At 41.0% G+C, this 138,596-nt stretch overlaps 11 protein-coding genes and 1 long non-coding RNA gene across 18 annotated transcripts; 8 read left to right on the forward strand and 4 right to left on the reverse strand.

The window, feature by feature from the left end:
• Positions 1-238: 238 nt before the first annotated feature.
• Positions 239-1,162, reverse strand: LOC130194958 (galanin receptor 2a). Its single transcript, XM_056416186.1, has one exon. It carries the CDS (start codon positions 1,160-1,162, stop codon positions 239-241), a length of 924 nt encoding a protein of 307 aa, XP_056272161.1.
• A 2,668-nt stretch (positions 1,163-3,830) lies between these two features.
• Positions 3,831-5,905, reverse strand: pthlhb (parathyroid hormone-like hormone b). The gene is made up of 3 exons (XM_056417171.1): positions 5,643-5,905; positions 5,338-5,456; positions 3,831-4,781 (listed from the first exon to the last, which is right to left on the reverse strand). The coding sequence occupies exons 2-3, from the start codon at positions 5,439-5,441 to the stop codon at positions 4,349-4,351; spliced, it is 537 nt and encodes a 178-aa protein (XP_056273146.1). The 5' UTR covers positions 5,442-5,456; positions 5,643-5,905; the 3' UTR covers positions 3,831-4,348.
• Positions 5,906-31,948: 26,043 nt separating this feature from the next.
• On the forward strand, positions 31,949-35,764 carry tmpob (thymopoietin b). Its single transcript, XM_056416888.1, has 6 exons — positions 31,949-32,545; positions 32,675-32,792; positions 33,099-33,254; positions 33,444-33,562; positions 33,657-33,757; positions 33,887-35,764. Exons 1-6 carry the CDS (start codon positions 32,312-32,314, stop codon positions 34,269-34,271), a joined length of 1,113 nt encoding a protein of 370 aa, XP_056272863.1. The 5' UTR covers positions 31,949-32,311; the 3' UTR covers positions 34,272-35,764.
• A 1,269-nt stretch (positions 35,765-37,033) lies between these two features.
• On the forward strand, positions 37,034-42,476 carry ldhbb (lactate dehydrogenase Bb). Of its 3 annotated transcripts, none has more exons than XM_056416892.1 (8): positions 37,034-37,119; positions 38,836-38,972; positions 39,746-39,863; positions 39,964-40,137; positions 40,226-40,399; positions 40,508-40,625; positions 41,362-41,485; positions 42,033-42,476. In XM_056416892.1, the coding sequence occupies exons 2-8, from the start codon at positions 38,844-38,846 to the stop codon at positions 42,198-42,200; spliced, it is 1,005 nt and encodes a 334-aa protein (XP_056272867.1). In that variant the 5' UTR covers positions 37,034-37,119; positions 38,836-38,843; the 3' UTR covers positions 42,201-42,476. The 3 variants fall into 3 exon arrangements, with proteins under 3 accessions (XP_056272867.1, XP_056272865.1, XP_056272864.1); XM_056416890.1 differs by lacking the exon at positions 37,034-37,119 and adding an exon at positions 37,667-37,750; XM_056416889.1 differs by lacking the exon at positions 37,034-37,119 and adding an exon at positions 38,438-38,492.
• A 3,410-nt stretch (positions 42,477-45,886) lies between these two features.
• Positions 45,887-48,550, reverse strand: golt1bb (golgi transport 1Bb). The gene is made up of 5 exons (XM_056416322.1): positions 48,389-48,550; positions 47,661-47,752; positions 47,401-47,579; positions 47,223-47,304; positions 45,887-46,448 (listed from the first exon to the last, which is right to left on the reverse strand). Exons 1-5 carry the CDS (start codon positions 48,411-48,413, stop codon positions 46,410-46,412), a joined length of 417 nt encoding a protein of 138 aa, XP_056272297.1. The 5' UTR covers positions 48,414-48,550; the 3' UTR covers positions 45,887-46,409.
• On the forward strand, positions 47,513-53,898 carry slc35b4 (solute carrier family 35 member B4). Its single transcript, XM_056416320.1, has 11 exons — positions 47,513-47,603; positions 50,086-50,353; positions 51,022-51,135; positions 51,229-51,331; positions 51,436-51,485; positions 51,592-51,673; positions 51,851-51,911; positions 52,205-52,314; positions 52,418-52,493; positions 52,607-52,682; positions 53,047-53,898. The coding sequence occupies exons 2-11, from the start codon at positions 50,277-50,279 to the stop codon at positions 53,294-53,296; spliced, it is 999 nt and encodes a 332-aa protein (XP_056272295.1). The 5' UTR covers positions 47,513-47,603; positions 50,086-50,276; the 3' UTR covers positions 53,297-53,898.
• A 296-nt stretch (positions 53,899-54,194) lies between these two features.
• On the forward strand, positions 54,195-63,173 carry chchd3b (coiled-coil-helix-coiled-coil-helix domain containing 3b). 3 transcript variants are annotated; one of them, XM_056416319.1, is made up of 10 exons: positions 54,195-56,903; positions 57,748-58,842; positions 58,876-59,863; positions 59,955-60,069; positions 60,846-61,026; positions 61,141-61,155; positions 61,356-61,439; positions 61,525-61,595; positions 62,408-62,543; positions 62,652-63,173. In XM_056416319.1, exons 1-10 carry the CDS (start codon positions 56,832-56,834, stop codon positions 62,673-62,675), a joined length of 2,781 nt encoding a protein of 926 aa, XP_056272294.1. In that variant the 5' UTR covers positions 54,195-56,831; the 3' UTR covers positions 62,676-63,173. The 3 variants fall into 3 exon arrangements, with proteins under 3 accessions (XP_056272294.1, XP_056272292.1, XP_056272293.1); XM_056416317.1 differs by having other exon boundaries at positions 57,748-59,863; XM_056416318.1 differs by lacking the exon at positions 61,141-61,155 and having other exon boundaries at positions 57,748-59,863.
• A 9,326-nt stretch (positions 63,174-72,499) lies between these two features.
• Positions 72,500-77,598, forward strand: LOC130195431 (uncharacterized). The gene is made up of 3 exons (XR_008832061.1): positions 72,500-72,577; positions 72,903-72,953; positions 76,610-77,598. It is a non-coding gene; the product is annotated as an uncharacterized LOC130195431 (long non-coding RNA).
• Positions 77,599-78,636: 1,038 nt separating this feature from the next.
• On the forward strand, positions 78,637-85,637 carry LOC130195141 (neuroepithelial cell-transforming gene 1 protein-like). The gene is made up of 12 exons (XM_056416460.1): positions 78,637-78,916; positions 80,141-80,207; positions 80,440-80,499; positions 81,185-81,292; positions 81,400-81,567; positions 81,676-81,738; positions 81,844-81,940; positions 82,175-82,251; positions 82,345-82,602; positions 82,760-82,930; positions 83,020-83,206; positions 84,231-85,637. The coding sequence occupies exons 1-12, from the start codon at positions 78,768-78,770 to the stop codon at positions 84,563-84,565; spliced, it is 1,740 nt and encodes a 579-aa protein (XP_056272435.1). The 5' UTR covers positions 78,637-78,767; the 3' UTR covers positions 84,566-85,637.
• Positions 85,638-92,126: 6,489 nt separating this feature from the next.
• On the reverse strand, positions 92,127-98,161 carry LOC130195333 (ankyrin repeat and SOCS box protein 13-like). The gene is made up of 6 exons (XM_056416810.1): positions 97,920-98,161; positions 96,466-96,665; positions 96,226-96,376; positions 95,447-95,581; positions 94,247-94,441; positions 92,127-93,170 (listed from the first exon to the last, which is right to left on the reverse strand). The coding sequence occupies exons 1-6, from the start codon at positions 97,960-97,962 to the stop codon at positions 93,022-93,024; spliced, it is 873 nt and encodes a 290-aa protein (XP_056272785.1). The 5' UTR covers positions 97,963-98,161; the 3' UTR covers positions 92,127-93,021.
• Positions 98,162-99,733: 1,572 nt separating this feature from the next.
• Positions 99,734-117,939, forward strand: tasor2 (transcription activation suppressor family member 2). 3 transcript variants are annotated; one of them, XM_056416765.1, is made up of 23 exons: positions 99,734-100,157; positions 100,455-100,603; positions 100,749-100,844; positions 100,925-100,997; positions 102,493-102,584; positions 102,677-102,814; positions 102,970-103,103; positions 103,194-103,210; positions 103,445-103,544; positions 103,659-103,753; positions 103,877-103,983; positions 104,424-104,496; positions 104,630-104,701; positions 104,793-106,937; positions 107,324-107,359; positions 107,444-108,071; positions 108,268-108,715; positions 110,244-113,744; positions 115,295-115,417; positions 116,024-116,177; positions 116,283-116,388; positions 116,660-116,841; positions 117,327-117,939. In XM_056416765.1, the coding sequence occupies exons 1-23, from the start codon at positions 100,124-100,126 to the stop codon at positions 117,413-117,415; spliced, it is 8,592 nt and encodes a 2,863-aa protein (XP_056272740.1). In that variant the 5' UTR covers positions 99,734-100,123; the 3' UTR covers positions 117,416-117,939. The 3 variants fall into 3 exon arrangements, with proteins under 3 accessions (XP_056272740.1, XP_056272738.1, XP_056272741.1); XM_056416763.1 differs by having other exon boundaries at positions 107,324-108,071; XM_056416766.1 differs by lacking the exon at positions 107,324-107,359 and having other exon boundaries at positions 107,756-108,071.
• Positions 117,940-121,075: 3,136 nt separating this feature from the next.
• taf3 (TAF3 RNA polymerase II, TATA box binding protein (TBP)-associated facto) lies at positions 121,076-128,208 on the forward strand. Its single transcript, XM_056417432.1, has 7 exons — positions 121,076-121,431; positions 121,872-122,114; positions 122,641-124,466; positions 124,553-124,635; positions 125,304-125,568; positions 125,716-125,822; positions 127,290-128,208. Exons 1-7 carry the CDS (start codon positions 121,266-121,268, stop codon positions 127,402-127,404), a joined length of 2,805 nt encoding a protein of 934 aa, XP_056273407.1. The 5' UTR covers positions 121,076-121,265; the 3' UTR covers positions 127,405-128,208.
• The last annotated feature ends 10,388 nt before the right edge of the window (positions 128,209-138,596 follow it).

The following is a 138,596-nucleotide window of genomic DNA, read 5'->3' on the forward strand; positions in this document are numbered from 1 at the left end:
AAAAATAAATCCTAAAGCATGCATTATTTTACCTGTCTTCTGATTTGAACATTTATACCACAAATATGTAGGTAAATTCTGTAAAATAATCACAAACATATTGTGTGTAATTGTTTACAATAATATGTTATTGACCACGTCCAATAATATATTATTGCAAACAAAAGCAATTGATTTGTAGGACCAATAAATATAAAAGGGTGTCCCTAAATGCCACCAACTCACTGCTCAGCTGTATTTAAATACTGTCTGTGGTGATGCTGATGACCTGTGGCTGCACTCTGTTCCTGTTACAGCTGAAGAGCCAGGCTGCCCTCCTGTGGCGGTAGCGCTTTGACAGCAGCACGTAGAGCACAGGGTTGACACAGGGGTGCAGGTACTGCAGCACAGTACAGATGAAGTAAAATATCTCCCAAGCCTGTCCATGGCGATACTGCCCCAGGTACACGCACAGCTCCAGCACATAACCAGGCAGCCAGCACACTGAGAAGGTAGCAGCAGCCAAGAACACCATGACAGAGGCACGGCGGGTGTTCCTGGCACTGGACACCGACATTACAGGGCTCTTGTGGAGAAAAACAGCCAGTCGGACATAATTAAAGGCGATGACCAGCATTGGAACAAAATAGTAAAGAACAAACTGGCTCACCACTACTTGGTAGTGGTGCTCATGAATGGTTGGAAGGCAGAAGGTGAAGTTGGCCAGGCTTGGGCCCAAGCTCTCTTTGGTGGCAAACATTCGCAGTGGCAGGCTGATGAAGAAGCTGAGGGCCCAGACCAAGACAAACATGAGGATGACCAGGTCCATGGTTGGCGGCTGGTACGGGTTGGTGATTATCATGGCACGGGTCACGGACACGGCACACAGCGAGTAGGTGCTGGCCGCGAGGCTGAAGGCCAGCAGGAACTGGTAGACCTTGCAGGATGTGTCACCCAGAGGCCAGGAGTAACTGATGGCAGAGTGCAAGGTGAAGGGGATAAGCAGGAGGGTGAGGAAGTCGGCCAGAGTCATACTGAGAAGGAGGATGTCGAGGCGGTTCTTGCGCAAAGTGTTGTACTTTGCAAACAAAGAGAAGACCAGCAGGTTGGCACAGAGCCCAATGCACAGGATCACTCCACAGATACAGGCAAAGATCAGCACGTAGGTATTGGGAACAGCCATATTATCGCTGACTCGACATCACCTTTCAAATATAAGAACACAAACTCATTATTTTATGTTTGAGATTAGTTGATTGACAAATCTATTGTTTCAACAACAAATCTGAAGTTTTGCAGGGTCCAGGTTTTTAAGCTTTTTTTTTGTTTCTTTGTTAGTTGTGATAGTGAACTTAATATTTTGGGGGGTTTAGACTATTATTTAAAAAGCAAGCCAAAAAACATCATATTGGGGTCTGAAAGAAATAAAAACATAGTTTAATTGACAAAATATCAAAAATATTTTTGTTTTATTGTTGCTCTATTTGTGTGAAAGAGCAAAGTTACATTTGTGTAACATGTCAGCTTTCTTTCTCGCATAACCAAAATTACTTTTTAAGTTTATCAAATAGTATCTGAAAGGCTAATGCCACCAAAACACATGATGCAATATCAAATATAAGGTACATGGCTTTTACATAGCAACAGCAATATGTTTGTCTGCTTAGATACAACACTTTATTTAATCAACATTTTGCCAGCTACTCTTCTTACACTGCTGTATATTTCAACAGATAGTGTAAATAACGAGCACAGGTGTGTGTGTCGTACTAAAATAGTGCCCAGTGTAGAAGTTCATCATGTGGAGGTACTCACCGTCATCGTTCCAGTGGTATTTTCAGGTTCATGTTTGTGAGTTAGCTATCCTCAAAAGCTTCTATTTCAATGGCGTCCATCCTGTTAAACTGGACTGACAAAGGGAGAGGTGGCAGCCTCTCAGGACTCATTACCAAGTGTGATGGGATAATGTGGAGGGAAGAAAGGCAAACATCACTTGGGTCAAATTTATTCTGGTTGACTTGGTTTAAAGAGAAACAACCTCAGACCAGCTGCTCAGGAAACGGTGATATACTACACATGCCTGTTTTGTTATAGGAGTATCTATGTGTGTCTTTAGTCTTTTAGTTACAGTTACACTCGACATAGTGAACCTTTTGTCGGACTATATCAGCCTTTTTAGAACTATACAAATACCCTATATCGACTGTTTCTGTTTGTAAATGTTGTACTGACCTTTCCTGATCTATAAAGCCTCTTTGTTTTAGGTGATTTCATGTACACTGTATAAAATATATTAAAATAATTAGCACTCTAAAGAAAAAGGGACAAATCCATTGATCACGATTCCTTTTTCTCCCCTTCTCTGGAGATATTATTGTCTCTCTCCATTGTTTGATTGATTTCTTCGATGTGAGCTCCAGGCTCCTGACACCGGCTTTATCAGGCTTTCCACAGCATTTATGACTCTGTGTCGGCTAATGGCCTTTGTGTATACTGCTGCTCTTAGCACAGGATATAGCTGATGCATTTGCTAACCCCTCCATTACCAGTGTCTCTGCCTTCAGTCAGCAGCCGCTAAAGATGCCACATGTTCTCAAATGGGACATTAACGGCTTCATTGTGCTCTTGTTCGCGCCCAAAAGTCAGCGAAAATATTGACATTGATATTTTCTTTTTAATCGTTAGGTTAAAAAACTTGTTTCAACCCAAATCTTGAATGTCTTATTTATTTCACTAGAGCTCTAAGTAAGGCTAAATAGCATGATGAAATACACAAACCTGGACCTCAAGATTTTCACAAAGACATTTCATCAGGACCGATATCTACTGGGGATTAAACTCACGGTCCCCCCGTTTCCCCTTTATTATTTTTAGCCACTTCATGAAGAGGCCTCCAGCTCTCTTCATAATCAATTTAAGATTTTAGGGATAAAATGGTTAACTGACCATACTGCAGATTAGTCTGTTTTGTTATCATACTCTATGTATTTCCAATGGAGTATATCATCCTTATAATTTGAAATGCAATCATGGGAGGGTGAAGAAGTTCTGACTTTAGGTTTACAACTAGGCTAACTATTTATTTTCGTGACCAATAAATCGTCTTGTATTATGACATCTATTATACTATCACAAATGTCGATCTAAGTAATGTTTATCATTTTTTATTTACTTAAAAATCCATAAAAGGGATCAACCTATAATCTAAATATCTGTATTTTATTTTATCTCTCCCTGTCTTTCGGCTTGCTGCAGTAGTCGTTAACGGTGTTCAGGCATACACCGATTACATTTGCCTACTTGTCCACTTTAGTGCCCACATTCATGAAATACACAACTTTTAATTCGTAAAATACCAAGCTGATGTCTGCATAGCTCCGATGTATATACTGACGTGTCTGCTCAGCAGAGAGAGTAGCAGTAGTCATAGACAAATATCTTTTCTTGTAGAACTATGGTGTTATCGGTAACGCTGATGAAAATGTCCTCGCAGTAACTTCATTTCCTATCATAAATCAGGAGTTGCACACTTGAGCCACATATGACTTGTGAACAGAGACACCATGAATAAAATATATTCTAATGGTTACACTTTTAATTTTTGATTAACTGGAAACATGTACAGTATGCCCTCAGTGCATGGTGAAGAACATTAAATGAGTCTGAGAGACCCTGATTTTGGCTTGTTCTATAAAAATATACTATAATATGAAATGGTGGGAGTGGATTTGATGAAGCATCCAATAAGTTACAAGTCCCTGGGGAATCTAAGTTGGGAAAGGAAAGCAGAACCATCAAAAAGAAACATCAACATTGAACTCAACCACAAAAGAACATGTACAGGATATAACTAAAGTGCATTATGGAATTTAGTCAGCAGCACCATGATACATTCACAAAATAAATACACACATTCAAAGTGAAATAAATTATGGAAAGACAGTTCGAACAGATGTTTGCAGTGAACCGTTTGTATGTACAATAACTAAGTTCACGATAGTCAACATGGAGCCAAACAAAAGTAGACCACTCAATTTTTAGAAGTTGCATCATTTTCAGGCAATAAATATTTCCTCCTATGATCAACTCGTGCACACAGTTGGTTAGAGATGACAACATATGGCTTTGTTTTGAAGTCAGTCGAAGTTACAGATTCCTACAGATGTTCCAAAAATAAATATGGACCTAAGAAGATGTTATGAAGATAATTCACACAAAAAACGTTGTGATCAAAAATATAAACACAGCAAAATGTTATCATACAAGAACAAACCCAGGGCGTAATATGAAGTGACTGAGTCAGCCGTGAGTAGAGTCTCTCAGATCCCAGTCGAGCTGAACCGACGTCAGTGTCTTAGTGCAGTACCATTCAAAGGCTACTGGGAGTCTCTTTGCCGGGGCACTGCCGCCTTCGTGGCTCCTTTGTTGTGACGGACCGTGCCCGCCTCCGCTTCTTGTCACTCTCTCTACGTCGGCCTAACCTCGCCTTTTTTTTCCTCTTGGTGGCCACTTTAAGTGGCTGGTCCTTATAAGCCAGAGCCTTGTTGGTCTCCTGTGGCAGGTTAGGGCCCTCTCTGTCCAGCCTGAACCGGTCAGGGAGGTTCTTTGTGGCCCCTGGAGGCTTCTCATGCAGGGCATTCCCGCTGAATGTTTGGCTCTGGGTTCTGCTCTGCACAGGGAGAACTCGCTCATCGGCTGTGTGCACCTCCTCCAGCAGCTCCTGCAGCCACATGCGGCGCTTGAACTCCTGCAGGGAGCGGCCTTTGTCGTGCATCAGCTGGGCGTGGCTCACTGACCTCTTCCTTAATGCATGAAAATGAAGAGAAAAATGTAGTCAGATTAACGATGGAGGTTGCAATAAAGCTAATAGATAAATCCTAAACGTGCATTTTGCAACACAAAGTTAACTTTTCCCTAAATCTGTCAAAAATCTATTTTTCTTTTCTGATTATCAGTGAGATAATTAAACCAGAAGTCCTCATTTCAAAGTTATCCACAACTATATAACTTTAACATTTGTGGAGCAGTGTTGGAAGACATGGAAGTTGAAATGTGGTCAGAGACCAGAACACTTCAGTTGCAGTAGGTGGCAGCATAAACAAGTGTGTTAGAGCCATCACTAATCTGAAGTCCAGACCCCAAAAAGACAGAGTTGAAACAGAGAAAACCTCCCGTACCTTTTTGATTTAATCTGATTAATCAACTGTGGATGTATTTTCTAATCCAAACAAGAATCTTTCAAACGTAGTGCCTCAGTTATTTGAAGTATTCACTAGTTTTCCCTTTTCAAGCTCCACTTTGCCTAACATTTTTGTCACTTTTCTATTGTCATCAAAATGTATATAAAGGATAACTCACATTCTGCTACTAACTGCAGCAACTGGTCTCCCATCAAGAGTCACTGGGAAGCACAGCAAGAACACAGCCAGACTCCACTGATGAAGCATGACTATAGAGCACATCCTTAAGCCCAAAATCTGAAGAACACAAGAAATAGTACATCAGTCACTTCAATGAATAAAGTAAAGTTCTCTTCAATAGATTGTCAGAAGCAGTGTCGGAAACTGAAAAACGACACCGCTCCTGAGTACGTCAGTTGTTCATGGCAGCTTTACTTGTGCCAACAAACAGTTTATTAAAGTAAAAGAGAAACTTTGACTTACATATTTACAGTGAAATCCACAAAAAGGTCGGTCTGCAAGATAATAAGAGATGAGCTCGTTGCAAAAAATGATTTACAAAGTAAAAAGAAAAATGATTCTTCCAAATAGAACCTGGCCAGTTCAAAACGTGTGTCCAGATCGGTGAGCAGGCAGCCTGGGGAAATCCCCCTTCACTCGGCTCCATTCATTTGCCTCCCAACAGGGTGGGTTGAGCTATTTATTTCTCCCCAGCGTCCCAATTGAAAGAGAGATAAAGATGGAAAGAGCAGCAGCAGCAGCAGCCCATCAGCTGCAGAGCTGCCACTCCACCCAGTGTTGCAGTAATCTCATGAAGAGTAATGATGAAGCATCTTCTCTGGTGGCCGCAGCCGGAGAGCAGAGCGGAGAGGGGTTTTACAGTCCAGCTCTGTGTGGGTCTGTCTGAGAAAGGCACAGTGAGAAAGTCAAACTCCTCTTTGGGTGAAGAAGGCACTACCTTAGCCCCTACCCATTAAGTCCAGTCCTAACACCCTTCCCTCTCTCCCTCTCCCCATCCCCATCCCTTCACACACACCTGCTGTGACAACAAGCTAGCACCCACACAACATCCACAACACCCCACAACAAAGAGTATACTTTACAACAGTTCAATTTGAATCAATTTGCACTAAATAAAGTCCACTAATTATTTAATCATAAAGAGGTCAAAAAATGACAGGTGTCCACCAATGGAGGTAATCATGGGTTACCAAGCAGAGTGCATAAGGGGAGGGGCAGAGTTACTCCAAAGTAAACAGCCAGGCTCAACCACATTCCCAGGGGAGAATGACCATAACCTCAGAGAAACCCAACCCACAGCTTCTCACTGCAGACCATTCAATTCACCTCCACTCTGCCTCAGCAAACCAGCTCACCACCGAATGGTTACAGTGGGCTCTGAGGTATCTCTCATATCCAGCTAATAAAGAAAGTGGAGAACTTTGCATTGAGGCGGCCATATACAATCCCATGTTCACTGTTTATGTGTAGGTGATGAAACCAGTCTCGAGCATGTCGAATTTACTAAAAACAAACATTTCAGGTCGGCAGTCTGACGGCAGCTCGTGTGTGGCTCACCTGTATTTTTAGTAGCACATTGATTGACAGCACTACATGACCAAGTGTGGAAGAATGTGCAGCAAGGGCAGGGCGATTTTTCTGTATCTTCTAATGTTTTATACAGTTGAACAGGGAATTATTTTCAAGTATTGGTCCAGTTTGAAATTTCTGATTTGTCCTGAGTGGAACATACAAGGTTCAAGGTTCAAGGTTGTTAATTTGCCATTTGTGCGTAGACCAACAGTCCAGACACATTGGAATTGTTTTGCAGGGCTCTCCGAGTCAACAGAGGTACTAACACACTATAATAATAAGAAGAAGAAGACAAATACATATTAAAAAAAACACTGAACATATGGTGGTAGAATGTACAGTATTAAGTACAGTTTTTTTTTAAACAGGTTATCAACATAAAAAAGAAGAGGGCAGAGGTTAATAAATAGATAAATAGGCTAGTGCTGAGTGCTGTTCCTAGCTTGTGAAAAGAATATTATAAATATACATACAATATTTCATGGCAATATGTCCCACATTTGTTAAAATATTCAAGCATAAGCTGAAGTCCTTGACAAACCGACAGACTGTTACCGTCCTGAGAGACTGCTATCGTGGTTAAACATGCCTTGTCCAATGCAACATCCATTTCAGCCTGCAATGTTTGATCTGAAACATTTTCCTTGAACCGAACGCCATATGTTGCTCCACTTTGTGATCTTGAATTTAACAATTGGCAAATTATTTCCCCATCTTTCATGATCGGTACAACACGGACATGTTCTCCTGGAGTGTGTTCAAAATTATCCCTCAGGAAAATATAATTGAACTAAAATGAGAGATAACAACAAGAACACGAGTCCCTCAGTTGCGGTTCGAGTTAATTTAGGTCTGGCAGCAGATTGTTCTCAAACCAGTTAAATGTTGTGATTCATTTCTAGGTCATGACCTATCAGTGGAAGAGAAATAGTACAGTCTGTGCTGATGCACTAAGTACTTTTGCAAGGAAATTCTGCCTCCGTCCTACCATTGTTCTCTTGATTTGAATCAACACCAGGGTTGAGCCACGTTAGTGATGTGGCTCTAGGGTTATCAGCGCTGGTCTGTCCCCCTATTTAGTCAGACTGAAATGTATCATGACACATTTGCTGCATCGCCTTGGCATTGTGTCCAGACTGTCACGATCCCCAGAGGATCAACCCTCCTGGCTTTGGTGATCCCCTGCTTCACTTTGTGCCACCGGCAGGTTGAGTTTAACTTTCTGCAAAAGTTGAGGTCCCCGGAGGTTGAATTCTGATGAATTTTACGATCTCACGACTTTTCTTGTAACGCCGTCCACAGGTCACAGAGTTCGCTGATTCATGAAAAATGGATACTTTTCCCCCAGCGCCACCAGGAGTTTGGCATGTGTAGTTTTGAGTGATATGTCTCAACAACTATTTCATGGATTACTATAATATTTGATGTTACTCTCTGAAAGGTTTATTATAATTTTTGTGATCCCTCAGGTCAACATTTCTAATACTTTGGTTTATGATCAAATACAAAACTAATGGCATTTCCATCTGCTTTTACCTGTACTTTGTGTTTAGTGCCAACAAGAAAATATTAGCATGATAATGCGCTAAACTATAATGGTGAATATGTTTAACATTAAACCTGCTGAATGCCAGCATGTTACCTTATTGTTATGAAGGATGTTAGCATGTAGCTCAAAGAAAGCACCACGGTAACTTTTTATTTATAGCCTCAGACTTTTCATTTTTCCATTTAATATGTTTAAGGTTTTTTAAGTTTAGGAGTTTGTTTATTGCTGAATATTCCCAGTCTTACCTGTTTTATTATTGTAATGCAATACTGCAACATTTCCAGTGGAGCATAGATACACTGGGTCTTTGCCTTTTTTTGTAGGTATTCAAAGTTAAAATTGTTCGTGAGCTGTTCAAGATGAATACAGTCCATTCAAAAATCCAGAGTCATTTATGTGGTTACTGCACCTACTTACACTGTTTTACTGGATGGAATAACTTGCATTACTCCTCATGAATAAAACCCATAAATTATTTCTGTGAGCAGTGATGATTAGTAGAATCACTTCAGGCTAGACTGTAGACCAGTTGGTGGTAAATTACTTAATAGAGGGCTCAGTATTTTACAAGCAGTCATGATTCAATTCAGCAAGGGGTCCAGAAGGGGTTTGGGGCTGGGGCAAATATATGGCAGACCCCCCTGCTGTCTCCAAAACTCAGCTTTCTTTGGTTTCCAGCGAGTCTGCCTCAAACTTCGAACACTTTAACATTCGGGAGGGAAAAAAATACCTCATTTTATTCCATTCTGCAAAGACTTTACCTGCAAAAAAATATTTCCAAAAAAAAATCCCATTTCCTGGCAGACAGCAGCGAAGGGAACAGGAGCCAGGAAAGCTGCTTTTGATTCATGCTAAATTGCACTCTCAACACAGAACAGTACTCCTGTCCGATTTTCATCCTTTTCACACTGCACCTACTTCACACATTCAAAACGTATTCACCCACCCTCCTCTTGCAAGCATCCAACTCTCTCTCTCTCTCTGCATCCAGAGAAAGACCTTTATTTCATTTATAATGTTAGACTTTAGTATCTATTTTTGGATGTGCTGTACCCATTGCCTCTTATTGGCTCACCCAATTATGTCATACGTCTTAGTGTTAGTTGCAGCAACAGTTCCTGCTTTTGTTGTCGGGTAACAATTCAGAGTCACCATGTACTGGGCATGTACATTAGTCAGTGTTACAGTAATACCCACACAAGTTACTATTTTTTTGTATTACTATTTTGCGCCACTCCTCTTTCTGAACTATATCCCAGCCGAAAGTGACATTTTAACCTTCTGGTGAAGGCATGTAAAATAAAAACATCCAAAGTCTAAATAAATAAGTATTCACTGGCGACTATGTTAAACATGACATTCAATGAATTTATAGAACACCTAAATTATCATCTGGAACCATAGATTTATCTGCAAAAAACAGAATCCAAGGTTATACAGTTTATTTGATAATGGTCCCTTTATGATGTACTAAGGGCTTTGATCGCTTGGCCATTTGTTCACATGAGAACTTCAGGTTTGTTATCCTGGAAAACCTCACTTGAAAAATGACTTCTGCAGAGTTACTTTCCCCTCATAATGGTTTTTCAACGATGAGTTATTGTATGGGCCGTTTCACCAAATTCATTTGAGGCATTCTTCATAATGTCGTATTGTGGGGAGTTGGAGGAGTTTTTTCTTCTTCTAATCATTCACACCTTCCAATCATAACTGTCTTCCAAGGAATGCTCTTTATTTGTCTTTTACCTTCTTCTGGTTCAGCTATTTTCAACAGCTCTCCTACTCGGGCAGCGTTTCTTTTTCTCATAAAAGCTCAGGAGATGAAATTTTAAATTGATGCTCTCTGTTTTCTTTTCGGTTGGTGGTTTATTGTTGCTTAAAATGTGTCTCGCTAAATTTGGACGTGAAATCATCAGTGGCAGAAAAGAGCTCTTCATCAAATAGCTTTAACATTTTGTAGACTTCCAGTGCCTTTGTTTAATCAGTGATGTATTTAGATGGAAAACTCTAGAAATGGAAATCAATTGTTTTAATGTTTCCATCAATTCATTCTTAAGAATGTAATCACTAAGCCAGGCTGTTATATGTGTGTGGGGCTGTAAATGGTTACTTACTTTGTTTATTTATCTGAAACAGACCAGTGTTTCAAACACGTGTTCAGATTTTTTCATATTTTCAGACCACTTCCATCTGTCGAAGACCATGAGATGTTATGGAAAGCTTTATAATAAGCTAGGAAGCAGGTTTGGAGTTTTAGATTCTTGGCGAAACAACATATTTTATATTTGTATAATGAGAATGATTATATTTCCAATGTATATTGATTATATTTCCAATGTAAATATTGATTACATTTCCAATGTATATATTCTTATAAATATATTGGAGCAGCTGGCAATGATGAATGTGTATCAGGAATATTCTCAAAATAGTTGGCAATTAATTTCCTCTAATTCAAATATTCAATTAAGAGTCCGTTTCAGCTTTATAATGTTTAAATAATTGAAAAGGAATCCTGTTTGCTCTGAACTATTGAAAGAACATAATTCTCAGTTAAAAACAATAATTTTTAGTACGCCATTACATGTTCACATTCATTATATTGCACACATTTAAATTTACAAGTTTTGAGTCAATGTTTCCAACTGTAAAAGCAGACTTTTAGTTTTTGAGAGCCACAATGGACAATGAACAGTTTAGTCAGGATGTCAGAGAAGGGTCACTGCTCCACACTTTAAGAGGCATACATCCTGAACATTACCTAATTCCTGCTCAGGGTTACCCAAACAGGCCCTCCTCCGTCACGCATTTACTTGATCTGAAAGTAGCTGCAAGATTTGTCTGTTCCTGTTTCTACTGCTTGATATATGATAATCCTCCACAGGTAGCGCTTTGAGGCTGATTTCATATTTATAACTAGATTCTTTTTCAGCATTGACCATAAATGTCAAGCTCCTGGAGACAGTGAGTCGGGGAAGTCCTACTAGGACAAAAGCATGTTGTACTCAGTCTAGAGCACAGGTACATTAAATCATTATATTTCAGGCAGGAAATATCTGCCACTGGACATTTTGCCTGTAAATTGTATTTCTAAGAAGAAATGATTCCTGCCCAGCTCATCTGAACCGGAGTGTTTTTACACTCATCTATTCAATGTTGGAGCTTGTTTCTGGTGAAAACCATTAATATTGTTCCTCTTATGATTAAACTGTGCGTTTGATCATGCCCAAGATGAGATTTAGAGTGATTCAAAAAGCAGAAAAACAAGTCCAGAGCCCAAGTCTTTGACCTGGCCATATAAGGTGGCCACCACATTAGCATTTCTCTCTTGGCAGATGTTTATGGTTGGGTGTCTGACTGTGGCCAGCCTCTCTGCAGTGGCCCTGTCCTCTGGGCTCTGAGGATGGGGGGGGGGCTTATTCCGTAACCCTTAACCCCCCCCCCCCCCCCCCAACCTAAACCACAAGCTGCCCCATGTCTGATGCCCCCCTCTCACTCTCCTTACCTCAGAGGCAGACCCCAGACCAGCTAAACACAGTCTGAAACCCCACATAGTTACCACACAGCCACCACCAATGGCCGCCACCCTCCTGCCGCTGACCTATCACCCAAAACATTACCATAAACTTCTACCCTGCTGCCAAGCCACACACACAGCAGAGCTCACATTCAGACTCATGCACTGCTCGTCCATGTAAAGATAGCTCTGTCTGAGGGGAGAAAGTGGAGATGGTGTAGCGGGCTAAGCGCTCTCGGTTATGATGGCGTTTTACACGCAACATAAAACGGTGGTGTTTTGTGGCTTGTGGTGATGCCGTGGCATCGCCTGTGGAACAGACTTCTGCCCGCTGCAGCAACTACTGTGCAGTAGTTGAGGCTGATGAAAACAATGTGTCCGCTAGTGTGTCAAGCGCTTTGAAAACATGCCACAAGTCTGCGTGCCGCGCGTCTTTTTCACGCTTGACAAGCCGTGCCGTTTTAAGTCGCCTCGGTCTCTGTGAAAATTGAAGAATCAATAGAGGTCTGATTGAGAAGACCACACACACACATGGTGTTACGGTAATGACGAGCCGAGTCTGTTTGTTTGCATAAGTGAAGAGCAGGCTCAAATCGTTAATGAGTGCTTTGCGTCCAGCGTGCAACCACAGCTAAGCCAGTGGGTCAACAAGGTTGGCCAAACTAACCACTGTGTGTGTTTCTGTGTGTGGGGGTTTGGGTGTGTGTGTGTGTGTGTGTGTGTGTGTGTGTGTATATATGAGGGAGAGTGAACATGTTTCTGCATGTCCTTGAAAAGTTTTTTAAAAAGTAATATTTTTTTTGTAGGCCTACGTGTTAATTTGCTCTTACGTCATCTATAAGCACTCGCTGTAATGTTTCTATATTTAACATCATTCTATATTTACTTGTGCTCTGACACACAGAAAGTTGTGTTTCCCCTTAGAGAGAAGAGAGAGAAAAAAGCTTCACTTGAAATTTCCAAATCGTTATAATGCACAGTGTGAGCCAAGTGCACTTCACCAGCTCAAAGCTGATCCATTTACTGTAAACGAGCTTGTCTCTGTTGGTTTCCTGACCAATTACTGTACAGGGAACTTAGGTCCTGTATTTATTTATCCATAGGTTATTTTAAATGGACTGCACTCAATGCAGAGGCCTTGTTGAGCGGTCTTGTCCTTCCAGCCTGCCCTGGGACATGCTAGCAGTGCTTGGCAGACAGACACGGATGCTGAAGGCAGCCTCTGGACAGACTTATCCTGCGTCAAGCGGGGCCACCCGCTTTGTGCTCACCAGGCCCACGGTGACTGGCACGGCGCTCTCCTGCCTCAGTTTATACCGCTCACTTTTCTGCTGCTGCAGGGGAACTGGAGAACACTGTGCACTTGTTAACGCTGTGTGACCATGAAAGGGTATCAAGAGAATAGGAAGTCTCAAACCATTTTCCTACATTATTTAGCAAGAATTTAAAAAATATAGTATGTACATTTAGTCTGAGTGGTGGTCTTAAATCCAACATGAGTAAAAGTAATGAATTGATAAACTTGTAGTGGAACAAATAGTTGATTTATAGATTAGCTGATATTTTATTTATTTATTATAAATGAATTTTTCAAGCAAATATTTTTTTGTTCCAGTTTATCAAATGTGACAATTGGCTGCTTTTCTTTGTCTTGCAGTATCGACAACTGGATTTCTTTGGGTTTTGAATTTCTTTGGTAAGTAAGTTCACTACAACTTCTACAATCTTGGGCATTTAAAAATAAGTCCTGACTATTTATTATTCATAGACGCAACGATTAGTCATTCAAGAATACATTTTAAAAATTTAAATAATTGAATGAGGAAATAAAACTTTTAAGGATGTCTGGGATGTGTTTGTGCCACAAAAGTTGGATAATTCATCTTACTGGTGAAATCTTGAAAAACAAGATGAGAAACAATACAATGAAACTGGGGCACTGCAGCAGCTGCTGGGAAAGAGAAACGAAGCACAATTTAAGTTGTGTGGCTGTCGCAAAGAAGGAGCCAGACTCACTGGTGCTAAATAGAGGGATATGTCATCTTTGATCATTTATTATAATTTGGTATTTTTCAGTGTGTGGTCTCGCAGACGTCTCTTCGTAAAAGGAACCGTTACATCTGTAATATTCAAAGATGGGATTTGTTATTTTATTGAAAATACTTTCCAGTTGGTTTATAAAGCTAAAATAGTCAAATGTGGTGAACAATTACACCACGCTCTTTTACAGAAGGCCACATATTGTTCAGACATCACCAAGCGTAGACTTCACCAAACATAGACAGACAGACTTTTAAAATGTAATTTGCTCTATCATCAAAATTATGTTTTCTTGTGAGACACAATAAATTAGAGCAGCACTTTAAATATGAGAGGACACTATTTAAGGAATATCTACGGCTCTTCAGATCTACACTAGAAATAACACTGTTAACAAGCTTCTTTTTTTACGGTTAAAATGGCTCTATTCGAACATAAATGCAGTGAAATAACTCTTAAAAACAGACACTTGACGAAAACATAAAATACCTTAACTAAACAAACAAATTAAATGAAAACAAGGAAAAATACAAATATAATTTAACTATAACGTATTGTATGTCTGACAGTAAAGTGAGAGAGTTGTGTTTTACTTTTATATATGATTGTATAACTGTACCACTATAAACATGTGCAACATGTACAGTAAATGCGCACAACATATAGGTCAAACGTCACCTTCTGTCCGTGGAGCTGTGAGAAGGACACTGAGCTTGTGATTTGTTAGAGATGATGTAATTTCAACACAGGTCGCAGTATCCCAATTATGGATTGGTCCTTAAGAATTGTCAGTCATGTTTCCTTTAAATCTTTACAAGGCACCGTTTTAAAGAAAGTGGGTCTGTAATTCATTCTTTTTCAGATTGGGTTCACGCAGAGAAAAATATCCCCACCCTCTGAAGCAAAACACTTTTTCTTTCATAAATTGAAAACATGTGCTCGGCGTCGATGATGTAAATGTTCAAAAGTGTTAATTCACTAATGAACAGTGAGTCCATTAGACATTTGATTACATACTCCGGGCAGCAGATAAGTCAACACAGAGTGTAATTCAAACATGGGTTCTGGCCAGGCGGCTTGTTTTCTGTCTGACTGTGGTTTTTCCAACAGTCTAAATCCATGAAGCGGATTTGCTCACAACAGCCAACATATTTCTCCAATCTGCATCCCCTTGTAAAGCAAAGGAAGGAAGGCAGAGTTCACAACTGTTGGTTTTGTGCTGCCCACGGTCTGGCAACCCTGTAACATAAGGCCAGGCTTTCATTGCCTCGCCACTGCGTGAGCAAAAAGAAATTAGCTTTTAAAAGTTTGTTTTGTAAGAGTTGTAAATAAAGCGACACTGATTCAGACCTACATCCCCCTTTCTTTTAGATGGTGTATGGCTTATGTGGGTGGCTTTGGAAATACTGAGGCATGCTGAATATGTTTATATTACACTGTCCCCGAGGAGAGTTGAGCTTTGTGGTGCAGATGAATTACAGGGGGAAAAGAGCTGCTGTAGACCTTTTAAAGTTCAGTGTTAATGGTGGGAGTGAAGTGGCTGTGTAGGTGTGATATGTTCATTTCACAGGTCGCTGGTATTTCTGTCCACAACAATGAAGGGTCGGGGGGGATTCCCACACCAGCTCAACAATGATAGTGTTTTTGCTGAAGATACAGAGTTTAAAGCTGCACTAATCACAAGTTGTATGTAAAAGGGTTCCTAATTCTTCATTTCTCCTCAGCTCTACGGAGCGTTGCAGCATCTTCCAGCTCATTGTTTTGGTTTTTAGAGCTGTTAACTGCTGAAAGTTAGATGAGAAAATGTATACCACTACGTATGTCTTTAAAGTAAAAATGAAGATACCACCACTCAGCTTAGCTTTGCAACTGATGCAGCTCGTCTAACTCGCACTGAAAGTAACAAAACCCTCCTGACAGCACCTCTAAAGCTCAGTAGTTAACGCTGTATATCTTGAACTATTTATTCTAGGATTTGGTGGGGAACAAAACATAGCTAGTGAAAAGTGGACTTCAAGGTGCAGAATTGGGAGCATTTCGATTGCCTCTCAACATGTCAACCGGCTCATAACTAATGGCGCAAACTATACGACAAAAGTGCTGACAGAGCTAACAGCTTGTACCTGAGGTGGAACCAAAGGTCGAGTGCTATAATTATAATAATTGTGACAATGCTGTCGGTCCGGGGCGGCATTACTAGCTGTAACTGCGTGAGCCAGTGAGGCACGCTCGCATGTACTAAATGAACTCAAACTGTCACGATGGGATTAGGGTGGACCCAAATGCACGACTCAGGAGACAATAATGCAAATAGAGATCCTTTACTGAGAGCGTCGTCAGGAACAGAACAGACAGAATAATCAAACACACTGTGGAACGCTCGAGGGCTTGGTCGGAAAAACACAAGACAATCTGGCAGAGGACAAGTGCAAGTGAGGGAACCTAAGTAGACAGGGACTAATTAGGGAATGGGCAACAGGTGAGATGGGCATGAAGACCAGGTGAAGGTAATGAGGGACTAACGAGGGAGTGATCAGAGGCAGGTGAAGGGAGTTGGACTGACGAGATGGGAAGCAGGATCTGGAATGATATAATAGTTTGTGAGACGGGATGAAAACAACTAATACAAAAAGGAAGGTGTGGAGCTAAACTGTTACACAAACATGTAGTTTAATACACAAGAAACTTGCACAGTTACCATTAGCTATGACTAATCCAGTCTTCTCGTGAACTACCGACAGTCATAACTAACCGTATAGGCCTATGTTTCCACTTGGGGTGGGGTCCGCATCTGCCCAGGAGATGCAACGCGGCAGGTCAGATTGGTTGGCCGTTCAATGTGGGAGGATCCTCTCCCCGGGGTTTAGCTGACCCCTCGGGTGCCTGATAATATGTCACTGTTGTGTTTACACCTTGCGTCAGTGAATGCAGGTTAATTTTTATAAAACAAAGTCCCCCCAAAAAAATAAAAAGTGGGTTAAAACAGGAAAAGAAGTTGATGGATTTGTCTTAACACCTTTGCAGCTGTAGATATCTGATCCCAATCAGAACTTTTCATGTAAGCGCACACCAGCTCCTTTCTACAGTAATGAACCACAGAGAGAGCAGTTCTGGCTGTTTTGAATGGGAGCGTGTGTGTTTTTGTGTGTGTGGGCGGGCATGCCTGAGGTTGCTGAGCCTCGACCTTCTCCTCAACATTAATAAGGACTTCCTTCCTACCAGACAGAGTCAAACACCTGATCACTTACCAAGGAGGACATGCCCACGCATCCCTCAGAGCTGGCATCCAACAGCTGCTAATGGACCCTTTTACAGCCAATGTCGTCGACATTAAGCGCTCGCATTTTGTCAACGGAAGGTTTTGCCCAGTCCGTCCAGACGAGTTGGCGAGCTGTAAACGTCGAATTAAAACTGTCACAAACATCAAAATGTCCGGTTGTTGCATGTTCAGTTGTCAGAAACGATTTTTCCAACAGCGGACTCGAATTCGACAGAATACGACAGGATTACGACCGAGTCACGATTTGACTGGTGACTTTCAGCTGAAAGTTGCTCGTAGTAACTCAAGTAAATGTTTGGCTTTGATCGTAAACACAGGAGGATGGATTTATAATAGTTTTTTACGAGGATAGCTGCATGTTCTGTTTGTGTTCTTAACAGCTGCCATCACTACGAGCAACCACAGACGCATTTGGTTAGGAGTCACCAGTTAACAGTCACGGCAGCTTCAACTTGTTTAGGTTGGATTAATTATCTTTGGATGATTAATGCCCTCGATTAAACTGTTGCACTCTGCTGAGCTTCCTTTGCCAAACTGTGGGCGCATGCAAAAGCATCTATAAGTGTCGGCCTGTGTTTTTTATCTACCCATCAAATCAGAAGTTTACATGCCAGACATCCATACACAAATCATGTTTTCTGTCCGTACTTCCCCCATAATGTGTGAGCGTGTGTTTATGTGTAAGATCAAGAGTTAGATATCGTGGGTGGCAACTAAATCTAGAAATACTCCATCTAATACACACACCACTTCAAAAATTACAACTTTTTCTCCAATGGCAATAAAGTTTGGCTTCTTTTTAAAAGTGTTGAGCCAAGATACACCAGGTGAAATGTACATTTTCATGATGTGAATAACCTCTTTTTCTCTTTAAATATCAGGTTTTTAAATGTTTTTTCCCCTCAATTGATTTGGAACGGTTAGTCACAACTGAGTCACCAACACATCCACAGAGATTTCAGCCCACATGCCGTCAAAGAATCACTTGGCCAAAGCAACAGACACGTTGTTGACCTTAAAATTGTCTCATTTACAGAGATTAAGCACATGAATGTGCTTAATGTATTCAGAATAACTTCAAGGTCTTAACTGCAATGTGATGATTAAATTATCACTCTGCCCTTGATATAAGATCGGGGATACATGATCTATAAATGGTGTGGGCCACATAATGTTGGCTGACATGACTCTTGTTGTTAAGATTCGTGTTTCATGGTTCATATTCTGTCAACATGCCTCCCAGGAACACAATGTTTCAGCAATAAGAGCTGCTGTAGTCAGTTTGTGCTCAGCGCGGCTCGCAGGGAACACAATATCCTTTCAAACTAAATCAGAACCTACTTTCCTGCACTCATTCATCCAGGAAGTTGATTATCGTGAAGCTCAGCATGAATTAGAGGTTCAGATATTACTTTTGCACACCTTTTTTAAATGTCATCTGGCCTTCATGTTCTTCACAACCAAATAAATCCTGTTCTCACAGTTACTGTGATTACTTTTGTTCTCGTGTTGCGAAATGGATGTTATAAGAAACTTTCCAACGTTGTTGGACATATCAAGTATAACATGTTTTGGCTTCTTAATGTCCCATTTTAGTGTTTACATATCAGGTTTTTCGCCCTTTTATTCTTAGGTAACACATTTATTACTAAAGTACTCTACTAAAATTCTTTGTTTCTTTTTGGCTTCATTTTATTTGGTGCAGCGGTCATTGCTGTTGGCAATCTGTAACATTTGCCTTTTAGGTGCTGCTCCTGCTAAATGTCAATTTTTCAGTTTTGTTCAGTTTCGTCCTCCAGTTGTACAAAAATCACTTCTCTCTTTTTCCTCATTAAAGACTATTGGCTAAAGTCAACAAGCAGCTAAGTGGCAAACTGGAAATGATCACATGAAACAGTCATGGAGTAGATTCCTCCCATTTTTTGTCATGGGGCGGGTGACGTGTGGTAGAGAGCTCTGTAATCCTCGGGTTGGGGTTTTGATCCCCGGTTCTATGTGTCAGTCATTGAGCCAAGATGAGAAAAAAATGTAGGCAGTTTTTGAAAAAGTCTTTGTCTGCCAAATGAATGTCATATCATGTAATGTAGACATCCTAAATGTGTCACATGGGCTGCATTTAGGAAAAGCATTCAATACCTTAAAAATGACTGGTACTTCTTCCTCTCGACCTACAATGGAGACATGGAGAATATTACAGCAAAATATAAGTTTATTTACTTTCTCCAGTGGGTAATCTCTCTGTCTAGAGAAAGCATGTCGACACTTTGGAAAGCATTTCAGACGATAAATATGCACGGACTGAATTTCAAGTGATTCCCTTTTGGGGCCTGAACACTGCATTTGGTTAATCCCGTTAGTCCCCGGCCTGGTACATGCTCCTGTATGTTAAAGCTAAAACCACAAGCTCGGTGGCACTATCAAAGACAAACAACACAAATCTTTACCGAGCTCCATTTCCATAATGCACGTTTCTTTTTTTATATAACTCTGTGTGGGTTTTCCACACTACAAGTACTGAACAAATTCAAGCCCGTCTATTCTACAGTGCTCAGGTCCTCATTTCTGTTTGATTAGGGCAACACACAGGAGGTCCACTGCCACGATGTTTTCTTTACCTGGGCCCATAACTCTTAAAAACACACAAACACTTGGGTTGTAAATGACCTGTTCATCACACAGTGACAGGAGAGGTGATTCTGGACTCTTGGTGGGCCAGGTGTGCAGATCAGGACAGCTGTGCCGTGCCAAGACCTGTTGGCATGGCGACGCGGGACCATGGAAAGTTCTGGAATCTGTCGCTGCTGGCAGGGTCGAGCTCCTGAACGGGACTGGTGTTGGCTTTGCCTCCAGCTGTTTCTTTACAGACATGCTGAACGCCAGCAAGAGCCAGGGGCCAAGATCAGCGCAGCGAGTCTGGCCACACACAGGCCACTTACACACAAACACACACGCACACACACAGACACGTACGTGTGTGTGTGTGTATTCCCCGCAGTTATACAAGCACACACAAACAAACAAACACAAGCATTTTCTGCAATAAGCCTGTCACTGCAAGAGCAACCAAATGCAACAGATGTTCACACATCCTTGATATATTCATATTCCCTCATCATTATTAACTGATGTATCTCTGTACATTTTATTGGCGGTATGTGCTTGTTTTTTATGGCACGTTTTTGTAAATTTGTTAATAAGTTTTCATATCCCTTTGTATTTGTATAATCATTTGTTTTATTAGGTTTACTTTTTTAAGTGTTGGCTCCCAAAAAAGTCTCCCATAATAGTGTCCCTCAGAGTGAGTGTTTAAAATGTCATCTCCATACCTGCTTATTCTCATTTACATTTCATGTATGCTTTTCTTTCTCATTTGTGTTCATATTCTTTAATCATTCCTGCTTTAAAAAAAAAAAATTACAAAATATTTATTCAAATGCCTTTCATCCCCTTTTTTGTAATTGTAAAGCGCTTTGTAGCCTGGCGTTAAAGTGCTTTATAAATCAAATGTAACCTACTTTTTTCCTGTTCAGTTTATTTTTTCTTGCTGTGGGGTGTTTGCTCTGTATTTGGCCGGCAATTCAAAGGTGTGAAACCGTGTGCTGTGTTTGCTGCTGTAATATTCTAATCTAATCTATGATCACATAATGAACAATATGCTCCTCTGTGAACAGCTGTCTAAAAAACAACTATAATAAACACATTAGTAGTGTGCCAATCAGCTTTGCAGCACTGAAAACACTCTTAGACAAATACTTTACAGATGTTATTTTTTTCTTTGACAAAATATACTAAGCATACCCTTCCAGTTCTTAGTTAATTATAATGTGACAATAAAATACACAGTACTGGAATGTTCCCATGTAGCTCAGGACTATTGGTGGTGCTTGAAAGTTTTGATTAAGGAATCTTTGAAGGTGGTGTCAGTGAATAATCGCTCTGTTGAAACAGCCCCACCACAGAAAAATAAACTTGCCATCTTTTGTTTTCCTTGTGTGGTCGCAGGTAATTCATTGAGTAAAGAGAAATGCGATGGAATTCTTTCATGGCTTTTGTTTGGTAATTCATTACGTTCTTAGGAACGGGAAAAGTGGCTGCGGAAATTAAAATTTATTGAAATCTATTTCAGTGGTAAAGTTGGCCGTGTTTTTTTGGAGAGTCTGGCCTCTTCTTTTTTTTTTTATCGCACTGAGTTTTGGTCAATGAGGAGGTGAACTGCTTTTGTGGCTGTGCTCAGGAGGAGGAATGTGTAGACTTGCGGTCGGTGGAAACCTGCAGTTAGAGGAACTAGTCGTAATGGGAAGGTAGACTGATGACCAACAGGGCGTCAAATTGACAATTTGACTGGATAATGGAGTATGACCACACAAAATGTGTCGCTCAAAACCATCATGTAATACGTAATGTAATGAGGAGCAAGGGCTACAACAAGGTTACAGGGAGAAATCCAGTACAGAGGAAGAAGATGATATTTCTTCCCTGACAGTTGTTCATAAGGCATTGCAGCTGCAAGACTTGCTTCATGTCTTTTGCTATCCAGTCACTGTAACTGGCTCTCTCAATAATACCAACAGCAGAATGCATGACGGTATGAGATATCCTGGGAAATGTATAGGGGATCTTAAAGAAAGTATCTCTCAATAATAATAATAATAATAAAGTTTGTTTAAAGTGAGCCTTTTGCTGATGCTGTGTTTATGTTTTATCGGAGTTAACATCATTTTGCAAAGCATATTGAAATTTCCCCACAATAAAGGAATATCATAAGTCAAGAGAAGAGCAAAAACATACCTTTTATTTTTGGGAAATGCCTTCAGTGGCGTTATTTGCTCATTTTTCAGAAATACATCCACTCCAGTTCTGATATAACTGATTATATTGCAGCATGTACGCACATTTCTTTAAAAGCCCCATTGTTGTTTTGAACGCATTAGGTGAAGCCAGACGAGATGGATTTGCGATGTCATCCTTTAATTGTCGTGTGATCTTGTGACATTGCGAGGATCCAGCTGCCATGCAAGGTAACCTCAGTTTGAGCATTGAGGCAGATTCTGGCATATTTTAATTGAACTGTACAAACTAAAATGAAGCTTATCATAATACGTGCCTTATCTTACTGTACTCAACTGTGTTTAATCCACTTCGGCAACCCTTTTTCACTCAAAGTAAGTGAACATTTGTTTGAAAATGTGAAAACTTCGTCATTGTCGGTTGACGCAAGTTTTTGCAAAATTCACCGCCAAGACTGTTTTCATTCAACGCAGAAGCTGCAGTTGCCACAAGCCATTCATCATTTAAAAGTTGGGCCATTTCTGTAAATGTACTTACCACAACCTGTACAGCTGCGTCAATCTCATTAACGCTTGTTACCATTTTCGCAGAGAGGTTTCTGGCTCTGGCACATGAAGGTGACGAAGCCATTCTCAATCCCGCCTGCAAAGCTTTTATTGGCTCGGAGCCATCGATGAACACAACACCAGACCTTTTTAACATTTCTGAAAAACTGTAGTCAGCCATCCAGAGGGAAAGTGTTTTGCTGCTTCTCTCCCATGCATGGTATCAACAGTATGTTTCAGGTGTGCAAAGTTTCACTTAAATCTCTGTCCATCGTCCAGCAGCTCAATAGCCTGCTGAGATGAAGTATGACCTGACCGACTGAAAGACTTCCTCCTCGCTGTCCCTCGCACTGGGCACCGAGTAGGTGGATATGGTTCGCTGCAGTCATAACAAGCATTTTTCAAAACGAGCTTCTTCTGATGACAACCTCGGACATATTGAAAGCCCGACAGTGTTTTTCCAGAGGAAGTCTCTGATGATGCTGTCCAACAAAGACTATTTTCAATAACTGTATAGAGAGAGGTAATAGAAAAAACATGTTTTTGGAAATGGAGCCGACATCATGCGGGAGAGCAATGTTTTCGGCATCTCGCACACAGCTGGACATGCACGGCTTCCTCAAGCTGCTGCAAAACTGTTCACCAAATCCACCCTAAATCATTATGTTGTCACTTCAAGTTCAGCCTCACATATGGCATCATATGTCTAAATGCATGTGGTTACTAAACTTATTACTTCACCAGAGTGTGTCCATCAACTCGCAAAGCTTCACCAATAAACTCATTTCCATATACTGTCTGCTGCTGATGTTGTAAGTAAATCTTTGCTTTCCATATATCTGTGGTGACTGCCAGCACCCACCCAACCCACCCATCTCGTCTAATTTTGACACCTGAGGTTGCCATCTTGTAAGTCAAAAAAAGTAAGAGCTATAGACAGGTGACAACAGTTTCCCTCCTAGCTTCCCTCCCTGCACCACACTGAGTCTGACAAGCTGCTGAAAAATAGGACCGGGTCACATTTCAGCCTCAAAAGAATGTGCATGGGCTGTGAGTAACCCTGTGGTCTGAATTGGCATGTTTGGTCTGGCGCTTCATTATATCATGTAGTGTGCCATTGAGGACCGAGGGCATGAACACCAAAGAGAAGTGCCGAGGGCGTTCCTACTTTGGACTAAAATTGACGCCAAAACCTAATAGTAGCACTGTAATCAGTCTTCTCCCTAATATTAGCACCGGGGCTTTTTCCTCCAGGGTGGCGGTTGGTGTATTTGGCTCGGTGCATCCTCGTTTACCTTAAATTCAGTCCTGTGGCTTTGTAAAGCAACTCTTGGCATAATCAGCAGCCAGCACATTAACACAATTCAGCATTAAACTTATTTAAGAAGTTTTTATCTGAAGATAATTGTAGCAGTGATCTCATATATATATATATATATTTATATATATATGTTTGTGTGTTTATATATATATTTGTGTATATATATGTGTGTGTGTATATATATTTATATGTATATATATATGTGTGTATATATATACATATATTTATATGTATATATATGTGTGTATATATATATACATATATATATATATATTTATATGTGTATATATATGTGTGTGTATATACTGTATATATGTGTGTATCTATATACATATATGTATATATATATATATATATATATATATGTGTGTGTGTGTTTAGATAGACATCCTTCTTAAAAACCTAGCAGATCACTGAATTGATCCATTATGGTCCTCGGCATGTAAGATGTATTAACTTATTGAGCTTTTTTTGCCACATGGTTTCATCATTGAACTTAGAAATCTCATGGCACTGGTATTTTATCAAAACCAGAAGTGTTGGCGATGGAGAGCTGAAGCAGGCACGGAGAAGGAGTCCAATTACACAGAGGAATACGTTACGTGTCCCAAAAGGACTGGACATGAACTTTTAAGATAACTTTTTCAGCGCACTGGAAATCATGGTTGATATTTAATATCACCCCCACTGGCAATTGTTGCACCACTCACACTGCAGCATTGCCTTCTACTATCGCACCTGTGCTGAATTTGCAGGGAAACTCACCCGAAAGAGAAGAGCTTGTCAATTAAACTAGAAGCCGATCTGTGGTCAATCAAGCCACCCAGTATGCGCTCTCACTGTGAATTAAAATTAAAATTGATATCCCCAGCAAGGCCAATGTTTTTGTTCTGCCACTAAATGTCGACGATTTATCATTCAAACATCCCAGGGTTTTGTGTAGGTCCTTTTGGACCTCAGGTTCAGTGGGTTTGATGCTCAGCCAGGGACAATATCGAATCCATGCCAAGAGTCCAAGCTGTGAACGCTTGTCTGAGAGTTACCGTAAATCCTTCTGCTCGCACCACTAAGAAGCTCAGAAAGCCACAGCCCTGCTATTTGCCACCCCTGTGGTCCTTACAGGTAGCCACTGAGACTCCCCAAATTATGATCTTTGTGTATAGGGGAGCAATGCAAGAACAGAGCTCAATGGATAAAGGCCTACCTGTTGCCCCTTATTTTCCTCCGTGGATAAGGACCGGGGCTGTCAGTTTTCCTCTGCGTTGATTAATCTGGCACTTTATTGGATATGATCCTTATGATTAATGGCATATTATCCTGGAAAGGTTGCCCTTCTGATAAAAACATTGAGATTTCAGATATTTCCTGATTGAACCTGATATTTGTGGCTGTTATTCCTCAACTATTGAATGTGATATATGCATACGTACATCTGCTCAACTAACTATTTACGCTCACTCATCTCAATGTAGAAATTGCATTACCTGATGTTTGATCTAATGTCCCGATTGCCTAAATTTATCAATATTCATTCATTTTATACATATGAAAAAATAGTTTTTAGGAAAATTTGCTGTGCAGAGAAAGGTCTACACACTTTGGTTTTCACCTGAAAGAAACTCCAGGGAGCATTTCTTCTGATCTAACTACAGTCATTTAAGTGTAATCATTATTTGGATTTTTGTTTCTCCTTGATTGAATGTTTAAAACTTCCCCATCTTTAAAAAGAAATTGCGGATAAAGGTCAAATCATATCCATCACCGGCTCAATCGAATAGTGGGTCAGTTACGTTAGAGATTCTTTGTCCTGATGGATCTTGCTTGCAAATTCATCATAAATAAGCATAATGCCAGTAAACATGATAATGTTCTTAATTTAGACTTATTTTTTCCAGATGGAAAATGTACCGTCAGTGGGGTCCAGAAGGTGAAGTCCAACACTGCCCCCACTAGGAGTTCCCAGCAGGGTTCTGGGATCACACATCAAGGTCTGTCGCTGGCCCTCGACCCCTGCCGAGGCCTCTGTGATGGGGAGGAGCCAAGATTGAGTGGGCCGAAGGAGACAACACACCATAGCTGTGTGCAACTGCACAGTGAGTCCTTTCGCGCTTTGCCATGCTGTAGCTGACCGCAGGATTGCAATGTTTACTTAAGAGCCGGTGCATAAGAGAAAGGCGGACCACCGGCAGTCACCACCCGCCGGGCCCAGGGCAGGACCTGGGGCTCATCTTTGTTTAAAATGGCTGTGGAACCTGCCACCTCCCACCGGGCTGGCCTATATTTAGCAACAAACTGAAAAACCTCTTCATTCTTAAAAAGCTGTTTTGGTTTCCATTGAAAAGGAGGTTCAGAGAAGGACGGGTGGTGATGCTCTACTTCTGTGGTCTGAGAGGTGCTTCTCTTTGCCCTGGACTCACCTGTACAAGATATTTGTGTTCGCAACTTACTGAGGGTATAAATGGTCCCTCTTCGAAGGGCCGCCAAGTCAAATGTGGAAAAATAAGTCAGGTCCTGGGATCCCCAATAAGAGACATTGTTCGTAGGAAGAAGGTGTTAACATCAGAATGTAAAAACAAATACAAACACATGAAAGTCTCCCGCCAACACTTTCTTCTGATCTGATCTTTTGACAGTAATTAACATAGAAAGTGACCACTGAGACTTTAATTCTGATATGGTGCTTAAAGACTATCACAATTAAATGTGAAATAACTCTTTAATTAATTTAACTAATTTCCCTTTTTATAGTCAAAACTTGCCAATTCAAAAATCAACAACTAAATAATGTGATTTTGTTAATGGTGCTACTTTATCAGAAAAGGTATCTGCCCTAAATCCATGTGTCTACTTTGAAGTTTCTCAAACTTTTCTTTAAAGCATTTCAATGTTTAATATTTTATTATTTTCTCTTTTTTGTAACCAGGTTTCATGTTGCTTTCCTAATGAGTGAAGATTTTCTGACTGTTTGCTTACTGTTCTTAACTTCCCATTGAACTCTGGAGGAGAGCAAATCCAAGAAAGGACATGCGTACTCCATGTTTTCATTTGCCCTCCTATATTCCTGAATTGTGAAACAATCCCTCTTTTCATGCCCATGGTTTCATTCAGTGGGTGGCGAGAGCACAACTATGATTGAGGATGAGGGAGCTGGGTGATTTTTTTCCAAGGTGAGCACCTCATGGGAGATGACTGCTTGCTGCCATTAGTTTAAGTGCAGGAGTCTCAGTTAACCCGACACTGGCACCAGGAATACTTAATGCCAGATGGGGGGAGCTGTCCTTGAAGTCGTAACAAGCAGGCGCAGAGAAACAAGCGTTTATTCAGTGTGAGAGAACATAGAAAAAATTGATAACTTAGCAAGGTTACCACAAAGTGTACGTTAAATCCCACATAGGAAAGGGAGGGCTAAAGGAGATTGAAGGGGGTGGGGAGGGGCAGAAGTCCAAAGTGGATAAAAACACAGTTTAGATGTTGCTGACTGTAATTTTTGATTGCGTTCAAAATATGCAGGAGTATAAAACAAAGCAGCGGTTGTCACGCCGAAGGGTCCAGCTGCTTAAGAGGTGTCGAATTATTGTACCTCAGCTGGATACATCGGTGTTGGAAGCCAGGGGGTGAGAAAAGAGCCAAACCCAGCAAACTTTGGCACATTTGTCCTTCACCGCTGGCCTGGATGAGCCACGCTGTGAGGCTTCAGAGCATCGATAGACCCCCACCGTTTTACTACCCAAAACTATGAGCTGCTGCAGGAGCCGAACCATGAAGACTACCTCCTGGAAGGACAGTAAACATGACGACAAGTGCTTTTTCCACATGGTGCACCTTCTAGTCCACTGACCAAATAGTTCTGATGTAGGTCCAACGAAAGAGCAAAGTCTATTCAGGCAACAAGGCACCATAAGGCCTAAAAGTTTCAGTTTCAAGATTGAATAAATAAGATCATATCAGCTTGAAGTACCAGGTTTTTGGGAATGTGTCCTGGCTGCAGTAAAGACAGAGCTGAGAGCTATTACTTAAAATAACTCGACACCAGAAGGACCTCAAATCCACCAGTAAGGAAATTAGAAACACAGCAATGTCAGTCAATGGAAGCACCTCACACAAAGGTCCCCAAAGAGCTCTCTTGTTGTCGGCTTTTATAAAATCCTTTCCCTTTTTCTTTTTTGGTACTTAATTGAAAATTGAGCTTGAGTCCTGCCAACGATTGCAATAAAATGCTGAATACACTGAGCTGTTGGCGTGTTCCCTGATCTGGCACTTGCGCACAGGAGTGCTGCTGAGTCTCTGTTGATTGTCTACTTTTCATTCATTAGGTACGGTTAATGCTGACGCTCCTGAACGGTGACTCCTCACTTGAGTGAGGGGCCTGTGCGCTCAGAGCCCAGGCATCCTGGAAAGAGAGGAAACTGTTGAGGGGCATGGCGGTGTCACAACCAACACATCACAGGAGGCTTTTGAGAAGTCTTTGGCTCTTCCCATACTGGTCCGGTACCCGTGTTCAGCCATGCGTACAGAAAAACTAAGCAGAGGCAGGTCTGTTGAGGGCTTCGGCCAAGTTAAGCACGGAAATATGTCTTTCCTGTTAACTCAAGAGTCTGGCAGTCACCTGCGTGAGGTTGCCCTCTCTTTCAGTCGCGAGCCACCGGCCGTTCGGTTCAGCCGTGTGAGGCACTTTTTTTTTTAAAGGAGAAAAAAAGGCCAACCTAGTGATGAGCCATGAGTGAAGTCAAATGTGTGGTTTTTGAAATGTTCCATTGTGTTTACAGAGTTCTGACACCATATTGCATTACGGGTCATCATCTAAGAACATTTTCACTTTGCTGGTTGTGTTGGCTGAATCACTTTAGTTTCTACCGAAGTGTAGAGCTGCCATGAGGTCTTGAAGGCCCTGTCATGGCGGAGCCAGGTCTGCTCTCATGAACAGTGGATATGTTTCTGTTTAGGCAAGGCTGGCCATTGTATTTGGCGCAGAGTAGCTCACCAGCACATGCTCGCCTTTTCAACTGCATGACCTGTTTTTTTGGTCATTTGGGGGAAGCATGAACAAGCTAAAAAATACAACATTACCATAACCTTATGAAGTTTATTTATTTAGGGAACTTATCAGCAAACAGATGCTTATTTACTCGACATCATTTGGGATTGTGTTTCTAGCCACCTGATGAATTTAAGCCCAGTGTTTTCTCTTCTCACCTGCTGTTTGGAACACAGATAGTGAACATTGTGTTTTAGAGTTGCCTAATGGGTTTTAAAATGACAGCTCCGTGGAGAGTCCGGTGATCATGGCTGATAAGTCACCCCTTCTCATACACATACGAATTTGATCCATTGCTAATATTGAAATTATTGATTCCAGCAGCTTTAACTATGCCCACAGGGCCCATTGCCTCCTGAACCGTGAAGTGCAAAAAAAGAGCTGCGTCAGCTCCTTTGCATTGAAGTGCATTTGCAGTGGCAGATGTAGCACTTCCAGTGGCTCTAACCGATCAAATTTGTCTTGATCCTTTTTATTTCGAGGAGATGGGCGGCCAATGTTAACTTTTCCTCTCAGGGATCCAGCATGGCATCACATGGGTGCCTCACTGTGGAGACTCAGTAGAAATTCCTCATTCACTACGTGGAAGTTCACACACAGTGATGTTTGCCTTAAGTTCAGTGAGGACAAGAGCAAGTGTGTGTCTGCACTCAATGGCCAAATAAAACGTGAAAAGCCCAAATCATAATAGTAATGCAAATATATGAAGGAGTACTTACGAGACAAACAGGCAGGTGGCCAAATGGGCATCAACAAGGGCCAGGGAGGGAGTCTCATTTTTCCTTCAGACTGAAATGTCTACAACTAAGTGTGTGTCCTTCAAGTAGAATTTGGATTGTCAACAAATGAAAATATACTGTGTGAGCACTACAAGATGGCTGTTCTTAGGCCAGGACACACAAATCTCAGCTCCTGTGAAATACACTGCTGACACAACCTGCACCCTGCCCTCCGCTAAGCACAGGAAACTGCGCTGGACTTGATCTCAATTAGTTTGGCACTGCGATAAGATCCTCTGAGGATTGGAGATTGTGTTTGTCAAACAAAACATACTTTTACATACGAATATATAAAAGCACAACGTTTAGCTTTTGTGTAAATCTGGACCGAGCGACAGACGCATGCACACGTGGTGACAAGAGCTGTGATCATACGTTGTGCTGAAATGTCATAGCTAGGTAGGTTATAACTAAGTATGTGTTTCGTTATGTCAGTGGAATTGGATCAGACATCCTCTGGGTGGTAAAGGTTGACTTTTCCTAAGCTACTTTTGTGGTTGGCTCAATTGGGATTTAGAAATGTTTAAAATCCAAGATAAACTTGACCGAGGAAGGAGACTGTGTTCAACATTTTTCTAAGTGATCAGAAATCCCCCTTTTTTTAAGATGGAAGCCGCCTTTTCCAAACACTACATTTAATAATTCAACCCAACGTTGTTTAAGTAACTGCACGCCGGCCTTTTATTTTCACATAAATTGCTATCTTTTCTCTAGTAGTAGTTTCTCCGGTTATATTTTTGAAAACTTCCGTCAAGAAATGTTGTGTATTATACTGACTGTTCAACATCAGATGGAGCGGTTACATTTTCAATGAACTCATTCTGAAAATGTGAATGTTGATGATTAAGGAGCAGGCTTTGATCATTTTTCAGGGGCCATGACTGTTATGCTTAAAGAGGCACTCTCTATGTTTCTTGGCTCACACCTTATTTTCTGTATAAATTACATACAAAGAAAGCTTAAGAGGTGTTTCTCAAGGGCTCAACATTTTTTATGCTTACACTCCATTGGCAAATGGACTATGGAAAAGCTGAACTGTACTTGAAGTGCTGTATTTTAGTGTGGTTTGAAGCTGAGGTGGGGATCAATTGCTTGGTTTCTGCAGCAGGATCCCAGAAAGCCCCAGAGAGGCCGGTCTGAAGGACAGGTGGGGAGCCACACAGTGCCACCTCAAACCACTGTCCCCACTACGGGAAGGGGGAGGCGTCACCACAGGGTTAGAGACCAGCATGCCCAGAGACCCAGCTGGTCAAACACTGTCATGCCTTTGTGTGAGTGTGTAGGGCTGCAAGTTGCAATTATATTTATTGTTGATTCATCAATCAATTATTTGATTTCATTAATATTTTAGTCCACAAGATGGCAAACAATACTGGAAGATCTGCCTGGCTACAGACCTCTGAATTGCTGTCCTCATCTTTTCAGTTGATTCAGTCTTGATTATCAGGCTACTACAAATGTCTTGTTTCGTCCGAAAACAGTCTGAAATGCAAATATTTTCAATTTGCAATAATATAAAAAAGACAAAGGCAGCCAATCCTCTTATTGGAGAACCTAGATGTAGATTGTGTTGGTTGAGGGGGACTGGAAGAAAGTGATTATTGTTTCATCATTTACTTTTCTGTTTCCGTGTCCTTAATTTTATAATTTTACTATTGACATATATATATAAGTTAAGGCCTAACACAAATAGTGATCATGCTGATGCAGGCTTATTTTTGTTTCCTTTGGCTTTCCCTTGATTTTATTTTGTGGTTTGTACATGTATTTCTTAATCTCTCTCTTATAACCATAAGTTTGCTGTCTTGATATTGAACATGTAACCTAAAATAAGACTAAACCTGTTTCTTCTGAATAATGTGGCTCATGCTGCCCTCCTCTGTTACAAAGGCAAACTTCATCTACAGGGCCTATGACCTCACATTCACTTAATGCCACACTATGTAATATGAAAACTATTGGTGCAGCTGTAGTTATTAACTGCTGACCGTAACTAACCAGCAATGCACGAGTCAAACGTGCGACGTGCTGAAACAGCCACTGCTAATAAATCGCCATTCATATTATTTCTCGTGACGCAAATCAATGTAACTATTTGAACTTGCATATGTCCACGTATAGAAACGACAACTTAAATTACGGCAATTATTTCAAACAATAGTGTAAATATCGTCGGGAGTTTAAAGATGAAGTCATTATCCGTAATACGGCCTGCCGTTTCTTTGTGGCAGCGGCCTGCAGGCGAGCCTGCCATTCATAGCCAGCCAATCAGAGGGCAGCTTACTGGGCTCCGCTGTCCAATAGCGGGGCTGGTCGTTGCTTGGCCCTGTCGCGACCGCGGACAGACAGCAGCAAGTGGAGCGGTTTGAAGCTAAGCTAATTCAATCCCGCTGCAGCGAGTTCATTTTGATTGTTTGCATTGGTTCCGTTTGCAGCGCCCGCGCGTATCTTTTTGAGAAATATCGGAGCTACCTGTGAATGTTTCAGCCGGCGGGCTAAGAAGCAGCACCGGGTATTTATTTAGGTAAACCGCGTCTGTGCCGCTAGCTGAATTGGCGCCAGTAGTGTTTGACAACAGCGTCATTCGGTCACATTCCTTGTGGCGGTGTTGTTGTTTGTAGCGGCTAAGTGAACGAGCTAATTTCCGTTAGCGGGAAGAAAAAAATTGAAAATAAAGCTCACTGGTAGCTAACATAAAGTTAAGAATGGCAGAGTTCCTCGAAGATCCGTCGGTCCTCACAAAAGAAAAGCTGAAGAATGAGCTTGCGGCCAACGACGTCGCGCTTCCCGGCGGAGAGCACAAGAAAGAAGTGTATGTGCAGTTGTATCTGAAGAACTTAACCGTGCTCAACGATCAGAAGAGTCCGCCTGGAGACACCTTCTCCAGCGACGAGGAGCTGCCGACCCCCGTGGTGTCCAACAGAAGTCAATCTGGAAGAGTACGTTTTGTTTAATTGTGTTTAATTCGTGAATAGCTGCGATATTATACTGGGGCCGCCTCTCTGTTATTAATGGAACACGTGTGCATTTTGAGTTGTGTGATATTTAGTTTTAATCTTTTGTTGCAGAAAGCTACCAAAAAGACAGACAAGCCTCGTTTGGAGGAAGTGGAAGTGACAGATCTCACTGATGAAGATTTGAAACAACAGCTGGAAAAACATGGTGTGGACACGGGGCCCATTGTCGGTGAGTTCCTTGAGGCATGTGTGAAAACTTCTCCAGAATGAGACATAAGATTAGGTTGAAGTTATTCAAAGTCGCAGATAAATCCGATTTTGAAATGTATTTATGAGCATTATTAATGCATTTTGCAAGAATCCTTTAAAATTGATTTGTTGATTTTGAGCAGCCATTACACAAAAACTGCTATTTGTAAAAAAGTCCTTAAAGCATTGCTAAGTGTTTTCAAGTAATCATGTGTAAGTGAATTAATTGATAACAAATGTATAAATATGTAATTTATCTTATTTTGCCCCTCCCCCCTCGGTTCAGCCACCACCCGTAAGCTGTATGAGAAGAAGCTGCAGAAGCTTCTGGACCAGCCTCCAGCTGAACCTGAAGATCCTACCGACGTCACGGCTCTCCCCAAGGGAGACAGTAACCAGAATGGCAACAACAATTCTGACCAGTACAGTGACAAGGAAGATGGTGAGCGGTGGTCTCGTATAACCGTTGAGCTTTTTTAAGTTCACATTACTTACCAAGTGCCCATAACATGGCCTGACTATCCCGGTATCTTTTCTTCTCTTAACTGAAGTTATTCAGACGCATAGATGAATCAGTTTTTTACTGATAGCTTCATGTTTCACTGTTGTTAACTTTACATGTGTTTTTCAGAGGAGATTGGTGTCCCTGAACCAGAGCCAGTTCCTGTAGTAGAGAGGTCTGTGAGGAGCAGAGAGGAAATTCCAGTTACCTTCAGAACCAGCAGCAGCAGCAGCAAACGACAAATTCAGGTGAGGCACATTCAGCCATTTCCAATCTTTGTGATAGGAGTATATTTTAGGTTTGCATTAACATTTTTTTTAAATATATATATATAACTGACAGGTGGTGGAGGAAATTATTACTGAAGAAACTCCACAGAAGGCCAGTGAGAGTGTTGTTGAAGATATTCTTGCCAATGAAATAAACACACCAACAAGCATGAGGTAATTGGCACATAAATCATGCGCTTCAAAATCTGAATACAAATGTTCTCCTAAGCATTGACCATGAAGTGGATCTTTGATTAAAATATACGTTTGTGTCAAAGAATTTGCTTTTGTTTCCCTGATCAGTGCGACCTGCAGGCGTCCGATCCGAGGGGCAGCTGGCCGGCCATTAAAACCCAGCGAATACTGGCTGGACGAGTCCCGTTTGCAGCACAGCATCCACACCGAGGCCCGCGCTTACTCTGAGTCTATCTCCAGAGTGGGCAGCTCCGTCTCCTCAAGCAAGGCGCCGGCCCGACAAGGCTTCCTGTCCATGTTGTTCAAGCTCCTGCTCCTCGTTGCGGTGGGTGGTTCTCTCTTCTATGCCTACCAGAACCTGGATGCCGACTGCGTCAACACCCTCAAAGGCCTCCTGGACAACGTCATCGTCCCCCTCCAGGGTGCCGTGAACAACGCAGCCACCTACCTGGGCATCGGCAGCAGCGGTGCTGCAAAGAGCGCCGGTAAGTAAAGACCCTCGACAGTCTCTCCCCGTGCCCACGCCACCTCCTTGCCGCCTGCCACAGCACAGCCCACCTCAACTCAAACTGCAATCTTGGCTCGCCTCTTCTTTTCACCCACATGGTTGGACAAAGGTAACCAAATTAATTGGAACGCTGAACTTTCTCCTTTCTGGACTTTGGCTTTCCTCCCACCACGAGAGGAAACGGTAGCTTCTGGATAACACTGTTTTGTGGCAGTCAAAGAGACTCATTTTAATCTGTGAATCGTTTGTCTTTGTGTGTATTTGATCCTTGTGTGTAGAAAAATGTGCAGAATGGAGAGGCCAGTTTGTCCATGCATGGTTGTAGTTTTTGACGGTCATACTGTAGTTTCTTCCTCTCTATGCCAGGTGTTCTTCTGATGTTGAAGTGCCTGGACACACTTAGCACGTCGTGCCCTCCCATTTCAAGCACGAAGCCGTGCTAATACTAATACCAGAATGTTAGATGTGTTTCTCTGAATTTCAAAATTAGCTCTGTAGCTATAGAATTAGGTAGAGTGATTTCATTTTTTCTATGGTGCTCAGGTCAATTCAGCTCAAACTTTTTTGTGTGGTCTGTGCTGGGAGGAGACGCGCTGTGTAATCGGGTCGCATCGCTGCATGAGGAAAATCCGCCCACGTTCAGGTTGAGTTCTGAAAACTTTCATTGGCTGGGCTCTATGACTAAAATTATGATTCTATGTATTGTTATCAACATTTGAACTAGTACTGTTTGAGGGAGTATTTAAACTTTTGAGTTCTTATCAATTTACAAACAAATTGTAAATGAAACAGGTTTTTTTATAGTTTGGATTATCTTCCATTTATTTGACAATTTCTCCTTAAGGAAACTAAAATTGCAGTCTTCGATCATGGATTATTGATTTTCCAGTTGTGCCAGTGTGTCTATTTGAGTTTACGAGTTTTGGGTTGTTGTGCTCTGTTGTGCTTCTTTTCCCTTTTTTTGTTTTTTATTAGATTTCTGATCCTTCAGTCCTATAAGCAGGATTGGCTGTTGCAGTGCACCCACATAGCCCACCATATGGACTGCATGTGTCCAGACATGGAGAAAGTGAATCCTTTTGGGACAGTTAATCCAGTTATTCACGCCAGAGCTCTTTGACTGAGCAAATTACCACAATTAAGAGATGGTATGTGTCCGTTACTTGCTGGGAGAAAGGATCGATTCATTCACTGATGGGAGGGGAGGGTTTCTGGGGGAACTTTGTTTCTCTTTTGATATTTTTCTAAAATGGTATGTTTAACTTTTTATACAACATTTGAAAGCAATATGTAATACATGACAGTGAAACTGTATCTTCATTTGAATTTTGCCGACTTGCCACAAATGAGTCGTTAACAGGCATTTCTCCCACAATGGACAAACGCAACAGGGGTTATGTGGGTAAGGATTTTTTTAGATTAGTTTATTTATGATAATGTAGGCAATGTATCATAAAATAAACATGGCTGTTACCAGATATTTCTTTCTGTCTTCTGTAACTCTCTTTTGGAAATAACATTATTTTTGCACGTTTTAACCATTTTGCTGCACCACATTTACAATGCTAATAATATTCCTGAGCAATTCCTACATTTTAGGATATTTAAAAAAAAGTTTAGCTTTGTCACATCATCATTATTGGGTAATGTAGAACATAGGGAATATTATGGCCAGTCAGTGTTGATGGAGTTCTCCACCTCGTGCAGCCACGCGGGCTCGTGTATGTTATCATGTACCAGGATGCATTTTGAAAAAACAAAATCCTCGTCCATAACATCCTGTGCACTCATATTTTCAGGACGCCATCTTCGCTGTTGGAAATGCAGCTGGTTTGTGATACAAGTGAGGAAATGGGCATCCAGAGGCGGAGACTAAAAATCGGAGCTGAAATAGCAGCCTTAATTTCTTCCTTCCATCCGCCTACATCACTGTTGCGGCAAATGAAGGTGCCTGATGCAGGAAGAACATATTTTGCAGCTGCGATATGGCCTTACTACGACGCACTGAGGCATCTATTGCTACAATTGACAACATCTACATGATCACTGATGAATGGTGGCACATTTTCCTTTTAATGTTGGTTTAAAATAACTCAACGTTAATGTCCCGTGAGTTGACACGGTGATTATTCTAAATACATTTATTTTAAACGCAGCTCCCCATCTAATAAACACCCGGGAGTCGTCGTAACGCAAAGGAAGTCCTGCCAACAGATGGGCAACAATACAAACATTAGAAATGCTAACTCATGTTTGTTCGTTGGCCAGCTGTTGGAAGAGGCCACTTGATTGGTTGAAGATTCACCAAAAAAGGGTTTCAATCAACACTTTTACCGTGAAAATGTACCTTCTATTCTCGCGGCATTTCTATACTTGAATGTGTATTTCATGTTCCAGCTTGACCAGGTGAGTCCCTTCAGCCTACCCTGCTGTGGCTCTCTTGTTAAGGATGCTGTAAAGTTTCCTTACCTGCAGGCCCACAGCATTATTGTTTGTCAACATTGTAAATGTAGTCTCTGCCTTCTTTAGCAACCTAAAATGACTATTGTTTTTTGCTAATAGTGTTGAGTGTGTAACGGCCCTTCACGGCCAATCGGACGTCTTTTTTGTTCTTTCTTCACCGTAAATCTGTGTTGTTGTCGGTGAATGTGCACCAGCTGACTGAGGTGACCCTCGAGGCGCCAAACTGAGACTTGGCAGGGGATGGAGAGGCTTAGTCAATTAAATCCAGGAGGCTGCAGCCTGACGGCACACGCGGCACGAGGTTGAGTCTGACTGATGTGTTGAAATAAGGAGGAGAACTTGCAAAGTGACTGGACCCTCAAGACAACAGGTGAATAGCCATTTTAAATATCTGCAGGAGGCGCACAGCTCTCGGTTTAATTTAATTTCAGTTTGTCCAAATTGTGGGGAAAGTTCTGCTGTGCAGCCGTTTCTTTATAAAGTGATAACATTGGTTTTGTGTGCAGATTTTTGATTTTGTGCTTTTCAGACTTTGTAGAATTTTTTTAATGACATTTATTTTAGTAATGTGTTCATCCACCACGTACTTTAAGTGGGTCTTTACTAACTGTGATGGTTTGCAGTTTGACTGTTTATCTCCAGGTACAATGAAACTACTGAAAGGCAGTCACTTAAAAAAAACTATCAAGAAATGTATACTGATTAATAACAGTAGCCTACTTTAGAAATAGTTTTTTTTGAAGTGCAAGTGGTTTCCTTAATATAGTTTTATCTGCGTGGAAGGGATGTTATTACGGGTTGCAACAGAATCATCAAAGTTAAATATTATCCACATTGTTTTGTCCCTGCAGTGTAAAAGTCCGACTGAAATTGAGTTGTAGTGCCGTTGGCTGGTTACTGCGCTGTCTGTGGTCAAGTTCAAGGAAGACTTAACCTCATCAGTGAGGTTGCTCCACAACAGGCAAATTCTCTGATGATACTTTGGTTCCTCGATCATTCAGGTACCAACCATGTTTTTATTTGGCATAATTAAGTCACGAAACCTGCTCTGTGGCACCTTGCAGGCGAAGCCACTTCCATTACCACTCCTGTTCACAAACTTTGAGTGCGCAACACCTTCTCCTGGTAATCCAGTTCACATGAGGCAAATGAAAGGACAGTTTACACGTGCACATTCCAGTTTACACGTGCACTTTCAATGACTTTCATCCTGTTTGGGGGATGGCTAATCTTTGCAGATGTGCATTGTCGTTCACAGAAACATGATTTACTTAATTTCAAATGGTAATCTCATGCTCAGACCACCGTTGGAGAATGCCTCTCCATTAATAAATGTGCAACATACATAATTCAGATTTCTGCCTGTTTTTACTAAACAATGGCAATAATATAGTCATATTAATGGGGAATAAGGATTATATAATATACTGCATTTATTAGATTTAATTACTACTCACTGATTATGAAAGAGGTAATGTATATATGTTTTTTGAGGCATTTATTTGATGCAATGGTGAATGTTTATATCTAGTGCAGGTGCAGCAGATGGCGGCAGCGTTAAGGGATTACAGTAACTCCTTTGACAGTCTGCGGTCGGTCAAGTTAGGCATCCGATTATAGTCCTCAGACGGGGGGGGGGGGGCACGCAGCTCTGTGGGGAAACGCCTGAGGTAGCCGCTCACCTTGCCATGCTGATTACATGTTGGTATTTATACCTCGCAGCTCGGAGCCTCACCAATCAATGCAAGTATTCCTGTTTTTGTATCTGGCCGCGTGTCATTTCAAGGTGAACTCTGCATCCAGATAATGTGTGGGACCAAGCTGTCCCCGTTTTCTTTTTTTCTTCTTTTTCTGTCATTGATCGAGATGTCAGAAGTCACGCTTCCGTTAGTGCGACTGAGATAAATGTCGGGTTTAATTTGTAATCCCTCCACACTCGAAACATAAAATGTGATGTCCTGAATGCAGCGTTCATGAAGTTTGAGCACGCAGCTTTTAAATGCACGACTGTTTCCCTCGACATGTTCTCTGACCTGGAACACTCTTCTCTCCCCCCCCCCCCCCCCCTCAACTTTACTTTCTTCAGCACTGAACATGGCCTCAATTCTGCAGAAGCTGATCACTCCGCTGTTCAGCGGTCCTCCTGAGCCCCCCAGGAATAAAGTGACAGTGGTGGGCGTGGGCCAGGTTGGCATGGCCTGTGCCATCAGCATCCTGCTCAGGGTAAGAGCTCCACTGGTTTTGGCTCAGATGGCCTTCGTGCCTGCTGGTGTCACAGGACGGGGTCGTACTCGGGGTTCTTCCAGACTGACGACGGATTATTACTGATCTCTCGGGTGTCCGCTGTGTTATCCCTTCACCGCCTTGTTCAGGGGTGTTGACGATGAAAGAAAAACTAATTATTCCTCGCCAAAAGGGGCGGCTGTAGCTCAGTGGGTCGAGGGGTCGTCCTCCCAGAAGGTTGCCGGTTCCATCCCTGCTTCCTATACTGTCTGCATGGCAAACTGTCCTTGCGCAAGACGCTGACGTTGCTCCACTCCTCCTAAATGCTGAGGATAAATTGGAGCTCACATTTCATGGACTTACATTTATGTATATGACCATTGAAATAAAGTTTAACACGAAGTCGTTCACCTGAAATTTTTGCACGGCAGTAATTTGACCTTATTGATTGAACCTCAATGAGACATTGTACTGTATGCAATGCTGGTAAATATAGATTCATATTTGATTTGTGGACAATTATATATGTATCCAGTCTTGAGGGGATCCTGCAATACAAGTATATATACACACATCGTATGGGAGATCGTAGATGCACCAAACTGTGGTTTAGAATGACCATTGTCTCTACCAGTTGGAGACCATCCTCCAATAGTTTGTCAGGTATATATTGAGTACCTGAAACCAACAGCTGAACCTCTCTGTTAAGGTTATTTAAACTGAGAACTCCAAAAGACACATTGGTGGACCGTGTTTTTGCCTGATGCGTGCAGGAGCTGGCCGATGAACTGGCCCTGGTGGACGTGATGGAGGACAAGCTGAAGGGAGAGATGATGGACCTGCAGCACGGCAGCCTCTTCCTCAAAACCCCCAAAATAGTCGCAGGCAAAGGCAAGTTCACGCCTCAGTCATTGTAGTGTGCAGCTGAGTGGCAAGCGTTGTGTGATTGATCCATTGTGTTCCTACTCCTACGAATGTCCTCCTCTCTCAGACTACTCCGTGACAGCGAACTCCCGCATCGTGGTGGTGACAGCCGGAGTCCGTCAGCAGGAGGGAGAGAGCAGGCTGAACCTCGTCCAGCGAAACGTCAACATCTTCAAACACATCGTCCCTCAGATCGTCAGATACAGCCCCGACTGCACCATCATTGTGGTGTCCAACCCAGGTACTCTCTTCATTCAGTTGTTTCTCTCCTACGGACACATCCATACATACAGTATGCACACTCTAATATTCATAATACTTCTTCACAGTGGATGTGCTGACTTATGTAACCTGGAAACTGAGCGGCCTTCCCAAGCACCGCGTCATCGGCAGCGGCACCAACTTGGATTCGGCGCGCTTTCGCTTCCTGATGGCCGACAAACTGGGAATCCACCCCAGCAGCTTCAACGGCTGGATCCTGGGAGAGCACGGAGACACCAGTGGTGAGGATCTGTCGGATCTCCGAATGATGTTATTGACAAACAATCATTGCAGACTGGTGCGTGTGGAGCACGGGCACGAAGGTCACTTTGTTCAACCTGTGTCCGTAGTGCCCGTGTGGAGCGGAACGAACGTGGCGGGAGTCAACCTGCAGACGTTGAACCCGGACATCGGCACCGACTGTGACGAAGAGAACTGGAAGGAGACGCACAAGATGGTGGTGGACAGGTGCGCCACAGTTCCTTCCCTGATAGGTGTTCTGTATACCTTGTAGAGAAGGGTGAGAATTCAATAATGTTTTACACCTTTTATATAATCATACTCTTCACATCTAAATGAAAAATAACACTCAAACACTTTTTTCAAGACCTTAACCCTCCTGTTACCTTTAGGGTCAATTTGACCCCATTCAATGTTTAATGTCTGTGTTCTTTGGGGTCAATTTGACCCCAGGCTGTTTTTCACTGTGTCAAACATATAAGAAATATCAACTTTTTTATATATTTAAAGGGCTATTTAGGTAGTCAACAAACAAACATAAAGTACCTCACACTTAAACTTGGGAAACTATAATAATTCTAATAATTTTCTGGAGGTTTTAATTGCTGGGGTCAAATTGACCCCGAGGGTAAAATATGTTAGTAAATGTGAAGGTAACAGGAGGGTTAAATAATCATAATTTTAAATGTACTTAGTTTTCAGCGTGCTGTTTTTTCTTCTTTTGGGGTGATTTTATAGTAAATAATTGGTGTAAATGGTACATCACATTAGTTAAACTTTGTTATCTGAGTTTAATACTCGTACGATAATAATTGTCACATATCAAAACAGCCAGAGTGATAATTGACTGTTGGTTGATTTGATCCATATTGACCTCACTGTCACCTGTTTAGACGAGTATCGTATTGGTATGGAAACAGGCCGGTGAGTTAGTGAGCTCATCTTTTACGTGCGGTCCTCTCAGCGCCTACGAGGTGATCAAGCTGAAGGGTTACACCAACTGGGCCATCGGTCTGAGTGTAGCGGACCTCACAGAGAGCATCATCAGGAACATGAAACGGATTCACCCCGTTTCCACCATGGTGAAGGTAACGGCTGCTCATACAGTCATTTTCACTTGAGACGGAACATAAAGTACTTTTATGTTACTTTTGAGCATAAATATTTACTTATATTTTAAGGAATGTTAGCATTAATGAGTTGGAATTTTCATGATTATATTAAGGAATAAAAATCTGGAAAATGTATTAAAATATAATTTAAGGTAATTAATTATTTAAAATGTTAATTATAAATTTCATTTTTACTTATTCAAGATCGCTTTTCTGAAATATTTTCGAGCCCTCGGTGACAAACAGTGGAATATGTTTTCAATGCAAGAAGGCTCAGTTCACGGTCAGCAGCATTGATACGCACATCCATGTATTAGATTTTGTAGATACACAAAATATCATTTTATTCACTGGGTGTCACATTTGAAGACGAGTGTGAAGAAAAAATCAAGTAATACTGACTTTTAGTTTGAAGCTTTTGCATTCAGGTTACAATATTGGGTTCTTTGTGGCTTCAGCCTTTTAAAATGTACGGTCAAGAATTCACATTTCTTCTGATTTTCTTCCTGTGCGTTGTGCACAGGGCATGTATGGGATCAACGACGAGGTGTTTCTGAGTCTGCCCTGCGTGCTGAACAGCGGAGGTGTGGCCAGCGTGGTCAACATGACTCTGACCACTGACGAGGTGACCCAGCTGCAGACCAGTGCCGACACACTGTGGGACATCCAGAAGGACCTGCAGGACGTCTAATTGACCAGCAGGGGGCAATGTAGCCCTACGCTCCTGACGTATAATCCCTCTGCAGTCACTAACCGCCACACAGCTGCAACCCACAGCCCTCTGTAGAGTCACAGGCCTCCGGGAGTCTGATCCCATCAGATGTAGCCGTAGGAGTCCGTTTGTGACATTCACATGTGAGTGAGATGCTGCTCTGACTCGTTCGCCCTCGGCTGTGTGGCACCGCGTGTGTCACGCATGTTGCTTTGATGTGTAATAAAGCAATTGTGTTGTTGCTTGATCAGTAAAGTGCATGTGTTTGGTTATTCAGTAGTAAAGCAAACAGAAGGTTGCACTGGAAGTTTTATCTTGAAGGTTACAATGACACTTTAAACAAATCCTAAAACACAGTTAAAGCTTGTGAGGGGATTTTATGGGGACGTGGGTGCACTTTCTGATTCACAGCCCCGCAGCCAAAACATGTTGGATGTATCATCACAGGCATTAATTGTGTCAGATAAAAGCTTTAGTTCAAATATTTTTTCCTTTATCCTGGAATAAAGGGTTTGATATGGTGGCTGCGTGATAGGAGGGTCTTTCTTGCACAGATAGTTATAGTTATGCACACAAAGAAAGAAATCATTGGGCATTTACTTTCGCATTTATCCAATCTTCATTGAAAACAAATAAAATAAAGCCCTTTTTAAGAATTCAATTCAGTCTATTTGTTTAACCCAATTTCACAAATTACAAATTTGTCTCAGTGCTTTACAATCTGTACACATAGACATCCCTGTCCCAAAACCTCACATCGGATCAGGAAAAACTCCCAAATAACCCCTCTAGGGGGGAAAAATGGAAAGAATAGTCTGGAACAATGGTTAAATGGAAATGTTCAGCTGGGAAACGAGGATTAAAACTCTTCTCAGCTATAGTGACCTTTGGGTGACTCAGTCACGGCTGGTTCAGGCTGCCAGTTCCTCTCAGAGTGATGATGGATGACTTGGTGATGTTTAGCCTGGTGTTGATCACTGTGTGCTGTGAATGACTTAATTGTTGCCCCAAGCTGACACCCACTTATTTTTTGTTCTTGATAGATAAATAATACGACTGAAAGGAAATCCCTCGATGTTGAACACACGGCACACAGACCAGGCAAGACAATTGTTTTTATTTAGCACATTTGTAAACTCAGACAAGTTACACGTTGAAGAAAATACATTGAACATGGGAATGCAACAATAAGACAAGAAGAAAAAGTATTCAGACATATTTTAAAATGAGCTCTGGTTCATCCTGGGAATTGTCTGGATTTCCTCTACCTGAGGAAGAAAATAGATTTGAAAAGACTTGGATATAAATCTTTAAATTGCTATGTTGTTAAAGTTCAGGTGTTTACCTCCTTCAGCAGCTCGCTGCAAAAGCTCCAGAAGAATGGAAGACAAAGACAGTTCAGGTCCATCACTGCTCTGGTTGTGAGTCCCTGCAGAGACGTTCAATAAGTTAAAGTCTTCGTTTCAAACCGTTTCAGTGCTGCCAAAAGCTGGCATGCCATAACAACTTATTTATATTGAATACTTTATACATGAGTAAAATCTGTACCCGTTAACAAGAGCATCTTTTGGGAAACCAAGTCGTGAAACATCTTTATTTTCATCAAGTCTGCAAGCTATTAATGTCAATTTTATATATTTGTATTCTTAAAGGTAATAAACCACCTTTAATGCGTTATAACATGTTAATTAAGTTGTTTATGATTCTGAGGTTTTTCTAGCCAAAGTTAAGTCAAAAGTTTTTAAAAAAGTAAATCCTCTCCACTGCAAAACATTTTTTACAATATTTTAAGTCTGCAGTTCTAATCCTAAGAGTGAATAATAAATAGTTTATGGTCTGCCGCTGAATAAGTCAACAGCAGCCAGAGAGACTTGTCATAACATGAAGGCTCAGAAACTCAGAAGTCAACACCGACCGGCTTGTCGTTTATTTACCAGGTCTTTGGATGTGTCGGTCACTAGAAAGTGGAAGAGGCAAAACAAAAACAACCCTGCACCAATGCATACATAGTATTCATATTGATTTTCCTAATTAGCTGCAGTGCATCACACACTCCTCTCACCTGACGCGTCCCCTTCCTCTCTGCTGGTGCGCCGCAGCACTGAGCGGTGTCCTTCTGCAAAACATCAACATGCTGTTGGCAGAATGGCTCAAAGCCAAGAAACTCAACCGTGTTCAACTTGCTCTGCAAAGTCTTACATGCTCCCTTTAGGTACAAGATGGCTTGAGGAGTCCAGTTCCTCCTCTGAAACATGATCCGGGAGATCTCGTTTATCTCATCATGATATGACTTCATGTGTTCTTAATGTTTGTTTAAATTCAGCTCAAGGAGAAACTAAATCTACCTTCACCCACCTGTGGTTCTCCCCAACACTGAGCAACCAAGGTCACCACGAGAAACGTGACTAGTAGAGACATTGTTCAACTCTGCAACGACATGTCGTATAATTAGAAATGAATAAACACCAATAGAAGTTATAATAGAAGAAAAAGGAGTAAATACAACTCCACCACCATTTCTTAAATGGTTTATAACTAAATGGAATGTCGTTATAAGCAGATACAATAATATCTTAAGTGTATATTAATGTACAGTATTGCTCAACAGTTAAACTTTCTTGTCCCAAAAAAATCCTATGAGGACATTTTAAAATGTATTTCACAATATTGTCACCGAGTTACACATATGGACACGCACATTAATAAACTGTTACATCTGCTCACCTTTACATTACAAGTAAAGTATTAGTATAAATGTACATTTTAATATAACATCTGCCTTCCCAGATATTTTAAGTCTGACAAAAACAACTAAAAGTTATTAATAACAATAACCGGCTGATTCACCCTCTGTTGAGAGAGAAGAGAAGTCCTTCCCCTTCCTTGTGCTGGCTGTGCAAACAACACAACAAACTGCACAACATAGATGGCTGTAGATGAAACTACTCAGCACTTTACTTTGTTTTTTTCTTTTGTTTTTCCTTTTTTATTTTTATATTTTTTATTTTTTGTTTTTTTTATTTTATTTTATTTTATTAATGCTCTAAGATGCACCTGCTGCTGTGATCCTGAAATTTTCCGACTGTGTGACTAATAAAGGGTTATCTTATCTTATCTTAATGCTAATAATAATAAGTAGAATATCTTACCATTAATGGTATGTGTACTGCTCTCCTGCAGGCTAAATACTTATGTGTTATGGTTTCCTCTGCCACTGCTACATTATAGAAAACGACAAATCCAATGCCCTCATTACACAGCGTCACTGATGAGGCCAATTAGTGCCTCAATTGCGTCTCACGTCATATTTCCATTGACGAGGGTGTTGATGAAACTGTCGCCGCACACACACGAGCGAGATTCACACTTTTTAAGACTCACGAGCAGCGGAGTCTCTTCACGAGGTCACCGGGGGATGACGACACCGGGGAGATTTTATGAATGAACGCCGACTTGATTGACAGCGTGTCAGCAGAGTAGGTGGGCGGAGACACCTGCATGAGGAGGGGAGGAGCCTCACAGCAGTCCAGGTCCTGCACTTGTCTCACGACTTTGTTGATACCCAAAAGCAAGTCGCGTATCCACGGAAATTATACCGTTATTCATTATCCTGGGTGGCATATACAACTGTTGTCTCTGCTGTAAAAAATAAACACAACACAAACTTATAAAAGACACTTTTATTACAAGTATACACACTTACAAAAGTTACAGTAAAACATCTCCATACAAAGCATCTGAAACCTTTTCCACGACTGTTCCGGTGTCTTTGCCCGAGTAACGTTTAGCTCAACACTATTTATTTTTTTACTGTACAAAATTCCAGTTACAATTCATTGAAAGACTCGTTAAGAAAAAAGAAGCAGCAGCAGCTCTGGGTTCAGGCACACGATCCAGAGGAGAGGACGCTGAGAAGAGCCCCCGACTCTCCGCTGAGTTCATCCAGTGGTCCCAAGTTATCAGTCCATAAATATCAGACAGGAATGATGCAAAATTGGAGACCTGGTTCCAGCTTTTCAAATAATAATAATCTCTTGGCTGTCAGATACAAATTATGATGTCAGTCAAACATCCACAGATTCACTTTGTTTGGATTCACAGTTCTGAAGTGGCATGACCAAAGAAAACAGGATCTATTAGTAACTGATAAATACTGACGCTCTCCTGCGATACAGAAACAGTCCTCCGTTATACCATCGTGTTGCTCTCACCAATTTTATCCACCAGCTGAAAGAGAAGAAGACAACCGTGTTATTTATAAGCTGCGATTTGTTTAGTTACGAGTTATAAATAGGTCTAAAGCTCAGATGAAGAAAAAGGGCAAAAAATCATTTGAAACCGCTGAAAAGAACGTTTTCCCCTGAAGATGCAACGGGACATGAAGATAAGAACTGATCCTGGATCAACGGACTGTGTTCAGCACAACAGAGACGCTGTTGTCTCTCTGTCACATTGCTTTAGTTCGATGGGACATCTTTGTCACGACATAAGTTTAACGGTTAGTTCATTCATGGACGAGTTGGAAATCAATACAGAAAGTACTATTTCTGATAAACGATTCATCGTTTTGGTTATTTTTCAAGCAAAACTTTTAAAACTATTATATTACAGCTTTTTTTATGGGAGTATTTTAGTTTTTTGGGGGGGTAATATATGATTTTACTATCATATCATACCGACTATCTTTTGAGTTTGGATGAGTTTATCAAATAAAACACGCGATATGAATACACCGCCTCAAACATGAAAGTAATAATAAACGACAATAATCATTTCTTACTACTAAATAATTGTGTATAATTTTTGTTTTGTTTTGGTGGACTGACTTTTGTGCTAACAGCTTGTAAAGAGTGTTTTTCAGGATTTAACTGTCAAACATTGTGTGTTGTTGGAGCTTTTGATACAACTGAGACTAATGTGAATCCATATTCTGTGTGATACAGTCTCCATTCATTTAAAGGGACATTCATTCAGCGATGCATTGCTCGATGTGACGCTTACTTTACTGATCCCTGGTAAACTGAGCAAAGACCCGAGCACAGGTACCCGTCTGATGAAGCCCACCGCCACCGGGAAGAATCCTCTGTTACCGAGAGAGAGAATAAGAGAGAGAGAGAATGAGCCGAGGCCAGTAAATCTCATTGATTGAGGACTTTGTTTTCTTTCCGCTTGAGCCGACCTGAATAAGAGGAAGAAACCGTAAATCTCCAGAACGACTCCAATGATCGGCCAGCCGATGAGAACCACCAACACTCCCCCGAGGAAGAAGCCGGTGGCTTTCACTTTGTGTTTTTGGAAGAAGAACCGGAACGTTCGCTCCAGGCCGATGACGAAGGAGAGGCCTGAAACAAACAGGATCTGCACAACGGAGACACGCGGCAGGTGAGGGAGATGTCGGACCGTCGGTCGGAGAGGTAACGGCGTCATTGGTCAACTCACGTTTCCAATGGCGAGGAGAGCTTTATCAAAAAACAGCACCATCCCAAAGAAGAGGAAAAACACACCGAACCCCGTCAGCCCCATCCCAATTTCTGTGAGAAACAAAACAGTTTTTAGAACAGTAGGGTTGGGGGGGGGACAGCAGCCTCAGGGCGCACACAAATAAGAAAGGAAACACACACACAAAATAAACAATGAATGTATGAAAAGATAGATAGATAGAATTCATAGAAATGTGGTCATATAGAGTCCATTATTCATGAGTGCATTGGTCTCTTATCAAGAGCAATATTGGATTATAAAAAAGATTTGCATCTATGAAAATCCAATACATCAGGAGAGATGGGAATATCCAATCACATACACTGTTATGGATCATGTTATCCATCGAGCAAACTCCTAGTGTCTGGTGCTGAAACAACAGGCTAATCGATCAATAAATCAGAATATACTAGTGATGGAGGTACTTGAAAGTCACTAATATATGAATGGTTTCAGTTTTAATAGCTACATTATCACACAATGATAACATGAAGGCATATAAAGGGAAGCGTGATTATATAAGTGTATCGAGTTATTTCTTGATTGAAAACACTTCCCAGTGACGTACAGCTACGTGACGTAACTATAATCTCAGCCAATGGTGTTTGAGCTGCTAACCTCAGATGTTCAGCTAACTAACCGGGTTTAACTCACAAACACGCGGAAAAAACATGAACCCGTCTTACTTTGTGAATCCGTGAGAGAAATCATGTTGGCGGCAGCAGCAGATAATTGTTTTATGATCGTAATCAAACCCCGCAGAGCTCGTAACGGCTCAAACCTGCTGCATTGCGCCGTTAGGGCTACTGGTACAACCGTAGCAGCGGTGGAGGCGAAGCGAGCGGGTTGTTGCGCCACGTCGTCCGGAGACACGCACGTATTCAAAGATCGTCTATGCTGCAGTAGATGGCGCAGCACGCTGATTGTGTTTCTGCTCGTCACGTTCCACAAACGATCTGTGAAAGTTATCAGCTTTAGCACCTTTAACGTACTTTACATGTATGCTTCTTTACATCCGTACTATTTTTCTGCGGTACTTTCATACTGAACGGTACCATTTTGACGGTACCAATTTTTTTTTCGAAAGTCCACGCCAAAAAGTGCATTGTATTCTTCATACTTTTTGGCGTGAACTTTAGCAAAAAAAATTGCACAAAATGGTATCGCTCTTTGCAAATAAATATACATACGTTATACACGTGTATATTTTCACAGTTTATTGTACATTTTATTTTAATGTTTCTTACCTTTGCAGTACTTTCTTTCTACATTGTTTTCCTTACTATGTTTATTGGTATGCCCCAAAACACAAAGATATATTCCTGGAAAAAGCTTAGGCCTACTTGCCAATAAACCTGGTTCATCCGTTTGCATACACCATTTTTTATCTGACAGCTATAGTTGATTGTTACTTTGCTGGTTTACAGTAACTGCAAAACGTATAAGCTAAACAAATATGATGCATTATTATAGAATGAGCTACCTGACCGGATATCTCCCTCATAATCAGTTACAACATAAGCAATGCTGCATATATGTTAATACAGTACAGTATAACACATTTTGAATGCATCTTTTACTTACTCAAAGATCTGATCACTTTATCACTGGTCATAATGACAGATGTTCCATCGGATAGACTATGGATATAAACCAGCCCAACAGAAATATATTAAGATCTAGTCAGACCAGTATTCATTAAGACAGTATATGTTCTCATTCACAATCTAAAGGTTGCCAACAGTCATAGGCTTTTGAAAACAATGTACTTTTTAAAACATTGTGATATGTAAGATTGCAAAACATAACAATATATACGATGACCATTTAGGGTCACAGATGTATCCATAATTTAGCATGTGTCATTCAAATATAGAATAAACAAGCTGAGTGTCTGGAAAAAGTCATAGTCTGATTTAGTTAAAAACTGAACCGTTTTTTTAAACAGGCTTCTGGGCTTATGTCCACTTTAGTGCTGTTGTTTTTTTATTTAAAGTATGAATAAATGCAGTATATATTTTTGAAAGTGGCATCCTTTAATAATACTAATACTACTTTGTGGTAGGCTACATGGAAAGCAGCGAAGAGTTATCTGTTGTTCGGTTTGGTTTGTGGTACCCAGAGATTTGAGTAGAGTGAGCTCTCTTCACATTTGTGAGGCAGTACTGGTCTGCGTTCAAATGTTTCTTTCTGTGCGTCACAACTGCGCAGTGATTGCGCCGTTAACACATTATTTTACGCTTTTTGCTCGTCATTTTCCACATAATTCACCAATGTGTGCATCTACTATTGTTTCCCAAACAATATATGTATTTATTTAATCATGTTGCCTTAAATACTGATAATATCAATAACACTGCGTGCCATTTTCCCCCGATGTCAGAAAGGAACTACAACTCCCGTGAGCCCACGCAATGAGGAAGCGTTTCAAGCTCAGATTCAGACGTCTTCAGCTGACACACGAGTTCGAAGCAGAAGATCTGCCTTCATACAAAAGACGCTGCGTGTTTGCAAATATGCACCGATTGGAAATCTGCTTTATCAAGTGACACGTCACCCACCGAGTGAGCCAACATGGGTACCGGTTCTGCTATTGCCCTGGTTTTTGTCGGTTGCTGCAGCAATGTGGTGTCTCTGGAGCTGCTCGTAAGGTCAGTGACAAACTACTTGGTATCACTTGTGTAAGTTCAGGAGAAGCTCTGATCTGACTGCCAGTCTGGTGCTATTTTTAAATAAGAGTCAAATGTATTCATCGCAAAGGTTTTTCATACATGAGGGCACTGGTTATTTAAATTTGTTTTTGTATAGGATCCTCATTAACTTCTGCAGGAAATAAAGGAGGTATGCATGTTGTTAGGGGACGAATATACAGTTTATTTGTAGCTTCGCTCTAAGAGATTTTCCTCAGGTGTGAAAGTGAAAAACATATTTTAGTTGTTGACTCAAATGATTATACGGTGCTTTTGGTCTTGTACCTGTATCTTTGTCGATATGTGTGCACACTTGGTCTCTCTTTCCTTATTAGTATCTGGGTGTCCAAATATATAATTACTATCGTGGATGCAAAGGTCCAAAAGAACCATTTTAAATGGATAATTTAAAAGCAGCTCATCTTAATACAACACAACCAAATCAATAATAACACAAAACTATCAACAATTTATGATACACGGTTCTAATCATCCAATAGAAATGTAAACGTATTGCCTCTTTTTAAAGAGTAGTCTGTTTTAAAGTAGTCTGTGTTTTTTGCAACTTCATCATTTGAAATCTAACCTCTTTAACTCTCTTACATCTTTTCTGTTGTTGTGTCCTGCAGACAGTTTCCAGGATGCGGCAACATCGTCACCTTCGCTCAATTTCTATTCATCGCATTAGAAGGTTTGATCTTCGAAACTAACTTTGGGAGAAAGAAACCAGCGATCCCGATCAGGTAACAACTTGTACATGGGGTTCGAACTCCCTGAGGCAGAAATATATGTAGAACAGATGCTAAAACAAACCTGTTCTGTCCCCTTTTACCCAGAAACTATGTGATCATGGTGACCATGTTCTTCACAGTCAGTGTGATCAACAACTACGCTCTCAACTTCAACATCGCCATGCCATTACACATGATCTTCAGATCGGTAAGAACTGTTTGTCTGCTTTTCACCTTCAGTTTTGAGATGTCCCTGTTTCCCCCCCACCACCTCCAACTCGGTGTGATCTATGCGTTGTTGTTTTTTTGCAGGGATCGCTCATCGCGAACATGATCCTGGGAATAATCATCCTGAAGAAGAGGTTTGCCTGCTTCCTCCGACAACAATAATACTTGTGAGACGAAGTCAAGTCTGCAGGCTGAAAAGATTCAAGGTTGATTCTGTCTCTCTTTCTTCTTCCCCTGCAGGTATTCAGCGAGTAAATATCTGTCCATCGCTTTAGTGTCAGCTGGCATTTTCATCTGCACCATCATGTCGGCCAAACAAGTGGTGAGTTGCAGTAAAGTAAAATATAACAATGCTGGTTTTCAATTGTTGATTGAGTGTCTTTAGTGTTTGTTTTTTATGTTTTAATTTCTTCAATCCACGATTCAATTTGTCTAAATACGCCACGTTGACTTGTACATTTAAAAAAAAAAAATGCATTTTGTAATTTTGTTCCTGCAGAATGTGGCCAATGAGGGTTCAGAAGAGCAAAACATGTATGCCTTCATGCGCTGGCTTATAGGTGAGTTTTCAGGTGCCAAAAACGTTATAATCATGTCAGATGGAATATGGCTGAAACTAATGAGTCATTTTCAATAACAAATTAGCAATCTGTTATTTTTGTTGATTAATCTGTATAAGTATTTAGTCTATATAATGTCATAAAATAAGGAAAACCTCCATCGTAACCACATACAATAGAGAAAAGCTGTTGTTTTTTTAGCTTCTTGATAATAAAAAAACTTCCAACCAGCAACATTTACATGATGTCATACAAGTGTTTGTTTGTGTTGTTGTTGATTTCTGACCGTTTAGGTATTGGCATGCTGACCTTCGCTCTGCTGATGTCTGCGAGGATGGGCATCTTCCAGGAGACGCTGTACAAGCGGTACGGAAAACACTCCAAGGAAGCTCTCTTCTACAATGTGAGTGTCTCCCCAGAGTCAGACTTCTTCAGGGTAGCAAGTCGAGCTTTATTTGAACCATTCAAGCTCCATCGCTATTGATCATTTTCCTGTTTCTGTGTAGCACTTCCTGCCTCTGCCGGGCTTCCTGCTCCTCTCCACGGACATCTACAACCACTGCGTCTACTTCAGTCAGAGCAGTGAGTGCCACTGATATATTCAGGAGAGCCAACGCTTTGCCTCTTGACTAGCAGATGTAAATACATCTCGCTCTCTCTCTCTCCCTCTCTCCCTGTCTCCCTGTCTCTCTCAGCTCCTACAGTTGTTCCTGTGGTTGGACTCACTGTGCCGTTAATGTGGCTCTACCTGCTGATCAACGTCATCACACAGTATCCTGTTATCTGTGCGGTTATTATCTTTATTACGTTGGTGCCAAAGCTTCACGACATGATAAAATTAACTAATTTCTACGACGGCTCTTGACCGGTGAAGTAGACACCGACACGTGACGAGGGGTTGCAAGTAAACGCTCCGCTTCAGCTTACAGTCAGGAGTCAAAAAGTTAGAGCTGCGATCGATCTTCAATACTTTTTTGTCTTAAATGTCGAGCTTCGAAAGTTGGTCTGCAGTGTGTGTGTGACAAAGCAACATAACTAGCACTTCCTCTCGAAGAATTACACCTTCGTTTAAATTGACGGGCTTTATTTGTTATTTTCTCACACTCTCGTTACAGACTTTAACCCTTTGTCCCAGGTATGTGTGCATTCGCGGTGTTTTCATTCTGACCACAGAGTGCGCCTCGCTGACCGTCACGCTGGTGGTGACCCTGAGAAAGTTCCTCAGCCTCATCTTCTCCATCCTGTACTTCCAAAACCCCTTCACCGAGTGGCACTGGGTGGGCACGGGGGTGGTCTTCCTGGGCGCTCTGCTGTACACGGAGGTGTGGAGCAGCGTGCGGGCGGCTCTGCGTGGACCTGATGTCAAGGAGAAGAAGGCAGATTGAAGAAGAAGAGGAGGGATAGGAAAGGACTGGTGGTCGAATAGAAAACAGCCTCTTTGTTGGACTTGATTGTTATTGTTCAACAATACTGCAGTGATTTTATATGTCATTCAGTTCAAGCCATTGTACATCCCTCTTTCATTCACGCAGATGAGGCTGGTGACCTTCTATATTTTCTTTGCGTCTGTATTTAAGACAGCAGACCGACACTGTGGTCGACATAGTGGAACATTTCACAGCTAAAGAAGAAAATATGTCCCTCCAGAGTTGGTTGAGACCAAACACCGAGTTGAAAGAGACTAGATATTCAACTTATATTCATCCGGTGGGTATGGCACTCCAAATTAATTATAATTATATAAACACTTGAAAAAAAGAATTAACTCTTAAATACTGCAATACTCTCAATTTTTTCATTGAGCACCTTTTAAAGTGAATGTATTGTTGTTTTGGATTTTCCATAAACCAAATGAGATAAGCAGATCAATTGATTATGAAAATAATTGTCAGTTGCAACCTTACTTGCCCCAAAATGAAGCTCTAATAACTTGTTTTGTCATTTTTTACAAAAAAGGTTAAATAATTGAATAAAATGTCTCACTGTAGTTTTGAACAAACGTTACTCAAACAGGATTAAATAGTGCATTTGTTTGGAACTATTTTCAGCAGCGGATGAATACACAATCGTGCGCTAATGAGTATCCAGCAGCAGGAAGGTGTTCATACTTGTTAATAAATACACTGTGGTGCCGAGTTTATGATAATGATGGGACATGATAAACTTTTTTTAAATATAAAATATCACCAACCCTATTCTTTCACTTTATTACCTCTTTAGCTTTCACAGATGCAAAGTCATGATGCAACTCTTTATTTGTCGAACATTATTTGAATATTTATTTTCTAAATGTGACAGCAAATTTCCTCAATATTAGCATTGACACTAAAGTTCATCATGAGGATGACAGTGAACACTAATGTGAAGCTAAAGAGGCAAAATACTATGGAGGACTCAAAATGACTTAAGTATAAATAAATAAATAAATGCATGAATAAATATAGGAATAAATAAATAAATGCTTAAATAAATGTATAAATGAATAAATAAATGTATAAATAAATAAATAAATACAGGAATGAATAAATATAAGTTATAAATCAACAGGACATCATTAAATAAATATATTTCTACATTTCTGTATTTCTTCATTTATTTATTTCTCTATTTATGTGTCCACACGTATTTCTTCATGTATTTATGTGTGACATTTACGTGTCCGTATATTCAAATGAGCTGGGCGGTCCGAACCTCATTGTTGAACAGGATTGGTCAAATCAGGGAGCAAGACAGAAGTAATCGATCCCTAGCACTTGGACCTGTAGACGAACAGCGTGTATTATGCATTCTTGTCTGTACATTCTAAATACTACTGTTGTTGAGTCACGGAATGTAATTTAAGGATGTTTTCAGTCGAGAAGTTAGTAGTTTAAGCATCAAATCTGTGGTCGGTTTATCGAGATTCAGCCTAATAAGGATATGCGACGGAGATTTGAGGTCCTGCTCGCGGGACCAGTGAGCTCCGGGCGCTCAGCGCGCTGTGTGGCCGCCGAGAGCAGCCTGATCTCGGCAGGACTTTTTGAAATGCTCCGTTGGCTCTGACGCCTCCGTAGCGGCTAAACATTAGATATAATTAGGTTTTGGAGGATCTAAAGAGCACAACGAGTTTATTATTTATTAAAAGATAACGTTACGTCAATTTGACTGAGATTCATAACTTCATATTGTAGCGACCCTCTGTCAGGATGGAAAGCTACGAGACGTTTTATAGTTATTACCGTTTATTCGGGAACAAGTACCAGGCTACTGTGGGCGGAGTATACGCCAAACGACAGTGAACACCGCAACACATTCTACTCAACTGTAAAGTATTTTACAGTGAATAATTGGAGTAAATTCATGATGTGGTGACGTCACACGACCAGAAAGACCGTCCTGCGTCCTCGAGAGTCTGGACTACCAAGACCAGACTCCCAAGACCAGACTCCAAAGACTAGACTCCCAAGACCAGACTCCAAAAGAACACGAGTCTGTACTCAGTGCACTTGGAATTGATAAACGGCTGAAGTCAAAAAGCTGTCTAGGCTAACTTCTGCTAACGGTGAGCTGAGCGAGCCAACTTCAGCTTCATGTGCCAGGCAGAAGTAGTAGAGCACAACACACCAGGTGCATCACACTCCGGTGACCAATCATGCTTCAGACAGAGGTTCGGACCGCCCCAGCTCATTTGAATATACGGACACGTAAATGTCACACATAAATAAATGAAGAAATACGTGTGGACACATAAATAGAGAAATAAATAAATGAAGAAATACAGAAATGTAGAAATATATTTATTTAATGATGTCCTGTTGATTTATAACTTATATTTATTCATTCCTGTATTTATTTATTTATTTATACATTTATTTAAGCATTTATTTATTTATTTATACATTTATTTAAGCATTTATACATTTATTTCAGCATTTATTTATTTATTCCCATATTTATTCATGCTTTTATTTATTTATACTTATGTCATTTTGAGTCCTCCATAAAATACTGTTGTATTACTTTATAAATGTTTAAGGGGCTCAATTGGGATTATTTGGAAACATGGATATACAGAAAGATAATTTATCAGAGTATGTCGTTGCAGTATTGTTTTTCTCGTGTGTCAAACTGTCTCAGGTGTCTCAGATCATTACACTCAAAACATCACATTGTACAGAACAATACTTCTTTACACTCCCTGACTGCTGAAATTAAAATGACAACCTGATTAAATATAGATCATAGAGTATAGCATTGTTAAATCATTAAGCATAAAAACAAATGCTTGTTTAAAAAGTTGTCAAAAGTAACTAAGTACATTTACTCAAGTACTGTACTTAGTATTTCTATTTTCTGCTCCTTTGTAGTATACTCTACTTCTACTATATTTCTGAGGGAAATATTGTATCTTTTACTTCACCTCATTTATCTGAGAGCTGATATTACTATCACATTCAGATTATTAATACACATTCAAATTAACTGATACATTGTGATGTATTATTATAGGTTAAGCAACCCAGCTGCAACAGTGATAATTATCACACAATAATATATTATAAAATGGGACAATATTCATGAGTATTGTTTTTAAGTAAGTTTATTTGGATTTGTACACTGTAGTACTTTAGGTACAATTTTCAATCCAGGACTTCTATTGGATTATTGTTGTGTTGCTACTTTGACTTCATTAAAATATGTGAGTATTTTGTATTATGTAGTTCTAAAAACGACACACGCTGGGGCACGATGTTCCCTTACGTTTCAAGTCGACCAATCACGAGAGACCTTGTTCAGCTGCATCCAATAGCAGCAGCTGTTGTTGTATCGGAGTGGGAAGGGCAGACCGCTGCAGCTGGGCATACAGTTTATTTCACTGAGTGCAGATAAACGTGGTGGATTACGTCTTTCCCGAAAGCAGCGGCTCCTGACAGTGTGCGCATGGGGGGAAACAGCCCGAGTCACCTCGAGGAGGGGGACGCCGGAGGAGTGACTTTTGTGAAGGGCATTCGGGTGAGTGAAAGCTCAGGAACAATGCATGAACTTGAAGTGGGAGAAAGTGCCTCGTTCAGTGCAGGCTGCTCCAAAACACTCGCTGCAGAGTGCACGAGCGTTTTTGTTGTTGTTGTTTTTTCCATCTGCATTCGTGGTGGATCTATAATACTGTGATGAGTATTGATCTGGCCCTCGTGGTTGTTGTCACAACACGAAGGCAGGAGGGTCTCTGTGTACGACACAGGCTGCTCTCATGTTGGTGTTGAATAAATAAATAAAGGTTGTCACATGGACTACACGAAAAAATAGATCGTTTTTACATCTGCTCGACTGATCAATTATATAATGAATATAACTGCAAATATAATTTTTATATTATTCATTTAGTTACAAAATAATTAAAGATTTACATCTGTTCATAAACTCTGATGAATCCTCTAGTTGTCATAAATCCTTGACACTTAGTTTGTCGACCACTATTAGTGACCTCATGCAACCTCTAGAAAACTCTTTAACTTTTAAGGACTAAGTAGCCAAAACATTTCCTTTCACCACTGCTTTCCTATTAAATAACAAGAATGTGAGGTAGTTCATATAGTAAAAATGTGATACTGACAGATATTAATCCTCCTTTCTTATATCAGGCAATTAAAACTGGAGCTGTTCTGTAGCTCCTCCTCTTTTTAAAAATACAGTTGTACAAACTGGACAAAAAAACAAGATTTCCAGAACCATTACAGCCCAAAAATACAAAATTAAATCTAACTTTGGCGGCTGAGGCCAGAAGGAGGGAAGGAAATGCAGAAAGAGAAGAAGAGATCTGAAGTCCACATGAATAAACGTGCGTCTTGTTTCTCTTCAGCTGTCAGATAAAGTGATCCACCGGATGAAAGAGTCTTCGAACGCCGTTCCCCGGGTCTCACGCGATGGATCTCCACAAACGCCAACGCCCACTCCAGTCAAACACTTGATACCTCATCTGACGACGACGCCTCCATTCGTTACACCTCCGTCAGCGGAGCCTTCTCCTGTAAAACGGGCCCCTCCCCCAGCTGTAAAGTTTCACGCCCTGCCTCCTGCCTCTGTGGAGCCTCCGCCTCCACCTGTCGAGCCAAAGGCCCCACTACTAAATGAGCCTGTTGTCTCAGATGCTGCTGCACCACCTCCTCCTCCACAAGAAGCCCCACCCACACCTCCATCAGTGGAACCTCCTCCTGTAAAGTTCCACTCCCTTCCTCCTCTGGTGGAGCCTGAAGCCCCACCAAAAACTCCACTTCTAACCATCCCTGTTGTAGCAGCCCCTCCTCCAGCTTCTCTACATGTAGAAACACCTGTGGAGCTGGAATCGCCTCCTCCTCCTCCACCAGCTGCAGGGGAGCCAGTAGTCCTACCTCCTCCTGAATTCGTCGTCCCACCTCGCGTGGCGCCAGAAACCCCGTCTACTCCGGCGATGGCAGAACACGTCTTCAAACCCGTTGTCCTACCTCCACCTGTAGAATCGTCTGTAGCTCCACCTGAACCGTTAGCTTCACTGCTGCCTTCTGAAACGCCTCCACCTGTTGAACCTGCTGCTGCAACTCCCTCGTTTGAACCTCTTGAATCTGTTATAATAAAGGAGGGAACGGTTCCACCTCCACCCACTGTTGAATTTACACCAGCTGAACCAATAACACCAACATGTCCTCTTGATTCAGCTCCAGTTGAAGCTCCAGTTGTAACGACGCCAGTGGAGGCGACTCCTGTTGAGCCCGCAGTCAGAGTGTCTCCTGTCCTGGTTTCAGCTGTCCATCCACCCTCTCCACCTCCTCCAGAGCCGGTGGCAGCACCCTCTCCACCTCCTCCTCCTATGGAGTCTGTGGCAGCACCCTCTCCACCTCCTCCAGAGCCGGTGGCAGCACCCTCTCCACTTCTAGAGCCGGTGGCAGCACCCTCTCCACCTCCTCCTCCTATGGAGTCTGTGGCAGCACCCTCTCCACCTCCTCCAGAGCAGGTGGCAGCACCCTCTCCACCTCCTCCAGAGCCGGTGGCAGCACCCTCTCCACTTCTAGAGCCGGTGGCAGCACCCTCTCCTCCTCATCCAGAGCAGGTGGCAGCACCCTCTCCTCCTCCTCCTATGGAGTCTGTGGCAGCACCCTCTCCTCCTCCTCCTCCTATGGAGTCTGTGGCAGCACCCTCTCCTCCTCCAGAGCCGGTGGCAGCACCCTCTCCTCCTCCTCCTATGGAGTCTGTGGCAGCACCCTCTCCTCCTCCTCCAGAGCCGGTGGCAGCACCCTCTCCTCCTCCTCCTATGGAGTCTGTGGCAGCACCCTCTCCTCCTCCTCCAGAGCAGGTGGCAGCACCCTCTCCTCCTCCTCCAGAGCCGGTGGCAGCACCCTCTCCTCCTCCTCCAGAGCAGGTGGCAGCACCCTCTCCTCCTCCTCCAGAGCAGGTGGCAGCACCCTCTCCTCCTCCAGAGCAGGTGGCAGCACCCTCTCCTCCTCCTCCAGAGTCTGTGGCAGCACCCTCTCCTCCTCCAGAGCAGGTGGCAGCACCCTCTCCTCCTCCTCCAGAGCAGGTGGCAGCACCCTCTCCTCCTCAGGAGCCGGTGGCAGCACCCTCTCCTCCTCCTGTGGAGCCGGTGGCAGCACCCTCTCCACCTCCTCCAGAGCAGGTGGCAGCACCCTCTCCTCCTCCTGTGGAGCCGGTGGCAGCACCCTCTCCACCACCTCCGATGCTGATGGCAGCACCTCCTCCTGTTCCGGAGCTCACTTTTGAGGAGCCGTCCCCACCCTGTCACTGTGTGGAGCTGGCCATCATACCCACTGGAGGCGAACCCCTCGTAGAGCAACTGGCACCACCTCCACCCTCTCCACCTCCTCCTGCTGAGTCGCCCACATTGACTGTGACTCTGCCCCTTGTTGTTGAGGAGGAAGTACCTGTTGTTGTTGTTGTTGAGGACAAAGTCTGTGTTGTTGCCTCGGTAACACCACCTGCAGCAGGTGAGCTGATCAACACGATAAAGATAAAACTGTTTAATATAAATCAACTTGTGTTTTTATTATCTCATAAAATTAATCTGTTTCCTTACAGCTCCACCCGTTCCTCCTGAGGTGGTGGAGGAAGAGTTGAGGCAGAAGATCAAAGAGGAGATGCAGATGAGTCTGGAGGAGGAGATCGACCAGAAGAGGCAGCAGCTGCAGCGACAGTAAGGACAAATACAGCTTCACTGAGTTTCTGTCTTTTTATGTCGGAGATGTTTGTGTTCCCGTCCTTGTCTGATGAGATCGACTAAATACAGATAAATTGGGAATAACTTTTTTTTTTGTAAGTAAAGAAAATTGCTCGATATACATGGTGAAGCTCAAACGGTTATTCATTTAAACTATTTTATTTTATTTTTTTAATCAAATTGAATATATCTTGGTTGTAGTGGAATTTAAAAGCTCTGGGGAAATTATGATGCACATATTCACCTTTTTCTTATAGGATACAACTACTGACTATTTGAGAACAGAATCAGGAGATTGACTGATAGTAAAATGATTATTAGTTGCCCCTTAAAATGTAGTGAATGTATGAACAAATGTGGAAGCAGAGCAAAACATAAGAAAAGGAAGTGTAATTACATTTATGGGTCTAACACACAACTTCACAAAGGGGTGCAACTATGTTACACATTATAAATATAAAGTGTGAGTGAAAATTGTTTTTTGTTTTTTATGCAATGGCTGTAGGTCTGCAACTAACTAATTAATTGATTCATCATTTTGTGTCTCAAAATTGTGAAAAATGCTCATTTTAATTTCCCAAATCCCACAAAGATATTGATCATAAATTAAAAACCAAAAGATATTCACTTTACATTCACACAAAGCAGGACATATTGATAACATGTCTGTCCATCAACTAATCTGATCATTCACTCTCATGAAAGCAAGAAGTGTGCATGACTGCTGGTTCTGACCTCTGACCTGTGTGAAGGCTGCAAGAGATGAGGGCTCAGGCTCACGCAGAGGCCCAAGCAGCCGCTCGGGCTCAGGTGGAGGAGCAGGTGAGGAAGACGCTGGAGACGGAGAAGGCGGCGTACGGGGAGAAGCTGACCGACTCCATCATGAGGGAGCGGATGAAGACGAACGACGAGAGGCTGATGTTGCAGCTCTATGTAAGCGCAGGAAGAGCATGAAGGGTTCACGTGTCTGGATCTCTCTCGTCAAATGTGAAAGTCTTTCCTCTTATCGTGCCTCTTTTTCTTTCTTGCCCTCCCGTGTTGTTTCAGCGGATGGAGCTGAAGGTAAGACGGGAGAGAATTTATACGTGCATGACTCGATACTTTGCTTTCATTCTGCCTGAAATCACGGTTGTGAAGATTTTTAAAAGTCTGTTATAACTGAGTGGGAAAAGGGGCACGGCCTACAAAATACGAGTCGTACGCATGTCATATTCGCGTGGATATGGCTGGCGTAGAGACGTGATGATGTGAAACTCCCACAGGCTCACCAGCTGGAGGAGAGGGAGAAAGAGTTGATGAAACGAGACGTTCTCTACAAGAAACACGTCTCCAAACTTGAGGCGAAGGTGAGGAGCATGTAGCAGCACGGCGGTTTTCTGAGGGCAACTATTTGAGCGTGGCGCTTACCGGTTGTTTCTCTTCTTCTGCCAGTGCTCTGCGTTTTTCAAAGTGACTGCTGAGAGCTTCCAGAAGGGCAAAGAGGACACTCGCAACCGGTTTGCGTAAGTTTGGATTCACTGTTTGCATAAATGCTAAACTGATAAACAAATGTTTTACTCACCTAGTCTTGTTATGCAAACATTGATAGAGTCTATTATGTTAAAGTTGGTAAGGTTGTAGAGTGAACTGACACATGGTGGTTATTATTATTATAATGAGAATTCACGTTTCACATATATTTTAAAATTCAATTATATGAATTGTTATATATGATCATAGCAGAAGTTATCTCGGGACACTTTTCATGTAGAGCAGGTCTAGACTGTCTAAATAATGGCTCAACAGCTATGCAAATTCAAATAATATTAAAAGGGACTAATAATCGTAGCAGTGTAGAAGCGCCAGGATTAAGTCAGCAATCGTCCCTTTTTTGGCTGCACCTCGCTGTCGCCGTTTAATCCACACAACAACCGACGCACTGGCATCACATCCACTTTAACCCCGGAATGAACCCCAGTGCGTTACCATGGTTACAATGCTTCTCTGAAAGGGAACCTGTCACACTTACCGTGAGAAGCATCATGTAATATCCCCGAGTCCTGTAACCTAAAAGATTAGTGTTCACTTCACGCTACAAAGTCAGTCCTGTGGAATGACGTCCGTGGAGAGTCCACTAGAGCAGTGAATATGGTAGAATGAAGAGTTATAGATAGAAATATATGACTACGACAATTACTCATAGTCGCAGCATTGGATATAATGGAATGATAGAGGCAGTGGGTGTTGGCAGCAGGTGTGACCACGGTCCTTGGATACCTGCGAGAAAAATAAAACGGTATTCCCGATGACCTTGATACCTGCGTGTGCGTCTCAGGCGTTTCGACATCCAGCCGGTGTGTGGTGACCTGCAGAGTCAGATTCTGAAATGCTACAAGGAGAACACGGGGAAGACGCTGTCGTGCTCCAGCATCGCCTCGGCCTACATGCAGTGTGTCGACAACGCCAAGAAGGTGCAACTCCATTTGTACACGCATCCACCGCGTCTCCACGGCCCGCCACGAACGCTGATTTATTGTCCGTGGCTTTGACCCGTTTCTCCCTCCTCCTCTGTGTTGCAGAATAAATTGAGCCCTGGAGGTTGATGCGGACCACTTGATGAAGATGGAAACAAGCAAATCACGGAAGAATCGACTCGCGCCTTCACATACGTCTGGAAAGAGTGCCACATAACCAGTGTAGTAACTGGTCTGGTACTGGTAATGTCATGTTTTCAACCTCTCTGGTTCTTGGGATCATCTTAAAACCAATTGTGCCACAACAATAGCAGACGGATCATTTCATTTTGTGTGTCTTTGTAAATGAAGAGAAGCACAGAAAAGGGAAAAGTTGATCTTTTGAAAAATATATTACGGTGTTTGAGATATATACTGAATGAAATCTGTTTTTTTGCTCGTGCGTGTCTTTTGAAAATTGTGAAAGCTAATTAACAGATGCATGAAAGAACTATTTAAGAAGAGTGAAGAATGAGGAGTAACAAAGACCTGTACATACCTGAGTTTGTTGATTCTGTTTATACATTTTTTTTCTGGGGCAAGTAAAACCAATCGATAAGTCTCAATAAACTTTGTTGTGGAATCACATCATGGCTTTTATATTTTGCATTTTTAGAAAATAATGGTCGGTGGTTGCTGGCCTCGCATGGATGTATTTTGAGTTAAAGTGCACAATTTCTTCTCCAGGATTCCTACTCATTTTATAATTAGGACAAAGGACTGAACCTTCACTTTATTTTCCACCATTCACAGAAGTTGTGGATTATTTTATTTTTTTATAAGATAATTGCGGTTACAAGAAACCCCTGTAATGGTTCACCTTTAATCTTCCTTCAAGATGAGGTACAATATTTCAAAACATACAAGTCATTAAAATAAACTATGTATGTACTTTATGTCAAAACCAAATCATATATAATAATACAAAATAAAACAATTAACCATAAAGCGCAGAGTCCTAAAAACAACATGACAATAGTAATAATTAAATAATTTAATGTGTATTAAGAAAAACTCGATACACACATTCTTAGTTTCCTCACCAACCACTTCAGGAAGTTTTAAGAATACATGCCTTGCTCGAGGGTACTTCAGTGGTCAGTACTCACACTGGGAATTTTCATGAGAAGATCTTAAACACAAGTTCATGTGTTCTGAGAAAATCCTCTTAGGCTTCTCGTAAACGACCAGCCTTTGGCTCAGGCCCCTGCTTAAAAAAATGGCATGCCCAAAATAAATAGAGCATCTCATTAATTCAGACACATTAAGGTGGAATTTTGAAATTGGTCATTTTGGGTACATTTGGGGACCATTGTGTGCCATTTCCTCGCAGGCTAATTACATATAATTGTCATGTCACTAAGTATTAATTTCATCTAAATACAACTGTTTTATTTTACTTCGTTCTGAACCAACCAACCAGACCCGAATACGTGTTCCCATTCACCGAAAACCATATCCCCTTTAGTTTATGTGGGCACCTCTATCCTGTATTGCCATTAACTTATGGATGAGTGCAGTACCACTATTCAGCCACCAGATGGAGACAGATACTGTGTTATCACATGTAATACGGGCTTCTCCATGCTGGAGGAAGACGGAGTGCAAAAGCTCTCCCATAAAAAACTGATAACAGACATTGAGAAGCCTTTCGCTTGGTTAATAACACCTCAAACATAACTTTTGATCTCAAAGCTAAGACATCCTATATATTTAACCTATAAATACAACATATGTCTGCAGAAAGTGAAGTTTATTTTTGATTTTCTTTGGCTACTAGTTCAGTGAGTTTTTGTTTGTGTTGTGATAGGGTTTATAATCTGTGGAGTTTCAACTTTTAAAATGTTTGTGTGGGTAGTTGCACAAAGTAACATTTTGCTAGCACCTATGCATGTACTGTTAACATGATGTTGCTACAGTGCTTTCCCATTATGTTGCTACTTGTATATTAGTGCTTATCTGGTCAAAATAAAGCAACCTGTACAAACTCAGGTAAAAGCCTGAACCTATATTTATGTCAATTATTAAAGTAGGCTAAATATATTCCTCTAAGAATAAATAATAAAACAACTTTAAATTCCTTCTAAATTTAAGAAATCTCCAGAAGTCTTGGAAGAGTGATGAGACTTTCCCTTTTTGCATTTTCGCAGAGAAAATCTAGACTTGATTTTACGGAGTACTTTCAGTACACTACGTCTTGCAACAGTGAACAATTACATCAACACTGGGGATCGTTTTACTGTTGCTGTTGTAATAACTCTGAAATAGCAATCATACTTTGGCTGTGTATATTTGACGCTGAACATTTTCCCCAACACTGGGCGATAAATTGGTGGTAATGACTCTTGTCGTAGTTGAAATAACTCGAAAAGAATCCATATCCTTTGACTGCATATCTTACACTGGGGAATCCACTGTGCAGGAGAAGTATTATCTATGTGAACACAGCAATTTCACAACGTATAAAATATTCCTTTAAGCAAGAACAAATTCTGACATGCCAAATGTAACTTGAGCAAAAGTAGAAAAGTATTGGCAACAATTACCTTAAATACCTTTAAATACCTTAAAAGTACTCATTGTGCAGGATGACCCCTTGTGAGTATTATTAGTGAATTAATATTCATGCAATAACATGTAAGCAATAAAATGTTATATTTGTTTTGTGGTCTAATTTTAACTTCTTTATTTTGTAGCCACTAGGCCTAGGGGATGATGTGTATGGAAAAAGCAACCAATGATTTATTTAACTCTCCACACACATAACGGGACATATACAGGCAGGCACAGTCACAGGCAACTATTATTGTCTGGGGTCCTAGCACTTCCGGGTTTGTGGTGAACGCTGGTATTCAGACATGTGCCAGATAGAGGTCACAGTTAAGGTCAGGCCGTTGTGCCCGTTGTTTTAGGGTTTTAATGTTGTTTTTATAACAAGATGTCCCACATCTGCTGGTCATTATTGTTCACTTGATCACATTGGGTTTAGGGTTTTTTAGCTGCAACACATCTGGAGTAAAAGAAAATGTTATTCCCTGCATGTTATACGGATTTTATAGTAGTTTGTTACTGTGAATTTTAATTTGTGTATCACAATGATCTAAACCTGTCCCTTCTCAGTTGAACAGCCTATTATTAAAAACTGCTTGTTCAATAAAAGACAACCTCCTGCTTTCTGACCTTGTGTTTTTATTTATGCTCTTAAAAAAACGTGTTAGTCTTTTGAAGACAGCACTCTTGCATTTGTGTTGTAATAAAGATGTTTAGGTATGCTACTATATATTTAAATCTTATTTTAGCAAGTGATCATGTGTGTTATAAGTCACAATATTTGCCTCTGAAGTTTAGAATTAATAGAAGTATAATATATTTAAAGTACAAGTGTATCAAAATTGACTTCAATAGTGTTAATATCCATTCTCGTGTCTTTGTTCCTAATTTCCTGAAAACCACAGTGCAGTTAAATCGAGGACTTTCGTGTCTGTGAGTGTTTGCCTCATCTAATTTTAGGTGCACCATTTCCTTGTCTATATGAAGAGGAAGTAAGCGTTTGGGTGTGTGTCTGCGTGTGAGTGCAGACATCCAGTGAGAAATGTTGGTTAAAAACTCAAAGTTAGACAATTTACATGCAAGAGGTTAAATTAAATGATTTCATGCTGTTTGGGTGAGAAAGTGTCAGAGACATGGAAACTTCCTGAATACATTGTATTTGGTCAGGTTGAAAACATGGCCGGTTAATTCCTAAAATATGGACATTTTGGAGGTTAAATGTGTGCGTAAACTACAAGTTTTACCTTTTTATGTTTAGTCTATACGACTCATTCCCGATATTGTCACAAAGGATTTCCACAAACAGATTGAATTAAAGTAAAAGTGTTTATTTTACTCCAGCAGGTTACATCCTCATCTACTCGCTGTACCAAAAAAAGCATAAAAATAAAAAAAGGAGAATCTGTGGTCTGCAAACCAGACCAGATGTCAAGTTCCCTCATTAGACACAGAGGAAGTAGCGGCCCAAATCACCAGTGTTTATCTGTGGCTTTTTGTGATCATGGAGTGGAGTGGTGGTAAACATTGTGTAGTTACTTTTGAAAATAGCACTACTCTGCATGTCTCTGTGCTTGATCAGTTTTTACTATCAAATGAGGTACAAATATTTACTGCAATGACGTGCAAAAATGGAAAAACATGCAAAAATGGAAAAACGATCTTTTGTGATCTCTGTTTTCCAAATTTCTTGAGAAACAGTAGTTGTTGGTTATTATGGATGAAAGAACAGGCTGCTGTTTTTCTTATTTCACAGCGTTCCTAGATTGATTCATTGTAAATTCATATGCAAATTAAACTTAAAGCTCCTCTGTTTTAAACACATATATCAATATTTATAGCATTGTGTCAGATATTCATTGTCCCCAGATAAACTAATAAGTCATTGTTTTGGTTTTACCCACTCAAATTTACAGTTATAGTTCACTCTCAAGAGCTCTGATAAAAACCGACCTGTCTAGTAACAAACTACAAAGTTATCAATATTCAAATGACATTCATCAGATGAATAAAAGCACAAATCCAAAGTAATGCTCATGTTGCTACGTGTCTGCTGGATGTAGAAGTGACACTTCACCGGTTGTGCTCACGTGTTCACCATTAATTGACTTTACATGTCAACGCGTGCTTGTTTCTGCTGACCACAAGAGACCAAAAACAATATATACTAAATGCAGGTTTAATAAGAACACAAATGCTCATATTCTGGCTCCTCTGTTTCTGCGTTCAGGAGGCCATCCTGCTCCCTTCCTGCTCTTCCTGTCGCGTCTCTTCGCTGCCGGATATTGTCCTGTCCATGATCATGGTGCAGAGCACAGACAGGATCTTGCTACCCTCCAGATTGTAGTCGGACACTGTCCATGTGCTCGGACCCTGTTGTCCAACAGGGGGGTGAACAGAGGCGGTGACTCTCACAAAACTCGTCCTCTTAAACTCCATGTAGTGGAAGAGATTCTGAGTGTTGGCCAGGGTCTCTATGTTGATATGCTGCGGATGGTCTGGAGTCGCCAGCAGTAACTGGCTGCTGTTTGTCTCCCTTGCTCGCCTGCTTCTGCTTCTGCTCCTCTTCCTCTTCCTCTTAGTAGCCCTCCTTTCTGCTTCAGCTGGTCGTGCTGAGCTTGGGGTTATGTTCAGTTGGGAACTTGAGGTCAATCTGTTCACCTTTAAACTTTCCATCGACCACATTTGGTCAAACTGCTCATCATCTGTTCTGGCCCCACACTGCAGTGAAGGTAAACAGCCAGCTACGGCGTTTACGTGGTCACGAGTCAGAGCAGAAGCCATGAGGTTTGACACTTCCATGTCGACGATCCTTCGCCACACAGGGTCACCAGCTTTGAGTTTAAGGAAACAAAGAAAATCTGTGTTAATTTGTCCCGGATTTAACATTTCTAAGATACTTTTTTAAATAATGCATCATATTGAGAGAGTGTGCAGGTGTTGTCATACCTGCAGTTTCATCTTCTGACCTGTAAACGAGTTTCAAAAGATATGTTTCTCCTCTTTCAGGGCGTAATTGCTCCGAAGGTAAGTCCGTCATCTTGCTTAGTTGAAATGGATTTGAATGACTTTTCGTTTGCATCTGAGTGAGCACAGTGTTTTGAATCAATACAACCTGAACAACATTCTAAATTCTCCCAGTTGCTTTAGCACCGGATCTTTCTGCACTCGCTGTGTTTGTGTAGCTTTGCAGCTACATGCAGTATGTTTTTACTGGAAAATATATATACAGGACTGTCTCAGAAAATTAGAATATTGTGATGAAGTTCTTTATTTTCTGTAATGCAATTAAAAAAACAAAAATGTCATGCATTCTGGATTCATTACAAATCAACTGAAATATTGCAAGCCTTTTATTCTTTTAATATTGCTGATTATGGCTTACAGCTTAAGAAAACTCAAATATCCTATCTCTAAATATTAGAATATCATGAAAAAGTATACTAGTAGGGTATTAAACAAATCACTTGAATTGTCTAATTAACTCGAAACACCTGCAAGGGTTTCCTGAGCCTTGACAAACACTCAGCTGTTATAAATCTTTTTTTTTACTTGGTCTGAGGAAATATTAAATTTTATGAGATAGGATTTTAGAGTTTTCTTAAGCTGTAAGCCATAATCAGCAATATTAAAAGAATAAAAGGCTTGCAATATTTCAGTTGATTTGTAATGAATCCAGAATGCATGACATTTTTGTTTTTTTAATTGCATTACAGAAAATAAAGAACTTTATCACAATATTCTAATTTTCTGAGACAGTCCTGTACATAAGCCCACCATCCAGCACGTGCTTCCTGTCCCAGTATCCGTTCCTATACGGTGAATCAGCTGACCACACCATGAGTCGCCCCTTTCGTCCGTCCTGAAGATGCCAAAGGACGTGGCTGTGAGGGCTGAGTCACAGCCATCAACCCCCCCAAAAACCCCTCCTCATCATCAATATACAACAGCATCTACACTTTCATCCTGCTGTCAGTCATCCAGCATCCTCCCACAGCGCTGTGTGCACCTGCTACTACGTTCCCCTCCTCTGATCTGTCAACCTCCTCTCCTTTCCTTTAAGGCTCCTTTCCTTCCAGCTGTGTCTGAATCCACAACAGCAGCATCACAAGGAATGTCCCTCTAGATGTGCCACAATGCTGCAGCCGGCCTCCGCCCGCCACCCAACATCCTGGCCTTCCTCGTAAGATCCCCACACCAGAGGACAACTCTGCTATAAAGACTCAGAAACCAAAAATATCTCTCCTCTCTTCACACTTTCTTCTTTTTTCTTCTTCCCTTCCGCTCTTTGTTTGTGTAAATCTGACAACCAGAATAAAAGACTCCAGCTATATTGAGACTGCTGAACTGTCAAGAGCTCAGATTAAATTCACATTGTGCGATGAATTTCGAGCTATATCGAGACACCGCTTTCGAGCAGAGAGTTAGATAAGAAGATTGTCTCTTAACCCTCCTGTTACCTTTACATTTACTAACATATTTTACCCTCGGGGTCAATTTGACCCCAGCAATTAAAACCTTAAAATTATTAGAATTAATATTGTTTCCCAAGTTTACGTGTGAGGTACTTTATGTGTAAATAGCCCTTTAAAGATATAAATAAGTTGATATTTCTTATATGTTTGACACAGTGAAAAACATCCTGGGGTCAAATTGACCCCAAGGAACACTGACATTAAACATTGAATGGGGTCAAATTGAACCGAAAGGTAACCGGAGGGTTAAATATGAAGCTACATCCAGCAGCTGGTTAGCTTAGCTTAGCACGAGACGGTAAACAAAGGTAAAACAGCTCCCCTGGCTCCGACCTACCGGCAGCTATAAAGTTCTCTGATTAACAAGTTATGTCTTGTTTGTTTAAACTATAAAGTACAGAGATGACGAGTTGTGGTTTGTGACGTGTCTTGACGTCACAGGGAGGTTGCCAGGCAACCAGCACAGACTTCAGGAAGTCCTTGCACATTACCCAGAAACAACCACTTGCTGTTTTTACACTTTCCACATGTGTATGTTACACCTACTTCTATTCCATTGCTAGGAAAGCTGCTGCTCCAGCTTCTCATTTATAGGCACAACCTGCCTGTCTGTGAAAATGACTGATAGGATGGGTGAAGGCCACATGATGGTTATCACAGGAGTGATGCAGACAAGAGGGACGGGAAGGAGAACATCTTAAATATATGTTGAAAGAAATCTTACACGACACATTGCAGGTTGCATGGTGGATACTCTTTGTCTCTGTGTATTACACGTAGATTGTGTTGCCCCTACTGTGTATATGACCTGTGCCCTGTGGGATTGTTGAGCTAATATCTCAGCAGAGGTCATACACTCCCTCAGCAGCAGGCAGTAAGGCCACAAGAGAAATCCACAGAAAAAACAGCATTATGTAACAACCCTACTCAAGTAGTCTGCAGGCTTATATATATATATATATACAGTATATATATATAAATATGGGCATATTTGGGGATCCTCATACACATATTACTTTGTTAGCAGTCTGATAGAAAACATAAAAACAACAAGAAAAGGAGGCGTGTGAGCGACCCGACTCGCTGTAACCTTATCACCTACTCAATGTTGTGTGAAATAACACAAAATTAATTACATTTAATTAAAATACACCGACTATGTTGAATATTTAACTGCATCACATTACGATCAGAAAGGGCATATTGCTCCTTTGAAGGGAAACTATTCATTTATTATATTGTTGGATTGCATATCGCTTTGCTGAAACAACAAAGCAATGCTGTATGAAGCTGCAGGGCTGCATGTACATCATATTAATCATAACTTTACTGAAACATAAAGATCCTAGTATCACAGAGCATACCTGTATATCATATGCAAGTTAAGAGCTGCTACGTTTAGTTGCTTTTTGAAGGCATTGTGTTTGTGGTTATGTAATCCTCTCCCGTCTTTGGTGGTGCTATATTATATATATATATATACAGGACTGTCTCAGAAAATTAGAATATTGTGATGAAGTTCTTTATTTTCTGTAATGCAATTAAAAAAACAAAAATGTCATGCATTCTGGATTCATTACAAATCAACTGAAATATTGCAAGCCTTTTATTCTTTTAATATTGCTGATTATGGCTTACAGCTTAAGAAAACTCAAATATCCTATCTCTAAATATTAGAATATCATGAAAAAGTATACTAGTAGGGTATTAAACAAATCACTTGAATTGTCTAATTAACTCGAAACACCTGCAAGGGTTTCCTGAGCCTTGACAAACACTCAGCTGTTATAAATCTTTTTTTTTACTTGGTCTGAGGAAATATTAAAATTTTATGAGATAGGATTTTAGAGTTTTCTTAAGCTGTAAGCCATAATCAGCAATATTAAAAGAATAAAAGGCTTGCAATATTTCAGTTGATTTGTAATGAATCCAGAATGCATGACATTTTTGTTTTTTTAATTGCATTACAGAAAATAAAGAACTTTATCACAATATTCTAATTTTCTGAGACAGTCCTGTATGTGTATGAGTGCGTTATGTCTTTGGTGTTTGACAGAGACACAATTATTCCACTTCCAGTCACACAAGAGGAATGAAGGGTGACATTCCTGCTCAGTGAGTCGCGCCCTCTCACCTGCCTTCACCATACGGATACGATTTCATCTTTCCCTTTCCCCTCCGCCGGGGAGTTTCCCGGTATGTGTACTTTTATTCATGGAGGAAGTTACAGAGTTTGTCTAAGCTGCGTTGTTCTGGAAAAAGTTGGATTGAACTTGCAGCTTAGTTTAACCAAACAAAGTTTTCTCATTTAAAGGTCAGGAGTCTAATCCAGTCATACATGAGGGGAAATGTGACGAATGTGGTCGCTTACGAGCATGGGGGAAATAAACGAGGATTATGTGGATGAAGTGTGTAAATGGAGTAAAGCGCTTGCTGGCGTTGGCGAGAGAGAGGATGCTTTGTCATGCTGGGTGTGTAATGTCTGTGTGTTTGGGAGAGAGAGAAAACAACATTTCCTGGGTGGTTTGCTATGATTGTGTTTCAAAGGCGAATAAAACCTTGATATCTTTGCTATTTACATCCTCAGATCTTTCTGTACATATATGTATCAATACAGGACAGACTATCTACATGTGTGAGGGTTTTTCTGTGTGTGTGTGTGTGTGTGTGTGAGCGCGCCGGTGTTGACTCACAGTTACAATAATGACTCTGCCAGTTAGATGAACAGCTCACGCTTACTGTAAAGAGCAGAGAGAGAGAGAGAGCGCGTGCTCTCTGGTATCTCCATCTCATAACTCCTTGGCTGCCTAGTGTGTACACACACACACACACACACACAAACACACACAACCCTGAGGACTACAGCACCGGCAGTTTAGTATCCACTTCAGCCGGAGCAGTCGGAGTGTGAACATGTCTCCAGGGAGGAAATAAAGCTTTGTGTGGTAGGTGCCGGATGATTTGCAACAGGTTAGTGTTTGTGTTTATTTATTTAGGCTACCTTGTGTTACTTATATGAATCTACTGCTTCACAATTTAATCATTTATAATTCCATGTGGTGTTACAGAAAGTGACGAAGCAGTTTCACTTTCAGTCTATTTTTGATCCACAGTCAGTCATCTGTAGCCGTGTCTTGAAGAACTTGTTGGCTTTTAAATGCATTTTCCTTGAGTATAGCGTTTAAATGAAAATGTAAACAAGTCTTTTGTGCAGCAGATAAACACATTTGGGTTTCTTCACTGTCGTGATCTCAAATGCAATGTCACAATATTTAATCCTGCTGTCTGTTCTCAGGGAAACACTTTCTCTCTGTCGCTCTGCACTCGCAAAATCTGATGCCACTTGGTGAGTCTGTGAGGTTAATTTGTTAATGCTCAAAATCCTTCTTTTATATGAAATCGTCTTGGTTTCCGTACAGTACTTTCTGTCTTTATTATAAGTGTTGCGTATGTGTGTGCGTCAGATGTACACACCTGGATCCTGTCCGACATTGGTGCTATACATATATCTATTATATATATAGTTATATATATATATATATATATATATATAGCTATAGATAGAGTACACATTCACTGCAAACCTCATTCTGTCATTTAAATCATCCATGTGATGAAGTCTTTGTTTGTCTGCACAGCCACTGATCTCAAGGCCGGACTAATTAACGGCAGACTGAAAGGTTTACTCATCCTCCAACATCAAATAGGGTGACATTTATTTCCATATTTTTGAAAGATGTAGTTCAGTTTCTGCTTCTCTTATGCACTTGTCTTCATATATAACCATCACCGTGTCGAGACAGATGTATGAATTATTGAACGGGAGAATGTCCGCTGCTTCTTCTAAATGAAAAGCCCAAGATATATGTTTTCTGACTCATCCGTCACAAGGCTGATTGCTAAGTAAAGTTGTGTCGGCACATTGACGCCCATCTCAGTTTGAGTGTTGACATCATATACTGTATTTGGACAAGGAGGTGCTTGACTACTGTTCAGTTTATTGTCCTGGAGTGAAAGGCAGTTTGGGTTGGGTTCCCTCCATGTGGTCAAATGTTTAGATCCTAACTGGGTTTTGCTTTCTTGCTGAGAAACCACTGATACCATTGTCCATTTAATGAAGCTACAGCCAGCAGCCTGTTAGCTTAGCATAAACCCAGGGGAAACAGCTACCAGCACCTTTTACGCTCACTGAAACCACAACTTGTGTTTTTTACACTTTGATTTTCGAAGGATTAAACAAACAAGAAAACATGTTAGTTTAAGAGCTTCAGACAGACCCAGGCTACCTTCTGTTTCCAGTCATTATGCTAAGCTAAGCTAACCAGCCACTCGTCACATCTTTATATTTACCAGATATGAGAACGGTATGAAACTTTTTGCATAACTCTCAGAAAGAAGCCAAATAAGTATATTTCCTAAAATGTTGAACTACACCTTTCACCTGAAGGAAGCAGAAGTTTGACAATGATGGTAGCCTAACACATATCTGTATAACACATGAAGGAAGTAAATCATCTCAGCATGGTCCAGCAGTCATTTTCCTGCTTAGTTGTAAAACGTTAAGTGCTGCCTTGGAGGCTACTTGCTTCAAATAATTGTTTTAAGTCACACAAAGGTGTGGCAGACTCGGGTTCCCCAAAACTGCTCAAACTCTCCAATAAATACTTCAGGAACCTGAATGTTAATTCTCCTTTGCTTGGCTCAACAAAATTCTCCTTTGCTTGGCTCACTCCTCCTTCCCTTCCTCACAAGCACATGATCGCACATATTCACAGTGGGTATACATTCAGCCGTTACGCATAATTGCTCTGCTCGCCCTAGCCTTGAACTCACTGAAGCCTGTGTGAGGAGCATTCAGTGCGATACGAGCATGAAGATACAACGAGAGACACGCCACCTTCAGGAGGAGCTCAGGGGATCGTTACGTTGCACACATCATATCTTCCTCCGTGAGTCTTCAACTGACTCACTCCGGCTTTGAATTTGTGGATGCCTGATGACTCCAAGGAAAAATATTAGGAATATTGAAAGATAAATTGATAACTTAGAGTTTCTTCCGCTGCCTCTTGAGGCTTCTCTCATTTACATGGGGCTTAGTCATTGTCCCAGTTTGGTGATGCAGGGCCTTTAACATCAAACCAAGGGGAAGATAGAGTTTAATTTTCTTTTACTTAACTCATCCAGGGTTGTTTTGGTGTGATGTGGCATAGATTGCACCGCAACAAACCTTCTCCTTGAATGGACACAAGATTTATCCTGTATTGTTATGTCTCTGCATGTCGTTTTATGTTTATTTCGATGGAATACAGCCCTTGAATGTGGTAGAAAAGAAGGGGAAGAGGAGGTGTGATGAATTGTGTGTCATAAGATAAACCTTCACCCCCTTCAGCTCCTGTTCAAATGAAGCCATCTGGAAACAAACATGAGTCATAGCATTATTATTAGACCTGCGAGACCCGGTACCTTTATGTTGAACATTTAATGTCAACAGAATTTCTATAGCTCCGACTATAATGCATCTGTATCTGCTTCTTGCTTTTTCCTGCAGCTGTTTCTTTGCAATACGTGTTGTCACATTTCGTCTTCTTCTTCTTCTTGTATATATTACGGCAGCAATTTATATACACCAGCAATTTCATAACACCTTTGTTTGACCCCTGTATATATGGCTTCTCTGAATGGAGGAGTTGTCCTTGTAAGATGATGAAGATGTATTTGCTGGACATGACATGAGGGGAGCATTGAGGTGTCCATCCTGCCTCTCTATCAATTCAGTGTGTCTGTTTTTCCAGCACCTTCAACTCCTAAAGCAGCAGCTTGACATTTTGGGAAATACGCTTGTTCACTTTTTGCTTGTTTTCCAAAAAATGAAGGGAAAAGATCGATAATACTCTTATTTCTGTCTCTTCAACATGAAGCTATACAGTCAATATTTCGTGAGCTTAGCTTAGAGTTAAGACTGGATACAGTAAGACAAAGATAACGTAGCTTTGTCCAAAGCTAAATCCACCTTCCCGCCGCACCTCTGAAGATCATTAATAAACACCAGACGTTTAAAAATGACAAGTTGTGGTTTTAGTGCACTTTAAAGGTGCTGAAGGTTAATATTAGTAACTTGTATTACTGAACCAGGCTTCCAGTTCCCCCTGCTTCCAGTCTTTATGCTAAGCTAAGCTAACTGGCTGCTGACAGCTCCCTGCACTAATTAACATTTGATGAGTCATGTTGGTCTCATCCAGCATTTGAAGCAATAGCTACGGAAAATAATGATATATTGATATTCCACGAAATTATTTTATATATTATACATGTAATAATGAACGGGGAAGCATAAAGGTCGCAACGGCGCACTCTGGGTGGGCGAAGTGGAGTTGGATGTGTCCAACAAAGAGCAACCTTTTAGCCAGGAGACCGCAGTTGGTTCCCCATGTGAGAGATAATTCAATGTTATTTCATATTTCACATAACTTGTATAATATACCGGCATTTATGTGGTTATTGCCTTTTTTTTAAACAGCTATCTATTTGTAAACCTAACTAAGATGTAGTATTTCTAGATCTTATACTAAACGAGGAGTTGCCTAAACCCAACTAGGTAGTCTACTGTGATGACAGAAGCTTATTTTAAAAAGACCATATGCCGTTTGTAAGTTAACCAGATGCTTGCTGTAGCTTCATGTTAAGTGTAAAACATGAGACTGGTATCAATCTTCTCATATTATATTAAGCAAGAAAATAAATCAGAACATTTCACGAAACGTCAAACTATTTCATTAACCTGATGTACAAGAGAAACTTTATGTGATTGTTTGTATTATAGTGTGTGTTTGTGTGTGTTGAATTCGGTCAGACCAGGATACACAAGGGGGTTCCCTCTGAGCTTGTCTCTCCAAAAATATCCCTCTGAACTTCAAGAGGTTCACTTTATCTTTTCTTCCATCACTGGGTCACTAGTCGGCTCTGTCTTTCAATGATACCACACCCTCTGCTGTTCGTTTGTAGAATGGGCCGCCGTGCAGCGAGAGGAACAGACACAGGGAAACCTCCCTCTTCAGACAACACCTTCAACCTACATCTGCATCCAATTTGCAGCACGAGGCTCACCAGTCCACGTGAATCAATATCAAAGATCTCTCTCTCAAGCACAATGCGCTGTCGATAAAATCAGAGGACTGCACTCAGAAACTGATTTCATTTGGTGACATAGATGTTTGTACCCAGTCTCTAGCACCATATGAAATCAGTGTTCTGGGAGGTGGATCATCAGCATGTACAGACGCTGTACATTCATGAACTGAAATATGAGATGTTTTTATAATGTTACAAAGTAGGTCACATTTGTATAAGTTACTGTTGATTCACTAACTGGTCACAGATGCTTTCCTGCTTCTTGTTAATTATGTTTCCCCCTGTGTGTCTGACTCAAACTTACTGTATTCATGAATTCACTTTCATTGATAAATTCTGAAACCATTGGCTTTGTTTAAAGACAAAGGACGGAGTATGATTTTCCTGGGGGGGACAACTGTGTATAGGTTCATACAACAATAATTCCTCTCAATGATCACTAACTGTCCTCTTGACTGTGATTTCTCTTTTCATTTTCTATAAAAACACAGAAACCAGGTACGAGTGCATTTCTTCCATCAGATGGAAACATAGAGGCTGTTTTCACATGCACAGCTGAGGTCAATCTCTTCGTTGCTGAAGGAAGGCAGAGTGCAAATACTCCTCCATGACATGTAAATGAATACGGCTGGAAGTGACTCAGAAAGAAACAGACATTGTAGCCTGGTTGGCACCTACCTTCATGGTTTCCGTCACATTATAATGTATTAGGAAAATGCACTGTTTAGAATGTATCACATAAATAAGTGACTGCTACTTTATATAGTTTTGAGGCAATCAAATGTTCCTTAATATTTTTTATGGAATACTGTAATTAACCTGCAATAAAATACACAATAAATAAAACTCACAATAAATATTTAGGGCTTGTTGGGGTCTTAATAAGTCTCACAGCAAACGTCACAGATGAAATAGGCGACTTTTTTTTCTTTATGAGCACTCAAGACTGACCATCTGGTAAAAGAACTTGGATTTTCAGACATTTTCCGGTGGAGTCCTTCCTCTACCTGGGCTCCGCCATAACCCAGGACCTCAGATCTTCATTACCAAGTAAGCTCAGCAGAGGATGTTCTTCCTGAGGCAGCTGAAGAAGTTCAACCTGCGCCAAACAGCAAAAATCAGATGTGACCTCCTCTCGACCTATTTTCTATATCTTGGAGCCCAGTGTATGTTGCGTGTTGCCTTTAGGGGAACTTCTACTACACAGATGACATATATGGCAGCTGAATTGTTAGAATGATAATCTAATGTATTTACTAGTTGTATTGACGCATGCAATAAATGAGTAGCTTTACATATACAAAGGAGTAAACAAAACTGATGCAAAACAGTGAAACTAAGACATCAAATGTAATGAATGGTAAGCAAACACAAAAATATCGATGCGATTTAGTCTACAGGACAGAGGAACTATAGACAAGTCAAACTCTTCTACAAGCTCATGGTCTGGCTGTGCTGAAAATACAGAAATATCAATGTTAAATTGCCAATTTCACTTCTTATTTGTGTACGTACTATCGAAAATATTTGGATCAAAAGAATAATTAATTAATATTATAGACTGTATATAAGATGTATATAAATATATTTATAAATATGTAAAATTGACAAAAATGTTACCAAGTTTACACACTGAATATAATGTGTAGTTTATAAGCAAACCAATGTTATTTACTATTATTATGTTATCATTATTATGTATAAATGATAGTATGTTTTACGGTTGGCTTGTTTTTCATTATCTCCCGCTGGAAGGATGTATGCTACATTCAAGGTCCTTTTCGTCTCACTGGTCACTCCCACCTCATGGTATCCGAGCAACGGAGCTCTGAGCCCTCTCCTGATTGGTCCATTTCGATGAATCCGCCGTATTCAAACTTCCGCCGTTGTGTGTGCTCTGCTCTGTTTTCGTCGTCTCCTGTTTTCTTTGTACACATCGGGCCAGTTTTCATACGTCTGGACTTTGTCTTTTGTTCGCTTCGCCATAAATACGTCTCGATAGAACTGACCTCGACACGAAGCCTCTTGTAAAATGGAAGAAAATGAAGATGCGAGAGCAGGAAGGAAGGTGGGAAAGAAAAAGCAGAAACTTCGCAAAACGTCATCGAGAACGTCCACCACCAGCGTCATTAGCGCCGTAGAGCCGTCTCCTCATACACTCCGGAGGAACAACTCAACGAAGTAAGTGGATATATTATCAGATACATGCGGTATCGTGATGTGTAATTATGTATGTAATTATTTATTGTGCAGCTCTGGTTGTTAACGAAGTAATACGACTTCAGCACATTGCGAGCTAACGTTGGTTAGCCACTGCGACGGGCAGGGCTGTTATCGTAACTGGCACACGGTGCGTTCATGTGCACCTCGGAATCCAGAGAGCGTTAGTATGATGTTGTCACCACGACTTGGTGTGCTTAAACTGCGTATAGTGGCACTAAACAGCAAGATAAACTAAATGTAAGTTCTAACATATTAAACGACTGTTTTTAGATGTGTTGTTTAATTTCTATCAAACCGAGAAAATCTGCAGATTAACGTTACTTTCTGAATACAAACGCAATAACTACAATTATAACTAACAATGGAAATATGATCAATTATCTCTAACTAATTATTTATTATATTATTGATTCATTTGTTGATTAATAAAGTACATTTTGAGTAATTGTTTCGTCTATAAAATGTTAATAAATGCCCATGACGGTTTCCGAAATCCCCCAAAAGTTGTCTTCATAATGATTGTATTTTTTTTAACCAAAACTCTAAAACTCAATGATATTCAATTTCAAATTATGTGAAAAAGAGGTATAATAAAAGCACAATTTAAAAGCTGGAACCAGCTAATGCTGAATTATAAATGTGGCATTGTATGATACATCTTGCATGACAAATCTTTTCAGCATTATAATAAATATTGGAGCAAGTTAGATGCACAAATAAGTAAGATCATAATAATTTTAATATCTGCAGATATCAGTTTTGTCTATACTGCTGATACAATGAAACTATGGAGTTAATATTTCCAGGTTTTCTCTGTCTTTATTATATGTATGTCATGGTATACACAGTTGTCATTAACAAGCTATGTCTGCATCGTTAAACCTGTACCTGCACCTGTGTTTCTTCTTCAAAACTGCAGATAGGGTTGAAAGAAAAGTATTTGTGTACATCAAATACATTGCTGCATTCCCAGGATGTAGTAATTTAATACTTTTTTACTTGCATGATTATTAACTAGTAATGTGGTGTATTTCAGCAGCTAATATCTCCACATATGATAAGATTATGTTTGTCTTTTTATAATTAAAGACAAAGAAACATCCTTGGTAGAGTAGTAGGGAGGTCGATATAAAGTTGTTGTCATTGTGCTTGACCAATGCTTATTTGTCCCATTTCCTGCAGACCTCCTCTGCAGAGAGGCAGCTCCTTCACCTTTCTCACTCCTGGGACTCCGTGGGACTTCGGTCTCGTGAGTTAATGTTGAAAACACACCATCATGTTAGATTGCGGTGTTCACATCCACTACATCCAGTATGATCCGTTAAACCCATACGTGACTTTTTTTTCATATTTTCATGTATCACTAAAACGTTCCAATATTTTGGGCATTACATTTATATCAAAATGTTGCTTCCAATGTGTTGTTGGAATTTTCAACAGACTTGTAAGAGTAACCAATTTGTATTCTTTTGTTGCGACAGAAGAGAAAGCGCAAAGAGAAGGAGGATGACACGGTCAGTCTGTCCGGCTTCGACCTCAAGGTGAGAGTCTTGGCAGCTTCCTGTTTGTCCACTGGGTGCAGCTCTAGTGTTTCACCCTTGAACGTGTCCTCAAGACAAACTGCAATGCATGACTCAGGTACTCCCCGCAGACAGCCATGAGGGCTCCTTTGTGTTATGAGCTCAGGATAATCCCAACCCGCCTTTCACTGGCACACCTGTCTGAGTAAATGATAATGGTGACAGAAGATCCAGTCCACATTGTCCTTCAGTATAACCACAGTCTCTGGGCTGTGCACAAGTGGTTTAATACCTTTTAACAACATCAACAACTTACATGTCCATTTTTGATACCGTGGCATTAAGCCTCTATAATAGCTACGGGGATTGAGAGTGAAATAAAAATGGAGTATTCCTGATGTATTTAGTGTTGTTTCTTATTAGTATAAATGACATCAAACAAAAGCAGTGCTTTTATAATACATCAAATATATATTTGTAAAGGAATGAGTAGATGGGTCATCTAATCTATGCGACTGCAGAACAGCATTTTTTAATAGGCTTTGAACAAAATGAGTTGAAAAAAGTTTTATTCACAACGGGTACAAACACAACATGTAATACACATTGTTTATAAAGTGTATGAACAATGCCTGACTGTCCAATGCCACAGTCCACACAGCAATGCAATCCAGTTAAACTAAAGTTTATTTCCTTGGGACCACAGGAACCCAGTAACAAGCGTGTCCGACGTCTGGCTAAAGTTTCATCCCTCGTCAACTTGATGTCTCCTTCAAAGAATGGAGCAGTGCGGCGCTTCGGTCAGACCATTCAGGTAAATGCGATATTCTTCTGGCACTCCCTCTACTAATTCACGTTGGAGAAATTTAAATGAGGAATAATCTGTGTTTGACTTTAAAATAATCTTCTTTTTCTCTGAAGTCAATGTCATTGCGTGGGGACAGCAAGTCACCAGGGATGTCCCTCAGAACTGGCAGCAAGGCCTCAGGTCCAACTCCCACTAAACGCAGAAACAGCACGCTGTGGTCGGAGACACTGGATGTTCATCAGAAGAGCACGTTCTCCATCAAAGAGATCAAGAGACAAGAGGTTCTGCAGTTCAGTCTTTTTAAAGTTAGTAGCACAGTCGTGTTATAAGTATGGAGGGCATAAAAAAATAACTGCTCCTGCTGTGTTTCTATTGTGTTTCTTCTTTAGGCAATTCATGAGCTTTACAGGGGAGAGCAGGATCTCATAGAGGATCTCCAACTTGCACGGAAGGTTAGAAAAGCCTTATTTAATATTACACAAATACATTTTTTTTAAAGTATGCTCCCTTTTTACACATTTTATTTTGTGCTTACAATGCTGCTTTCTCACAATTAGGCATACCATGATCCAATGCTTAAACTCTCCATCATGACGGAGGAGGAACTGGCTCACATATTCGGGGACCTGGATGCATACATCCCCTTACATGAGGGTAAATTACCACCAGACATTCTTGGACTTAAACTGAGTTAAAGTTGGGATCGTCCGTTTACTTTTGGCTTCATTGGACAGAAAATCCATAGTAACCTTTCAACATATAATTGTGGTCTGGCAGAAATATTATTATGGACATTTTGCCCAAAGATTACAAAAATAAACTGCGTATCCCAGCTTTAAATGATGCTTGATGTGTTTCTGACTGTGTTCTTTTTAAAATAATTTGCAGATTTACTGATGAAACTGACGGAGGGAACTGGCCCCGATGGAACAGTAGCTCAGATCGGACAGATAGTTATTGACTGGGTGCGTGTTGATGTTGACCTTACACACATTGGCTTCAGATATGGAGGATGTCAGCATGTAAAAAAAATATTTACTTTTATTGTATCTTTTCAGCTGCCTGGTCTGAACGCTTACAAAGGATATTGTAGCAACCAGCTCGCGGCCAAAGCCCTGCTCGACCAAAAAAAACAGGACAGACGGGTCCAGGACTTCCTGCAGCGCTGTCTGGAGTCGCCCTTCAGCAGGAAGCTGGATCTTTGGAGCTTCCTAGACATCCCACGGTCACGCCTGGTGAAATACCCACTGCTGCTGCGAGAGATCCTCAAACACACGGCTCCTGATCACTCAGACGTACCCAGCCTGGAGAGAGCTGTACGTTAGATAACATGCCTTTGCAGTCACAGTGTTGTTTCTTATATTTTGCTGCTATATCTCATAAATATCATATTACGCTATTATTTCACTCTTTATGTAGTCTTGTGAGTTTTGCCAAATAACCAACTAATCTGTCTTTCTTTAATTATTCCAGATTACTATAATCCAGGAGATTCTGTCTGAGATCGATGTGAGAAAAGGGGAGTCTGAGTGTCAGTATTACATCGACAAACTGGAGTATCTGGATGATAAGCAGCGGGACCCTCTCATCGATAACTGTAAGGTCCTGCTGTGTCACGGCGAGCTGCGGAACAAAAGTGGCTCGGTGAGAATTAGGATTACTCCCGTTATTATTACCACCCACGTACATTTTGTCTGTTGGGTCATTTTATACATTTGTGTGTTTCTTCGCAGAGGCTGCATGTGTTCCTCTTCTGTCAGCTGTTGGTTCTGACCCGACCAGTGACCCGGAACGACCGGAGCTGCTTCCAGGTCTATCGACAACCCATCCCAGTTCGGGATTTGTCTCTCGAGGACCTGCAGGATGGAGAGAGCCGCATGGGGGGCTCCTTCAGGGGGGCTTTCAACAATGGAGAGAAAGGTGGGTTGAGTGGAGCTCCACCTGCTGGCGGAGTGTGGCCGAGGCATGTTGCGTCACCCATTAATTAGTTGGGTGACGCAAGCCTCTCAGATGTGAAGATTTGTTGCTTTTCTCTCTTTCATATCATTGAACATTTTAAAGGTTTTGGTCTCTTGGTCAGAATATGTCTCTGAGATTTTGCTTACTTGTTATTGACTAAACAATTTAAATATAATTTGAAGTAATTTTGTAGTTGTTGCCTTAATGTGGAAGTAGGGTAGAAAACAAGAATTTCCCCGAGGAATGCTGAAGCCACTTGCAATCGATCTCCTGCTGGGAGAATTGGCCACGGGCGTCTTCATTATGTTAAGCAATCTTCACTTTTTTGGTAGTATAAGAAAAAATAAACAATCTGTTACATACCCACAATCATATGTACACCAGCAACATAGTCATCACGAGAACATTACAGAACTTAGTGAAATATAAAGTGTCAAGCATCACAAGACAGGATGTTCAATGTAAAGGGGCTGTGCTTTTTAGTTTATTCTAAAGATGAGGCATACCCAAAAGGTCAAGGAAGATGGGCCTCCTTCTCTAAAGCCATGTGGACTTAAATTGACTGTTAAACCTGTTTAAACAGAAACAACTGTAAACTCAAAGCTGTAATTTACACACCCAGCAGACATAGAGCAACATTATTGCTCATTCAGTCTTGAATGAGCAATAATGTTGAATGTGTCTTGTTTTAGGCCAACTGGAGAATGTAAGTCAAATATTTGCTCTTGCTGGGTTCTTTTCTTTGTCTTGAAGAGGGAAATATCTGACTCTTATCTTTGTTTCTCCAGCTAGTCACAAACGTTGTTGTCTGTCTGTCGTTTGGTGTTACACATATCATATCACAAAAAAACTACATGGAAAAATAAGTCCAGCTGCAGGATCAGAGTTTGTAATCGTAATAGCAAGAAATAAACGTGGTTTTATCCCACACTTTGCTGCTTGTTGTTCAGTAGACTGGATCTCTTTTCTTTCTGTGTCCCTCTAGCTAAGAACGTTTTCCGCGTGAGCTCTCTGGATCCGTCCCACGGCCAGTCCCACACCCTGCATGTCAACGACGTCTACCACAAGCAGCAGTGGCTCAACTGTCTGCGCACTGCAATGGGCCCCCAGCAACAGGGGGCTCCGCCCAGAGATAAGCAGGGCGAAGCCGTCCGAGCCAAACGTCGCTCCTCCACCATCTCAGTCACCCTTTCCGACGAGGAGACAGACGAGAACTGCCCGCCGGTCTGTGGCCCTAAACTCAGGCCACAGACGCTCTCCAACACCAGATTGGACCAGAAGTTCCGAGGCTCCCTAAAGAGGAAGGAGACTGGAGTGTAGACATTTACCCCGGCAGCCGGTTCCTCCCAGACAAAGTCCAGCTTTGTCTCGTGTCTGTCGGTGAATGTTCATGCAACCACTGTTTTTATGCTTTTAATTTACCACTCCAGCTGCACTGAAGGTCTTTCCAATCATTTCCAATCACTTCCGTCCAAACTGTACTGTCAAATGTTTGTCTTTACAAAGTGTAATTAGTTTACAAAAAAAGGAAAATGTGTCTTGTTACTGAAATGTGTGTTTATACCAGTTCATTGTGTGTGGAATCATGGTGTTATGTATACTTTCATTTAAATGGCTGTGTTACCGCTTGTAGCTCTTCAAATGTCCTTTCAATGTTCCTTCCGGTGTCGGCACTGAACCTCGTTCTCTTTTGTCGCTGCAATCAAAATGTCAATTCATCTATATTACAGATGTATGCAGTTGTGTGTTATTGTGCCAAGATAAGGGATCAAGGACCTAAGCCACTGATGGCCTTCAGCGGTCAGCAGGAAGCCTTTGGGGGAGAGACGTTTCGATTTCTGAGATGAGATACACGATAATGAGCAGAAGATTCAGGGATCTGATCATGAATTTGATAAAGTAAAAATATCTCTTGGAAAATCTAGGTATATTCAGAGAAAAGTTGTTAAATGGAAAAAGAAAAAAACATATAATTTGTACTTTAAAAGACTCCAAAGTATAATAGAGAGATATTCAGAGTTCCAAAACGCATACATATCAGCTGCCCTTGGAAAAAAACTTGCTGTTGCAACTGCAACATACTGTCACAACATAGGACCTTGAACTTTGACCCTCTTGCACATACAGAAACTAGAGGATTGTCGGCCAGAATAGTCAGAGCAGCGTCCAGATTCCAGCGGAGCACCTGGTATTGTTCACATACTGCATTTGATGTAATATGTTTTGGGTTATGCTTGATCTTTTTCTGGCATATATGTAGTATGGGTATTGGAACGCACAAACATCCTCTGAGTTGTACTTGGACCCCTCAGTCACTTTCTTTTCCTGTTTGACGGAGCTGTTCAACAGTTTGTTGCAACATTTGTCAAATAAACAGCAGCTGAGGAAAAACTCTTGTTTTGCTCTTTTTTCGCTTAATGTCTTGAAATCCGTCATGTAGTTTTGTTACATTTCCCTTTCTGAATAATACTGTTGTAAAGGCTGATTGATATGTCTATCACTCTTTTACTTATCTTCACTCAACATTGCTTGGAGAGACTTGTTCATTCATGACACCACTGACCTCCAGTACAACACGGAGTCATGCCATCTGCAGAAGTCCTCTGATGACTCTGCAGTGGTCGGGTGTATTAGGGATGGACGGGAGGAGGAGTACAGGGCAGTGGTGAGCGACTTTGTAAAGTGGGCCGATGAGAACCACCTGCGGCTGAACGTGGCCAAGACCAGAGAGATGGTGGTGGACTTCAGGAGGAAGGCGACAGCTCCTACACCTCTGAGTGTCCTGGGAGTGGACATGGTGGAGGAGTACAAGTACCTGGGCGTCTCCATCGACAGCCGACTGAACTGGAAGGCCAACATCAACGCTGTGTACAAGAAGGTGATGAGTCGACTCTTTTTCCTGAGGAAGCTTCGATCCTTCAGACTTCGCCATTGTCTGCTGGGGGAGCAGCATCGGAGCCGGTGACACCAGCCGTCTTAACAAACTGGTTAGGAAGGCTGGCTCCATCATCGGCTGCCAGCTGGAGCACCTGGAACAGGTGGTGGAGAGGAGGACGTTGAAGAAACTTGTGTCCATATTGGACCACCCGGACCACCCGGACCACCCTCTCCACCACCTCCTACAGGGACAGAGGAGGACTTTCTCCAGACGTTTCCTCACCGCTGCCACAAGGACAGATACAGGAGAACATTCCTGCCGACGGCTATTAGGCTCTATAACAGATCACCTCTTGCCAGATCGTAGTGCAATAACTGAAATAATAACATAATAATTATTACCACTGTACACATTCATATTTACACTATGTTGATCTTCACTTCACACATTTCATTTACACTACACACATACACACACTTTGCATTTTGCACACTATATTTAATTTAATTTTACACTGCAGTCATTAGTATTATATTTGTGTATGCATATATGTTGTGTATATATATATATACATATATATTTTATTTTGTATTTTATATTTTACTTTGTATACTTTGCACAGTCATTGTATTATATTTGTTTGTGTGTGTATATATTAGTGCTGTGAAAAATAACGCGTTAACTCAGTTAATCCAATTTCAGGTTTAACTAGTTTTTTTTTTTTTAACGCATTTAACGCATGCGCAGAATGAGCTTCCAATCCGTGTGTTGTTGGTCGTCGGGACGAAAAAAAAGTCACTTGCAAAATGAGCTTCCAATCCACCACTTCAATCTGAACTCTGTCCGCTCTCATGCAGACGGTCTGTTCATCGGTAATGATCCTTCCGCAGGTTCACCTACGGAAACCTTGTTACGACTTTTACTTCCTGTAGATCAGGGTCTCAACACGTCGATCGCGACCTGCCAGTCGATCGCGGCGTAGTGTCGGTAGATCGCATGACATTAAAGAGATTGGCCCGCCCCCTGACATGTTCTCTAGAGCACGTCTTTGTTCTTTTATTAAACTAAACGTCTGTTGTTGATCGTATCTCCACAGCAGCATGTCATTTCTGTCTCTTCGCGTTGCGTTAACACTTATCGATCTCCGTCTCGCGCACCACAGAGCTCCGTGCGCGCGCATCGGGACCGAGCAAAAAAGTCACTTGTCAATCTGTCCCCGTGTCCGGGCCGGTGAGGTTTCAGCTTTGCAGCGGTGTCCCCGCCGTCCCTTTCATCACGGCCCAGTTCATGAAGAAAACCCACACAGTCAGTTTGCCTCAGCAGCTGCTAGAGGAAGACTAGAGGCCTTTAGATTGTGTCATGGTGGAGTTAATGGTTGACAAACAAGAGAAACATGCTCTGTTTAACCCTCCTGTTACCTTTACATTTACTAACATATTTTACCCTCGGGGTCAATTTGACCCCAGCAATTAAAACCTCCAGAAAATTATTAGAATTAATATTGTTTCCCAAGTTTAAGTGTGAGGTACTTTATGTTTGTTTGTTGACTACCTAAATAACCCTTTAAATATATAAAAAAGTTGATATTTCTTATATGTTTGACACAGTGAAAAACAGCCTGAGGTCAAATTGACCCCAAAGAACACCGACATTAAACATTGAATGGGGTCAAATTGACCCGAAAGGTAACAGGAGGGTTAAACATTCTGTTTAGGATGAAGATGTATTAATGTTCCAGATGGAAGAAAACTGCTAAATAACTGCTGAGTTGCAGCACCATTGTATATGTATAAATGTATATATCCGTCTTTTGTCATAAATCTCTATGTTCTCACAAAATATACCGAGAATATCGGTAATATGTGATTAATCATGATTAATCCCCAAAAACCTGTGATTAACCCGATTAAAAATGTTAATCGTTTCACAGCCCTAGTATATATATATACATATATGTTTCATTTTATTTATATACATATATATACTTCATTTTGTATTTTATATTTTACTTGTATACATCTATATCTTTCATCCCTGTTTTTTATATTTTATATTTATATTTTATTCTCGTGTGTTTTAGTTAATTGGTGCTGCTACTGTGACGACAAATTTCCCCTTGGGGATTAATAAAGTATATATCTATCTATCTATCTATGATCCGCCCTCAATACCAATCAAGCTCGTTTTTGTCCCGAGGGACTTTGAATAGAGCGGCTTTGAAACGAGTTAAACCGTGCTGCCTCCAGGCATTTGCTAAACTAAGTTTACATAAGTAAACTATCGCTGAACATCTTAGGTTTCAGTTCGTACTCCCTGCTAAGTCGATGATGAGCAACATCTGAAGAGTGCTGGCACTTCAGATAAGAAAAGCAGATGTATTTACTTTATATACACTTAGACACATTCATTTAGTTTTTAATTTTACATTCCTTCATTATTTTAATTATTATTTTTATTGTATTGTATAGGTCGTAACCTTGCTTGCTACTGCTTCAAACTAATTTCCCCCATGGAATGAATAAAGTATATATCGATCTATCTATATATCTATCTGTCAATCCATCTATCCATTGATCTATCTATCGATCTATTTATCTATTTATCTATCGATCTATATATCTATCTATTTATCTATATATCTGTCAATCTATCTATCTATCGATCTATATATCTATCTATCTATCGATCTATTTATCTATTTATCTATCGATCTATATATCTATCTATTTATCTATATATCTGTCAATCTATCTATCTATCGATCTATTTATCTATCGATCTATATATCTATCTATCTATATATCTATCTGTCAATCTATCTATCGATCTATCCATCTATTGATCTATCTATTGATCTATCGATCTATCGATCGATCTATCGATCTATTTATCTATATATCTATCTGTCAATCTATCTATCTATCCATCTATTCATCTATCTATCGATCTATCTATTGATCTATCTATCGATCTATCTATCGATCGATCTATCTACTTTATCCCACGACTTCCTCAGACTTCTTTATGCAGGAAAATCCATACGGGCAACAAACTGCCTGCAGAGCTTCATTCAGACATAAAAAGCAGTTGAGGAACTGAAACTGAAAGAGCAGAAAGAGGAACTAACTCTTGAATAAATTCTGTCCTAGAAGACACACTTCCATCATCCTCTTGTGTGAACAGCTCCGAGAGGAAACGAGGTGGATGATTATATTTAACTCGTTCGCCAGACTGCATTTGTGGAGCAGGTTTCTGTAGAAAGATCAGGGCCCTCAAGTTCAACCAGCATGTCCGGAGCAGCCGGTGCATCGCAGCGGTTCCTTTTACACGAGCTACCTGGCGGTTCTATTTTCCTACTCCTCTTCCTCCTGATGCCTGCTGGTCCTGCCACAACCCCATTTGCATGACACATCATTTCCTATTTGCCTGAGAGGGCCTCTCCCATATTGTCAGCTGCTGAACCGGCACTATGTAAAGCTCATTGTGAGCCACCAACAATAACAGCTTCCTAACAACCTCACTCATAGCATCTTCCTCGATAAATATTTCATTTTTTGCTGAAGTAAGATGCTGTTGGATGTATAGTTGACTGCTGCCAAATGGAGTCTCTGCTGGTTTTTAAAGGTAACAGTTCATGTAAAACCACCTGGCACATGTACTTGATGGTAAACATTAGCTTAGTGGTTCCCCAAAGAAAAACATCAGCTGCTATCCTGAAGCCTCTCCTACTAACCTAACGCCTGCTTTCCTAGAGGTGGTCAGTGGACACAGCTGGTGGCTGTGGTTCAGGTAGGAATGACAAGCTCAGGAATATGAACACATTTAGGATGTTTCTGCCTTTCTTTTTCACTGATTCACGTGAATTCATCGTTGTTTGTCGAAACCATCTCTATCAGATACACATTTGACTTGTGACCTGCACGCCAATTCAAGAAATATTCCTCTTTTATTGTCTCCTTTCCATCATATTTTACCATAGTCCTTTATAAATATATCTGTTTCTTCACGTGTTTACTGACCTCCTTAATTTTTGCTTTCGAGATAATTCATGCCCAAGTAATCTGTTGTTTAAAACACCCTGAATGTGTGGAGTTCATCAAGTACAAACTTTCATTTAAGTGCTATAAAAGCAAACACGTGCCCTCAGCCCTTGAGGGACTTCATCCATTACTCAAAGTTAAAAGCAGGAAGTCATTGTTTGAATAGGAACTGGTGTTCCTGGTTGGTGAAGTTAGTCCGGTTGAACAGGAAGTAACGAAGCTAAGACTAGGCGGCAGTCTAGCAGCCGATATGTTAGCTTGACATTAAACTACTGTGTTTACCGCCTTTATCCTCAAATAACGAGCACATTTGATGTCACATTTGACTTAACGATAAACGAGTGTGGGGGTTAACGATAAACGAGTGTGGGGGCTAAAGACAGGATTTGAGAAATAGGTCTTAGTCTAAAACCCACCCGATGTAACTGCTGATAACCACTAGATGTTTTCACAATGTATTTTTTCAGTTACCGGTTGAAGTATCTCAATCTTTAATTCTGTTTAACTGTATTTTCTACGATTATTTTGTGTATCTTCATGTCTACATTTCTTGCCACTGTATCGAGTGACCATGAGGCTTTGTGGAGAACCAAGCACAGAATCCTTGCCTGTTTTAGCGTATTTGGTCAAGCTGATTTTAAATCCTTTTGGTGGAGAAATACTGCATCCTTTATATTCTCAAGTGGTGATGTCACTCTGTTTTCTGGTTATCTTGAATGTTTTTCCCGTTCACCTGTCTGCACTCTCAGCATCCTGTGTATGCCTGACTGCCATGCAAAAAGGATGTTGGCTATGCTGCTTTAGGGCCGGAACAAAGAATTGTTGTTGAGCCATTTACAGATTCCCTTCTGCCCATTCCCCAGTTTTGACAGACCAAAGGGTTTGGGGGAATTCTCTTTTCCATTAAAGCTTTCAGACCTAGTTCACCCTCTGAAGATTACAGCATTAACTAGATATATACACTACCGTTCAAAAGTTTGGGGTCACTTAGAAATGTCTTTATTTTTCAAAGAAAAGCACTGTTTTTTCAATAAAGATAACATTAATCAAAAATACACTCTATACATTGTTAATGTGGTAAATGACTATTCTAGGTGGAAACGTCTGGTTTCTAATGAAATATCTCCATAGGTGTATATAGGCCCATTTCCATCAACTATCACTCCAGTGTTCTAATGGTACATTGTGTTTGCTAATCACCTTAGAAGACTAATATCTGATTAGAAAACCCTTGTGCAATTATGTTAGCACAGCTGAAAACAGTTATGCTGGTGATATAAGATATACAACTGGCCTTCCTTTGAGCTTGAAGTTTGAAGAACAAAATTAATACTTCAAATATTAATCATTATTTCTAACCTTGTCAATGTCTTGACTATATTTTCTATTCAATTCATTTGAGAAATAAAAGTGAGTTTTCATGGAAGACACGAAATTGTCTGGATGACCCCAAACTTTTGAACGGTAGTGTATCCATATCTAGCAGGTTTAGTTTATTTTAGTGTATAATCACATGGTACTAAGCATCTTTTTGTTTCTGTGGGCTGAAAGTGTCTATATGGAGCTAGACCTCTTCAGAGTCCGCCATGTTGAACCGCCATGTTGAACCGCCATGTTTCTAGCCTAGCCCAGAATGAACAAACCCAGCACTGGCTCTAGTGAGCGTTTTGTCAGGTTTAAAATTACCTGGAGGCCACCGTAGTTCTCAAACAAGCTTTTTAAAGATGGCAACCAATGTCAGACCCTTCCTGGCTTACAGTACTGCAGGTTCGGAAGGGGAGGAGTGAGTGGAGGGGTATTAGGTTGGCAAATTAGTTTAAAAAGTGTGGACTGAATGACCTCATAACTATAATGTAGTTTTGACAAGTGTAACCCTTTGAAGCAATATTTTTCTGAAAGAAACATTACAACCAAAACAATAACAACCCATTTTGATGCCAAGAGAAGACACAACATTGGAGAATTATTTTTAAAATAGTCCAGGAATGGTCTTTTTATTTACACAAATTTAAAGAGGTAGAACCATCTGTATTATTTACAAATTTACATGAAAAATAGTTACATATTATATACAGAGATATAAGCCTGTTCCCTCGGGTTCCAATTAAGTATTACAAGAACTATGATGAAGTCACACATACTTGGTGGTGATGAAGAGGCCGGGGTCATTTTTATACATTTCAAGCGCCATTAAGCGATAATTTAAAAAAATAATACTGATTCTAATGATTCCAAATAATGTGAAATTGCTCTGTTGCTAACGTTTCCATGAATGTATTGTCAAGGGCCCGACACGCCCACAAAGGTGTGGCTGACTAAGACTCTGCTCAGGGTGAAGTTATGCGAGGTCACGTTATCAGACTCCACGTCGTAAAACGGGGCTGAAAGGTGGAATTCAGTGTCGCAACAGGTGCAAAGAACTAAAAGGAGAGTCTGTGTTTGAGGGGAAATTGATCAATATATCACCAGTGTCTTTACCTTTAATAGCTAGTTGTTCTTTTTTTGTCGTTCATGCGGACTGTATGGTTGAGTCTCATCACACTTTACCCACAGGAACCAACATTCTTTTCCAAACAAAGGATTGAAATGAATGAATGAATGAATGAATAAGTTAAACCTGGACTTAAACATAACTCCAGTGGATGTGTCAGCAGGCAGTTGTTTACAGGTGACAGGGTGGCCAGAACATCATGATGAGATGATGGTATCAACGCTGCCAAATGTGCTTGTGCAAACCGTCTTATTATTTAAGTTATGAAGTTATGAAGTCTCTCTTGTCTGGAAATTGAGAGATCCACAAACATAACTGGTCAACATTTAACCTTTTAAGAGCTGCATCTGATGTTTCTCACAGGTGATTACATTTCGATAACTGGAGGTGGCACGTGGGACAGAAAACGTATGATGCGATTGGGCAAGTTCAGTTTGGAAACAACTTCCTGTGCTCTTATGCCGAGGACCCCTCTCACCGCCACTCTGCTGATCTGTTGTAGACTGAGAGGGGTATCTACGGAAGAGGAAACAACAGAGATGAGATGATCTACAGTCAGGGCCATAAGAATTTGGACTGTGACACAATGCTTCCTTGTCCCTCAACATGGAGCTTTAATTCAATGGATATAAAATAAAATAAGATAATCCTATAATAGTCCCGCAGTGGGGACATTTACAGGATGACAGCAGCAAAGGGGTAAAGTGCACATGGGACGTAATAAGATCAAAACGAGTGATATAAAAAAATAGGCAGTAAACGGTCAATAAAAACAGTAAATAATCTACGGTAACTGAATATAAACACACACAAGGAGAATAAATATGGCTATTTCCACAGTGTATTGATATTAATATTGCACAGGTTGGAGTGAATGAAGTGATTGAAGTGTTTTTAAGTCTTTTGTGGTCTACTGAGCTCAGCTGGTTGTGCAGCCTGACACACCGGGGGGGAAGCAGCCGGTGGCTGAAGGAGCTGTACAGAGCTGCCAGAGTGTCCTGCATGGGGTGGGAGGTGTTGTTCATCAGGGACGATAGCTTAGCCATCATCCTCCTGTTTACCACCACCTCCACAGTATCCAGTGGACACCCCAGCACAATGCTGGCCTCCTTGAAAAGTGTGTTCAGTCTCGCTTGCCAGTTCATTCCTTATTTTCAGGAATGTACCAAACTGTTAATTTGGTCAATCCTAATCGTTTCTGCTGTGTGCCTGATAGGTTTGTGTCGTTCACCAGCCTTTAAATGGCCTCATTCACTTGCATTGACTTTGGTCCTCATGCTCAGAGGTCTCTGGACCAGCTACCAAATGCAAGTTCAACATTTTGAATCCTCTCCAGACCCTTTTATCTGCTTCATTTATCATGAAGTGATGAGGAAACAGGCCACACCTAGCCATTTGTAAGCCAACTGTCCAATTACTCCTGAGCCTCTGAAAGTGTGGGGCACTGTGTAAAAATAGATGTGTAATTTAAAATCCTTTGCAGTTGTGTAAATAGGCAATATTATAAAGATTGTGTCACAGTCTAACTACTTATGGCCCAGACTGAATACAGGGACAGTGACAGGATGCACACATAAAATAGACAAACTTACTCTCATAAAACTCGAGGCAGAGGTAGGGGGTGGATCCCTGACTGGTGTTGTGGATGGGTTTTTTGTTCAGGTTATCTCTGGCGTACACGTTCCCTCCAAACTCCACAAGTAGATCAATCAAGTTAATGCTCTTGGATTTGGCTGCATGATGAAGGGCCGTCTCATGTAGCTGCATGGCAGCATTCACATTGGCACCTTTGGGAAAATAAGACAAAACTGTATGAAAAACAAATTAATAGTTCTTGTTTGCAGCTAATTTAGTTGTCTATGTCAACTGCAAATGCATTATAATCAATAATAATTTCATGAAGGAATATAATTAGGAGCGGGCGCTACGCACACAGTGATGTAGTTACCCATCAAAACACATCATATTTTTAAATAGATACAATAACTATTCTGTATACTATTAAAATCTCAACAAACATCAGTAAATATGTCATGATCCTGAGTTTTTGTGTCTTGTTTTGTGTCATATTTTGAAGTCCTTGTCTCTCGTGCCATCCGTTTCCCTGCACTTTCTGTCCCTGTGATTGTCTGCCTGTTCCTGATTGTTTCCACCTGTGTGATTGCTAACCTCGCCCTCATTGTGTCCACCTGTGTCTCGTTCCCCGGTGTCCAATCACCTCCACCTCCCTGTGTATGTCTTATTCCCCATTGTGGGTTCATACTGTTTAGTTTGTGTCTGTGGTACAGTTTAGTTTGTGTTTGTCCTTGACTTGGTTTGAGTAAAGGATTAAATCTTTCTGTGGAAAAGTATTTGGCATTTGGGTCCAATCTCTCTCTCTGGCTACGACACCCTGACAAAATATGGTTGATTTACAAAATTATTCTGAATAAAAATGAACCTCATCTTTCAGCAACAAATAGTCACAAAATGACACTTGACTTTGTTATGAGAATAAGACGGTTACTATAATATGCTAAATCTTAAATGTCTTTTATCAGATTACAGTTACATAACGAAATATACTTTTTAATTGATTGATGAAGGAATACCAACAATACTCTTTTCCTAATGACTAAACAAAACATCTTTAGAATATGTTGTTGCCTTGAAATAAAAATATATATAAAAGCACTGATATAGTCACAACCTAAATATCACATTCAAATTGTGAAATATCCATATCCAGGTTTTGTCCAAAACATATGAAATGTCACCCAGCTGTGGTGTGCAGAGGACAAACTTGAACTCACCTCCACTTAGGAGAACTTTAACGCAGTCATAATGTTGCCGTGCGCAGGCGACATGTAGCGGTGTCCCATAGTGGCAGTCATAGGCCTCCATGAAAGCTCCCCGATCGATCATGAGCTGGACACAATCGGAATTTCCTATTGTGAGAGAAAAGCAAAGTTGATTTAGGACTGAATAAAATGCTCTTCCGTTGAGTGACTTTCCAAACACTGCTGGGAAATACACAGAAGAGAAGTTCATGTAGATATGGTACTCCAACCCAAAATTATCTCTTGAGTATCCATGCTCAATCATTTTGGGCTTTAAAAAGGTGGCTGTATTTTGTGGTTTCCTTCACAGAGTACTGAAGCTGTAGATCAGCATGAATAGATTTTGTCCGGAGCTTCACTTTCAAGCTTTCTTCTTACTCATCCCTTTAATTTTCTACGCAATGCTGCAATCATTCGAGCTTGTTCCAATTCCTATGACAGCATAGGCTGTTTACTTTTGTTCCATAGGCTTCCTGGAAATTAGGCAATTGGTTTCTGGTTCATTGGTACATCTTGAAAGGCTTTTAATTTATAATAAAGATCTCTGGTACTGTATTCTGTTTCCGCAGTTGTTCCATGTCCCAAAAACATAACTAGTTCCCCCACTTCTCAACTGCATTGACCCAGTACAAACACTGTTTGTAACAGGGTTGGGTGATGAAACTAAGGCATGTTAGTGGAACAATACATGACTCAACATGCATACATACATACAAACATTCCTGTTTAATGATGTATGCAACAAGACGCACCTCCCATGCAAGCCTCATGAAGAGGGGAGAAGGTAAACAGTGGGGGATTAACTGTTGCTCCATACTCCAACAGCAGCTTGACACATTCAAGGCTACCTGCTGCACAGGCATCACACAGCGGCGTGCTTCCATCGATGTTACGAGCATCTACCTGGAAGACATAGAGCCATAATACAGTCAAAAACAAAGTCAATCCAGCACGGATGAAGGAAGCCATCAACATCTCTGAGGCCATCTCACCTGTGCGCCAGCTTTCAGCAGCAGTCTGACGCATTGTGTCTGTCCCTGTATACACGCCTCATGCAAGGGGGTGATGGAGTCCATTGCCACAATGTTAACTGCTGCACCGCCCTCGATCAGCTGCTGCAGCTGGAGGGCCCTGCCCTGTGCAGCGGCCTCATGCACTGCTGACCGGTCTGTCCAGAATCCAAGACCATGAGCTGCAAACATGTCAAGCCAAACAATACTGAGCCTTTCTATTCATGATGCGTACATTATCTGGATGTCTGTATGTTGACTTATGATGAACTCTATTCAAGTTAATTTAGTCATTCCCACAATCTAAATAAAGCTTACATTTTACTTTTTATTATTTAGCTTTAACAAATCCACAATTAGATTTTCTTACACTTTGTGATAATAATGAAAAAAATATTAAATTGACTGCAGCATGTAATTCGCTGTTCTGAGAAGGTGATTGGCTGCAATCTGCCTTCACGCCAAGACTTGTTCGCACATTTATTTATTTTTCTATTAAAATACACTTGCCACTTTGATAATACACTTGTTTCCCATATTTTAATTGTGCTTTTTAATACTTTTTAATTATGTCTTCTGTTATTGCACTGTTTTTTGGTTTTTGTTTATTGTTCTGCACCTTTCACCAAGTTAAATTGCTTGTAGGTGTAACACACTTGGCAATAAACAGTTCTGATTCTGATGTCTTCATCGTATCAAACATGTTTGTCTTTCGCTCCATTACCTGGCTCAGAAAAGTGGCATAATATCATCACTTCATGTACATTATGATCCAAACCATCACGAGCTACAAGCACTGGTGTGTTGGATTGCATTGCGTTGTAAGGTGTGTGTTATTGTTTCCATTTATCATACAGTCGATGAATATACAAATGTATGTTACATTTGCTGTAAAAGAGCAAATATAACTGCACTACAGTTCCTGCTGGCCTGCACAACAAGCTTACAGTTAAATTAAATTCAGTTTATTTTGTATAGCCCGATATAACCTATTACAAATTTGTCTGAAAGTGCTTTACAATCTGTACACATACGACATCCCAGTCCCAGGACCTCACATCGGATCAGGAAAAACTCCCAAGAAATATATATTTTTTAACTTTCACGGGGAAAAAAAGTGAAGAAACCTTCAGGAGAGCAAGAGAGGAGGATCCCTCTCCCGGGTGGAAAGATGCAATAGATGTCATGTGTACAGAAGGAAGCATTACAGAGTTACAACACATTCAATGAATACGACAGAGTGTATTCATCATGCCTTCACACTTTAAGAGAGCGTGATCGTTAGTTCTCATTGACCTCACTAGCTGCACAGACTGCCACCGTGAAATCGAAGCTAAAGAAACGACTGCAGCTACCAGCCATTAGTGCACCAGCTCCATCCGGTCCGTAGCTTAGCCCACTGGGTTACTGCTGGTCACTAACTGTAAGCTACTTACCGATCTCCCCATACAAGGACGGTCTGGTGCAAGTGATGTCCATCTCATGTTACCGTTTTTTTTCTTTTCTTTTCTCGTTCACCACGAAGCTTCAGCCAGACGTGCTTTTCATTTTGAAGCAGGAGAAGAGAGACTGAAAGGACCACATCGCCGTGAAACACGCGGGGCCGCCGGGTGCTCGGTGAGAGCAGCTGAGTACCAACGAGGGCTTTGAACTCTGGGATATGTAGGCGACTGGGTTTTTGAAAAATTGAGAGACGGTTTCCATAATTTAAGTACAAATACTTAACTGAAAATATAAAGTAATAAATACCAAGAATCAAAAAAAGCAATGTGTGTTCATATTTACTAAAGCATAAGAAATTAGAAAAAGAAAATGTATTTACCCGCCCTCCCAGTTTGCAACTGCTGAAACAGTGGCGGCCTTTAGGTTTTATCAAAATATGAACTAATGAGAGTAAACAGATGATGTGAAAAAAAACTTGACATCATGTCAAAAACATTACCTTTGTATCTGAAGAGTGTTTCTATGAACTAGCAGCATGATCTGTACCAAGTTAACACACTTAATGTTCCTATGGGAGAAATTATTGCAAGTCCATGCAATCCATGTTTGCCTCCAGGTGCTGAGAAATTAAACCAACAGTTCCAAATACTGCAGTTCCTCAAATGGCCACTTGAGGCTGGCTCTGAACGCGAATCGATCTTCGTTGAAGCAGAAATAATACCATATACAGGCTGGCACAAAGAAAAACTTGTTTGTCTGTCTACTGTTATTTTCCTCAATCGTGACAACTCTAGGGGAGTGGGGGAATTTGTATTAAACTCACCCATGTTAATTATATAAAGTCGTAAATAAGGGCGTGGCTGTTTTGAGTGACTGTCGTTGCCGTTAGCTCTCTCCTTTGACAACAGCCAAATACTTTAAACTTCACAAGGCTCCTCCGACACCTACGGGGGACATCACAGAGACGACATCCACTCAGTTTATGGTTTTCTCAGTGAGAGCCACAAGACTCAACCTACACCGAAGAGACCAACACCATGTATACATTGTGTAAAGCTGCTAAGATATTAATAAATAGGGGTCTTTCTGATTTTCACTTGGTTTGGCAATAGTAAACCATTTTGTATTACGCTCTAATTTAAAACATTAAAAACATTGTTTAATGGTGTTTTAAAGGCCATTAAACCAGGGGTGACCATTTATGTACGCACACTTATGTAGGTGTGCTATTGTCTATTGCTATCTAGCAGAACATGGTAAACATCATTCTTATCGTGGTGCAAAAAAAGTACAAGTTGTTACTGGCAGGGACATTTATGGTGTTTTTATAGATATTTGTCCGGACCCTGGACACTCAGGAAAAACTGGGACATTGGGTCACCGAACAATAACCTCCCACCAAGTTATGACAAACACCGGCATAATGGTCTTCAATCCAAATGTTGTCGGCTCACGGTTTCTTTCCATAAATACAGAAATTAAACTAAAAGTTTGGTGCTCTCTCTGTGTGAGTGTTGGAAATCCTGTGTTAGCAGTTCGCCCGGACCCCAACTTCACCCACTAGCTCAAGAGTTACGCCACACACAAACGCAGTGACCATACTGTATATTTATTGTGTAATCAAAACCAGAACCATAAAGTAACAGGCTGTGTGACGGGTAGAAACACGGGTTGTCTTCTCTTCGATGTCAGTTCGTTTGAAAGCTAGCAATCATTAATTATTCACTGAGAAGAGAACAACACACACACACACACACACACACACGCACAGGAGAAGAGAACCGCAGGCGCAGGCTAGCTTCACGAACACGACCAGTTTGGTGGAGACTTTCAAGATGGAGGTTACCCCTCGATGGGTTTCTGTTTCTATTTCGATAAGGTACTGTTGACGCGCGGACCACCCCTGTGTGAAGACCGAGGATCTGTCCTCGTTAAAAGGACGTTTTGCCCGATATGAGTGGATTTAAGTGGATGTTTTTCTTTCTCTGCGTTCAGGCTGGTGCTTATTTTCTGTAACTTCCTGGTTGTCGCATTAACATGTCAGTGGAAATTGCGGCGAAGGCTCAAGTTACTTTAAAAGGCTTCCCGGACGCAGGACTCATGGGACTTCATATGTCGTCTGCAATGTTTAACGACAGAGACAACTGTTTTCAACGAAGGCCGAAGGGAGAACGACAGATTTCATAAGTAGTCAGCAATGGAAAGTGGGAATGGTGGAACCTCGAGTAAAGGTGACGAGCTTTTTTTTCTCTCCTTCTCTTCTGTCCTCCGCGTGTAACTTTCACTTTAGGATTAACAAGAAATGTGCATCGAATATATATTGCCCATCAAACTATTTGTGGTATATACACCGACTGATGCTGTATGAGGAGACTAAAAGAAGGAAGCGAGCATTAGGTGTCGTGTCTCAGGGTACACAGAGTCCTAGCCTTGTGAAACTTTTTCCTTTTTGAAGAAAAGCGACAACGTAATGTTGTAAATTATCGCCTGTAATGCTAATGATTGTATTTCGGTTTGTCTACTTCCAGGTGTTTTAGTACCTGTCTCAGAAGGATGTGACGTCTTTCAAAGCAGTATTTTGACTCCACTTAAAAGTGCGTATTTGTACGAGGAGTCAAAACAGTCTTTCAGGTACACGTCTGCTGTCTTGGTACAAAATCCAGCACTTGAAGAAAAGGTCAGTCCAAATAATATTCCGCATTCACCAACATTTATACGTCATTACATGTAATGGTTAACCTTGAATATGATCACATTTAATTATTAGTGTCACAGGGTGTTCCAGCTTTCAAAACGGTGTCTTCTTACTTCTCTTTTATCAGTATAATGCTTTCCGAGAAAAGAGAAGAGAAGTAGGTTATTCAGAGGAGGATCTGAAGGAATCTTATGGGTTTTTGCTGTTTGAAGATACCAACCAGGTAAAAACACTGGCACACATGAGAACCATCATGCTCTAAACAAATCTCAGTGATTTATGCTCATTTGTATTTGTTTGAAGGCAAATGCACTAAGTGAAACTGGTGTGCTCCCTGGGAACAGCACATGTACAACTCTTGGAGATCCCTCGAAAGGTAATTAATGGGGATTTATGTTTTTTCTCTCATACTGCCTTATGTAAACCCATAGTGAGGTCACAGCGACATTTTACTACTGAGAGCACTGCCACGACCAACCTAGAGGTCATATTACAATGCAGTGGAGACCTAGAGATCTAAACAACAGTTTTTGTAAAATATAACATGGTTACTTGATTTCAAGTCAAAATAATTACAATAAACTATTCTTAATAAAAATGGTTTATCTAAAGTTATTATCTTGACAGCCTTATCCAGGACTTTGTTCATGCATGCAGCCTGTCCAAAGTATCTAATGGAGATCGAGCTGAGGAAAGGTCCATCTTGATAGTCTGGGTCACTGGTGCCTTTTGAAAGTGAAAGCAAGTTAAATAACTTTAAGAATGTATACAAATGAAAGTGGAAGATTTTTGCTGTGAAACAGAAACTAAATGTTGGTCCACAGGATAGGAACTCAACATTTAATTTAAGTTTCCCTCGAGCTGTTTCCTTGTGAAATTGATCTACTTAAACTAACATATTTTCTATGATGTTTTGCTTTATAACTACACATTTTGAATGTTTCCTCGCTAATATTATATTTATTATTCAACGTCCTTGTTTTTTTGTAAATGGTGGTATGAAACTGCGCATGAAAATAATAGCGTCACTGTGTCTCATGTTATTGAATGCAACAGCCTAACACAGGGTTAAGTTAGGTTGCACTTATCAGCCGTGCCTCTTCTCTGTTTGTGTTTATGACAGACTTCCTCAAATACCTTCACGTATCAGACACATTTATTTTTAACATTACCACTGCTTTTCTTGATGACCAAAAGAGACATTTTGAAGGGTTATACAGTCTGTTTCTTTTCTATGATGTAACTTTCTGCACTTTGTGTGCTGGTGAGGGAGTTCAAAAGACGCCCCGAACCTGCCAACCAGGTTTTATATTTGACGCCTTGTTAAGATTCCTCGTCTTGCTACCTGTGAGAACTTGAATCAATGCTCTCATTGTCAGGTTTCTTATGTATGTGCATTCATATGCAAATGTATTTTTTAATAAAATCCTCACCAAGATAGTAGTGAAAGTAACTATTATCATCCTATCATCTGGTGAGCATTAGAGGTACTTTCTCCTTCTGGAATCAATACAGTTGGTTGATTTGCCTTTTGGAAAATAAGAATTAAGAGCTTGATTATTAGTGCGAGTAAACTTTTTCCTAAAGTATCAAAGTTTTCACTCTTGGACTTTATTTTTTATCTTTAAATCTCTTGTTTAGTGGAGAGAAATTAATTCATAATGGCATAATGTAAAATTGTTTTGAGTTAATAGTTCAACTGGCAGTGGGTGAGGCCATTCAGATGGTAATGGTGTGTCCTTGTCAGCTGTGACACATTTGTCTTTCAGGGTGTGGCGTTGCTGCTGTAAAACATTCAGTCATTTGGAAAAGCACATTGAAGTTATTATAGTTTAACTCCCATGAAGTTAATTTTGTGTGTGTTTACTCAGGTGTGTACATATCAATGTACTCTGACTGTCTGGATCTTAACCGCTGGTACCATGGGAAGTCTGGCTACATTGCAATCATCAGGCTGACAAAGGTATTGGGACGGAGACATAAATTGTCGTCAGTTTACAAAAAATATATATATATGAATGAATAACATTATTGTCCTTTTGTTGTTACCAACAGGGTAGAGTTAAAAGGGTTTTAGAGAACTACACCCAGAAATTCACTGCGCCCACTGTGGAGTTTGACTGTCATATGTCCGAACAGTTGCCTTCAGTATCTTCCAAAACCAGCTCTTTTCTTGCCTTTGAGAGAACTCAGGTAAGTTGAGGCATTTAGCAAGTGATGGAAAACACATGCATTGATTGTACTTTGTTTTTCTTAGCAATCAGTGTATTGACACATCGACATGTTGATGAGCAAAGCATGAGGATACACACCAGGCAGCTCAAGTGTGTCTTGTTTTCTCCCTGCAGTATTACATGTATGAGCTGCTAGATGATGGAAGAAATGTGTCGACTCAATCTCCCAGTGCTGCCTGTCCTATTGCCATTGTATCATTCTCATATACGGATACTAAAGCAACACTCGAAGCACCACAGGAGAAAAGGTACTTACTTCAGCAACTCAGCTATGTTAAATTTCTGTAAAATGGAATTGAAGTCGCATTGATTAATTGTTTCCTGATTTGTCTTTTCAGTGTGGAGAAAAAACTCTGTAAGTATCATGTAATTAAAGACAAAGTTATTGTTTCTCTATATATATTGATGACAAAAATACAATAGTACTTCCAAGAGGTTTGGCACAATAAACAGCTCATATACAGCTACTGTCTAGTGAATATATATATATATATATATAGACACACACACTGCAATTTTCTAAAACGATATCCATTTACTTACAACTGTTAAAATATTTGTTTTATTTCATCTTTTTTTTGTGCTCCAGTTTGTCAATACTTTCCGTGGAGGGGTCAGCTTAAAATAGGCCCTCAGGTCTATGAGGTTGGGCTGCAATCTTCAGCAGGGGCCTTGATCCCTGCCGTACTGTAAGTTAAGATGTGCACATAGAAAATGAACACATTTTTTGTTCGTGAATGTCTTATATAATTTAGATTATTTTGTACATATTGTCTGCGCTTTGTCTTTTCTTTCCATTTAAGGCCACCCGTTGTTGAAATAAGCAGAGCCATTTCCATGTTGAACCTGCAACAGCTACTGCCAAGGGCGGTCTTTGAAACCTGCTTTACTGGAGAAGGTGTGCTTTGAGAGATTTGAAAAAAATCAGCCATATTACACATCTTTCAGGAATGCCTCAATACAATTCGTTGATTTATTGAACATTTCATTCATGAGTTTGGCTCTTTCTTATGTCTTTTAGTCTTTCTGAATGGCTTATACTTCAGTCTGTGTGAGTTGGTGTCTTCTGAGGTTGAGGGGAACCACTCTCTCTCTTTACTTCTGCGGGAGATCAAGGAGAAAGATCTTGTGAGTTTGTCGTCATCCAGAGATTGCAGTGTTTATTCAGTCATTCCATGAAATGTCAAACAATAGTCACAAAAATGCATCACAATTATTAATAATTAATTTTATTTGGTTTGTCTAGTTGTGAGCAACCAAAAGTATACCATTTAAACTCCTATAAAAGGCAGAAAACAAGATAAACCCTAACATTTACACAATTGATCCAAGCTGTTGATTGGTGTTTTTTTATCAATTCATAAACAACTATGAATTGATTTTTACAAAATTCATAATTTTTCTCTGTTTAGTTTGTGTAGTCTTCCGCACTGGAAATGTCCTATGTTTTACAACAGTCCGTCTCCTTTTTACATCATATATTTTATTGTGCTAAGTTATATAGTTTTTGTTGAATTTACTTGCGATCTAACATCCTAAAACTGACAAACATGCTTATTCACACACAGGCTCTCACTATTCAGCTGAATGATGGTGGTTTTCTCATCCTGTTGGACTCCTCACATTTCCTCAAATATGATGGTAAGATATTAAAATGATGACGGAGCACTATGCTGTCGGTTTAATTTTTTTTGTTGATTTCTATCTCTTTTTAACAAACATGATTCAACTTCATATAGGCTATATTGAAACATTTTTGCTTTGTTTTTTTCAGATACTGGGTCCAGTGCTACTGATGTCCTGCAAGGCATGTTTGTGTTTCCAAACTCACAAGTCATACAGAGAGGTGATTACAGCCTATGTTAACAGTGGATGTTGATATTTTGTATAAATACAAAGCAAAGATTTAACAGGTACACTTGCTCCATTTTTTACAGACACTAAATTTCGAGAGCGAAAGGTTGCCTTGTCATCCGAAATCCTGAAGATTCTACCGGTGCTAAGTTATGCAGAGGCCGAAGTTGAGAAAACACCTTTCGACCAAAGTGAAGAACTCTGTGAAGTGTTGATGCAGCATATGCAGACTTATGCAGCACTGATAAATCCTGGGTTGGCATCAAGTCCCACAAGAGAAGTCAGCATCTTTCCTGATCAATATGATGTGCCTGAGGCCCACAAGCACCTCTACTCTTCTCCGGAGTGGACTAACGAGGCATGGCAGAGGTTTAGGTCATACCTGAACAAACCAGACTCTTTTCAACTGCCAGTGTCCAATGCTTCAGAAATCCTGGCAGCTGGACAAGAGGAGAGAATGGAAGACCTTGATGATGATGTCTACATCTGTCTGTCATCTCCTGAGGAGCAACCAGCCAAACCTGATAGCATGGAGGAGTCAGAAGACCAGTTGACAGTCCAGAGATCTCCTGTAAACGGTGAAACACCTGTGGACAGTTGTATAACAAATGCAGAAGTTGACTTCACAAGTGTGCCACAAAATGTTGTACCAGGTGATGTGCAAGTTGGAGATGCAACCAAAGACACTGGCAAATCCAAGCTGAGAGTGCTAAATTTAACTAATGACATTGGGGCAAAAAATCTCCTGAATCCTTCTACATCAGATGACCTTCCTGCAGAGCTGATTGTCAGCATTACTTCGGCCGAGCAAACTATCACTAATGAGGGTTTAATTGGGATTGGTACTGTGTCTGCCACAAAGCTAAATGACTTTCAGCTTTCTGGTTTTTCAACAGCCAAATTACAAACGGAAGAAGTGAACTGTCTGAAGGAGGAGAATATTGCACCCAAAAAGTTTTGGGATTGCCCTAAATTCACAAAAAACAAACGGAGGGGACGCAGGGGACATTACAAGAGTCGGAAAAAGGTATCTAAAGCTTGCGTTGAAACTCCCACTTTACAAATGCCAGTAAAGGATGACGACTTAAAGAGTCGGAAGGCATTCCGGGCAAAGAAATCTTCAGGCCACCCGAAGTTCAGTCGTCCTTCAAATGTTGATCGGAGGAAAGTACAAATGCGAACGTGCAAATTTAGACAACTATCAATAAATAAAAAGGTAAACTCGGCTTCTGTTGGATTAGCAGTACCAGGCGAGGAAGAAACAGACCCTGGACAGCAGAGCTTCGAAAGCACTATTTTGATGGACGTTGAAGCTTATCCTCTGAGAAGGAAAACGGAGCGCTGGGACTTAAAGCCGGTCATCAGTGAATGTGGAAGAATATTGGTTCCTCATGGCACTGTAGATTTTGCTGATCAGATTAAGTTTTTAAAGGATAAACTTCAATCTACAAAAGATGAACAGTGTCTTGAAAAAATGTTGCTTGATACCTTTGTGAATGACTCGGATGAAATGGTGCAAGAGTCCGATCCTACTCTGGGGACAACAGTGGGCAAAACAGAGGCCACCACATTCAACAATGGAGGGAACCATCTTCGACATGGTGTCAACGATGTTATTTCTGAACACAGTATTTTAGTACGTTCAGATGATGGCACAGTTTCATTGACTTTGAATTCAGAGAGTAAGAAGCATTTTTCAAGGACTGATGGCACAGCAACTCCTCCCTCGGAAGCAGTTAAAGAAAAACACACTGATACCCTCTCCCCGGGAAAGATTGTAACAAAGGGCGAATATCTGTTGAGTAAATTGAAATCAGTTCTTCTACGAGGAAAGAGAAAAACGGATCTCCTCGTCTTAGAGGAAACGACTGCAGATGCTGCCCAAGACACTGAGCCCTGTCTCAAGATGGGCAAAGTTGACTTACAAGCTGGGAACCTGAAGAGTAATTGTGCAATTACAAGTGTCCAGGATACCAATGAGTGTGTCAAGGAAGTTTCAAAGATGCTCTCAGTTGACCCTATTTTTGCATATGCATTAGGTCTGACCCCGAGAGAGACAGTAGTTCAGATACAGAGAACTGAGGGTCGAGATACTCAACAAGAGCAAACTATTTTCGAAAAACAACTTCAAGTCATACAGAGGCCTCCACCAATCTTTCCGCGAAAAGGAAGGATTAAAACGCTCAAAAAGCATCAAGGCATCTCTACGGAATATGTTAAACAGAAATGTAAGTCATATCTATACATTTCTGCATGATTCTTTTGTATGATTTGTAGCATCTCAGTATTTGGCATGCAATCAAAACTAACTGACCATTTTCTTGGATCTGTCGCCTCTGCATCTGTCCTCAGCATGCTATTGCTGCCCTTCGTCTTTGCACGTTCTTCATTTGATTTTGCTTTCTTGCTTGTGCTACATTTTGCCTATCCTATGCATCTGCACCCAAAAGTTGCGTTATTGATTATTTTCAACCAATCCCTTTGTTTGAAACGATTACATAGTGTACAAGTTGGTGACCGGTTCCTGATAGTAATACATTGGTATATTTCAAATGCTTTCAATGTGCTACTTTTATTTTCATTCTATTTTCTCTCCTCTGTTTTGTCTTCACAGGGTGGTTACATTTTCAAACCCCAACTTGTATTGCAGGTGAAAAATTCAAAGAGTGTACTAGGGATAATTCTGTCAGGAAGACTGTTAAGGAACAAATTAACAGTGCTTGCTCATCTACAGATGCTTTGAGCTTACTTGCTGACTTGGCACTCAGTGCCAATAATGACCAGGTTCCACCACAACCAGACCCAGCACTTGAAAGAAAAACTGAGACAAGTTTGAAGAAATGTGAACTTTCAAAAGATCATACCAATGCTGAGCAAGAGTCAGTTCTTCATTCTCTGCTTAGACAGCCTGCTGCTAGACCCATGCAGCCTCTTGAGTCTACTTCACCAAACCATCTTGTGGAAGGCAGTGAATGGGTTGGTTTGGTATCTAAAGAACATGCTTACTCATTGCCCCCGTCTTCCTCTCTACTGTTGGGTTTGCCAGGTACACCTTTCCAGGTATCCCCTTTAAGTGGTTCTACTAGACTGCTGCGCCATCACCAGACAATGTATGGCAATGGAATTAAAACACTACCTACCTCTGTCGGACAGGAAGACGGGAGTGAACAAAACCACAGAACTCCAGAATACCTGAAAAAACACATGGTGCGCAGAAGGAAGTTCAGACACTCCCGCACCGTTGCTCACAAGGACGGATCTATCCAAGTCACAAAGCAATGGAAAGCAGACTATGACTTTGATCTGGACAGCAAGTTTTCAAATGACTCCAAGGATAGAACTATCGTCCGAGCTTTACATGGGTATGTACATTGTATTACTTATTTATACAAGGAATCTAAACATAATGGTATAACATGTATCTTTAGACTTCACATCATTTCAGTGCTATACTTGTTTTTATCAAGTTGACACGGTCATGGTCTCAATGTGTGGTAAAGTTGACTTCACTTATACAATTGAAAGAACTAATTTTTGTTAATTTCACATCTTTGATAGCTCTTGGGATTTCTCCATGCAAGACACCAGTGAAGAGGTGCGGCTCATTGTCCACATGTGGATAGGTCTGTTCTACAGCCGGTCAACATCCAGGTTCTTTAATGTTGACTCATCCGCATATCCAGAAGAGAGTGATTCTTTGTCAATTGGAACGGTATCTGCTCCAGCTCAGTTTGAGCTCAAGGCCAATTCATTTGCACATTCCCCAAGTATTACAGACACTTCGATTTCCAAAGTTTTGGACTTCAGCAAAAAAGAAGACTCTCTGTTGGACCAAGAATCTGGGATTTTGGATTTATCACTAAGAAACACCAATGCAGAGATTGTCAGGCTGGATCCACGAGCAAACAGAAAAGAGACTTCTGCGTCCATTGATCGGAAAGAAGCAAGTGAAACATTAAACGCACTCGAGTCATCTGTGGGACCACAGGAGGCAATCGCAATACAGGTTGGGATCCAATCATAATTTTACTTTAAAGACAAACTATTATGCATTTCATGGTTTTTTTCAGGATGTTCCAATTGTATTTTGAATATAGAAAAATTAAATGATCAGGTTTTTTTCCTTGCCATGCAGTAATAAAACATACAATCGTTGACATAATTAAGGGACTACCAATATAAACGTATTTAATGTTAGGATTTTGAGTAAGTTAAGTGTTACTGCATCTAAATGGCAGTCACAGGCTCCCTCTCGAAATCTGCATAGACCTTTTGGCCATAGCTCCGAACAGATGTCTCTGCAATGGAGACTTTGACTTGTCTACCAGGTTCTTCTGTACCACCATCTGATATAAACACTCTGACAAGCTATTTGGCACATAAGGACAAACAAAATGGTGGCTATCCTTTTATTCTATTGGGGATACTCCTAACACATCAGCATACAAGGCAAGCACCCTGGATGACTCCAGACAATGAGAGTCAAGCTTCTATCCAGGAGCTGAGAGATGTGCCCAACTACGTCTAGTTGGTGCTATTCTGCCTCAATTCCTCCCACCAAATGTAACATTCCACATACTGATTGCTGGTTTCAGTGGTTAGTGATCAACTAGACAAGGCCTTTGCCTGCTGCCAAACGACCCATGTACTATCCATTTTTTAGGGGGAGGGGGGACTGAGGCACGGTCCAGCCCCAGCGTGGCCCATTTACCATATTCTGGATACGGTGGCTATATCCTGTTTTGGCCTTCCCATAAGGGTGTTCAAATCACTCTTACTGGTGTAGAGACGTGGATCAATTGGCAATGGGAGACCCTTCCAATAACTATTGTCCCTGACAACGCAGCGCCCATGCAAACCAATAATCAATACATACTCCTGGGAGAGCAACAAAAGATTATCTGCATTTGATGTAAGGTTGAGCTTGAGAGATATCCAATCCCATCTTTTATTCTTTTTAATCCTACCCAATGGGTAGTCTAATGGACATCCATTCCATCTCCTGAAGCCTCCAATGGTTTGCACTGTAAGACTATATACTAGAAAGAGTATTGATGTTTGTGTACTCGTGTCCAAGAGCCCTGTACAGTGTCCAACATGTCTGTCTTGTGCCACACTCTGGTGATGCATACCATACTGCTGATGTACTACAGGGATTTAACCAACTGAATGTATTTATTGTATCAGGGTTCTGTGTGATTGGTGGGTATAAAATAGATCAGTGGACAGAAAAGCAGGGACATTTAATGCCAAAATGGGTACTTTGTTTATGACTGATGCACCTGCTTGTATTGCAGCAACTATCTTCATGAAGAAATGTTAACCCTGAAATTGCCATTTCTATATACAATGATAATTTTAAGGGTGAAGTATAGCTTTAATATCTACATTATTTTTTAAAACCTGTGTGGTTCACTTTCTAATTGTGATTTACAGTATTCATTAGAAACCTTGAAAAAATCACGGTTTTCATGTGAACAAATGCTATTTGTCCTTGATGTAATTCTTATTCTGTTTTATTTTTATACTTCCAGCATTCCAAACAGATGGTACACTCCACAGAGATCATAAATGAGGTGAATGATGTCAGAACTGCCTATGAAAAGAAGACGTCTTTTACCGCATTGGAAAAAGCTGGGAGTCTGGAGCATACCGATCTCCCATCTTGTAAAGGGGATGAAACGCTCATTTCTGTACGACAAGAAATGGAAACGGTGTCCGTTCAGCCAGAAAATAATCAAACGGCTTCAGGAATGAGTCAGGTGTTACATGGATACAACAATAAGAAGACTGATAGTAATGATGGGATGGAATTCAGAATTTGGAATTCAGAATCGACAGAGATGAGTTTAGCAAAAAAACATGAAAGGGATTCATCCAAATCTGGAATGGACGATGAGGTTGACTCCAACAGAGAAGCAGGTGATGTGCTTCATACAAATGAGCACGATGAAACTGAATCCAAAGATGGGGAAAACTGGAAAGTGAAAGAAAAGCCATATCAAGAAGGCAATGTAGAACTGTCTCCAGAAGTGACTCATGCAAATGAGGATCCAACAAACGAAGAATTGGGTGTTGTGTGCAGTGGAAATGTTTTGGAAAATGAGAAGCAGTTGCCTACAGAGGAGCCAAAAGCATTTTCACCAGACAAGGCTGAAAATGGAAATGATGATATGGAAGTGATGAAAGCTGAAGATCACATTGGAAAAGAAGATGGACTTGATGAGAAAGACAGTTGCGTTTCACCTCTGCAAACTGACAGGGATTTAAATGCTCAACCAGTACCTATGATGTGCGATGGCCCAGACTCGGTAAAGATGGATTGCATCACAGAGAGTCATCCGAAACCACTATTGGATGAGCAACCACCTCAAGCTGACAACAAAGAAGATGCCTGCCATGCTTTGCAGTTAAGAAAGCTGTGTGCAAACGTCAATGTGTTGACAAATGAACTTGCCATTTCAAAAAACTTTACTCATCCTCCATCAGAAATGAATCCTTTACCTGAAGAACCTGCAGTTGAGAAAAGTTTAGAACAAAATATTTGTTTGGCAGATAACGTACATTATCAGAAGCCAGAATTACCCATGTCTGATGACAACAAGTGCAAAGACGGGCCTATTTCCCAGACAAATGACAAAGCAATGCCTAACTTCAATTGGAGTGCTGATGATCATGAAGATCTGGATACCAAATCAATTAAAGGAGACCAAGAAGCTGATAACACAACTGAAAAAAATGTATTTCATCATCAGCCTCATTCCCCGCAGTGTGAAGCTGAAGGGGAACTGACTAAAGAAACCAATCTCAAACAGATCGACAAAACAAATGAGACATTGGAAAAGATCCATAGTATGGTTGTAATTCCATTTATTGGAATAGACGCCTCTGGGGAGGATACCGTACAACCACATGATTCACAAATGCAAAGTAAGGGTGAAAAAGTTGTCCAGGAAGAAATACCATTCATCAGTGAAACTACCTCCAATGAAACTGACCTACCTACGGGAGAATGCAGAGAATCAAAAATGGACACTCAGAAGGCAAAACTGTCTATTGGCAAAATATTACTATCAGATATTGATGCAAGTAATACAAACCACTCTGGAACTGAGTCTGACAACCAAAGCACCACCCCTACTATGGATGAAAAACCATATGAGTACTTGGCTTGCTCTGCTTATCCTCTGACTCAGAAACATCTAAGCAGAAGCTCAACATCCATGAAGGATGAGATGCCTCACAGGTCTCCAGTTAACTGTGATGCCAACCATCAACCTGACCTTCATCCTGATCTTGAACTAAGAGCTCTGAGAGTTCTACAAAGTATAGACAAGTTCCTTTCCAAATCAAGGCACAGTGATGCATCCAGCGAGATAGAAACCTCTGATATGAAACTCACTCTTGATGAATCCGTCAAACCCAGAAGCAAGAACGTCACAACTTGCTTTGCTCCAAGCCATACCTCATTTAACTCTAGTGACAAGAGAATGAGCGATACAGCACCAGCTTTGGTGTCAGCTTCTACCTCACAAGAAATTAACACAGAATCGGCAGATCCCTTTCTTATATCCCCGTTCAAAAGTAAATTAGAGGAAGTTCTTGGTGTTAAGTTGCTGCTACAAACTGACTCATCAGTTGAAGACTATTCTGAAAGAACAGATACGATACAGGAAACCTACCCAGGGCAAGAATATGATCAACCCTACATATCTGGTCCCTCTACTGAGAGTTTACAGGCTATCGACTCAAATGTTGACCAAGATATACATACAACTACATCACAGAACAATTTAAATCAAGAAGCACGGTCTTACAGTCAGCGTCCTGTCATGGCAGTGAAACCATGTCAGAGTGATGAAAATCAAGGAATCTCTAAAGAGAGACAAATTGAAAACGCTGTAATGTCACATTTCTCCAAAAATAAGCAGACTGAAAACCCCAAAGTCACATACACCATACCCACTACCTTGCTCTTGGTGAGAAACACAGAAAGTCTCGATAGAACTTCTGAAGGAGTAAATGAGGTCGAACAAGAGGCCAGTGAGCTTTCTACAAAGAGCAGTTGGTTATCAAATGTTCGTGACAGTAAGTCACAAGACATTTCAAAACTCAACCAAATTCCATCATCTCTACCTGTGCAGTCTTTAAAATCTGAAAATGGTTCCTTAATGTTCAATGATGGAAACCAAGGTTCAGTTGAGAAAATTGGGCAAACAATTAAAAAGAGCATCCAGATGATTCAGAAAGACTGCTCTGATGCATCAACTTCACATGCAGATCACCACGATGGTGCCGTAAGAGACGACGGTCTTTTCCTGCAACCTCACAGCTCACTCATTTGTACGGTCTATAACACCACCCGGAAGAGATCGTATTCTTTTCTGGAGCAGGTTTCTCAGAGGTGCATACAAGATGACCTCACTGTGGCGTCGATGGAGCAGGAGTGCCTTATCTTCTCAGACAAAATGAAGCATCTTCTGAAAAGGAGTAAGAGCGGACCCATCGGTCAACTAGACACGTCTGACAAACTGGATTTGTCTTGCGCCAGTCCTGTAACTGTGCACTTTTGCAGTTTAGAGGAGCAGGAGGATTCAGTGGATCACTTGAACGCACATTTGAACACACAGCCACGTGTTGGACAGAAAATCAAGGTGGACATGTCCGAGAGGAAAGACCTGACGGAGAAGGAAAAGACTTTGCGCCTTCAAAACATTTCTCCGGGAACAGGGGACCCAGTGGAACATCCTGGAGTTTCTGGAGTGACTTCAGAGTGTGCCAGGCTGTACAAGGCAATGATGACTGAGGCGTGTGCTGCCAAAAAGGTGCCATCCAAACCTCAGAGCTTCACAATGGATAGAGGTCACCCAAAGACTGAAACTGGCAACCATTTTGACTTCTATGATGAAATGAAGAAAGAGCTGGATAAAAGTTTTCGCAGTAATCTGAATTCAGTTGTGAAGAATTCCTGTAAAACAAAGTCCAGATTCTACATATTAGTGACGTCAGATGATGCCTTCTTTGAGGAAACCAAGGTAAGACCAGTTTCAACACACTTCCACCTGCAGAATATCTATTGACGATGTTTCTTCAAAATGTCCATTCACACTTCTCAGTCTACCTCTGAAGAAGAAGCAATTCACCTGCGCTTCATCTGTATGATCAGTATGTTCCCACAGTTCCTCCAAATATGGCTAAATATTCTTCGAAATTAGTCCTCACATTATCCTTATTTGACTTTCTTCTGTCCTAGCTTACTTTGTGGCCAAACCAATGTTACACTTAGAAAACCAGCAATAGACTAGGAATGGTTGAGTCCTGGTTACCTTCGCATTGAAAATGCCGGAAGGTTATGTTTTGATCGCTGTGTATTTATTTATTTGTATGCGTGTTATTCGCAAAACTCAAAAAGTATTGAACCGAATCGCATGAAATTTGGTGGGATGATTGTTTATTATCCGGGGACCAGTTGATGAGATTTTGGGATCGATCGGGTCAAAGGTCAAAGGTCAAAGGTCATGAACAGGTCAAAATCTTTCGCAGAACTCAAAAAGTATTGAACCGAATCGCATGAAATTTGGTGGGATGATTGTTTATTATCCGGGGACCAGTTGATTAGATTTTGGGATCGATCGGGTCAAAGGTCAAGGTCAAAGGTCATGAACAGCTCAAAATGTTCTTGAATCGCATGAAATTTGGTGGGATGATTGTTTATTATCCGGGGACCAGTTGATTAGATTTTGGGATCGGTCGGGTCAAAGGTCAAGGTCAAAGGTCATGAACAGGTCAAAATGTTCTTGAATCGCATGAAATTTGGTGGGATGATTGGTTATTATCCGGGGACCATTTGATTAGATTTTAGGATCAATCGGGTCAAAGGTCAAACTCTTTTTTTACCATAGCACGATACATTTTTGTCCAATTGGCATGCAACTAATGCCAAAATGTTCATAATTCAATGCCCAATCTTGTGATATGCGAAGGTATGCGCTCTACCGAGTGCCCATTCTAGTTCATTGCTGTTGAGACGATATCTATACTATACCTCCATATTTTCACGACAAGAGCCTAATTAAAGTGTCAGCTGGCTGGAGAGTTCGCTAATTCCTGTTGGCTACATTGTATTTCATGTTATTTTCATTGATTATTATAGTATTATTACTGGAAACAACTCAGCCATCTTTTAAATAGTTACGTTTCCAGTCTGATATTGAGCGCTGATATCTACGTGGTATGTTTCCATGACGAAAGGTTGCCGTTAGCACAGTGTCACTCTTTGCGTCCGAGTTCTCTGCCATCATTAACGTTGTTGATGTTGGGCTTGACCTACCATTTCATTTTCAGTTAATGGAAGTGATTTTGCATAATTTGGTGCATTCAGTGTGAGGTAGAGGCAGTCACAATAAAATATTTATTTTTATATTTGAGTGTTTTCATCACTACATTTATTTGACCAGTTATTTTCGTTTACATATTTGCAAACACAAAATATTTAAAAGCAAGACGGGATTCATTTGTATGTAAAACAAGCTTATGTAAAATGGTTGGTAACATTTTGGAAATGTCTTTCCTGATTTTCAAAAAGGCACAGTTGGAGGCCGAGGGCCACACTGCTGTACAGCCATCCCAGTTCTTCCTTACTGAGGAAAGTTCTTCATCTCTACTCATCATCCTCAGGAATGAAGACATTGCAGAGCACATTTGTGAGGTAATGGATCAGCTGGTGAAAAAGATTATGACAGAAGCAACAATCTGTCTCCTTTGCCTCCTCCTAGTGCTCCGAATGGCAATTGGAAGATTCCTTCGCACTCGAAGGAAAACAACCAATCGGAGCCGAGGAGTCTCTGACGCAGTGGTCATGGCTGTTAGCAACTATGAATTCCAATTCAACTGTTAAACCAGGCAGCGTTGATCAAGAATGAATCAATATCTTGTTACAGCATTGCCCATATCTTCATATATCATATATATTGTGTACTGTTAAGCTGTAGAATGAGTGTTTATGAAAACGGTCACGCCAAACCCAAGCACTGCCCACTGGAAAATAGGCACACATTAACATAACCTTGATTCATATTGATTAGTGTTTTACAGTTTGATGGTAATTCCCGAGCCGTGATTAACAGCTGTGTTGAGATTCCTCGGCTCTCGTCGTAGTTTCTCTTCTGGTTGGGTGGAATCCTGCAAACACCATATTTTTTGGCACTACAGGGAGATTTTATTTTCCACAGATAATCTGTTTTATACTTTGAGCAAATATAATAAAATATGATTTTTTTATAAAAGTTACCAATTGAGCTTTCTGCGATTTCAGGTCCCACATTTGCTGAAGCTGAAGACGTCACCAGGTGTGCAGTTTGCTGGAATTGACGAACCGGATGATGTTGTGAACCTCACCCACCAGGAGCTCTTCAAGAGGGGTGGCTTCCTCATGTTCCACAGGGCAGCGCTGGAGCCCCTCAGCCTTTGTATGTGCACTTTGTACTGACTAGCAACGTTGAAAACAATATATATATATTTGTCATTTCATCGTTCAGGTAAACTCATGATATACATTTTGTATAAATTTAAAGGCAACTTGAAAAAAATGTCAGAAATCTTGCAAGAGCTCAGCGGAACGGGGAAGTGGAAATGGATGATGCACTACGGAGACAGCCGGCGGCTGAAAGAAAATGCGAGGTAAGGGTTAGCTTTGGAAAAATGACGACAACAAAATCTTGTTTCTCACTTCCCTGTTGAGTGGTTACACAGGAGCCAGGTGTTTCAGGTTTTTTTTTTTTTTTACAGTTTTTCCATAATACTAATTTACATTTGATTTGATAGCTCATACACAGTTGCCATACAGTGTTTTCTATCCTTTTATAAAAGACTGATGGTGATTTAGCACTTAATAAAATCCTTTCTGCTCAAAGGTTTCCTGTCTGAACATGATGTCTCTTCTCACATCCAGGTTAAGTGTCGAGGCGAAGGAGAAGAAACACTTCCTCAACTTTTGCCAAGAAGCTGGACTATTGGAGGTCTTGCCTTATCATGAGTGTGACCTCATGTCAAGAGATCTGCCCGACTATCTCACGTGTTTGGTCCGTTTGCAGGTCCAGAATATATCGGCCCGTTACCCTGTTTTTATAACCGGTGAGACACTAATGCACAGATACACTTTACACCCACTGAGTCTCATGATACTGTGGGTGTATTTTGAAGGAGTTTTAAAAACATCTCTGATTCATACAAAGAGGGAAGGCTTTCAGGACTTCAGTGCCTGAAAATGACCATGTTATTGGATATTATTCTCCATGCAGTCATTCTTTAAACCAATCAAAATCTTAAGCCAAATTGATGGCGCAGATGGCAGTAAGGGAGATGAATACCACATGAGATACTTTGCTGATGTTATTCATCCGGTGAGTCGGACATGAAATAGATCCCCACGTTTTGGGTGTCGACTCATTGTGTGGATGACGCTGTAAAGGTTTCTTCTCATGCCATCAACCTGCCACAGCAGATGGAAATTAGCCTTTACATGAACGCATGTGCTGGTCAATGAATGTGCATTAACCCTTCTTGAATACATTAACATAATAAACATAAGGATTGACATGTTTTTCTTACTCTCACAGATGCAGCAGCAGACAGCGCATTTGGAAAGAATGGAATTTTGACGATGACTTTCCAATCTTTCCTGACGTATTCTCCAAGCGAAACATGAACAGCCTGAGCTGCACAAAGCCAGATAACACTCAAGCTCTGCAACTGACCAACTCACTGGATGTGAGAAGAAACCTTAAACCTGCCATTGTATGGTGATTTCAAACATACTACATTGTATGTAGCAATAATTGTTGACTTGTTTTGTTTCATGTGTCCTCTAAGTTATCATTTTGTTCATGGATATGACACAAATGTCAATATACAGGCAGATGTACTGTATATAATGTATGCGTTTTGTAATATATTTTGTATTGGTTTTTTTACAGTTTATATTTGGTGTTCTTTTCAATCTTGACTTCTTACATTTGCAGCACAATCATTATTACTGTAAAAACACTTTGACAAAAATGCTAAATCAGGCTGTTTTCAAATGTATGTTTTATATATTTTATTATACTGTTAACTGTTTCAGGTTCCTGTTAGTGACCCTTAACTACAGTGTTGATAAGGAGCACCATTACTAAGAAATAAATATTTATATTTCATGACTCAATTTGACTGAAAATAAAGATGTTTCTTTAATTGTTTTGCTTTTAAGAAATCTCCCAGGCTGAGTCTGAAGACGCATAGACCACCCTAATGGAATAAAGACATGCGCCAATGATAACTATGGAAGGATTGAAATGGCCTGTTCCTTAACATAGCAAATTAACTGTATCAATGATGTGTGTGTGTGTGTGTAGGTAAATTAAAACACTCATAAATACATAATGGAAAAGTATAAGTAAGAACTTTAACCAGAAGAGGGCCTCACTGAGGTTACAAATCTCTTTGACAGGCGTGTTCTGGAGAAGACAGCAGCAGCACGGCACACAGAGGTTGTGAAACCTTAACTGTTGCAATTCAATTCAGTTTATTTGTATAGCCAATTTCACAAATTACAAATTTGTCTCGGAGTGCTTTACAATCTGTACACATAGACATCCCTGTCCCAAAACCTCGCATCGGATCAGGAAAAACTCCCAAATAACCCTTCAGAAGAAACCTTCAGGAGAGCAACAGAGGAGGATCCCTCTCCAGGATGGACAGGTGCAATAGATGTCATGTGTACAGAAGGACAGATTTAGAGTTTAAATACATTCAATGAATGTGACAGTGTATGAATAGTTCGTAGTAGGCATATTCCAAGATGGAGACCTCCACGATCCATCAGGCAGATGGCGGTAGAGAGGAGGAGTGGGCGGAGCCTCAACAGTGGGCGGAGTCTCAACAGGACAGTGGCGTAGTCGGTAGCAGGAATTCCACGACCCAGACCTCGATGATCCATCAGCAGATAGGATCTATGCCGTCTCATAGGGTCCGATGACCCCATGAGACGTGAAGTCAAAAGGACTCCGGGGAGAAAGCAGAGTTAGTAACGTGTGATTGAGAGATGAAAATTCATCCCTAAGGTGAGAAAAAAGAGGAGATAGGTACTCAGTGCATCCTAAAACGTCCCCCAGCAGCTATAAGCCTATAGCAGCATATCAAGGGGCTGGACCAGGTGAACCTGATTCAGCCCTAACTATAAGCTCTGTCAAAGAGGAAAGTCTTAAGTCTAATCTCTGCCTCCCAGACTGAAATTGGAAGCTGGTTCCATAAAAGAGGAGCTTGATAAAAGGCATATGAATTACAGAATATGTGATTCAGAGATATGATCAGAAGGATAATATGAAATTAAACAAACTAGAAAGGTGCAATCAGTTGAGTGCAGATCTCTGCAGGGTGTCTGCAACACCACGGCTGTAATGTTTGACTGAATGACCCTCAGCTGTCTCATCACCATGTCCAGGCTGCAAGTGTATCACACGGGTTTATCATTCGCACGTCTTGCACAACAGTTTTTGTAATCTACGCAGCAGACTGCAACGAACAATAAAAGTGAGGAAACTGTTTCCCCTTTCTGCGGTTGTGCTCAAAAAGGCATTTTAACATACTATATTTACCAAGTATGCCATAAGCTTGACTGAGTATGTTTTGCGTTCACACTATGTGGGGATTTTGTGTACATGAGAAAGGCCAGGATATATACTTGCATACACAACGTTCCCACAATGCATCGCCTCTGGGTGCCTTCAGACGAGTTGTAACTCTTGTAAAATGTAAGTAAAATTTGAAAAATAAGATAAGATAATCCTTTATTAGTCCCGCAGTAGGGACATTTACAGGATTACAGCAGCAAATGGGTGAAGTGCACACAAGACAGGATCAAATAAAACAGTCAATGAAACAAAACAGTGTCATTTTTATTAAGTTTTCATATATTTTCACAAGCGTTAAAATTGTGAGAAAGTGTGAGTCACTGCAACCAGAGAGGTCTTACAGCATGCAGCCCAGATATTGTGCAGTTTGGTATTGCAGTATGCAATATTTACTGTGAACAGGCACACAGATTCTTATAATTATGTCAGATCAGTCATATGGACTGATCAAATAAGTATAAGAATGATATAGTAAACAACATAACCCAACAATGAAACAAAAATGAAAAGGATTCAAATTGGTCAAACTGATCAGTATTTATCTGAACATTGCAACCAAAAAAAAGCTGTTAAAAAGACTGGCAGAACAATTGACCCAAACACTTTAGATTTGGGATGTTGTTTAAAACCAATGAGAACGCGGTTTGTTCTTTGGATTAGGACATGTTTACCCTCTCCAATTAAAGGTTTAGGTTGAGGAGGTAAGTGGGGAGTAAGAGCAGATCTGTGGATTTGTTCAGGAAAAGGCACACGAGTTGTGTATTGTCCAATAAAGGAGTAGGCTTTAAAAAATAAAAAAAGACCTGGGATTAAAAGAAATATGGAAGTAGATGGTGTGCAAGAATTCTTTTAGGAATGGTTGACAGAAAAAATACCAGCCTGGGTATAAAAAAAAGAAAATATTTTACACACACACACTGAATTCTTACTTCTGCCTCTACAAGGAACCCTGTAGTACATCGCCTGCAGTTCGTTGCAGATTTGGCCACTGAAACTGGTTAGATTTTAATCTAGAACCACCCGCTGTTTGCAGGTTAACTATTAATTAAACCAGTTAAGTCTTCTGCAATCGTTAATATGAAGCTTAATAATTTACCAAATACCTTCCTACTTGATCTTCTAACACAACAGGAAATTAAACTAGACAGTCTCTTACCGGTTTTAGCCAAAGACTTAATTCAAACTAAAAGGTCGCATGTTTAAATTACGTTACTCTCAACGTACTCGCATAAACAATATATATCACGCAGTACGAGTAAGTAAGATAGTTTAGCTAGTTAAATAGTTCAAACTTAGTGTTGCCGCATCGGTAAAGTGAGTCGGTCTTATATCGGAAATCGCAGACGGCATTTTACTCCAAACTTTCGAGGAGTGACTAAGCGGATGTGAAACGGAAACCAGAAGTAGGCACCGGTGCTTTCTGTGCGTTAAAATAAAAACATGGTTTCAAACTATTCTCGAGCAAATCGCCGGTAACTCCAATCACTCCTCGACACGACGACAATGAGCACCTCACGGGCCCGACGGACGAACCGCCGCCGTCCGCGTTACACATTAACCGCACATTTGAACTGACGCCACCACTTCGTCAAACGGAGTCGCTGCGCATCTTCAGCGGTTCGTGAACCTCTCGAACACCGCGGAGCTGTGGAGGCATACGCTGATTCGTGCGCATGTGCAATCTGGATTTCGGGGATGGGTCTATCGATGGAATCAAGATGGCGACTCTGGCGAAAGCGCCAATATATTTACTGAAGTAGATGTCCAAAATTAACCGCGGTAGCGGGTTTTCTCAAGCCCCCGAGGGGTTTCCGTGAAACATGAAGGCCGGGATCATGTTTTGGGAGAGGAACTGACCGGTATCTATACCGTAACAAAGTCAGCGAGATGTGCGAGAGCTATGCCCGCTCGCTGCTGCGTGTTTCGGTGGCGCAGATCTGCCAGGCTCTGGGCTGGGATGCGATTCAGCTCACTGCGTGCGATCAGCTGTCCGATGTGCTGCATCGATATATCCAGCAGTTGGCCAGGGTCTGCCATCGCTACTCTGAGCTCTGTAAGTGCCTCCTTTAGTAGCCCGATCACTTTTGTAACCCGTAAACTTGAAGTAGTCGATCACGTTGTTGTGGACTGTCTGCAGCTGGCGCCCCCTAGCAAAAGGTTGATGTGTCAAAAAAGTACAGCAGCTACATGGCTAGGTAGCGTCCATTGAGTGTTGTTATTGTGGCTGCGATGCCCCCCAGCTGTGGTCACAACATTGTATTTACCCCTGTTGCATGCATTAGGCCTACATAACTAAGCACTGTTATTTCTAAGAAGATTCACTTCATAGATCTGAAACCTGTTGAACATTACTTCTAGTTTCAAATGGAAACAGGTGGTGCACAATCACCAGCAGACTTTAGCATCCCCAAACAGTGTAATGTAGTAATCAAGAGACTTGTAGAGTCTGAGCGTCACGGTTTTAAAGGGGCTCGTTGTGACGCTGCATTTCAGATGGAAGAACAGATCCAGTCCTGGATGATGTCAGCCAGGCCTTCAGGCTCTTGGGGGTGAGCCTGAGTGAACTGGAGGACTATGTCCACAACCTGGAGCCCGTGGCCTTCGCCCAACAAACGCCGCTTTTCCCTGTCAATAAAAACAACGTCCTGCAGTTTCCCCAGCCTGGAGCCCGAGATGCAGAGGAAAGGAAGGATTACATTCCAGATTACCTGCCACCCCTGGTCTCCTTGCAAGAAGGTTGGTGCATATAAGGACAACATGGACATATCTGAGTTTATGTGTTTCTATTTAGAGTTTTCCATCAGTGGAAAGTAAATATTTTGGAACACATGTTTCAAATAATGTTTTCAACTTGGAGAACATAATATAAAGAATACACACTCACATGCCAGTATTGGGAACATTTGATTCTCAATGGTTCTTATTGTTGTTTGTTGAATTAGTTTTTTTCCAATAATTGTATCCACTAATCCTGGATTAAATAGGAAAAACACACCTCAGTATATCACAACACATACACTCAATCTCTCTATAGTTTCAACACAATTTGAACATTGGAAAGGTTATTGATTGTTTTATCTGGGTGTACCCAATAAACTGGTTACTGAGGCTATGTTACCATATCTTTGGTTGGAAATCAGTTTGGATGGGCCACCATAAAAACCTGTATACGTGTTAAACGAAGTGTTGTGAATGTAAGAATGCTTGGAGGATTATTGAAAAAAGGTGTTTAACTTGTGTTTTTTCTCTATTTCCTCACCAGAAGAGGAGGAGGAAGAGGTTCTTGCTGACATGGGCACTTCAGCCGAAGCTATGCAGGTGGCACTGGAGGAGGATGAGGAGGATATGGATGGGGATGAGACGGTCAACGATGAGAACCACCCACTGAAGAGGCACCTGGACAGTCCTGATGCAGCTCTGGGCATGATGCCGACCTCCAAGATACCACGCATGTACACTGGCCTCAGCCCAGAATGGGGGGTTGAGCCCAGGGAGCCCCTCACCTCTCTCAACCCTCAACGTGTTCCCCCAGGCATGCTGCCTTCTCATGATAGCATTGACCCCCTGTCACCTGAAACACCTTCTGGAGCCCTGCCTTCCTCCTTCAAACCTCAGCCGGTGGTACCAAAACACTCTGATCAAAAGGGCCTTACCACTCCTGGAAGAAAGTCTAAGGTCTCATCGCCTGGCAGCCAACGGACTAAGTCCCCGAAAGGGGTCATTCCTGTTGCGGTGGGTGGTAGTCCCATCCATTCTCCAAAACCGTCGAAAGAAAAGAAGAAATCTCCAGGGAGGACGAAGAGTCCAAAAAGCCCGAAGAGCCCAAAGATGGGTTCAGCCAAAGCATCCCAACCCCAGATCAAGACGGAGAGTATGCTGAAGGTACCGCTGTGCGCGCTGAATGAGAGGATGGGCAAAGAGAACATCCATATGCGTCAAAATATAGAAGACAGGGAGTTAGCCGAGGGCCCCTTCAAGAAACTAGAGCCTGATAACGCAGCCATCGATGACTCCATCGACGTTGTGATTGCCAGAGCGTGTGCCGAGCGGGAGCCCGATCCTTTCGCTTTCTCCTCGGGTTCTGATTCGGATAGCAATGGCTTCTCCAGCCCCAGGAGGCTGACCATCATGGAGCCGTCGACACCGAAACTCTCGATTGGGATCTCCGTAAAAGACACGTCGCCGCCACTTCAGCTGCAGCCACACGCAGGCCTAGGAAACTGGACTATGGATGATTCGATCAACGAGGTGATCCGAAAGGTCAACCAGGGGGGTCCGTCCGCACCCCCGCCCGACCTAGGAGACTATGCCTCGTCAGGATCGGCCTCTCCACCGACTCCGGAACCTTTACTCAAGGTGTTTGAGGAGAAGAACAAGATTGTGTCACCTGTAGACATTAAGAAGAAGCTGAAGAAGGAACTCAAAACTAAATTGAAGAAGAAGGAGAAAGACAAGCCGAAAGACAAAGACCGGGAAAAGGATAAGGGCAAGCTGAAGGAGAAGAACAAGGAGAAGAACAGGGATAAAAACAAGGACTTTTCTAAGGATGGCAAGGTGCCCTGGAAGGAGTTCGGAGTGAAGGACGACGAACACTTCCTGATGCGAGACTTTACTCTGCCCGAGGGCTCCATCAAGATAAAAACCAGAGATGTAGATGCCCCAAAGAAGGAGAAGGAGAAACATAAAGACAAAAAGAAAGATAAAGAAAAAAGTAAAAAGGACAAAGACAAGAGGGACAAGGGTAAAGAGCGGAGCAAGGACGACAGACCCAATAAGTCGGCGCCGGCCCCCTTCGTGCTGAGTGAAATGCCGCCACTGTTCAGCCCCTCCACCTGCCTGCGCCTCCCCTCCATGCTCCCTTCTCTGGCCCCGATCCTCCAGGAAAAGGACGTGAAGAGCAAAGAGAAGGACAAGAAGAAAGACAAGAAGGAGAAGAAGAAAAAGAAAGAAAAGGAGAAGGATAAAGAGCGAGAAAAGGCCAAAGAAAAGGAGAGGGAGAAAGAGGAGAAGAGGAAAGAAAAGGAGAGGGAAAAGGAGAAACGAGAAAAGGAGAAGGAGAAAGAAAAAGAGAGAATTCGATTGGAGAAGGTAACTTTTTTAAATATATTTTGTTGTCATTATGTATCTGTGTTCGGGCGTCACTGAGAAGTACCCTTTCCTTCCTGCTTCCTTAGGTGAAAGTAGACACTCCAGCCGCTCTACCGTCTCCAGTCATCCCCAGACTGACGCTCAGGGTGGGAGCCGGCCAGGACAAAATGTAAGCGCTGAATGACTGTTTCCCCATCACCTCTCGCATCTTACGGGAGGTTTTGTTTTTCTTTCTTTATTCAGATCAAAACTTAAAGATGTTTGTTTCTGCAGCAGTGTTCTCAGGACACACGTTACTACGTTGCTGGGTATCAACCTTCTGTAGAATTATATATTTGTGTATTAGTATGATTATCATTATAGCAGTATTAGAAGCCTCTGCATAAAGCTTCATAGTCTTATTTGCTCTTTTCTTGGGCCAATGATAAAGTTCCTGATATAAATATTTGTATATTTTTAATTGGGAAAGATTATTGGCTTCTTTTATGACATGAAACATTGTTTTTTATGGAAAACGTCATGTGTATACTTTTTTTTTTAAATAGTTTTTGTATTTATTTAAACTCCAGTCTGGAATTGCTAATAATATAGAACAAAATATGTACAGTGAATTTAATTGGATAAGTGCCAGTGAGGTAGAGAGCTTGTTTTCAAGAGACATGAGTGCATGTTATGTTTATGTTAAAAACATATATATTTATAGTATATATTGCACAACACAAAACAATGTAAAAGGATATTATTACGACACATTTGTTCATATTCTTTACATTTCTATAGAGATTTAGAAACGTCTCCTATTTGTGTTCACCAGTCTGTGTCTCTGTCCATCACCAGTGTTATCAGCAAGGTGGTGCCAAATTCAGAGCCCAAGACGCCGGCACCCAAGACCCCCGCTGCCAAGTCAGGACCCGGGAATCGCCCTCGGACTCCCCCACCACTCCCAGTGCTCTGCCCAGTCGTGCCCACCCTGCCCCCACCTCCCTCTCCACCGGCTCCTGCCCCATCATCGCTGCTCCCCGCGGCCCCTCTGCTCTCTCCCACCGCTTCCTCCAAAACACCGGTCCGCAGTGTTGTAACCGAGACCGTCAGCACCTACGTGGTGGGTGCTCTTCTTTTATTCCATCAGAATTAGTGCATGTGATAACACTTTCCCCCTATTTCACGAATATTCACAAATTTATGTGATAGATATTGTGTTGTTGACCAGTGTGTCGCTAACGCCTTCTGTTTCATAAATATGACTTAGATCCGAGATGAATGGGGAAACAAGATCTGGATTTGTCCTGGATGCAACAAACCTGATGACGGCAGTCCCATGATAGGATGTGATGACTGTGACGATTGGTATCATTGGTGAGACTCTTTTCCTTCTCATTCCCTTTTCTGCTCTCATGACTCTCTTTGTACCATGGTGTGTGTTTTTATATAAGATTATAGTTTAGCATTGTTTTCAAATTGAGTCAGTTTCGGACAGATATCAACATCTTTATTTTAACTAGAGGGGTCGGGGAAAAAATAAATTTCTTATCACGTTGGTCCATTCTGGCTCATTCAGTGAAACGACCAGTGAGTTCAACTTAAAAATGTTCAACTTAAAAAAAAAAAAAAATGTGAAGACGTCATGTATAGGTGATTCTCATTTAAAAAGACTCAAATATATGTACGAAATATAAAGTAGATGGTAAAAAGATAAGAAAAAGATAGTGGCATGCTATGTATAATTTAGTTAAATTAAACTTTAGAGCCAACAGCAACAGAAAATACAGTTGTGTAATGTTATGCTCAGTCAAGAGTACGTTTACTTTTTATTTGTACCCATTAATTCTCCGTAGCCATGGAGGTCCATCCATCAGGAGTAAATAAGTCGGGCAGCTTGTCTTTGACTGAATGCACCTGTAATGGAACATAACTGGAGCCCTGTAAACATAAACTTGAGTGATGGTGTTACAACAGTTTAGCGTTGGTTTGTTGTAAGTTTGCAGCGACATAATGCCGCCAAGCCACACAGCTTCGTCCCGTGTCATCGTATCCAACTGGAAAACCATGATGCTTCCAAACGATAGATATCTAATTGTACCAGCTCTGCTTTCTCATTGGCCTTTTCTCCTCCATGGTCCCACTGCCAGTGCAGTCCGGTTTGAACTCTCACACTTAAAAATGTAATTATCAGAATGTACAGAAAGACTTGGTTTCTATAGAGAGTATGAAGCGACCTTATATCTATGGGAATACTTCTCTCGGTGGCCTATAGTATATATATATATATTTATTTTATTCCAGACTCATGAGTCCATAAAGCAACAAACACAACAACAACAACAATGGATAAAATACAATACAATATGAGGACACGGGTACAATCACTGCAGTTAAAATGTCACTTGTGGTTAAAAACAACATACAAACAATTGTTCTAATGTTTTCAGAAACAAGAAAAATACCTCGTATCACTCTGTGTTGGCTCAGTTAAGGCTTTTATATTGACATTTTCTGAGTCATTTAATCAACATTTAAATTGATATATAAAATTCCTCAACACAGCAGTAGTGTGGTAGTTAGCTTTTTCCTGGCGAGGCCACTTGACAGGCTCCTCAGACATTGATTGACGGTTGGTTTCCCCATTTCAAAGCGGGTATTCAGCTTATTTGACAGTAATCATCGAGTAAACTTGACATGTCTTGAACTGAAGAAAGTGCCGTATCGAACTCGACGACGATTTGGGACAAATCCATGTGCTGTAACACCACTTGAAGAATTGTAAAAAAACAAACATCACCATCTTTTCACTTACCTGAACCCTCTTCTTTCTCGTCTGCCCAGGCCGTGCATTGCTATGACGACAGCCCCCCCTGAGGACCAGCAGTGGTTCTGTGTTAAATGTTCCAGCAGGAAGAAGGACAAAAAACACAAGAAAAGGAAACACAAAGTGCATTGAGACTATGCAAAAAGCACATATTTTGGACTTTTTTGGACTTTAAGCCATCACTGAACACTCGTGGCACCGCTGTAAAATAACAATTCAAAAGAAAGTTTAAAATTGTGGCTGAAACTAACATCTAATGATTTTTTAAAGATGTCGGCCATTGCATTGTGAGTCGTTCAGAAAAAAGGCTTTAACCAGCACATATCCAGCCTTAGTTCTCGTGTGGGTTTTCCCTTTTCACCTGTAAATCATTTGCTTGTTGTTTTGGATGTCCAGTCGTAGGAGATCATGACGATTCTGTTTGTATCAAGAGGCCATGACAATTTGTCTCAGATGAGAGCTCAACAATGCAGAGAACCAGAAAACGACTAACATCCATGTCATCATTTCTGTTTCCTCTGTGTTGCCACCAAAGGAATGACGACCAAGTCGAACCTTTCTCCAGTTGTCTGCAGTATCATTGAAATGTCATGTATATAATGAGGATGGCATCAGGTGTGTATAAATGTGTCAATACCAACTTCCAAGCCAAGTGCATTTTGTTCTTAGGATTCTGACTTGTTAAATCCATTTTCAGATATTGGTTTTTAACTCTAATTATTTCCTGTAATTTCTGTACATTTTTTTTAAATTTAAAGTTTTTATTTTTATTTTTTCTTCATATGGATATGTCCTGGAGTTAATACTGTAGCTGTGCTTGTAATGTAATTCGCTGATATTTCAATATTAAAGATGAGTGGTCTGTGTACTCACAGACCGTAAGACGTAAATGTCATTAACATCCAAATTGTACCTTTTAAAATGGATTTAAATATCTCTCTTTTTTCAGTAGCTGATTGTTTGCATTTGCTTGAATGGAATAGAATAGATTGGAAATATTTTAACAAACTGAGTTTCAGATGTTGAATTTTGTCCCTGCTCGTTTTAGACTTCCAGACAACGTGTGTTGTCCAATCAGTGTGCAGTTGGTTACAGTTTGAATCCAGGATCCTCCCTTGCAGCATGTGCGATGCATTAGCCTAGATTTGGGCCGATTCTGCAGAGTTGCCATCCTGCACTTCAACTCGTGAGATATGTGGGAGAGTGCTTGGCAGTCGCGTTGCACAGGCCAGAGTTCCTCCAAGATCGATGGTGGATTGTGAGGAGCCATCTCTGGTCTTTAGAAGCGTGTCTGACAATATGTCTCCCATCCCAGTAGAGCTTTTTTTGTTGCTTTTTCCCCCTCACTGACCACACGGTGTCATTCTTCACGCACAGACACTGAGGCATGCTGCTCGGGGCACATACCGACACCGCAGCACTCGCCAAAAATCCGCTCACAAACCACATATTACGAATGTAAGAAATGTGACAGGTTCACTTAGTTGATTATTAGTCATTATCTCACAAGTCAAACCAGCTCCAGAAGGGCCATCCGTCATGAGAGGACCTACAGATGACTGGGACTGGAAATAGGATTTACAGCCACTCAGAAGCTATTAGGACTTAGAAATCTATAGAAGGGAATGTGAGATAGTAAAGTGGGTCCCCCAGCTATCAGAGGAGGACTATCATATTTTATGGGGCAGGTTTTGTATGTCTCATCTAACGTTTTCCATTTAAGTCAGATGCTCCAGTGAACAGGTTGGCAACTGTTAAGTCTATATCCGAAGATTTTTACGACCAGTCATGCTTGACTTCACATACTGCACTCTGAAAGGTCTAGATGTTTATCAGATTCTCAGTGCTTCTATTTAATTCTGGGAACAATTATCAGACCTGTGCTGGATGGACCTCAGCAGACTACTTAGTTGACAGCAGATCGGAAAGAAAAGAAGTTTCATTTAATTTATCATTTGTAAACAGGGGTAGTACTTTAATATAAATGATTTGACAGAGGGATGTGATGTGCATAGCAGCCTTGTGGGGAATGAGCTGTCGGAGAGCTTTTAAGAAAAGTGCATAATTGATAAGTTTAGGTAAACCTCGTTCAGACATGAATATGTGATAATAGTCTCATTTCTGTCTTGATTTGCTGTTACAGAAATCAGGTTTGATTCATGACTACATCAGGATACCTTTCAGTCTTCTATGGAGCAAAAAATAAGATTATTTCAGTTTTTCCCTCATTTAACTCATTTAAAAATCACTGAATTCAATGCCTGTATTTAGTGAGTGCAGCTATGGTTTCATAATAAATGGTATTAAACCCTGTGCTCTTAGATACCTTGATTATATGTGGCTGCATCATAGTGTCTTGTAAAAAAGCCCATTCATCTTTTAAACTTGTGAACTTGTACTGTCTCTCGTCTTTGTGTATGCTGCTCCTGATGGGAATCTACCCGCTCACACTAAATCAAAGAGGAAGTGGAACAAATGTGTGCAGTAAAAAGAGGAAGTGAAAATGTCTTCCGCTGACATTTCAATGTGGTGTAACTTTTGTACCATATGAGATGCATTCGCTCATGCGAGCAACAATGATAAGTCATTTAACGCAGAGTTAGAGGGGGAAATACAGCACATTGATAAATAAAGGAATATGATTGTTGAGAGACAGAGGAGGCTTTGTGTGAACTAAAATGGCACGAAGGTCAGCGTTAGCCGTATCCTCTGGTGCTAAAGTGCTAACTCCGCTCGTGGTTGCAGGCCTCTCCCTCTTCAGTCACACATGCTGGTGTCAGGTATCGTACAGTCCCAGCTTGTTGCTAGCATCTGCCAGACCATAAATGTTACTGCCCAGTGCTGGTAAAGATAGAGCTCTGCCTCATCTGACATAAAAAACAGGATTATATCTTTATCTCTTATTAGCTCAAAAAATGTGTTTCACCTAGATGCATGTACACCCTGCTTCATAAACAGGATCTAATTCTGATGTGATACAGAATATACATGTCACTTCCCCTGCGTTAAAACTCACATGCGCAGTCCTGTGCATTCGAGCGCTCCGCAGAACACGATGTGCACCGAGCCAGAACAGTTTCCGTTTTAAGCCACAATAACACAGGCGGTATTTGTTTGTGCAATCAGTCCCAGGAGAGCCTACAAGTGGGAAAGAGGGAAAGCCGACGGTTGCGTTCACTCATCACGAGGCCCCCTGCAGTACTGTAAACATGTGCTGCTATTCGACTTATTGCATGATGGGCACGAGTGTGTTTTATTTCTTCATGCACTCACACCGCCTTTTCTCTTCACTGGGGGTGTAAACCTCGTTCAGACAGAATTGTTAAAGTCATGTGCATGTTATGTTTATGTTAAAAACATATATATTTATAGTATATATTGCACAACACAAAACAATGTAAAAGGATATTATTACGACACATTTGTTCATATTCTTTACATTTCTATAGAGATTTAGAAACGTCTCTATTTGTGTTCACCAGTCTGTGTCTCTGTCCATCACCAGTGTTATCAACAGGTGGTGCCAAATTCAGAGCCCAAGACGCCGCACCCAAGACCCCGCTGCCAAGTCAGGACCCGAATCGCCTCGGACTCCCCACCACTCCCAGTGCTCTGCCCAGTCGTGCCCCTGCCCCACCTCCCTCTCCACCGGCTCCTGCCCCATCATCGCTGCTCCCCGCGGCCTCTGCTCTCTCCCACCGCTTCCTCCAAAACACCGGTCCGCAGTGTTGTAACTGAGACCGTCAGCACCTACGTGGTGGGTGCTCTTCTTTTATTCCATCAGAATTAGTGCATGTGATAACACTTTCCCCCTATTTCACGAATATTCACAAATTTATGTGATAGATATTGTGTTGTTGACCAGTGTCGCTAACGCCTTCTGTTTCATAAATATGACTTAGATCCGAGATGAATGGAAACAAGATCTGGATTTGTCCTGGATGCAACAAACCTGATGACGGCAGTCCCATGATAGGATGTGATGACTGTGACGATTGGTATCATTGGTGAGACTCTTTTCCTTCTCATTCCCTTTCTGCTCTCATGACTCTCTTTGTACCATGGTGTGTTTTATATAAGATTATAGTTTAGCATTGTTTTCAAATTGAGTCAGTTTCGGACAGATATCAACATCTTTATTTTAACTAGAGGGTCGGGAAAAATAAATTTCTTATCACGTTGGTCCATTCTGGCTCATTCAGTGAAACGACCAGTGAGTTCAACTTAAAAATGTTCAACAAAAAAAAAAAAAATGTGAAGACGTCATGTATAGGTGATTCTCATTTAAAAGACTCAAATATATAACGAAATATAAAGTAGATGGTAAAGATAAGAAAAGATAGTGGCATGCTATGTATAATTTAGTTAAATTAAACTTTAGAGCCAACAGCAACAGAAAATACAGTTGTGTAATGTTATGCTCAGTCAAGAGTACGTTTACTTTTATTTGTACCCATTAATTCTCCGAGCCATGGAGGTCCATCCATCAGGAGTAAATAAGTCGGGCAGCTTGTCTTTGACTGAATGCACCTGTAATGGAACATAACTGGAGCCCTGTAAACATAAACTTGAGTGATGGTGTTACAACAGTTTAGCGTTGGTTTGTTGTAAGTTTGCAGCGACATAATGCCGCCAAGCCACACAGCTTTCCCGTGTCATCGTATCCAACTGGAAAACCATGATGCTTCCAAACGATAGATATCTAATTGTACCAGCTCTGCTTTCTCATTGGCCTTTTCTCCTCCATGGTCCCACTGCCAGTGCAGTCCGGTTTGAACTCTCACACTTAAAAATGTAATTATCAGAATGTACAGAAAGACTTGGTTTCTATAGAGAGTATGAAGCGACCTTATATCTATGGAATACTTCTCTCGGTGGCCTATAGTATATATATATATATATTTTATTCCAGACTCATGAGTCCATAAAGCAACAAACACAACAACAACAACAATGGATAAAATACAATACAATATGAGGACACGGGTACAATCACTGCAGTTAAAATGTCACTTGTGGTTAAAAACAACATACAAACAATTGTTCTAATGTTTTCAGAAACAAGAAAAATACCTCGTATCACTCTGTGTTGGCTCAGTTAAGGCTTTTATATTGACATTTTCTGAGTCATTTAATCAACATTTAAATTGATATATAAAATTCCTCAACACAGCAGTAGTGTGGTAGTTAGCTTTTTCCTGGCGAGGCCACTTGACAGGCTCCTCAGACATTGATTGACGGTTGGTTTCCCCATTTCAAAGCGGGTATTCAGCTTATTTGACAGTAATCATCGAGTAAACTTGACATGTCTTGAACTGAAGAAAGTGCCGTATCGAACTCGACGATTTGGGACAAATCCATGTGCTGTAACACCACTTGAAGAATTGTAAAAAAAAAAACATCACCATCTTTTCACTTACCTGAACCCTCTTCTTTCTCGTCTGCCCAGGCCGTGCATTGCTATGACGACAGCCCCCCCTGAGGACCAGCAGTGGTTCTGTGTTAAATGTTCCAGCAGGAAGAAGGACAAAAAACACAAGAAAAGGAAACACAAAGTGCATTGAGACTATGCAAAAAGCACATATTTTGGACTTTTTTGGACTTTAAGCCATCACTGAACACTCGTGGCACCGCTGTAAAATAACAATTCAAAAGAAAGTTTAAAATTGTGGCTGAAACTAACTAATGATTTTTTAAAGATGTCGGCCATTGCATTGTGAGTCGTTCAGAAAAAAGGCTTTAACCAGCACATATCCAGCCTTAGTTCTCGTGTGGGTTTTCCCTTTTCACCTGTAAATCATTTGCTTGTTGTTTTGGATGTCCAGTCGTAGGAGATCATGACGATTCTGTTTGTATCAAGAGGCCATGACAATTTGTCTCAGATGAGAGCTCAACAATGCAGAGAACCAGAAAACGACTAACATCCATGTCATCATTTCTGTTTCCTCTGTGTTGCCACCAAAGGAATGACGACCAAGTCGAACCTTTCTCCAGTTGTCTGCAGTATCATTGAAATGTCATGTATATAATGAGGATGGCATCAGGTGTGTATAAATGTGTCAATACCAACTTCCAAGCCAAGTGCATTTTGTTCTTAGGATTCTGACTTGTTAAATCCATTTTCAGATATTGGTTTTTAACTCTAATTATTTCCTGTAATTTCTGTACATTTTTTTTAAATTTAAAGTTTTATTTTATTTTTCTTCATATGGATATGTCCTGGAGTTAATACTGTAGCTGTGCTTGTAATGTAATTCGCTGATATTTCAATATTAAAGATGAGTGGTCTGTGTACTCACAGACCGTAAGACGTAAATGTCATTAACATCCAAATTGTACCTTTTAAAATGGATTTAAATATCTCTCTTTTTTCAGTAGCTGATTGTTTGCATTTGCTTGAATGGAATAGAATAGATTGGAAATATTTTAACAAACTGAGTTTCAGATGTTGAATTTTGTCCCTGCTCGTTTTAGACTTCCAGACAACGTGTGTTGTCCAATCAGTGTGCAGTTGGTTACAGTTTGAGTCCAACATCCTCCCTTGCAGCATGTGCGATGCATTAGCCTAGATTTGGGCCGATTCTGCAGAGTTGCCATCCTGCACTTCAACTCGTGAGATATGTGGGAGAGTGCTTGGCAGTCGCGTTGCACAGGCCGGAGTTCCTCCAAGATCGATGGTGGATTGTGAGGAGCCGTCTCTGGTCTTTAGAAGCGTGTCTGACAATATGTCTCCCATCCCAGTAGAGCTTTTTTTTTGCTTTTCCCCCTCACTGACCACACGGTGTCATTCTTCACGCACAGACACTGAGGCATGCTGCTCGGGGCACATACCGACACCGCAGCAGGCTCGCCAAAAATCCGCTCACAAACCACATATTACGAATGTAAGAAATGTGACAGGTTCACTTAGTTGATTATTAGTCATTATCTCACAAGTCAAACCAGCTCCAGAAGGGCCATCCGTCATGAGAGGACCTACAGATGACTGGGACTGGAAATAGGATTTACAGCCACTCAGAAGCTATTAGGACTTAGAAATCTATAGAAGGGAATGTGAGATAGTAAAGTGGGTCCCCCAGCTATCAGAGGAGGACTATCATATTTTATGGGGCAGGTTTTGTATGTCATCTAACGTTTTCCATTTAAGTCAGATGCTCCAGTGAACAGGTTGGCAACTGTTAAGTCTATATCCGAAGATTTTTACGACCAGTCATGCTTGACTTCACATACTGCACTCTGAAAGGTCTAGATGTTTATCAGATTCTCAGTGCTTCTATTTAATTCTGGGAACAATTATCAGACCTGTGCTGGATGGACCTCAGCAGACTACTTAGTTGACAGCAGATCGGAAAGAAAAGAAGTTTCATTTAATTTATCATTTGTAAACAGGGTAGTACTTTAATATAAATGATTTGACAGAGGGATGTGATGTGCATAGCAGCCTTGTGGGGAATGAGCTGTCGGAGAGCTTTTAAGAAAAGTGCATAATTGATAAGTTTAGGTAAACCTCGTTCAGACATGAATATGTGATAATAGTCTCATTTCTGTCTTGATTTGCTGTTACAGAAATCAGGTTTGATTCATGACTACATCAGGATACCTTTCAGTCTTCTATGGAGCAAAAAATAAGATTATTTCAGTTTTTCCTCATTTAACTCATTTAAAATCACTGAATTCAATGCCTGTATTTAGTGAGTGCAGCTATGGTTTCATAATAAATGGTATTAAACCCTGTGCTCTTAGATACCTTGATTATATGTGGCTGCATCATAGTGTCTTGTAAAAAAGCCCATTCATCTTTTAAACTTGTGAACTTGTACTGTCTCTCGTCTTTGTGTATGCTGCTCCTGATGGGAATCTACCCGCTCACACTAAATCAAAGAGGAAGTGGAACAAATGTGTGCAGTAAAAAGAGGAAGTGAAAATGTCTTCCGCTGACATTTCAATGTGGTGTAACTTTTGTACCATATGAGATGCATTCGCTCATGCGAGCAACAATGATAAGTCATTTAACGCAGAGTTAGAGGGGGAAATACAGCACATTGATAAATAAAGGAATATGATTGTTGAGAGACAGAGGAGGCTTTGTGTGAACTAAAATGGCACGAAGGTCAGCGTTAGCCGTATCCTCTGGTGCTAAAGTGCTAACTCCGCTCGTGGTTGCAGGCCTCTCCCTCTTCAGTCACACATGCTGGTGTCAGGTATCGTACAGTCCCAGCTTGTTGCTAGCATCTGCCAGACCATAAATGTTACTGCTATGTGCTGGTAAAGATAGAGCTCTGCCTCATCTGACATAAAAAAAGGATTATATCTTTATCTCTTATTAGCTCAAAAAATGTGTTTCACCTAGATGCATGTACACCCTGCTTCATAAACAGGATCTAATTCTGATGTGATACAGAATATACATGTCACTTCCCCTGCGTTAAAACTCACATGCGCAGTCCTGTGCATTCGAGCGCTCCACAGAACACGATGTGCACCGAGCCAGAACAGTTTCCGTTTTAAGCCACAATAACACAGGCGGTATTTGTTTGTGCAATCAGTCCCAGGAGAGCCTACAAGTGGGAAAGAGGGAAAGCCGACGGTTGCGTTCACTCATCACGAGGCCCCCTGCAGTGCTGTAAACATGTGCTGCTATTCGACTTATTGCATGATGGGCACGAGTGTGTTTTATTTCTTCATGCACTCACACCGCCTTTTCTCTTCACTGGGGGTGTGAACAGGATGTGGTTGTTTTCTCGGAGCGATGCACATTTGCTGCAAGTCACACGACACATTTCACGGGGCATCCGTGTTGCCATTTTGTGTGCTATTATTTTACTTCTCCAACCGCTTCTGAGCAAGGATGCAACCGACAAAGCCCTGGTGCACACAGCATTATCATCCTGAGCCTTTTCTGGTGCTCTTTACATGTTGGTAGATCAGAGCTTTCTGAGATCCGGTACTCAACGTGACGCCCGTGGCGCTGACAGTCCTGCGCAGCAGAAAGACATCATAAAGAGCTGGATTTCAGCGTTTAAAATATTCATGTCAGCAGAAAAAGGGAAGGGCTGACAGGAAGAGCTTTGTGTGCCATGATCAGGGGAAGTGGAGCCCCTTCACGCTGGTCTTCTCTGCAGTGATACCAGAACACATGACCCTGTTTCGGATTACTTTCCGATTTAATGTCACATTACTCTCACAGCACAACACCTGTGGGAGAGTGAGACCTAGATTTAATTTCTCCTGGGTTTTGTGCAAAGAATATTGTGTAAAATTGCTTTCACATTTTTTATCGGATGCCATAGTGACAGTAGCACATGCTTTAAGCTGCTGAACATTGCAGTGCACATATTCATAACTAACAATAGAGATGTGTACTGCAATGTTCAGCAGCTTCACAAACTGTCCTGCCTTCATCATATTACTGGCTATATGGCTCATAACTTAGGCAACGCTCTGTCCAATGCAAATTAACATGCAAGGACTTTTTGTGATAGCATTCTTCAATATGCCATCAGTTGGAGCTTAGGGCCTGCAGCAATTTAAATGATATGAAGAATGTCCTGTCCTGTCCGTTCTGCAGCATTACATACAGGTACATGCCATATATATACATATACATATATATATGTGTATGTATATATATATATATGTGTGTGTATACAGACTGACAGCGCTTATTCGCGAGTTTACTAGCCCGACTGTTTGTGGTTTAACCGCGTCATACGCGTCGTTGAGGGGGCGTGGCTTATCTCCGTTACTTTGCTCCGTGGAAAAATATTAACCACTTTTCCTACGTTCTACTTCTTGTGGAAATGCCACACACGTCGTAACATCTAGCGCCCCGGTGTCTGGGTTCATAACATCACCCGTAGGCGCACACAGCTCCGTGAATGTCACTCCGACGACGTGAATGACTTCCGGTTCCAGCGCCACGAGAGCAGCAGCAGCCAATTAGATCCAACAGCGGAGCAGCTCAGCGCTGATTGGCTCTCACAACGCAGCGTTCTGGTTCTGTGCTGTGACGTCGTTAGTTAGTGACGGGGTGGGGGGTGAGGCTGGGGGTGGGGGTAGAATCACCAGATGTAAAGAAAACAGAAAGCAGAAGAAAAACAATCACCAGCAGGGACAATGAGGAAAGTCCAAAACATCCCGAATCACTCCAGCTGGTCATTCAGAAGGGCACTGATATTATTGATAGATTTACGTTACTTAATAACGAAAGAAACACTGCAACTTTATCTATTTCCGTCTGCTCCTTCACAATAAAAGCCCTGCACCGGAACACTGGTGAACTAATATCTGACATTAGGTTGTTCAGCTGAAGTAAGACGGCATTGAAGGCCTAGGTAGAAAATGCACGGCCCGCCACTGTACATATATATATATATACCATGTGATATTTCAGTTTTTATATACCATGTGATATTTCAGTTTTTCTTTTTTAATAAATTTGCAAACATTTCTACATTTCTGTTTTTTTCTGTCAAGATGGGGTGCTGAGTGTACATTAATGAGAAATAAAATTAATTTTTTGGATTTTAGCAAATGGCTGCAATGAAACAAAGAGTGAACATTTTAAAGGGGTCTGAATACTTTCCGTACCCACTGTATATATATATATATATATATATATATATATATATATCCCACTGACTGACTGTCATCCCCAGGAAATTTCCTTCCGGTCACACTTCTTTATACTTAATATTTAACATCTAATTTCACATTACACTTCAACACACACTTACAGTACCCTGTCTATAGCACTGTTATCTGTTAGTGCACTTTATTTGTATACCATTGTAAATGTAATGTTTAAATTTGTGCACTATGTTGACTGTTGATTGTTGTTGTTTTGTTTGTCTGTCTAATGTACACACCAGCCGCCAAGTCAAATTCTTCATGTGTCTAACACACGTAGCAAATAGATGTTTCTGATTCTGATATTGGATTGGATTCAATCTATTGTCATTGCACAGAGTACAGGTACACATGCAACGAAATGTGTTCTCTGCATTTAACCCATCCTTAGTTATTAAGGAGCAGTGGGCTGCAGTGATGCGCCCGGGAAGCAACTGGGGGTGCAGTGCCTTGCTCAAGGACACTTCGACTTGCAACTAATGGGGAGAGCAGGGATCGAACCGACAACCTTGGGGTTGCAGGACGACCCCCTTACCCCACTGAGCTACAGCATGTTCCTGTATGCAATTCTGCAGAACGATTGAGTACATTATTCTCTGGAATACTGTCGGTAGGCCCGTAGGTGGAACCTGTCCTTATTTAACAAGTATTAATGCGTACTTCAATGTATATGCTTGTGTTCTCCCAGACTATCC

The sequence above is a fragment of the Pseudoliparis swirei genome, chromosome 6 (genome assembly GCF_029220125.1).
Source record: "Pseudoliparis swirei isolate HS2019 ecotype Mariana Trench chromosome 6, NWPU_hadal_v1, whole genome shotgun sequence".
Taxonomy (NCBI): domain Eukaryota; kingdom Metazoa; phylum Chordata; class Actinopteri; order Perciformes; family Liparidae; genus Pseudoliparis; species Pseudoliparis swirei.

What these genes read in the sequence shown, in the direction of transcription:
- LOC130194958 (XM_056416186.1), bottom strand. Translation starts at nt 1,162, where the DNA reads ATGGCTGTTCCCAATACCTACGTGCTGATCTTTGCCTGTATCTGTGGA.
- pthlhb (XM_056417171.1), bottom strand. Translation starts at nt 5,441, where the DNA reads ATGTGCTCTATAGTCATGCTTCATCAGTGGAGTCTGGCTGTGTTCTTG. An exon ending in GCTGCAGTTAGTAGCAGAAT is followed by an intron (nt 4,782 to 5,337) that starts GTGAGTTATCCT and finishes TCATGCATTAAG; the next exon opens with GAAGAGGTCAGTGAGCCACG.
- tmpob (XM_056416888.1), top strand. Translation starts at nt 32,312, where the DNA reads ATGGCAGAGTTCCTCGAAGATCCGTCGGTCCTCACAAAAGAAAAGCTG. An exon ending in GCAGCAAACGACAAATTCAG is followed by an intron (nt 33,563 to 33,656) that starts GTGAGGCACATT and finishes TATAACTGACAG; the next exon opens with GTGGTGGAGGAAATTATTAC. An exon ending in AACACACCAACAAGCATGAG is followed by an intron (nt 33,758 to 33,886) that starts GTAATTGGCACA and finishes TTCCCTGATCAG; the next exon opens with TGCGACCTGCAGGCGTCCGA.
- ldhbb (XM_056416889.1), top strand. Translation starts at nt 38,438, where the DNA reads ATGCTGATTACATGTTGGTATTTATACCTCGCAGCTCGGAGCCTCACC. An exon ending in AGAGCACGGAGACACCAGTG is followed by an intron (nt 40,400 to 40,507) that starts GTGAGGATCTGT and finishes CTGTGTCCGTAG; the next exon opens with TGCCCGTGTGGAGCGGAACG. An exon ending in CCGTTTCCACCATGGTGAAG is followed by an intron (nt 41,486 to 42,032) that starts GTAACGGCTGCT and finishes CGTTGTGCACAG; the next exon opens with GGCATGTATGGGATCAACGA.
- golt1bb (XM_056416322.1), bottom strand. Translation starts at nt 48,413, where the DNA reads ATGATTTCTCTCACGGATTCACAAA. An exon ending in CTCTCCTCGCCATTGGAAAC is followed by an intron (nt 47,580 to 47,660) that starts GTGAGTTGACCA and finishes TCCGTTGTGCAG; the next exon opens with ATCCTGTTTGTTTCAGGCCT. An exon ending in GTTTACCAGGGATCAGTAAA is followed by an intron (nt 46,449 to 47,222) that starts GTAAGCGTCACA and finishes CTTCTCTTTCAG; the next exon opens with CTGGTGGATAAAATTGGTGA.
- slc35b4 (XM_056416320.1), top strand. Translation starts at nt 50,277, where the DNA reads ATGGGTACCGGTTCTGCTATTGCCCTGGTTTTTGTCGGTTGCTGCAGC. An exon ending in AAACCAGCGATCCCGATCAG is followed by an intron (nt 51,136 to 51,228) that starts GTAACAACTTGT and finishes CCTTTTACCCAG; the next exon opens with AAACTATGTGATCATGGTGA. An exon ending in CTGATCAACGTCATCACACA is followed by an intron (nt 52,683 to 53,046) that starts GTATCCTGTTAT and finishes CCTTTGTCCCAG; the next exon opens with GTATGTGTGCATTCGCGGTG.
- chchd3b (XM_056416317.1), top strand. Translation starts at nt 56,832, where the DNA reads ATGGGGGGAAACAGCCCGAGTCACCTCGAGGAGGGGGACGCCGGAGGA. An exon ending in AGGCAGCAGCTGCAGCGACA is followed by an intron (nt 60,070 to 60,845) that starts GTAAGGACAAAT and finishes ACCTGTGTGAAG; the next exon opens with GCTGCAAGAGATGAGGGCTC. An exon ending in TCTCCAAACTTGAGGCGAAG is followed by an intron (nt 61,440 to 61,524) that starts GTGAGGAGCATG and finishes TTCTTCTGCCAG; the next exon opens with TGCTCTGCGTTTTTCAAAGT.
- LOC130195141 (XM_056416460.1), top strand. Translation starts at nt 78,768, where the DNA reads ATGGAAGAAAATGAAGATGCGAGAGCAGGAAGGAAGGTGGGAAAGAAA. An exon ending in GCTTCGGTCAGACCATTCAG is followed by an intron (nt 81,293 to 81,399) that starts GTAAATGCGATA and finishes TTTTCTCTGAAG; the next exon opens with TCAATGTCATTGCGTGGGGA. An exon ending in ATACATCCCCTTACATGAGG is followed by an intron (nt 81,941 to 82,174) that starts GTAAATTACCAC and finishes AATAATTTGCAG; the next exon opens with ATTTACTGATGAAACTGACG.
- LOC130195333 (XM_056416810.1), bottom strand. Translation starts at nt 97,962, where the DNA reads ATGGACATCACTTGCACCAGACCGTCCTTGTATGGGGAGATCG. An exon ending in TGCTGAAAGCTGGCGCACAG is followed by an intron (nt 96,377 to 96,465) that starts GTGAGATGGCCT and finishes TATGTCTTCCAG; the next exon opens with GTAGATGCTCGTAACATCGA. An exon ending in CTGCCTCGAGTTTTATGAGA is followed by an intron (nt 93,171 to 94,246) that starts GTAAGTTTGTCT and finishes CCTCTTCCGTAG; the next exon opens with ATACCCCTCTCAGTCTACAA.
- tasor2 (XM_056416763.1), top strand. Translation starts at nt 100,124, where the DNA reads ATGGAAAGTGGGAATGGTGGAACCTCGAGTAAAG. An exon ending in GCCTTGATCCCTGCCGTACT is followed by an intron (nt 103,545 to 103,658) that starts GTAAGTTAAGAT and finishes TTTCCATTTAAG; the next exon opens with GCCACCCGTTGTTGAAATAA. An exon ending in GGAATATGTTAAACAGAAAT is followed by an intron (nt 106,938 to 107,323) that starts GTAAGTCATATC and finishes TTGTCTTCACAG; the next exon opens with GGTGGTTACATTTTCAAACC.
- taf3 (XM_056417432.1), top strand. Translation starts at nt 121,266, where the DNA reads ATGTGCGAGAGCTATGCCCGCTCGCTGCTGCGTGTTTCGGTGGCGCAG. An exon ending in CCTGGTCTCCTTGCAAGAAG is followed by an intron (nt 122,115 to 122,640) that starts GTTGGTGCATAT and finishes TTTCCTCACCAG; the next exon opens with AAGAGGAGGAGGAAGAGGTT. An exon ending in AGACCGTCAGCACCTACGTG is followed by an intron (nt 125,569 to 125,715) that starts GTGGGTGCTCTT and finishes AATATGACTTAG; the next exon opens with ATCCGAGATGAATGGGGAAA.